General features: G+C 45.0%; 1 protein-coding gene across 3 annotated transcripts in view; it reads left to right on the top strand.

Moving 5' to 3' along the window:
* The window catches only part of LOC123157008 (zyxin), a 7594-nt gene extending 1066 nt beyond the window's left edge, over positions 1-6528 (top strand). Inside the window, exons 2-10 of one of the 3 annotated variants that reach the window (XM_044575229.1) lie at positions 697-765; positions 1220-1288; positions 1563-1631; positions 2083-2151; positions 2424-2645; positions 3505-3682; positions 3782-3992; positions 5396-5520; positions 6242-6528. In XM_044575229.1, coding sequence (XP_044431164.1) covers positions 697-765; positions 1220-1288; positions 1563-1631; positions 2083-2151; positions 2424-2645; positions 3505-3682; positions 3782-3992; positions 5396-5520; positions 6242-6346 — 1117 coding nt within the window. In that variant the 3' untranslated portion in view covers positions 6347-6528. The remainder of the gene's footprint in view (positions 1-696; positions 766-1219; positions 1289-1562; positions 1632-2082; positions 2152-2423; positions 2646-3504; positions 3683-3781; positions 3993-5395; positions 5521-6241) is intronic. The other 2 variants (XM_044575230.1, XM_044575231.1) reach the window with 2 other exon arrangements.
* The last annotated feature ends 137651 nt before the right edge of the window (positions 6529-144179 follow it).

Raw genomic sequence — 144179 nt, 5'->3', positions numbered from 1 at the left:
AATAAGCAGATTAGCTTAACCACAAACCTGACTTAGAGGCTCAGATTAGATAATCAGAGAACCTGATCTCATAAAACTGATTTGAATGATACAGTGGAACCACCTAATAATCTGGTACATCTCCTTAGGGGAAGCGGGGAGGGGAACAAAAACTTCAGTGGTCTGCATTACAGTAATCGATCAGGCTGGTGATAGCTGTGTTGCTGTCGTCACATGCAACAAGCGATGTGTGGCACAAAATTGATGCAGAAGTGTTGTTGGACATGGTAGAGCTGCGGTAGCATGGATAGGTCGAGGCGCAACTCGATGGCGTGTGTTGACTCGCTCCACTGCCGATCTAGTCGGCTGATCAGTGAGCATCCCATTAAATTCATCAAGTGTTTGTCAACACTTTGATCGACCTGTTTGGGGAAGCAGAGGCTCGCTGACACTATGGTAGTGAGTGCCTACTTCTTTCCCAGTGTACCCCACTTCTTTTTTTAGAACTTCATGAAAGATAATAACTTTAAAATTATTCTTCTCTGCATCGCTATTATTTGAAGGTTTTAGCCTTCATTACATCTCAATGGTTTGCTTGCATTGTTCATGGAATTATTCCCTTGAAGTTTTTTTGTTTTGGTCCTTTAACACGCATGGTGTTTCCTTATTAATCATTTTTTAAACGATGGGTCACTGCTTTGCCCCTTTTTACTTCAGGCGCGAGGAGAGGGAAAGAGAGACAACACTGTTGGAGACTTCCTCTTCCTCTATGCAACAAGCTACAAGGTATGAAACTATCGCGCACCCTCTCAACCATTGCTCAATAGCTGGGTCTACGACCCGATAGGTAACTTGAGACGTCCGTTCTACGATCTTAACCTTTGAACTCAACCAGATTAGCATTTTTATTGAACTACGTTCCCTTTCACTCACTTAACGGTGCATTGAGGAAAACAGCAATCCAACTCGATCATCAGAACAGTTGGGTTTTAAACACATGCTGAGCGCAAGCTGTAGATGTCTCAAATGTATGCGCCTTTTTATCCTACATGTGTTAAACCTTCTCATTAAAACAGAAAATAGGCCTTTTTTATATACCCTGAGAATACGGCACTCCCTATTATTGAATATGTAGGTATTTCCTTGCAAAGCAGAGTGTCCCCTCTACTGTTTTTAAACAATGAGTCACTGCCAGTGCAGCTTGCTGCTACATGACTGTTTGCCCCCATTTCTACTTCAGGCATGAGGAAAGGGAAAGAGGGACAACACTGGAGGAGACTTCCTCTTCCTCTATGCCACAAACTACAAGGTATGCAACTTCCGCGCGCTCTCCTCTGTCTGATCTGTCTTTTGTTATAGTCAGCAGCTAAAATCATCTTTTCAAGTGTCACTTAACACTGTTAGTACTCAAAAATGGATGGAAGTGTCACAAAGGGAACAAATTTTAGAACTGGTGTTAGAAAAGGAAGAAACTATTTTCCAATGTCAAATAGGGCAAAAATTTTAAGCCAGTATTAAATAAGGAATTCTCTCATTAAACATTGTTTAAACGACGAGTCGTTGCTTTGCCCTTCTTACTTCAGGCGCGAGGAGAGGGAAAGAGAGACACCACTGTTGGAGACTTTCTCTTCCTCTATGCCACAAGCTACAAGGTATGGAACTATTGTGCACCCTCTCAACCATTGCTCAATAGCTGGGTCTATGACCCGGTAGGTAACTTGAGACGACTGTTCTACGATCTTAGCCTTTGAACTCAACCAGATTAGCATTTTTATCGAACTACGTTCCCTTTCACTCACTTAACGGTGCATTGAGGAAAACAACAATCCAACTCGATCATCAGAACAGTTGGGTTTTAAACACATGCTGAGCGCAAGCTGTAGATGTCTCAAATGTATGCGCCTTTTTATCCTACATGTGTTAAACCATCTCATTAAAACAGAAAATAGGCCTTTTTTATATACCCTGGGAATACGACGCTCCCTATTATTGAATGCGTATGCATTTCCTTGCAAGCAGAGTGTGCCCGCTACTGTTTTAAATAATGAGTCCTGCCAGTGCTGCTTGCTGCTACATGACTGTTTGCCCCCATTTTTACTTCAGGCATGAGGAGAGGGAAAGAGGGACAACACTGGAGGAGACTTCCTCTTCCTCTATGCCACAAACTACAAGGTATGCAACTTTCGCGCGCGCTCTCCTCGCTCTGATCTGTCTTTTGTTTATAGTCAGCAGCTAATTTGGTCTAAGCTAGAGGGTTTGGAATGAGTTATCTGTCTTGCATTGCTGCTTGTAGTCATAATGGTGCTTTTAGTTACTGACTAGACGCATTTTCCCGAAGATTTACTAATTATGCCGTTAAAACCAATTTTGCAATGCATGCATGAAGTACTAGATTGTGTTCCACTTTATTTCCTCTTAATCAAACATTTTGTTGTCCACTTCAGGTTTAAGGTGCCAGATCTCTTGTCATTGAAGCATGATATACATCTTTTGGCTGATTCATGTATTTCGACATTGGTGCCCACTGGTCTTATGATAAAATATTTTGTGAGAGTTGACAATGATGGATTTTTCCATACGTATCCTGACCGTGGTGGACCGTTTGAGAGCATACAGGAAGTTCAGGAAGCCATTGACTCCCACCATGCTGTTCAGCGAAAAAACATGTAAAGTCTCTCAATTTTGTTGGATACTCCCTCCGTTTCTTTTTAGTTTGCATATAAGATTTAGTCAAAGTCAAACTTTGTAAAGTTTGGCTAGCTTTGTAGGAAAAGATATCAACATTCACATTATGAAATCAATATTATTAGATGCATGATGAAATTAATTTTCATAACATATAACTATTGTGTTGTAGATGTTGATATTTTTTCTATAAAGTTAGTCAAACTTTACAAAGTTTGACTTTGACCAAATCTTATATGCAGACTAAAAAGAAACGGAGGGAGTATATCTCATATCGGTTTGTGTTCACACCTTGAAAACCCTGGGTTTTTCTGAAGTTAAAGGAATAGCTTGTGAATTGTTTTAGAGCTGTTAAAATAGTTAGCATAGCTTGAATTCAAACGGTATATATAGATGCTATGCTATAGGTATATTTTTTTATGCTCACTGGATAGCTTTTAGCCTGCCACACCCATGTAGCTCTATTTCTTCTGATAACGCTGGTGGTAACTAGAACAGTTAGTTCCATTAATCAGTTGAGACGGTTTTGTTTTTGTTCTGTAACCAATAGTGCTTGTAGTCAGGCACACTTACTTGGAGATCCAAAAAACAAATGGTGATAACTTTTATTCTCTTTTATACAAAGAATGTGATGAGCACTTAGTCTTATAAGCATGTAAGCAGTTCAGTTTGTTTTGCCTTTTTCTTGTTTATTAAACAATGAGTTGTGTTAATCTTCTGGGCTATTTGGTTCCTATTTGAACAAAAACCTTGCATGCAAACTCATCAACCCAAACGCTTTTTCATTGGTTATTGTATAAAATATGCTAATGATTTACAATCCTCTTATATCTGAAATAGATGCATGGATGGACTTACCGACGAGGAGAGGGCTATCCGATATGCTCTTTACTGGTATCATGATGGCACACGGAAGCACTCCATAGAAGCTTTTGTTTCCTGTACGACCGATCTCCCTACAGAGGAATTGGTTAAGGCTGTACTCGACAAATACAATGAGGACAATGGTCTCGTCGGGGTATGCTCTCTCACTCTGTCCTTTGTTGGTTCCATGATTCCTCGAATGTCATCAAATACATGTTTCACTTGTTGATACTATCCATTCTTAATACTTCAGGATCTCGCATGTGAACTAGAAGATATTGTGAGCCACAATTCATGTTTTGACGGGAAATATTGCTATAGATCTTACGATCATTTCAATCTCACCATGAAGACTAAAGGAGCTGCCAACAACGATCTGTACTTTGCTGAAGTCACATGTATGGACGGCGATTATGAAGCGTATGTGCTCACCTGTATCTGCGTGGTCAAACCTGATGATAATGGTATTATATACTTAACTTTATCAGCTTTGAGATTTAGAATTTTAATTTCTCGAATTTGTTTCCAGTTTGTAGCATTTGCATGCAGTAGGGCACTCTTTAATAAAGAAACAAACTAATAATAAATAGTTGAATGCCTGTGCTCCTGTTGTTCATGTAAACATAATTACACTGAGTCGAGTATCCTCCAAAATAACCTCTCTCCTTCAACTTTTGGCGAAGATTATAACAAAGGCAATGTGTGTATTTTGTTGAACCTATAAAAGAAGTATTGTTGGAAACATATTGTATTTAGCAGTAGAATAGTTTCAGTTCAAATTTTATTATCTGGCTATATGCACTAAGAAGAAAATATGACCCCATGAGGCTGGCAAACAGTTATCTTTTAAGAGCACAATATTGACCACCAAATCCAATATATAACTGCAATTGTCAAGGTTCGATTGCTGCAAAGCCTGGATGGTGAAGAGCCATAGAATTTATAGTCTAGCCCAGCTCCACGGTTGCACTTGGGTCAGCCTGATTGCTGGTTGCCGCTCTCGTGAGTCCTCGCTCCTCTTCCCTCGCCTCCACTTTATTACCCACACAAGTTATCAATGAGAGGCGCAAATAGTAAAAATCAGAAATACACATGAGGGAGTGCAGAAAAAAAGAAACAGAGGATAATCCTTTCCTGCCCGTAATATTTAGCACCAAGGACAATTGCATGTTTTACGAACAATGTCAACGCAATAAAAACTAAACAGAAGTACAGGCTGAGCATGTTGCGCCTGCGCCTGTCATGGCGCGTACATACCGTGGTGGTAGTGGCGCAGAGCCTCAGCAGCAGCTTCACGTTGCAGGGTATTTTTGGACTGGTGATCTGCGATCACTATATCTAAATTTTTCCTTGTTGCCGTCAGAAGTACATTATGATACACTGTGACAGCAACAAACCACTGACATTCCTCACAGGATAAGGTTTCAAATGTTCTGTAAAACTATTCAGATAGAGACAGGGCACACAGGGAAGGTTCGACCTGAGCTAAAGAATGTGATTCCAAAAGCTATTTAAAATAACAGGAACTGAACAGGATCTGGCACCCGACGACCTGCTTGACTGTGCGGGAGAGGTCCACTTAGCGTGAATCTACTGTTGAATCCCGTTCTTGCAGTTTGGGTTGAATCCTGTTGAATCTAGCGTGATCCATATCATGTTCGCTGGTTTTGCTATGTTGGAAATTGCATGCACTATCACTGTTGGATCTTGAAGTGTGTATGAAACAGGATCTGGAACAAAATAGTATTCAGTTTCGAACGCCAAGTCCTGAGCGTTGTTTTCATCCTAAGTGTTGATGCTAGCCAGCTATGGCAATGTTTTCTTGACCTCTATTTATTCACCTATTTTCACCTTTTTTTTTTTGAAGGTGAATGCCATGTCTGTGGAGCTGACATGAAGCACCCTGCTCATGATGGATACAACCGTGGCCGCCCCCAGAAGTCATATGGACATGGTAGACGTCGTGCACGTGGAGTTCCTTTATTTGAGAAGGTGTGTTCCTCCCAAGCTGACCTTCCATACTTATGTTTGATTGACTGTTGTGTGCAATATTTTCCTAGCAAAGTGAAAATTAATTAGCCAAGGAAACAGCCAACTGCAGGCTGCAGCTTAAATCATTATATTTTTCACTTGTAAGTTAGCTGCAAATTAGGATAGATGATCATACATAAGAATGTAATTATCACTGCCTCTAGTGAGGATCCAAAATTTCCTAGGTTGCCTTAGAATTTATCAAAGCATTCAACGACCCTGCTGTAGGTGAGAAAGAATACCAGCCGGGAGTTGAATATCACAGCTATTAATAAATGAGTTATTAGTTATATGAAGACACTGATCTGTAGAGAATGACAGCTAACATCTTGACAAAAGTGTCCCTACTTGTTAGCATGCATTATCTTCCTATGTAGAAAGGGGTACTCTGTTTCTAGCACATCAGCATGCCATCAGGACAGAGCAACTCAGATTTAAGTAAAGCTAGCAAAATACCTGGTATCAAGAAAAATTTGCCATCTTGTTCTTATGGTATATAAAAGATCATTTATAACGACATTCAAACATCTTAGGCCAACTACAACGAAGGGATTTACCTACGAATCTACAATGAAAGCATGATCTTATTTTCAATTCTATAAAGTTGAATTTGTTGATGAAATAGCCTGTCCATTTGATTGCGGCAAACACTGAAGTTTCATTCTCTCTCCCCATTTTGCAGTTATTTGACGTGCGTGATGAAGTTTGGCTGAAAGAAGAGGAGGATAGGGTGAGACGTATGATCAAGGAAGGAAAGGAGGAAAGGCGCAAGTTTCATACCGGCTAGACGATGGAGGACAATGAGTTGAAAATGTGTAAAACACCACAACTAGATGAGAGCGAGATGAAACTTTATTGAATAGCCTCCATCTTCAGAACACCACCACTTGGTGGCGTGTTGTTATGCTGGTTACCTTGGAACCTATAAGGATTTAATTAATCTCCATTGTTTACCATTCATAAAAATTACATCCATGTTTTGTCGGCTTTTATTGATAGGGTAGAGCTAGGCATGACATACTTACCAGTTGCACATACTCCCTACGTTCCTAAATATAAGTCTTTGAAGAGATTCTACTATGAACCACATACGGATGTATGTAGATGCATTTTAAGTGTGAATTCACTCATTTTGCTTCGTATGTAGTCCATAGTGAAATCTTTACAAAGACTTGTATTTAGGAATGGAGGAAGTAGTAAATTGGTGGCTTTTGGGGAGCACTATGCGCCGGCCGTTTGATTTTTTGAAGAGGTACTCGATGTTCAGTTGTAATTGTGGTCACTTAACTTGTCTCAACGTGCAAATACGGTGCTTTGTATAATATATCAAGGCGTATGGCCTGCACATAGACCTAGCCATGGGAAGCCCGGCCTGGCCCGAAAAAACCCGGCCCGGGCTTGGGCCTAGATTTTGAGCCCAAAGGCCGGGCTGGGCCTAGGCCCGTTGTTTTCGCATTTCTTTGAAGGTCGGGCTGGGCTGGCCCAAAGCCCGATGGGCTTTTATGTGTTCAAGCTGGGCTCAAGCACAGAAAACAGGCCCGATGGCCGGGCCGGGCTCGGGCCTGGTTTTTTTTCGTCGGGCTTGGCTAGGCCCGGCCCGAGGTATGGCCAAGTATACCTGTACATGTGGCGTGCCAGCGCGGCATAGGCCCATACGTAAGTGGGGGAGCATTTTTTGCAGATAACTCCCTTGTATTTTATTCATTCACGTACAATTCCCTGAAATGAAATGAAATAATTGCAAAATGTGAGATTCGATCACACAATCTGCTGGTTAGCCAGAGACTAGCGTAAATAGCCACCACACCAGGGGTACTAGACGTGTAAAATGCACAACTCCCATATAAAGATGGGCCGTACAAATGATTTTAAATTTGATTAATTTTTTATTTTTTAAACTAGAAAGGGGAGCACCTCGGTTCAAACCCGTGATTTTTTTGAAACTAACCCATGACGACCCGGTCGAACCTCGCGTGTACGTCGGCTAATCGACGAGGTTACACTTTGTGCTTTCAGGATAAACAATATTTATGTTGTCAGTCTTTGCAAAAAAGTTATTTATGTTGTCAGTTCTTATGCCATGTCTATTCAAAACTATATTTATGATTTTTAAAGGTTTTTATTTGAGAGTAGTGAAACTTGTCGCGAGGTAGCTTAATTTTACTCACTATATTTAGGTTGAATTGGCACTTATCCCTACATAATAAGAGGGTGACTATGACTATAAATTTGCACAAAGCACCTAACTTTAAATATAGCTTCCTCATAAACTTGAAACTATACAACAGAAAACACTCTTATGTATATTTATCTCTAAGAAATTAAAATCAAGCCAACCTATTTTTTTTGGGAGGGGGGGGGGGATTAAGTCTATGTTTAGCTAATTGTCTATGTATATACTTAGATTGCAATGCCTAAAAGGATATCTGAACAGTGCAAAATGCGAGGGCAACATAAAGAAAACACAAGATATACCAGAGTATAGGTTGTTAATTTTTTTCTAAAAGAATATAAATTATTTCCTTACATATAGAACAAAAAAGAGAATATTGGACAACAAAATTTGGGTCCATATTACCAAGCGCCATCATGAACAAACATAAATCATTAAGTTGTCTTCCTTATCCAACTTCAACAATTTTGGTATATAATATTTTGATGGGGGATCACAATCACAAAAAGATTTCCACGATAGTGTATTTATATATGAATCTTCTCTTTCCTTATTAATTCTTTCATGAGTTGCATCATTGAGTAATGCTATGTTTGTCAATCTCTAATAAAATTTTCTACTTATACTTTTCCTTATGTGGTGTTATCACCTACCATAGGATCAGCATATGATCTTTTCATTTATTTTCTTTCTTTTTATTGGAACATGAAAGTAAAGAAAGCAAAAACTCAAACTAAACATTATTATATATCTCGCACACGATTACCAGGATAGATTACTAAGCAAGCCATCAAAAAGAAAGGATCGAACTAAACTTTTATTCATCTAAAGCAAAAGATCGAACTAAAATAAGTAAAGGCAAAAGATAGTGGGGGTGATACGATACCGGGGCACCTCCCCCAAGCTTGGCGGAAGCCAAGGGGAGTGCCGATACCCGATACTCAATTTTCTTTTGGTGATGAAGAAGGAGGTGGTGATGAAGTAGAGGCGATCATGTCCTTCAGGATCAAGAGATTCTCCGATCTACGGATGACGCTCTGGAGGAAGATGATGTGCTCTTGATGCAGAATATTTTCACGAGTGAGATATTTATATTTTTCACACAGACCGTTTCAATTATCCGGAAGGCTTCAATCTCAGTAAGGGTAAGATGAGCATAATAAGGTTTAAGGATATCTTCTTCTTCCTCCTCGGCCGGCAGTGCTTGCTCAACCCCCGAGGCTTGATCCACGGTAGCTTCCATACTCTTGTCTCCCTTGACGGCTTCTACTGGCTCTTCTCTCTTCAGCTCGATCTTCATCAACCAAGCATCCTCTTCCACGTTGTTGGAGGAGGAAGAAGACATGATGCCTGGCTTAACAGATCTGACCGAAAACAACAAGAAAAGAGAACATAAGATTTCTCCGCGATATGGAGGTCAATAGGTTTGGGGGGTATATAAAGATTTTTTATCTTGGGAAACAAGCAAGTGGAAGAAAAAGGATCCCAGAGGGTACCCGAGGTGGGCACAACCCACCTGGGCGCTCCTGGCAAGCCATGCGCGTCCTGGTATCTTGTGCCCACCAGGGTGACTTTCCCGGTACTTTCTTATTTTCCTAATTTTCTAAATATTCCAAAATTGACAAAAAATATTTTTGCGGAATTTTTGGAGTCCGTTTACTTACCGTATCACGTACCTCCTCTTTTTCATGATTCTGGAGTGTTCCGGTAGGACTCTTTTATGTGTTCTTCCGGTGTCATAGTTTGGATAATATTACTTTCAACATGAATGGGCGTACCTGAGATATAATGTTTTATTCATTACCCATTGACAACCTTTGGGTTAGTACCTTCGGCATTATTTATTTTGATAGCTCCAGACCGATAAACCTCCTCGATAACATAGGGTCCTTCCCATTTGGAGAGGAGTTTTCCTGCAAAGAATCTGAAACGAGAATTACAAAAGAACATATTCTCCAACTTCAAACTCACGCTTTTGGATTCTTTTATCACGCCATCTTTTAACTTTTTCTTTAAATAACTTGGCATTTTCATAAGCTTGGGTTCTCCATTCATCTACTGAGCTAATATCAAATAACCTCTTTTTACCGGCAAGTTTGAAATCATAGTTGAGTTTTTTAGTTGCCCAATATGCTTTATGTTCTAACTCAAGAGGCAAATGACAAGCTTTTCCATAAACCATTTTATAAGGAGACATACCCATAGGAATTTTATATGTTGTTCTATAAGCCCAAAGTGCATCATCTAATTTATTAGACCAATTCTTCCGGGACCTATTGGCATTCTTTTGCAAAAATAATTTTATTTCTCTATTTCTAAGTTCAATCTGACCACTAGACCGAGGATGATAGGGTGATGCAATTCTATGGTTAGCATCATACTTGGCAAGCATTTTATGGAAAGCACCATGAATAAAGTGAGAACCACCATCAGTCATAAAATATCTAGGGACTCCAAACCTTGGGAAAATAACTTCCTTAAGCATTTTAATAGAGGTGTTGTGACCCGCACTACTAGTTGGAATAGTTTCTACCCACTTAGTAACATAATCAACGGCAACCAAAATATGTGTATGCCCATTGTGACGCCCCCGATTCAATCGTACACTAATCATGCACGCAAACGTGTACGATCAAGATCAGGGACTCACGGGAAGATATCACAACACAACTCTAAAAACATAAATAAGTCATACAAGCATCATAATACAAGCCAGGGGCCTCGAGGGCTCGAATACAAGTGCTCGATCATAGACGAGTCAGCGGAAGCAACAATATCTGAGTACATACATAAGTTAAACAAGTTTGCCTTAAAAAGGCTAGCACAAACTGGGATACAGATCGAAAGAGGTGCAGGCCTCCTGCCTGGGATCCTCCTAAACTACTCCTGGTCATCGTCAGCAGCCTACATGTAGTAGTAGGCACCTCTAGTGTAGTAGGAGTCGTCGTTGAAGGAAATATGCCCTAGAGGCAATAATAAAGTTATTATTTATTTCCTTATATCATGATAAATGTTTATTATTCATGCTAGAATTGTATTAACCGGAAACATAATACATGTGTGAATATATAGACAAACAGAGTGTCACTAGTATGCCTCTACTTGACTAGCTTGTTAATCAAAGATGATTATGTTTCCTAACCATGGACAAAGAGTTATTATTTGATTAACGGGATCACATCATTAGTTGAATGATCTGATTGACATGACCCATTCCGTTAGCTTAGCACCCGATCGTTTAGTATGTTGTTATTGCTTTCTTCATGACTTATACATGTTCCTATGACTATGAGATTATGCAACTCCCGTTTACCGGAGGAACACTTTGTGTGCTACCAAACGTCACAACGTAACTGAGTGATTATAAAGATGCTCTACAGGTGTCTCCAAAGGTACTTGTTGGGTTGGCGTATTTCGAGATTAGGATTTGTCACTCCGAATGTCGGAGAGGTATCTCTGGGCCCTCTCGGTAATGCACATCACTTAAGCCTTGCAAGCATTGCAACTAATGAGTTAGTTGCGAGATGATATATTACGGAACGAGTAAAGAGACTGGCCGGTAACGAGATTGAACTAGGTATTAGATACCGACGATCGAATCTCGGGTAAGTAACATACCGATGACAAAGGGAACAACGTATGTTGTTATGCGGTCTGACCGATAAAGATCTTCGTAGAATATGTAGGAACCAATATGGGCATCCAGGTCCCGCTATTGGTTATTGACCGGAGACGTGTCTCGGTCATGTCTACATTGTTCTCGAACCGTAGGGTCCGCACGCTTAAGGTTTCGATGACAGTTATATTATGAGTTTATGAGTTTTGATGTACCGAAGGAGTTCGGCGTCCCGGATGAGATCGGGGACATGACGAGGAGTCACGAAATGGTCGAGACGTAAAGATCGATATATTGGACGACTATATTCAGAGTTCGGAAAGGTTCCGAGTGATTCGGGTATTTTTCGGAGTGCCGGAGAGTTACGGGAATTCGTCGGGGAGAAGTATTGGGCCTTATTGGGCCCTGCGGGAAAGAGAGAGGGGCTGCCTAGGGCAGGCCGCACGCCGCCCCATGGCCTAGTACGAATTCGACTAGGGGGAGGGGCCGCACCCCCTCCTTCCTTCCCTTCTCTCTTCCCCTTCCTAGTCTCCTACTCCTAATACATGGAAGGGCTCCTAGTTGGACTAGGAAAGGGGGAATCCTACTCCCGGTGGGAGTAGGACTCCCTAGGGCGCGCCATAGTAGAGGGCCGGCCCTCCCCTCCTCCACTCCTTTATATACGGGGGCAGGGGGCACCCCATGGACACACAAGTTGATCATTGAGATCGTTCCTTAGCCGTGTGCGGTGCCCCCCTCCACGATATTACACCTCGATCATATTGTAGCGGTGCTTAGGCGAAGCCCTGCGACAGGAGAACATCAAGATCGTCACCACGCCGTCGTGCTGACGGAACTCCTCCCCGCGCCTCTGCTGGATCGGAGATCGGGGTGCGTCATCGAGCTGTACGTGTGTCAAGAACTCGGAGGTGCCGGAGTAACGGTGCTTGGATCGGTTGGACCGGGAGGACGTACGACTACTTCCTCTATGTTGCGTCAACGCTTCCGCTTCGGTCTACGAGGGTACGTAGACAACACTCTCCCCTCTCGTTGCTATGCATCACCATGATCTTGCGTGTGCGTAGGATTTTTTTTTGAAATTACTACGTTCCCCAACAGTGGCATCCGAGCCTAGGTTTTATGGTTTGATGTTATATGCACGAGTAGAACACAAGTGAGTTGTGGGCGATATAAGTCATACTGCTTACCAGCATGTCATACTTTGGTTCGGCGGTATTGTTGGATGAAGCGGCCCGGACCGACATTACGCGTGCGCTTACGCGAGACTGGTTTTACCGCCGTGCTTTGCACACAGGTGACTAGCGGGTGTCAATTTCTTCAACTTTAGTTGAACCGAGTGTGGCTACGCCCGGTCCTTGCGAAGGTTAAAACAGCATCAACTTGACAAACTATCGTTGTGGTTTTGATGCGTAGGTGAGATTGGTTCTTGCTTAAGCCCGTAGCAGCCACGTAAAACTTGCAACAACAAAGTAGAGGACGTCTAACTTGTTTTTGCAGGGCATGTTGTGATGTGATATGGCCAAGACATGATGCTATATTTTATTGTATGAGATGATCATGTTTTGTAACCGAAGTTATCGGCAACTGGCAGGAGCCATATGGTTGTCGCTTTATTGTATGAAATGCAAACGCCCTGTAATTGCTTTACTTTATCTCTAAGCGGTAGCGATAGTCGTAGAAGCAATAGATGGCGTAAACGACAACGATGCTACGATGGAGATCAAGGTGTCGCGCCGGTGACCATGGTGATCATGATGGTGCTTCGGAGATGGAGATCACAAGCACAAAGATGATGATGGCCATATCATATCACTTATATTGATTGCATGTGATGTTTATCTATTATACATCTTATTCTTGCTTTGATTGACGGTAGCATTTTAAGATGATCTCTCATTAATTATCAAGAAGTGTTCTCCCTGAGTATGCACCGTTGCCAAAGTTCGTCGTGCCCAGACACCACGTGATGATCGGGTGTGATAAGCTCTACGTCCATCTACAACGGGTGCAAGCCAGTTTTGCACACGCGGAATACTCAGGTTAAACTTGACGAGCCTAGCATATGCAGATATGGCCTCGGAACACGGAGACCGAAAGGTCGAGCGTGAATCATATAGTAGATATGATCAACATAGTGATGTTCACCATTGAAAACTACTCCATCTCACGTGATGATCGGTTATGGTTTAGTTGAATTTGGATCACGTGATCACTTAGAGGATTAGAGGGATGTCTATCTAAGTGGGAGTTCTTAAGTAATATGATTAATTGAACTTAAATTTATCATGAACTTAGTCCTGGTAGTATTTTGCAAATTATGTTGTAGATCAATAGCTCGTGTTGTTGCTTTCATATGTTTGTTTTGATGTGTTCCTAGAGAAACTGTGTTGAAAGATGTTAGTAGCAATGATGCGGATTAGATCCGCGATCTGAGGTTTATCCTCATTGCTGCGCAGAAGAATTATGTCCTTGATGCACCGCTAGGTGATAGACCTATTGCAGGAGCAGATGCAAACATTATGAACGTTTGGCTAGCTCAATATGATGACTACTTGATAGTTTAGTGCACCATGCTTAACGGCTTAGAATCGGGACTTCAAAGATGTTTTGAACGTCATGGACCATATGAGATGTTTCAGGAATTGAAGTTAATATTTCAAGCAAATACCCGAGTTGAGAGATATGAAGTCTCCAACAAGTTCTATAGCTAAAAGATGGAGGAGAATCGCTCAACTAGTGAGCATGTGCTCAAATTGTTTGGGTACTTCAATCGCTTGAATAAAGTGGGAGTTAATCTTCCAGATAAGATAGTGATTGACAGAGTTCTCTAGTCACCATCACCAAGTTAGTAGAACTTTGTGATGAACTATAGTATGCAAGGGATGACGAAAACGATTCCCGAGCTCTTCGTGATGTTGAAATCAACGAAGGTGGAAATCAAGAAAGAGCATCAAGTGTTGATGGTTGACAAGATCACTAGTTTCAAGAAAAGGGCAAAGGGAAATAAAGGGGAACTTCAAGTAGATTGACAAGCAAGTTGTCACTCCCACGAAGAAGCCCAAAGCTGAACCAAAGCCTGAAACTGAGTGCTTACACTGCAAAGGAAATGGACACTGGAAGCGGAAATGCCCTAAATATTTGGTGGATAAGAAGGATGGCAAAGTGGAAAAAGGGTATATTTGATATACAGGTGTTTGATGTGTGCTTTACTAGTGTTTATAGCAACCCCTCGGTATTTGGTACTGGTTCAGTTGCTAAGAGTAGTAACTCGAAACGGGAGTTGCAGAATAAACAGAGACTAGTTGAAGGGGAAGTGACGATGAGTGTTGGAAGTAGTTCCAAGATTGATATGATCATTATCGCACACTCCCTAAACTTTCGGGATAAGTGTTAAACCTAAATAAATGTTATTTAGCGTTTGCGTTGAGCATGAATATGATTTGATCATGTTTATTGCAATACGGTTATTCATTCAAAGTCAGAGAACAATTGTTGTTCTGTTTACATGAATAAAACCTTCAATGGTCATACACCCAATGAAAATAGTTTGTTGGATCTCGATCGTAGTGATACACATATTCATAATATTGAGGCCAAAAGATGCAAAGTTAATAATAATAGTGCAACTTATTTGTGGCACTGCCGTTTGGGTCATATCGGTGTAAAGCGCATGAAGAAACTCCATAAAGATGGATTTTCGGAATCACTTGGTTATGAATCATTTGATGCTTGCGAACCGTGCCTTTTGGGCAAGATGACTAAAATTCCGTTCTTCGGAACAATGGAACGAGCTACTGACTTATTGAAAATAATACATACTGATGTATGCAGACCAATGAGTATGAAGGCTCGTGGCAAGTATCGTTATTTTCTGACCTTCACAAGATGATTTGAGCAGATATGGGTATATCTAGTTGATGAAACATAAGTCTGAAATAGTTGAAAGGTTCAAAGAATTTCAGAGTGAAATGGAAAAATCATCGTAACAAGAAAATAAAGTTTCTGCGATCTGATCACGGAGACAAATATTTGAGTTACGAGTTTGGTCTTCAATTAAAACAATGTGGAATAGTTTCACAGCTCACGCCACCTGGAACACCACAACGTTATGGTATGTCCGTACGTCATAACCACACTTTATTGGATATGGTGCGATCTATGATGTCTCTTATTGATTTACCAATATTGTTTTGGGGTTATGCATTAGAGACAGCTACATTCACATTAAAGGGCACCATCTAAGTCCGTTGAGACGACACAATCTGAATTGTGGTTTGGCAAGAAACCAAAGTTGTCATTTCTTAAAGTTTGAGGCTGTGATGCTTATGTGAAAAAGTTTCATCCTGATAAGCTCGAACCCAAATTGGAGAAGTGCGTCTTCATAGAATACCCAAAGGAAATTGTTGGGTACACCTTCTATCACAGATCCGAAGGCAAGATATTCGTTGCTAAGAATGGATCCTTTCTAGAGAAGGAGTTTCTCTCGAAAGAAGTGAGTGGGAGGAAAGTAGAACTTGATAAGGTAATTGTACCTTCTCCCTTATTGGAAAGTAGTTCATCACAGAAATCTGTTCCTGTGACTAGTACACCAATTAGTGAGGAAGCTAATGATGATGATCATGAAACTTCAGATTAAGTTACTACAGAACCTCGTAGGTCTTCCAGAGTACGGTCCGCACCAGAGTGGTACGGTAATCCTGTTCTGGAAGTCATGTTACTAGACCATGATGAACCTACGAACTATGAGGAAGCAATGATGAGCCCAGATTCCGCAAAATGGCTTAAGGCCATGAAATCTGAGATGGGATCCATGTATGAGAACAAAGTGTGGACTTTGGTGGAGTTGCCCGATGATCGGCAAGCCATATTGTATAAATGGATCTTCAAGAGGAAGACGGACGTTGATAGTAGTGTTACTATCTACAAAGCTCGACTTGTCGCAAAAAGGTTTTTGACAAGTTCAAGGTGTTGACTACAATGAGATTTTCTCAACTGTAGCAAGGCTTAAAGTCTGTCCGAATCATGTTAGCAATTGCCGCATTTTATGAAATCTGGCAAATGGATGAACAAAACGGCATTCCTTAATGGAGTTATTGAGGAAGAGTTGTATATGATGCAACCAGAAGGTTTTTTCGATCCAAAGGGAGCTAACAAACTGTGCAAGCTCCAGCGATCCATTTATGGACTGGTGCAAGCCTCTCGGAGTTGGAATAAACGCTTTGATAGTGTAATCAAAGCATATAGTTTTATACAGACTTGCGGTGAAGCCTGTATTTACTAGAAAGTGAGTGGGAGCACTACATCATTTCTGATAAGTATATGTGAATGACATATTGTAGATCGGAAATAATGTAGAATTATTCTGCAAAGCATAAATGAGTGTTTGAAAGGAGTTTTTCAAAGAAAGACCTCGGTGAAGCTGCTTACATATTGAGCATCAAGATCTATAGAGATAGTTCAAGACGCTTGATAAGTTTTTTTTCAATGAGTACATACCTTGACAAGATTTTGAAGTAGTTCAAAATGGAACAGTGAAAGAAAGAGTTCTTGCCTGTGTTACAAGGTGTGAAATTGAGTAGGACTCAAAACCCGACCACGGCAGAAGATAGAAAGAGAATGAAAGTCATTCCCTATGCCTCAGCCATAGGTTCTATAAAGTATGACATGCTGTGTACCAGATCTATTGTATACCCTACACTAAGTTTGGCAAGGGAGTACAATAGTGATCTAGGAGTAGATCACTGGACAGCGGTCAAAATTATCCTTAGTGGAATAAGGATATGTTTCTCGATTATGGAGGTGACAAAAGGTTCGTCATAAAGGGTTATGTCGATGCAAGTTTTGACACCGATCTGGATGACTCTAAGTCTTGATCTAGATACATATTGAAAGTGGGAGCAATTAGCTAGAGTAGCTCCGTGCAGAGCATTGTAGACATAGAAAATTGCAAAATACATAACGGATCTAAATGTGAAAGACCCGTTGACTAAGATTCTCTCACAAGCAAAACATGATCACACCTTAGTACTCTTTGGGTGTTAATCACATAGCGATGTGAACTAGATTACTGAATCTAGTAAACCCTTTGGGTGTTGGTCACATGGCCATGTGAACTATGGGTGTTAATCGCATAATGATGTGAACTATCGATGTTAATCACATTGTGATGTGATCTAGATTATTGACTCTAGTGCAAGTGGGAGACTGAAGGAAATATGCCCTAGAGGCAATAATAAAGTTATTATTTATTTCCTTATATCATGATAAATGTTTATTATTCATGCTAGAATTGTATTAACCGGAAACATAATACATGTGTGAATATATAGACAAACAGAGTGTCACTAGTATGCCTCTACTTGACTAGCTTGTTAATCAAAGATGATTATGTTTCCTAACCATGGACAAAGAGTTATTATTTGATTAACGGGATCACATCATTAGTTGAATGATCTGATTGACATGACCCATTCCGTTAGCTTAGCACCCGATCGTTTAGTATGTTGTTATTGCTTTCTTCATGACTTATACATGTTCCTATGACTATGAGATTATGCAACTCCCGTTTACCGGAGGAACACTTTGTGTGCTACCAAACGTCACAACGTAACTGAGTGATTATAAAGGTGCTCTACAGGTGTCTCCAAAGGTACTTGTTGGGTTGGCGTATTTCGAGATTAGGATTTGTCACTCCGAATGTCGGAGAGGTATCTCTGGGCCCTCTCGGTAATGCACATCACTTAAGCCTTGCAAGCATTGCAACTAATGAGTTAGTTGCGAGATGATATATTACGGAACGAGTAAAGAGACTGGCCGGTAACGAGATTGAACTAGGTATTAGATACCGACGATCGAATCTCGGGCAAGTAACATACCGATGACAAAGGGAACAACGTATGTTGTTATGCGGTCTGACCGATAAAGATCTTCGTAGAATATGTAGGAACCAATATGGGCATCCAGGTCCCGATATTGTTTATTGACCGGAGACATGTCTCGGTCATGTCTACATTGTTCTCGAACCGTAGGGTCCGCACGCTTAAGGTTTCGATGACAGTTATATTATGAGTTTATGAGTTTTGATGTACCGAAGGAGTTCGGAGTCCCGGATGAGATCGGGGACATGACGAGGAGTCTCGAAATGGTCGAGACGTAAAGATCGATATATTGGACGACTATATTCGGAGTTCGGAAAGGTTCCGAGTGATTCGGGTATTTTTCGAAGTGCCGGAGAGTTACGGGAATTCGCCGGGGAGAAGTATTGGGCCTTATTGGGCCCTGCGGGAAAGAGAGAGGGGCTGCCTAGGGCAGGCCGCACGCCCCCCCATGGCCTTGTACGAATTGGACTAGGGGGAGGGGCCGCACCCCCTCCTTCCTTCCCTTCTCTCTTCCCCTTCCTAGTCTCCTACTCCTAATACATGGAAGGGCTCCTAGTTGGACTAGGAAAGGGGGAATCCTACTCCCGGTGGGAGTAGGACTCCCTAGGGCGCGCCATAGTAGAGGGCCGGCCCTCCCCTCCTCCACTCCTTTATATACGGGGGCAGGGGGCACCCCATGGACACACAAGTTGATCATTGAGATCGTTCCTTAGCCGTGTGCGGTGCCCCCCTCCACGATATTACACCTCGATCATATTGTAGCGGTGCTTAGGCGAAGCCCTGCGACAGGAGAACATCAAGATCGTCTCCACGCCGTAGTGCTGACGGAACTCCTCCCTGCGCCTCTGCTGGATCGGAGATCGGGGTGTGTCATCGAGCTGTACGTGTGTCAAGAACTCGGAGGTGCCGGAGTAACGGTGCTTGGATCGGTTGGACCGGGAGGACGTACGACTACTTCCTCTACGTTGCGTCAACGCTTCCGCTTCGGTCTACGAGGGTACGTAGACAACACTCTCCCCTCTCGTTGCTATGCATCACCATGATCTTGCGTGTGCGTAGGAATTTTTTTTGAAATTACTACGTTCCCCAATAGTTGTCGACGGTGGCGTCTGGCTCCTGGACTCCAGCATCTGGTTGCGACAACCAGAAAGAAAAGAAAGGGGAAAAGGGGGAGAAAGCAACCGTGAGTACTCATCCAAAGTAGTCGCAAGCAAGGAGCTACACTACATATGCATGGGTATATGTGTAAAGGGCCATATCAGTGGACTAAACTGCAGAATGCCAGAATAAGAGGGGGATAGCTAATCCTGTCGAAGACTACGCTTCTGGCAGCCTCCGTCTTGCAGCATGTAGAAGAGAGTAGATTGAAGTCCTCCAAGTAGCATCGCATAGCATAATCCTACCCGGCGATCCTCTCCTCGTCGCCCTGTTAGAGAGCGATCACCGGGTTGTATCTGGCACTTGGAAGGGTGTGTTTTATTAAGTATCCGGTTCTAGTTATCATAAGGTCAAGGTACAACTTCGGATCGTCCTTTTACCGAGGGACACGGCTATTTGAATAGATTAACTTCCCTGCAGGGGTGCACCCCATAACCCAACACGCTCGATCCCATTTGGCCGGACACAATTTTCTGGGTCATGCCCGGCCGCGGAAGATCAACACGTCGCAACCCCACCTAGGCACAACAGAGAGGTCAGCACGCCGGTCTAAACCTAAGCGCACAGGGGTCTGGGCCCATCGCCCTTAGCACACCTGCACGTTGCGTACGCGGCCGGAAGCAGACCTAGCCTAGTGGCATTCCAGTCCAATCCGGCGCGCGCCACTCGGTCGCTGACGTCACGAAGGCTTCGGCTGATACCACGACGCCGGGATACCCATAACTACTCCCGCGTAGATGGTTAGTGCGTATAGACTAAATGGCCAGACTCAGATCAAATACCCAGATCTCGTTAAGCGTGTTAAGTATCCGCAAACGCCGAACAAGGCCAGGCCCACCTCTCGCCTAGGTGGTCTCAACCTGCCCTGTCGCTCCGCCACAAAGATCCACACAGAGGGCCGTCGGGACAAAGGTCCTTTCAGCCCCCAATCCGTGAATCACTCGCGGGTACTCTTCGAGCGGACCCGACTTTAGTCACCATCTGTATAGTATGTATGTATGTATAGTATATACCCGTGATCACCTCCCGAGTGATCACGGCCCAATAGTATAGCAAGGCAGACTGACAAGAATGAAGGGCCAATGATGATAAACTAGCATCCTATACTAAGCATTTAGGATTGCGGGTAAGGTATCAATGACTGTAGCAACAATGATAGGCTATGCAATAGAATAGGAGTAACCGAACAGTAACATGCTACACTACTCTAATGCAAGCAGTATAGAGAAGAATAGGCGATATCTGGTGATCAGGGGGGGCTTGCCTGGTTGCTCTGGCAAGGAGGGATTGTCAACACCGTAGTCAAACTGGGGGGTCGTCGGCAGCCTCGGGGTCTACCAGAAAGAAGTAACGGAGGGGGAACACAATAAATAACAGAGAAATCAAAGTATCACAAAGCGTAGCATGGCAATATGCGGTGCTAGAGGTGACCTAACGCAATAGGAGGTGATACCGGTGAAGGGGGAAAACATCCGGGAAAGTATCCCCGGTGTTTCGCGTTTTCGGACAGATGAACCGGAGGTGAAATATTGCAGGTTCACTATGCTAGGGACGCGTGGCGGATGAACAGGCTACGTATCCGGATTCGTCTCGTCGTTCTGAGCAACTTTCATGTTGAAAATAATTTAATCCGAGTTACGGATTAAAAGATATGATTTTCTAAAGATTTACTAATTTCTGGAATTTAATTAATCATTTAATTTAATTCGAAATTGGATTAATGACATCAGCATAATGTCATGTTGACATCAGCAGTCAACAGGGATTGACTAAGTCAAACTGACATGTGGGTCCAGTGGGACCCACCTGTCATACTCTGTTTAGGTTAATTAGGTCTTAGTTAAACTAATTACTATTTAATTAAACTAACTAGTTAATTAGATTAATTAAACAGGATTAATTAACTTAATTAATTCACTTATTAATTAATTAATTTATTAAATAAATTATTATTATTATTATTTTGAAACGTCCTCAGGGGCTGGGCCCTAGCTGTCATAGGCCCCATGGGCCTTAACGGGCACAGGCACACGTTAACGGGCGGTGGTGCGGGCGCCCAAACGGACGGGTGCCCGAGGGGGCACCGAGCAGGCCCGACGCACGCTGGCGCCAGCGGCGGAGGTGGCTGCGGCAGGGAGCCGCAGGGCGGTGGCGGGGCAACGCCGGGTCCACGGTGACCAACAGGGGCGCGACCACGGTGGGCGCGCACGGGAAGGAGGCCGAGGGCGTGCCCGCAGGCGAGGCGCAGGGCGCGGCCACGCACTGGGCGCGGACACGGCGAACAGGGGAAGGCCTGTGGCGCGAGGCTTCGCAACGAGCAAGGGGAAGGGGCGGTGACCAGCGGGCGGGGGACGACGGGCCCGGCCCGGTCGGTGTAGCGCGTGGCCAGGGCGCGGCCGACCGCGGTGAGCGCGGGGCCGGAGCGCACGAGGCGCGGCGACGGTCGCGGGGGAGAGGGAGTGCGAGGAGAGGGGCCGGGAGCCCGGGGCCTCACAGCGGGTTCCCAGGGTCAAGGGCAGCGGGCTCGACGGAGGTCGGGGACGATAGGGCGGTGGCGACTCGGGCGGTTCGGCGAGGACGAGGACGACACGCGTGGGGAGGAGACGAGGTCGAGGCGGCGTTGCCGATGGCGGAGCGGTCCGGCGAGGGGCGGCTCCGGTGTCAGCGTCGTGCGGCGAGGGCGAGGCGGCGTCGGGGTTCAGGCAGCGAGCGGCGGCCTCCTCCTCTCGATCCCCATCCAAATCGGGGGAGAGGGAGGGAGCGAGTGGGGCAAGTGGTGCGTGGGTGTAGGTTAGGGTTTGCGGGGGTGGGGGGATAAGGAGAGGGAGTGGTGGCCGGTTGGGCCGGTGGGTTGGCCCAATAGGGTTGTGGCCTGCTGGGCCGGAGCCCAGTGGGGGGGGGGGTTGCTTTCTCTTTTTTTTGGTTAGTTTGTTTTCTGTTTTTGTATTTTCTTTCTTTTATTTTTTTACTCTTTATTTATTTTTCCTTTCTGTTTTATTTCTAGTTTCTCTTTCATTTAGTTTTTATCTAATATTAAAATGATCCCTAATTTAGTAATACATTAAAACCCATTATAACAAAAGGTCTTACCCCAAAACAAATTAGTTTAGTATTTTGTTAATTATAAAAGCATTTAAATATTGGTTTTTGCTACTGTTTTATTCACCTAAGGGCATTTAAACATTTTATAAAAATGTGGTTTCTCCACCATAATTACCTATGCATTAGTTGGATCACTCCGAACATTTTAGTGTTAATATTTGAAAACTTTTATTGTTTCATTGATTTTTGAATTTGAATTCGAATCGGGTTCGAACTAACGCGAGGTTAGCAATAGTATTCTAGGTGATGTGGCATCATTAGTAAAGGGTTACTGTAGCTTAATTATCCGGGCGTCACAATTCTCCTCCACTACAAGAAATCTCGTCCCGAGATTTAAGAGGGGAGTAAGGGGGGAAGGTGCTTGTAGCGAAAAACCTAACGAGTCTTCTCGGTCTTGGCTGCCCTTTCGAAGAGGTTGATCCCTTTCGTTGATGTCTTCATTTCTCTGCTTCAAGTCACCATGATCAAGTCGTCATCCTTTCTTCGGGATCTCCATGTACTAACGAATCAATAAGGGCAGCTAGGCTATGACAAAATTGCTTATGAGGGAACAATCTGGGGTTAACCAAGAATGAGCATAAGAGTATCTCTCGAGTTGAACATATAAAATACATTGAGAGTAAGGTACGAAGGTACAATAAGAGGTTCCAAGCGGATAGATAGTTGCTCGAGGTCTGAACCAGGGTGAGAAAGGGGTTCAGAGCAACGAGAGTAAGGATTGCGTCTGATACCAGAATAGAACACTAGGAAGGTGGCCCGTGAATTAAATACGAAGCCAAGCGTGAGGAATAACCATTAGAAACAGGGTTGCACAGGAGAGTCAGGTTTCGATCCCGTGGAACTGTGGGTTATGGGCCCACCATGTGGGTTAAAAGAAGGAAGGGCGGTGACATCTTGCACGATCATGTAAGCAAGGCATGTAAGAGAATAGTCTGTCAGTTATGTCGGCAACAATGTCGGTACCAAGGACGGGGAACGAAGAGCAATTTTCCTGCTTGTTGAACGAGGCGAACCAATTGGCAAAGTTATCACCCGTTGATGGTTACCGGAATGTCACCAACAATAGTAACAGGATCTTACAGACAGAGTGATACAACAAGGTGCCTACCTAAGCAGGGAATTATCTCTGCTTAGTTAAGTCAGCATACAAGAGATGTTAAACAAAACAATGGAAGGGGAAATGTGTTTACACACATTTTACAAGGGTATATCCTTCCCAAGGACAAGCGGAGCATGATATCCTGACAGGATATAATGTAGAAAACCCGGTAGGTAAGGGGAGAGAAATTTCATGACATTACCCATACAACGGTGTGTGGATAATTGAGCAAGAACCATTTAGGATCTCGCCTCAAATGTTCTTGTTGAAGAGCGGGGGTATCATAGTCATGCTTCGAGGTAGCAATGATATGGTGTTTCAATCAAGGGTCTGACTTTGGATACACAAATGATCCATCAGGAGCAACTTATAAAATAAGTTTTACAGTTTCCTCCAGGAAGAATGGTTATCCTTGTAAAAGAAATTATAATGATAGGTCCTCCAGCTGGGGGGGGGGGTGCTAGGCATGACATCATATTACTGGGTCATCAAAGGACCAACATCATAACTCCTGTAAAGTTGTCCCAACCATCATATCTGACCGAGATTCAGATCCGGTTGGTGTCATGATACCTCAAACTCGGGATGTCCGAGAAGAAAAGGTGCAACACAAATTCGATGAAATGACATTGCAAGATTCTTGGGAAATGAACTATGGGAGCGGGTTCCTGAAACAATAGTTCATCATTACACCAAGGAGGGGATGAGGAGGTGGCTGATGGAGTCAGCAAAAATTCATTGAGATTTCCAAAAAGATGGGTTCCCACAATTATGCGGACAAGGAGATAACATTTGTCAGATCTGATGATATAATGATGTATGCTCGAGGGAAACATACATAATTAAACATTCGTTGAAAGGTGCACCCGAAATATGGGCTTAGGTAGCATGATCAATGTTATAATGGCGATTCAATAACCAAAAGACTTAGAATGGAGTTATTGACCATTCACTTCAAAGCAATAGGGTTGCTAGGAATTTTGAATTCACACATCATAGTTCAATTGTCGGTATTCCGGTTAGAAACAACACGGGGACCAAGAAAGAAGGTGATGGGGAGAAGTATCACTATTTCAAGAATTCTTTAGAGGTGGAGCAATCCTCACAACATTCTTGATAGAAAAGACAATAATACTTCAAGGCAGAACACAACATTAGCTGGAGAGCAGGTTGTATTCATAATGTGGACAAGCTCGAGATGAAAGGAAGTCAAGGGTGTTGTCGATGATAATAAAATCATCGAGGGCAAGGAGGGTATTTCTCATCATGAACACAATTAACATCTCGGAAGAAGTCAAAGTGTTGATGGTGATCCGACACAATTGTCGAGAGATTTCATGAAGGTGTAATTGATCGGCGATGACAACAAGTCAAAGGAATGATGAAGCGAAAGGTTATTGAAACCACTAGTACAATACAAACTTGAAATCAAAGATTGTTGTTCAAGACGAAATGATATGCCGAGGACGATCGCCGTAAGCTTAGCTATCGTCGAAAGTTGTGCTCCGGGAATAAGGACCAGGTAGCACGGTTAAAATTTAGCATGATAACGATATAGCCGATCAGGCTAGGAATGACTTGATGGAGTATTAAAATTCTCAACAACAAAGTACTGGGAGTACTAAATCTCAGTGTTGATTCGATTCACAACCCGGTGTTTTCGGTTGACGACAACCTAGAACCCGTGGAGTGACTATGCTGGGGAAAGGTATTACTTCGTCAGAAATTCATAAGATGAAGTGCAATGGGTTGATATCCTTGAGATACCAGGGGGTAATATTCGAAGTAGAGTAGAATAGAAGCTTGACAGGTGAAATGATGTGCAGAAGACAAGTAATTTAACTTGTCTGAGAAACGGGATCAAAGAAGAACAATATGGCCGGAACCACGATTGCAAAAGATCAAATCCCAGATATAAGATGAACTTATACCAATGGGATAATTAATTTAAGAGAAGCTTCCATGATAAGATCTACATCGTGTCCATGGGCATGAACACAAAGTTCAAGGTCGACTCCCACTTCCTCAATGCCTAACCTATCATTTACTTCTCGTTTTTCGAAGAAGTTGTAGAGCAGAAAATTATCTGGTAAAAACACCAGAATGGTATGACTCGTGAAAACTTTCGGGTTCACACGGTTTAGAGAAGGCATATGTTCAACCCATAAGGGCTTCTTAGAAAAATGTACCACAAGCTTCGGAGTAGATAATACAAGCTCGAACTAGAGTATGGTTATCAAAGTAGAGGATACAAATTACCAAAGGCATTATATACCCATGGAAAGGCTCACAAGGTTATTGAATATGAAGGGCATTGTCAGATAAAATCCAACAAAGGATCTGGTGGTCCACAAGGGATCTGACATGAGCATCGGTACTCAACTAGAGGAAGAAGACTACAAGGAGATCAGATTATAGAAACAACTGACTAACTCAATTGTCAAATGCAAAGGAATTATGATTTCCAAATCAAGGGATCAGAAGGAAAGCTCTGATTAGGGATGGATAAGTTGAATAGCCTTAGGGTACAATCAACGACAATTGGATTGGTCGAGAACTAATTCTAGTTAAAAGAATGGCAGCTCAGCCGGAAAGGTAATTTATAAGGATCAATGATGATTGCGTGTATTCGCAAACATATTGAGTCAACAGACTCAAAATGATAGTGACAAGGAATGTCAATAAGACTACGAGACTTATGGGATTAACCATAATGCCAGCAAGCAAGAATTTCAAGTGCAATAGGCGACTCAGGATTTTCGGAAGTTCAAATAGCATTTTGAAGACTTTTGTGTAACACATGAACAACTGGGGGATGAGCGGATACTCGATAAGTGCGAGAATTAACCGTAGGGGTATTCAGGTGACAAAGAACAGCAAGGCAGTAAGCTCAAAGGGTTATCGAAACAACGACGAGTTTTTCAGGGTATCTTGTAATAACAAGACCAACTGGGGATGAAGGTAAGAATAACAACTGCAAGTAGTTATCCATAAGGGTTTACGGTGGAAGAGGAATTGCAAACGCGATGAACACAAGTTCTCAGGTTAACAGCGGAGAGTATCTTCAGGGTCTTCACGTGCAGCAGACGATCATCAGTAATAAGGGGCTCTCCGGGTGAAAGTGATAACGAGATCCTAATGTTAGATTTAGCAAAATTCATTTAACCCGAGTAGGAGAGAGTTCAGAGCCCCAGAGTAAAGGCCGAGAAGTAAAAGATCCTAATACCACCAAATGGCGACGTGGGCCCATGGGCCGCACAGCCATGTTAGTAAAAAGTTTTGCAATGTCTAGACTCAACTTCGGCCACGGAGTTGGGAAGGGGGATTCCTACAGGCAGTCGGCTCTGATACCAACTTGTGACGCCCCCGATTCAATCGTACACTAATCATGCACGCAAACGTGTACGATCAAGATCAGGGACTCACGGGAAGATATCACAACACAACTCTAAAAACATAAATAAGTCATACAAGCATCATAATATAAGCCAGGGGCCTCGAGGGCTCGAATACAAGTGCTCGATCATAGACGAGTCAGCGGAAGCAACAATATCTGAGTACAGACATAAGTTAAACAAGTTTGCCTTAAGAAGGCTAGCACAAACTGGGATACAGATCGAAAGAGGTGCAGGCCTCCTGCCTGGGATCCTCCTAAACTACTCCTGGTCATCGTCAGCAGCCTGCATGTAGTAGTAGGCACCTCCAGTGTAGTAGGAGTCATCGTCGAGGGTGGCGTCTGGCTCTTGGACTCCAGCATTTGGTTGCGACAACCAGAAAGAAAGGAAAGGGGGAAAAGGGGGAGAAAGCAACCGTGAGTACTCATCCAAAGTACTCGCAAGCAAGGAGCTACACTACATATGCATGGGTATATGTGTAAAGGGCCATATCAGTGGACTAAACTGCAGAATGCCAGAATAAGAGGGGGATAGCTAATCCTGTCGAAGACTACGCTTCTGGTAGCCTCCTTCTTGCAGCATGTAGAAGAGAGTAGATTGAAGTCCTCCAAGTAGCATCGCATAGCATAATCCTACCCGCCGATCCTCTCCTCGCCGCCCTGTTAGAGAGCGATCACCGGGTTGTATCTGGCACTTGGAAGGGTGTGTTTTATTAAGTATCTGGTTCTAGTTATCATAAGGTCGAGGTACAACTCCAGGTCGTCCTTTTACCGAGGGACACGGCTATTCGAATAGATTAACTTCCCTGCAAGGGTGCACCACATAACCCAACACACTCGATCCCATTTGGTCGGACACACTTTTCTGGGTCATGCCCGGCCGCGGAAGATCAACACGTCGCAGCCCCACCTAGGCACAACAGAGAGGTCAGCACGCCGGTCTAAACCTAAGCACACAGGGGTCTGGGCCCATCGCCCTTAGCACACCTGCACGGTGCGTACGCGGCCGGAAGTAGACCTAGCCTAGTGGCGTTCTAGTCCAATCCGGCGCGCGCCACTCAGTCGCCGACGTCACAAAGGCTTCAGCTGATACCACGATGCCGGGATACCCATAACTACTCCCGCGTAGATGGTTAGTGCGTATAGACCAAATGGCCAGACTCAGATCAAATACCCAGATCTCGTTAAGTGTGTTAAGTATCCGCAAACGCCGAACAGGGCCAGGCCCACCTCTCGCCTAGGTGGTCTCAACCTGCCCTGTCGCTCCGCCACAAAGATCCACACAGAGGGCCGTCGGGAGAAAGGTCCTTACAGCCCCCAATCCGTCAATCACTCGCGGGCACTCTTCGAGCGGACCCGACTTTAGTCACCATCTGTATAGTATGTATGTATGTATAGTATATACCCGTGATCACCTCCCGAGTGATCACGGCCCAATAGTATAGCAAGGCAGACTGACAAGAATGAAGGGCCAATGATGATAAACTAGCATCCTATACTAAGCATTTAGGATTGCGGGTAAGGTATCAATGACTGTAGCAACAATGATAGGCTATGCAACAAAATAGGAGTAACCGAACAGTAACATGCTACACTACTCTAATGCAAGCAGTATAGAGAAGAATAGGCGATATCTGGTGATCAAGGGGGGGGGCTTGCCTGGTTGCTCTGGCAAGGAGGGATCGTCAACACCATAGTCGAACTGGGGGGTCGTCGGCAGCCTCGGGGTCTACCGGAAAGAAGTAACGGAGGGGGAACACAATAAATAACAGAGCAATCAAAGTATCACAAAGTGTAGCATGGCAATACGCGGTGCTAGAGGTGACCTAACGCAATAGGAGGTGATACCAGTGAAGGGGGAAAACATCCGGGAAAGTATCCCCGGTGTTTCACGTTTTCGGACAGATGAACTGGAGGTGAAATGTTGCAGGTTCACTATGCTAGGGACGCGTGGCGGACAAACGGGCTGCGTATCCGGATTCGTCTCGTCGTTCTGAGCAACTTTCATGTTGAAAATAATTTAATACGAGTTACGGATTAATAGATATGATTTTCTAAAGATTTACTAATTTCTGGAATTTAATTAATCATTTAATTTAATTTGAAATTGGATTAATGACATCAGCATAATGTCATGTTGACATCAGCAGTCAACAAGGATTGACTAAGTCAAACTGACATGTGGGTCTAGTGGGACCCACCTGTCATACTCTGTTTAGGTTAATTAGGTCTTAGTTAAACTAATTACTATTTAATTAAACTAACTAGTTAATTAGATTAATTAAACATGATTAATTAACTTAATTAATTCACTTATTAATTAATTAATTAATTAATTAATTAAATTATTATTATTATTATTTTGAAACGTCCTCAGGGGCTGGGCCCTAGCTGTCATAGGCCCCATGGGCCTTAACGGGCACAGGCACACGTTAACGGGCGGCGGTGCGGGTGCCCAAACAGATGGGTGCCCGAGGGGGCACCGAGCAGGCCCGACGCACACTGGCGCCGGCGACGGAGGTGGCTGTGGCAGGGAGCCGCAGGGTGGTGGCGGGGCAACGCCGGGTCCACGGTGACCAACAGGGGTGCGACCACGGTGGGCGCGCACGGGAAGGAGGCCGCGGGCGTGCCCGCAGGCGAGGCGTAGGGCGCGGCCACGCACTGGGCGCGGACACGGCGAACAGGGGAAGGCCTATGGCGCGAGGCTTCGTGACGAGCAAGGGGAAGGGGCGGTGACCAGCGGGCGGGGGACGACGGGCACGGCCCGGTCGGTGTAGCGCGTGGCCAGGGCGCGGCCGGCCGCGGTGAGCGCGGGGCTGGAGCGCACGAGGCGTGACGACGGTCGCGGGGGAGAGAGAGTGCGAGGAGAGGGGGCGGGAGCCTGAGGCCTCACAGCGGGTTCGCAGGGTCAAGGGCAGCGGGCTCGACGGAGGTTGGGGACGACGGGGCGGTGGCGACTCGGGCGGTTCGGCGAGGACGAGGACGACACGCGTGGGGAGGAGACGAGGTCGAGGCGGCGTTGCCGATGGTGGAGCGGTCCAGCGAGGGGCGGCTCCGGCGTCAGCGTCGTGCGGCGAGGGTGAGGTGGCGTCGGGGTTCAGGCAGCGAGCGGCGGCCTCCTCCTCTCGATCCCGATCCAAATCGGGGGAGAGGGGGGGAGCGAGTGGGGCGAGTGGGGCGTGGGTGCAGGTTAGGGTTTGCGGGGGTGGGGGGATAAGGAGAGGGAGTGGTGGCCGGTTGGGCCGGTGGGTTGGCCCAATAGGGTTGTGGCCTGCTGGGCCGGAGCCCAGTGGGGGGGGGGTTGCTTTCTCTTTTTTTGGTTAGTTTGTTTTCTGTTTTTGTATTTTCTTTCCTTTATTTTTTTACTCTTTATTTATTTTTCATTTCTGTTTTATTTCTAGTTTCTCTTTCATTTAGTTTTTATCTAATATTAAAATGATCCCTAATTTAGTAATACATTAAAACCCAAAACCCACTATAACAAAAGGTCTTACCCCAAAACAAATTAGTTTAGTATTTTGTTAATTATAAAAGCATTTAAATATTGGTTTTTTGCTACTGTTTTATTCACCTAAGGGCATTTAAACATTTTATAAAAATGTGGTTTCTCCACCATAATTACCTATGCATTAGTTGGATCACTCCGAACATTTTAGTGTTAATATTTGAAAACTTTTATTGTTTCATTGATTTTTGAATTTGAATTCGAATCGGTTTCGAACTAACGCGAGGTTAGCAACAGTAATCTAGGTGATGTGGCATCATTAGTAAAGGGTTACTGTAGCTTAATTATCCGGGCGTCACACCCATTAGGGAAGGAAAAGGTCCCATGTAATCAAAACCCCAAACATCAAATGGTTCAACAACAAGTGAAAAATTCATAGGCATTTCTTGACGCTTACCGATATTACCTATTCTTTGACATTCATCACAAGATGAGACAAACTTACGAGCATTCTTGAAGAGAGTAGGCCAATAAAACCCAGATTGCAATACCTTGTGAGTAGTTCTGTCTCCCGCATGATGTCCTCCATAAGCTTCGGAGTGACATTTCCGTAGGATTTGTCGCTGTTCATGCTCAGGTACACAACGTCTAATAATACCACCTACTCCTTCTTTATAAAGATGTGGGTCATCCCAGAAGTAATGTCTTAAATCATAGAATAATTTTTTCTTTTGTTGGTATGTAAAGCTAGGTGGTAAATATTTAGCAACAATATAATTAGCATAATCAGCATATCAAGGAGTGTTATTAGAAACATTTATTGTAGCTAACTGCTCATCAGGAAAGCTACAATCAATAGGTAGTGGGTCATCAAGGACATTTTCAAGCCTAGACAAGTTATCAGCTACGGGGTTCTCTGCTCCTTTTCTATCGGTGATGTGTAAATCAAATTCTTGTAACAAGAGAACCCATCGAATAAGTCTAGGTTTACCATCTTTCTTTTCCATGAGATATTTAATAGCAGCATAGTCTGTGTGAACGATAACTTTAGAGTCAACAATGTAACATCTAAATTTATCACAAGCAAACACCATTGCTAGAAATTCTTTTTCAGTAGTATCATAATTTCGTTGTGCACTGTCTAGATTTTTACTAGCATAATGAATAACATTTAGTTTATTATCAACTCTTTGTCCTAGAACAACACCAATATCATAATCACTAGCATCACACAAAATTTCAAAAGGCAAGTTTGTTGGGTATCGTAGTAGAAATCAAAAATTTTCTACGCATCACCAAGATCAATCTATGGAGTAATCTAGCAATGAGGGGAAGGGGAGTGCATCTACATACCCTTGTAGATCGCTAGTGGAAGCGTTGCAAGAATGCGGATGATGTAATCGTACTCGTAGCGATTCAGATCGCGGCCGATTCCGATCTAAGCACCGAACAACGGAGCCTCCGCGTTCAACACACGTGCAGCCCGGTGACGTCTCCCATGCCTTGATCCAGCAAGGAGAGAGGGAGATGTTGGGGAAGACTCCATCCAGCAGCAGCACGACGGCGTGGTGGTGGTGGAGGAGCGCGGTACTCTAGCAGGGCTTCGCCAAGCACTACGAGAGACGAGGAGGGAGAGAGGTAGGGCTGCACCTTGGGAGAGAGAGACTCGTGTGTTGGGCAGCCCCAAAACCTCCACTATATATAGGTTCAAGGGGAGGGGAAGGCGCCCTAGGGTTTCCCCTAGGGGGGGCCGGCGGCCAGGGCAAATGAGATCTCCCCTTTGGGTGACTTGGCCCCCAAGTCAGGAGGTGGGAACCCTGGATGGGGTTCCCCAAACCCCCTGGTCACGTGGGAATAGGTGAGGGGGGCGCACAGTCCCTTAGTGGGCTAGTTTGCCCCCTTCCCTTGGCCCATGAAGCCCCCCCAACACTTGCTGGGGCTCCCAAAACACCTTTCGGTCATGCTGGTCATCACCCGGTACCTCCGGAACACTTCCAGACTCCAAAATCCTTCGTCCAATATATCAATCTTCACCTCCGGACCATTCCGTAACTCCTCGTGACGTTCGGGATCTCATCCGGGACTCCGAACAACATTCGGTAACCGCGTACATCTATTCCCTATAACCCTAGCGTCATCGAACCTTAAGTGTGTAGACCCTACGGGTTCGGGAGACACGTAGACATGATCGAGACAACTCTCCGGCCAATAACCAACAACGGGATCTGGATACCCATGTTGGCTCCCACATGTTCCACGATGATCTCATCGGATGAACCACGATGTCAAGGATTCAATCAATCCCGTATTCAATTCCCTTTGTCTACCGGTATAGTACTTGCCCGAGATTCGATCGTCGGTATCCCGATACCTTGTTCAATCTCGTTACCGACAAGTCTCTTTACTCGTTCTGTAACACATCATCTCGTGATCAACCCCTTGGTCACATTGTGCACATTATGATGATGTCCTACCGAGTGGGCCCAGATATACCTCTCCGTCACACGGAGTGACAAATCCCAGTCTTGATTCGTGCCAACCCAACAGATACTTTCGGAGATACCTGTAGTGTACCTTTATAGCCACCTAGTTACGTTGTGACGTTTGGTACACACAAAGCATTCTTACGGTATCCGGGAGTTGCACAATCTCATGGTCTAAGGAAATGATACTTGACATTAGAAAAGCTTTAGCATACGAACTACATGATCTTTGTGCTAGGCTTAGGATTGGGTCTTGTCCATCACATCATTCTCCTAATAATGTGGTCCCGTTATCAACGACATCCAATGTCCATGGTCAGGAAACCGTAACCATCTACTGATCAACGAGCTAGTCAACTAGAGGCTTACTAGGGACAAGGTGTTGTCTATGTACCCACACATGTATCTGAGTTTCCAATCAATACAATTATATCATGGATAATAAACGATTATCATGACCAAGGAAATATAATAATAATAACTAATTTATTATTGCCTCTAGGGCATATTTCCAACAGTCTCCCACTTGCACTAGAGTCAATAATCTAGTTCACATCGCCATGTGATTAACACTCACAGGTCACATCGCCATGTGACCAACATCCAAAGAGTTTACTAGTGTCACTAAACTAGTTCACATCATCATGTGATTAAGACTCAATGAGTTCTAGGGTTTGATCATGTTTTGCTTGTGAGAGAGGTTTTTAGTCAATGGGTCTGCAACATTCATATCCGTATGTACTTCGCAAATCTCTAGGTCATATTGTAAATGCTGCTTCCATGCTCCACTTGGAGCTATTCCAAATGGTTGCTCCACTATACGTATCCGGTTTGCTACTCAGAGTCATTCAGATAGGTGTTAAAGCTTGCATCGACGTAACCCTTTATGCGGAACTCTTTATCACCTCCATAATCGAGAAACATGTCCTTATTACTCCAAGGACAATTTTGACCGCTGTCCAATGATCCATTCTTGGATCATTGTTGTACCCCCTTGCCAGACACGTGTCAAGGCACATATCAGGTGCGGTACAAAGCATGATATACTGTATAGAGCCTATGGCTAAGGCATAGGGGATGACATTCGTCCTTTCTCTTTCTTCTGCCGTGGTCGAGCTTTAAGTCCTAACTTCATACCTTACAACTCAGGCAAGAACTCCTTCTTTGACTGATCCATCTTGAACACCTTCAAGATCATGTCAAGGTATGTGCTCATTTGAAAGTACCATTAAGCGTTTTTGATCTATCCTCATAGATCTTGATGCTCAATGTTCAAGCAGCTTAATCCAGGTTTTCTATTGAAAAACACTTTTCAAACAACCCAATATGCTTTCCAGAAATTTTACATCATTTTGGATCAACAATATGTCATTCACATATACTTATCAGAAATGTTGTAGTGCTCCCACTCACTTTATTGTAAATACAAGTTTCTAACAAACTTTGTATAAACCCAAAAACTTTGATTATCTCATCAAAGCGTATATTCCAACTCCGAGATGCTTACTCCAGTCCTTAGAAGGATTGCTGGAGCTTTGCATACTTGTTAGCATCTTTTAGGATTGACAAAAACCTTCTGGTTGTATCACATGCAACCTTTCCTCAAGAAAATTTTCGAGGAAACAATGTTTTGACATCCTATCTGCAAGATTTCATAAATAATGCAGTAACTTCTAATAAGATTCCAACAGACTCTTAGCATCACTACGAGTGAGAAAGTCTCATCGTAGTCAACTCCTTGAACTTGTCGGAAACATCTTAGCGACAAGCTGAGCTTTCTTAATGGTGACACATACCATCATTGTCTGTCTTCCCTCATAGAATCCATCTGTACCCAACAGCCTTACGACCATCAGGTAGTTCTTCCAAAGTCTACACTTTGTTTTATACATGGATCCTCTCTCGGATTTTATGGCCTCTAGCCATTTGTCAGAATCCGGGCCCACCATCGCTTCTCCATAGCTCGTAGGTTCATTGTTGTCTAGCAACCTGACCTTCAGGACAGGATTATTGTACCACTCTGAAGTAGTACGCATCCTTGTCACCCTACGAGGTACGGTAGTGACTTGATCCGAAGCTTCATGATCACTATCATAAGCTTCTACTTCAATTGGTGTAGGCGCCACAGGAACAACTTCCTGTGCACTGCTACACACTAGTTGAAGAGACGATTCAATAACCTCATCAAGTCTCCACCATCCTCCCACTCAATTCTTTCGAGAGAAACTTTTCCTCAAGAAAGGACCTGATTCTAGAAACAATCCCTTTTGCTTTCGGAACTGAGACTGGAGGTATACCCAACTGTTTTGGGTGTCCTATGAAGATGCATTTTATCCGCTTTGGGTTCGAGCTTATCAACCTGAAACTTTTTCACATAAGCGTCGAAGCCCCAAACTTTTAAGAAACGACAACTTAGGTTTCTCCAAACCATAGTTCAAACGGTGTCGTCTCAACGGAATTACGTGGTGCCCTATTAAAGTGAGTGCGGTTGTCTCTAATGCCTAACCCATGAACGATAGTGGTAATTTGATAAGAGACATCATGGTACGCACCATATCGAATAGGGTGCAACTATGATGTTCGGACACACCATCACACTATGGTGTTCCAGGTGGTATTAATTGTGAAACAATTTCCACAATGTCTTAATTGCGTGCCAAAGCTCGTAACTCAGATACTCATCTCTATGATCATATCATAGACATTTTATCCTCTTGTCACGATGATCTTCAACTTCACTCTAAAATTACTTGAACCATTTAATAATTCAGACTTGTGTTTCATCAAGTAAATATACTCAGTATCTACTCAAATCATCCGTGAAGTAAGAACATAACGATATCCACTACGTGCCTTAGCACTCATTGGACTGCACACATCAAAATGTATTACTTCCAACAAGTCGCCTTCTTGTTCCAGTTTACTGAAAACGAGGCTTTCAGTCATCTTGCCCATGTGGTATGATTTGCATGTCTCAAGTGATTCAAAATCAAGTGAGTCCAAACGGTCCATTTGCATGGAGTTTCTTCATGCATATACACCAATAGACATGGTTCGCATGTCTCAAACTTTTCAAAAATGAGTGAGTCCAAAGATCCATCAACATGGAGCTTCTTCATGCGTTTTATACCAATATGACTTACATGGTAGTGCCACAAGTAGGTGGTACTATCATTACTATCTTATATCTTTTGGCATGAACATGTGTATCACTACGATCGAGATTCAATAAACCATTCATTTTAGGTGCAAGACCATTGAAAGTATTATTCAAATAAACAGAGTAACCATTATTCTCCTTAAATGAATAACCGTGTTGCGGTAGACATAATCTAATCATGTCTATGCTCAACGCAAACACCAAATAACAATTATTTAGGTTTAACACCAATCTCGATGGTAGAGGGAGCATGCGATGCTTGATCACATCAACCTTGGAAACACTTCCAACACATATCGTCAGCTCACCTTTAGCTAGTCTCCGTTTATTCCGTAGCTTTTATTTCGAGTTACTAACACTTAGCAACCAAACCGATATCTAATACCCTGGTGCTACTAGGAGTACTAGTAAAGTACACATTAACATAATGTATATCCAATATACTTCTATCGACCTTGCCAGCCTTCTCATCTACCAAGTATCTAGGGTAATTCTGCTCCAGTGACTGTTCCCCTTATTACAGAAGCACTTAGTCTCGGGTTTGGGTTCAACCTTGGGTTTCTTCACTAGAGCAGCAGCCGATTTGCCGTTTCATGAAGTATCCCTTCTTGCCCTTGCCCTTCTTGAAACTAGTGGTTTCACTAACCATCAACAATTGATGCTCCTTCTTGATTTCTACTTTCACGGTGTCAAACATTGCGAACATCTCAAGGATCATCATTTCTATCCCTGATATGTTATAGTTCATCACGAAGCTGTAGCAGCTTGGTGGCAATGACTTTGGAGAAACATCAGTATCTCATCTGGAAGAGCAACTCCCACTCGATTCAAGTGATTTTTGTACTCAGACAATCTGAGCACAAGCTCAACGATTGAGCTTTTCTCCCTTAGTTTGCAGGCTAAGAAAATCGTCGAAGGTCTTATACCTCTTGACGTGGGCACGAGCCTGAAATCCCAATTTCAGCCCTCGAAACATCTCATATGTTCCGCGATGTTTTGAAATCATCTTTGGTGCCTCAATTCTGAACCGTTTAACATTACTGAACTATCACGTAGTTATCAAAACGTGTATGTCAGATGTTCGCAACATCCACAGACGACGTTCGAGGTCCAGCACACTGAGTGGTGCATTAAGGACATAAGCCTTCTTCGAATCAACGAGGACAATCCTCAGTTTACGGACCTAGTCCGCATAATCACTACTATCAACTTTCCACTTAATTTTCTCTAGGAACATATCTAAACAGTAGAACTAAAGCGCGAGCTTACGACATAATTTGCAAAGATCTTTTGACTATGTTCAGGATAATTAAGTTCATCTTATGAACTCCCACTCAGATAGACATCCCTCTAGTCATCTAAGGGATTACATGATCCGAGTCAACTAGGCCGTGTCCGATCATCACGTGAGACGAACTAGTCATCATCGGTGAATATCTTCATGTTGATCGTATCTACCATACGACTCATGCTAGACCTTTCGGTCTCTTGTGTTCCGAGGCCATGTCTGTACATGCTAGGCTCGTCAAGTCAACCTAAGTGTTTTGCGTGTGTAAATCTGGCTTACACCCGTTGTATGTGAACGTTAGAATCTATCACACCCGATCATCACGTGGTGCTTCGAAACAACGAACTTTCGCAACGGTGCACAGTTAGGGGGAACACTTTCTTGAAATTTTAATGAGGGATCATCTTATTCACTACCATCGTTCTAAGCAAATAAGATGCATAGACATGATAAACATCACATGCAATCAAAAAGTGACATGATATGGCCAATATCATTTTGCTCCTTTTGATCTCCATCTTCGGGGCTCCATGATCATCATCATCACCGGCATGACACCATGATCTCCATCATCATGATCTCCATCATCGTGTCTCCATGAAGTTGTCTCACCAACTATTACTTCTACTACTATGGCTAACGGTTTAGCAATGAAGTAAAGTAATTACACGGCGTTGTTCATTGACACGCAGGTCATACAATAAATTAAGACAACTCCTATGGCTCCTACCGGTAGTCATACTCATCGACATGCAAGTCGTGATTCCTATTACAAGAACATGATCAATCTCATACATCACATATCATTCATCACATTCTTTTGGCCATATCAACTCACATAGCATACCCTGCAAAAACAAGTTAGACGTCCTCTAATTGTTGTTTGCATGTTTTACGTGGCTGCTATGGGTTTCTAGCAAGAACGTTTCTTACCTATGCAAAAACCACAACGTGATATGTCAATTGCTATTTACCCTTCATAAGGACCCTTTTCATCGAATCCGATCCGACTAATGTGGGAGAGACTGGCACCCGCTAGCCACCTTATGCAACAAGTGCATGTCAGTCGGTGGAACCTGTCTCACGTAAGCGTACGTGTAAGGCCGGTCCGGGCCGCTTCATCCCACGATGCCGCCGAATCAAGATAAGACTAGTAACGGCAAGGAAATTGACAATATCGACGCCCACAACTGCTTTGTGTTCTACTCGTGCATAGAAACTACGCATAGACCTAGCTCATGATGCCACTGTTGGGTATCGTAGCAGAAATCAAAAAATTTCTACGCATCACCAAGATTAATCTATGGAGTAATCTATCAACGAGGGGAAGGGGAGTGCATCTACATACCCTTGTAGATCGCTAGCGGAAGCGTTGCAAGAACGCGGATGATGTAGTCGTACTCGTAGCGATTCAGATCGCGGTCGATTCCAATCTAAGCGCCGAACAACGGCGCCTCCGCATTCAACACACATGCAGCCCGGTGACGTCTCCCATACCTTGATCCAACAAAGAGAGAGGGAGAGGTTGGGGAAGACTCCGTCCAGCAGCAGCACAACGGCATGGTGGTGGTGGAGGAGCGCAGTACTCTAGTAGGGCTTCACCAAGCACTACGAGAGACGAGGAGGGAGAGAGGTTGGGCTGCGCCTTGGGAGAGAGAGTCTCGTGTGTTGGGCAGCGCCAAAACCTCCACTATATGTAGGGGCAAGGGGAGGGGAAGGCGCCCTAGGGTTTCCCCTAGGGGGGCCGGCGGCCAGGGCAGGTGAGATCTCCCCTTTTGATGACTTGGCCCCGAAGTCAGGAGGTGGAAACCCTGGATGGGGCGCCCCAAATCCCCTGGTCACATGGGAATAGGTGAGGGGGGCGTACAACCCCTTAGTGGGCTGGTTTGCCCCTTCCCTTGGCCCATGAAGCCCCCCCAACACTTGCCGGGGCTACCGAAACACCTTTCGGTCATGCTGGTCATCACCCGGTACCTCCGGAACACTTCCGGACTCCAAAATCCTTCGTCCAATATATCAATCTTCACCTCTGGACCATTCTGGAACTCCTCGTGACATCCGGGATCTCATCCGGGACTCCGAACAACATTCGGTAACCACGTACATCTATTCCCTATAACCCTAGCGTCATCGAACCTTAAGTGTGTAGACCCTACGGGTTCGGGAGACACGTAGACATGACCGAGACAACTCTCCGGCCAATAACCAATAGCGGGATCTGGATACCCATGTTGGCTCCCACATGTTCCACAATGAGCTCATCGGATGAACGATGATGTCAAGGATTGAATCAATCCCGTATTCAATTCCCTTTGTCTACCAGTATAGTACTTGTCCGAGATTCGATCGTCGGTATCCCGATACCTTGTTCAATCTTGTTACCGGCAAGTCTCTTTAGTCGTTCCGTAACACATCATCCCGTGATCAACCCCTTGGTCACATTGTGCACATTATGATGATGTCCTACCGAGTGGGCCCAGAGATATCTCTCCGTCACACGGAGTGACAAATCCCAGTCTTGATTCGTGCCAACCCAACAGACACTTTCGGAGATACCCATAGTGTACCTTTATAGCCACCCAGTTACGTTGTGACGTTTGGTACACCCAAAGCATTCCTACGGTATCCAGGAGTTGCACAATCTCATGGTCTAAGGAAATGATACTTGACATTAGAAAAGCTTTAGCATACGAACTACAAGATCTTTGTGCTAGGCTTAGGATTGGGTCTTGTCCATCACATCATTCTCCTAATAATGTGATCCTGTTATCAACGACATCCAATGTCCATGGTCAGGAAACCGTAACCATCTATTGATCAACGAGCTAGTCAACTAGAGGCTTACTAGGGACAAGGTGTTGTCTATGTACCCACACATGTATATGAGTTTCCTATCAATACAATTATAGCATGGATAATAAACGATTATCATGAACAAGGAAATATAATAGTAATAACTAATTTATTATTGCCTCTAGGGCATATTTCCAACAAAGTTCCAGTCAGGTGGTTGAACAATAGGTGCAGAAATTAAGGCTTTCTTGAGTGTTTCAAAGGCTTCTAAACAATCATCATCAAAAACAAAAGGAACATCCTTTTGCAAAAGATTTGTAAGGGGCCTAGAAATTTTAGAAAAGTCTTTGATAAATCTCCTATAGAAACCATCATGACCTAAGAAACTACGAATACCTTTGATATCTTTATGACATGGCACTTTATCAATTGCATCAACCTTAGCTTTGTCCACCTCAATACCTCTTTCAGTAATTTTATGATCCAAAACAATACCTTCATCAACCATACACTGGCACTTCTCCCAATTCAAGACAAGATTTGTTTGCTCACATCTCTCCAAAACTCGATCAAGATTTCTTAAACAATCATCAAAAGACTTCCCATAAACAAAAAAGTCACCCATGAAAACCTCAACAATCTTTTCACAAAAGTCAAAGAATATAGCAGTCATACATCTTTGAAAGGTAGTAGGTGCATTGCATAAACCAAAATGCATACGTCTATAAGCATAAGTTCCAAAGGGACAAGTGAAAGTGGTCTTTTCTTGATCAGGTTGAGAAACAGGTATTTGTGAAAAACTAGAATATCCATCAAGGAAGCCAAAATGTGTGTGCTTTGACAATCTTTCTAGCATTTGATCAATAAAAGGCAAAGGGTAATGATCTTTTCTAGTTGCTTTGTTTAATTTTCTAAAATCAATTACCATTCTATAGCCTGTAACAATTCTTTGTGGGATGAGTTCATTTTTATCATTAGGAACAACAGTAATTCCTCCCTTCTTAGGGACACAACGAACATGACTTACACATCTACTATCAGCTATAGGATAGATTATACCTGCTTCCAGAAGTTTTAATATTTCCATTCTTACCACTTCCTTCATCTTCGGATTCAACCGACGTTGGTGATCAACAACGGATTTAGCATCAGGTTCCATACTAATTTTGTGCTGACATAGAGTGGGACTAATGCCCTTGAGATGATCAAGAGTATATCCAATAGCAGCTCAGTGCTTCCTTAGAACTTTCAATAATCTTTCTTCTTCATGTTCAGAAAGGTTAGCACTAATAATAACATGATATATCCTTTTCACATCAAGATAAGAATATTTCAAAGTGGCTGGCAATTGTTTTAATTCAAACACAGGATCACCCTTAGGTGGAGGAGGACCTCCTAGAGTTTCAATAGGCAAATTGTGTTTAAGTAGAGGACGCTGTTCAAAGAAAATCTCATCTATTTCATTTCTTTCATGCATATGTAAATCATTTTCATGGTCTAGCAGATATTTTTCTAAAGGATCAGTAGGAGGCATAGCAATAAAAGCAAGACCAATTATTTCATCCTTACTAGGCAATTAATTTTTATGAGGTTTTCTACTAAACTTGGAAAAGTTAAACTCATGAGACTCATCACCAAAGCTGACACCGACAGTTTGTTTCTTACAATCTATTTTAGCATTAACGGTGTTCAAGAAGTTCTACCAAAGATAATGGGACAAAAATCATCTTGTGGGGAACCAAGAACATGAAAATCAGTAGGATATTTTATTTTCCCACACAAGACTTCAACATCTCTAACAATCCCAATTGGTGATATGGTATCTCTATTAGCAAGTTTAATAGTAACATCTATTTCTTCTATCTCTGCGGGTGCTATATCATTCATAATTTCTTGATATAAGGTAAAGGGAATAGCACTCACGCTAGCACCTATGTCGCATAAACCATGATAATAGTGATCTCCTATTTTAACTGAGACAACGGGCATGCCAACAACAAGTCTATGATTATCTGTTTTATCAGGTTTGACAATTCTAGTAGCTTCATTACAGAAGTAAATAACATGCCCATCTATATTTTCTTCCAGGAGATCCTTAACCATAGCAACACTAGGTTCTACTTTGGTTTGTTCATTAGGTATAGGTGTTCTAATATAACTTTTGTTGACCATGGTTGAAACTTTAGCATGTTCCTTTATCCTAACAGGGAAATATGGTTTCTCTATATAAGCAGTAGGAACAACTGGATCAACATTATATAGTTTCCTCTTTAGCTCGTATCGGCTCTTTAATTTTTTTTATAGGTGGGTGATACTTAAACCACTTCTCTTTAGGGAGATCAACATGAGTAAAAAATGATTCGCAAAAGGAGGCTACTATCTCATAGTCAAGTCCATATTTAGTGCTAATCTTTTGAAAAGCATCGGTATTCATAAAAGATTTAACACAATCATACTTAAGCTTAATACCTGACTCTTTACCTTTGTCGAGTTCCCAATCTTCATAGTTGTGTTTAATTCTTTCCAAAATATCCCACTGGAATTCAATAGTCTTCTTCATAAAAGAACCAGTACACGAAGTATCAAGCATGGATTGATCATCACGAGAAAGCCGAGCATAAATTTTTTGAATAATAATTTCTCTTGAGAGCTCATGATTGGGGCATGAATATAACATTGACTTAAGCCTCCCCCAAGCTAGAGCGATACTTTCTCCTTCACGAGGCCAAATATTATATATATATAATTCCGATCACGATGAACTAGATGCATAGGATATTTTTTTGATGAAACTCCAATTTCAATCGATTCCAATTCCAACATCCAATATCATCGCATAGCCTATACCATGCCAATGCCTTTCCATTCAAAGATAAAGGGAAAACCTTCTTCTTAACTTCATCCCTGGGTAAACCTGCAAGATTAAACAATCCACAAATTTCTTCCACATATATCAAGTGCATATCAGGATGTTCAGTTCCATCTCCTGCAAAAGGATTAGCTAGCAGTTATTCTATCATACCCGAAGGAATTTCATATTCAATATTTTCAGTAGGTGCAGTAGGTTGAGGGGTGTCGTGGGAACGAACACCTATGGGGCCGGCGGACCGGGCCCCTTTCGGTTCGGCGGGGGGCGGAGACCGCGCGAAGAGCGGATTGAGGCGAAGCACATGAGCGGTTTTACCCAGCTTCGGAGCTCTCCGGAGAGATAATACTCCTACTTCTGCTTGTCTGATTTGTATTGTGTTCTTGCTCGGGAGCGCTGAATGCTACAGTACACACCAGCTGCTAACGAGACCGAGCGTGAGTGTTTTCTGGTTTCGAACCCCCCTCTACGTTGCGCATGGGCCTCCTTTTATATGCTCAAGGGGTCACCGACAGGTGGCAACGCGGTCAAGGGTAAAAATGGAAAAGATGTGATTGGTACAACTACTTGTACAGTGTATCATACCTAACCCTGACGGCAGGGGACAAAGGCATTAAATGCCCGTATGTGTCGCCCAAACAGTGCAGAAAAGGGACCGTCAGGAGCGCCACCGCTTGCCACGATGGCAATCTTGTCAGCGCCGCTTGCCACCTCGCATCGCTGGCTGCACATCCTCTTGCCACGCGCGCCTGGAGAGGTCCCAGGGCGACACGTTGGTGGATGTGCTGGAGCGCGGGTACAGAGTGGTAGCTTGCCGTGGCAAGCGCCTTGCCGCGGTCGTTGTCTTGTTGCGCCCGGAAGCTTGTCGCTCACCAGGCCTTGCCGGGACGCGTGGCGCGTCGCGGCAAGTTCCTTGAAATGCTTGGTTGGCCTTCCCGGCAAGCTCCTCTTGCCGGGGTCTTGTCTCCTTGGCTTAAACACTTTGTTCTTGAATGGCTCCAAAGGAACCACAGAGGACCTTGGCGGTCACCCGGCAAGCCTTGCCGCGGGGCGCTGCGACTGCCCGTGCACAAGTTCGGGAAACTAGGGTACCCCTACTCTAGTACACCGACAGGAGCCCCCGGGCCTGGGCCACACACGATGCCGAGCGCTGTTGGGCCAGGCCCAAAACAGGGCACGGGCATGCGCGGCCTGGGTTACGCCGTATCTCACTCCGTATCCACCGCGCCCTCCCCTAACGGCACGCGTTGAATGCGGCGTCGTGGGAGAGATCGTGGGTGGTTTCTTTATTCGGAAAGACGGAACGTCCGCCCCTTCCCTCTTTATAAGCAGTGGAAACAGGGGCAGTTCCCCCATCTCGCCAGTTGCTGTTCCAATCTCAGAAATCCTCCGCCGCTCCCCCCTTCTTCCAAAGCCGAAAGAGAGCAGCGCTCCGCCCCCCATTGCCACCGGCGCCTCCAACGCCGTCGATCTCCCCCACCACCTCCGCCATGGCTCCGAAAGCCGGGAAGGGTGTGAAGTCGGCCGAGGCGCTGTGGCTCAAGGCGCTGCGAAAGGAGCGGGCAACCTTCCTCCCCCAGCTCGCCGCGAAGGAGCTGAGGGAGTACTACTACCTCTTCTGGTCGACGGAGACGCGAGCGCATCCGCGCACGAAGGTACTCTCCGCCGCCGCTTCGGAACGGGCTCCGAATGGATATCCCTTCTTTGCGCTATTCTTCTACTGCGGGCTCTGCCCGCCTTTCTCTGAATTCTTCTGCGATATTATGAACACCTACGGGTTCCACCTCCTTGACTTCACCCCCAATGCCGTTCTGACCATGGTAGTTTTCGCACATCTCTGCAAAAACTTTGTCGGAGTCCATCCAAATGTAGCCCTTTTCCGCCACTTCTTCATGCCCCGAGTTGAGAGAGGGGAGCCCTTATCCGGCAGAATCGCCTGGATCTCGAGGGCCGGCAAGAAGGAAGCTTATTTGGAGGGAGAGCTCCGCAGCAAATGGGAGGAGTGGAGAGCAGACTGGTGCTGGATTGTTGAGGAGAACCCGCAGCCATTCACCACCCAGCGCCAAGCCCCAGTAGTGCGCGGCAACGATTGGAGCAGCGTGGCCCCGGAAGATGATAGGCTGAAGATTGCCATCACCCGGATCCTATGCCTCAGGCTTGTCGGGCTCACTGTAGGCGCCGTTGGCACAGATTTCCTTCGCCGCCGCATCGCCCCCCTGCAGGAGAGGAGGAGACCCGCCTGGGAATTCGGGGGACCGGAGGACATCATGAGGCTGCGTCCGGACCTCAACTACAACTTCATCGTGCTGGAACTGGACGCGATGCTCAAGGAATTGTTCAAGCACGACCCTCAACATCCCGAATGGTTTAGGTTGCCGAAGGGTGTCGTCCCGCTGTGCAACAACTCCTCGCTCGACCGCATCGGAGCAATGATGCCGCTGTGCGACTCACATGGACTTGTCCCAACTTGGCAAGAGCCTGCAGACGACGTCGTGCAGGAGTTCTTCGACGGCTTGGTGGAAGTGGCGGTCCGCTCCGATGAGCAGAAGAGCCTCACCCGCGACACCACCGATGCGGAGATGCAGCGCATCGCCACTAGGGCGGAAGAGGCGGCGGCAGCCGCTGCCGCGGGCGAATTTGGATTCACCGTGGAGGAGGCAGAGGTAGCAGAGGCGGCAAGACTTGCTGAGCGAGAGTGGCTTGCCGGCGAGGAAGAGCTTGCCGGGCCTGACGCCGAGTCGAGCGAGCCCGCCGAGGGTGCGAGTGGCCCGCCATCTTCCAGCAGCTTGCCGCAAGAAGAGCCTCCAGTGCAGCCCCCTGATCCACCTAGAAGGCGTCTCCGCAAGGCCGAGGACGTAGCAGGGCAGCAGACGAGTCAACAGCCGTCGCGCCGCGCGACACGCTCCACCGCGACAAGCACTGTTGCCGCGGGAGCGCCTCACGCCGCTGCGGCAACTGGAGCGGGGTCCTCCCGGACCACCGATTCTGTTCCTGCCGCCGCCCCCGCCAAGCGGTCAAGGGAACCCACTCCTCCGCCTCGTCGCGCCGAAGGTGGGCCAAACTTGGACCTCTCCGCACTCAGCTCCGACGAGGAAGAAGAAGAGTAAGATTCTTTGCTGTACTTGTAGTTCTTCAATTCTTGCTGTTTTGTCTTGTATCTGATTTGTTTTACTCTGAACTCATTCCTTTTCAGGACTCTGGCCCAGAGAGCGGCGAAGAGAGCCAAGGTCCCGGTGATTGTCATCGAGGACGAGCCCATCGCGACAGCAGGGGGCGCGCCCGAGACCACCTTGCCGGACCCGACAATCATTCGCCAAAGCAGCCCCCAGTGCAGCCCCCAGCGTAAGTACATGGTTTACTTCCTGTCGTTAGGCGCACACGGGTGCTCTTTCTTTGCTGACATCTGACTATTTGTTTGTTTTTGTAGGAGCAGAACAACCTCACCAGGAGCGCCCGGAAGCCGCCCCCGACATGTCATCTGCTTCGACTACCCCGCCAAGGGAGGATTCCCCGGCAAGAGAGCGGTCTCCGGCAAGGGAGAATTCTCCGGCAAGGGACAGTTCTCCGGCAAGGGACGGTTCTCCGGCAAGGGACAGCACCAGCTACCCCCCAGTGGTGGAGCCCATGACTGCAGATCCCAATACAGGTAACCCTTCTCGCTTGAAAACTTCTCTTGTGTTATTCTTCTTCTGATCTTCTTTTTGGATATTTGCTTGACCTTTTCTCTCTTTTCCCGGCCGCCAGACCCATCTTCCACGGAGCCGATGGAGACCGAGGCCCCCGGTGAGGAGAACGCGCGCGGCAACACCGACGATGCCGCCGCCACCGAAGAAGGAGCTGGCACTGATGAGCCCGCCGGCGAAGAGGCCGCCAAAGCTGCCGCCGCAGGAGCCGGCGAGGGGTCTGGCGATCGCACTGACGACCCTGAGGCCGCAGGAGCGCAAGGCGCTACACCGACCGCTGATCCCTCCGCCGCTGCCGCAGCGTCAGGCTCCGAAGAGCCCCAGCCCGGCGCCTATTTGAAGGCCGGCTATGGCGTCTTCATCAAGCTCCCCTGGGCGTCAAGCTCCAGGGCGCCGGTCGAAGGAGAAACTTTTGATGGAGAAGTGCTCGCCTCCGCTGGGCTCTCGCTGGTTGACGCGCCGAGCAGCAGAAGCGGCGAGTCTGAGGAGGAGCAGCTGCTGCGGAAGCTGGTGTCGCTCTACCGCGCCTGACAAGCCAAGGTGGAATCCCGGGAAACGCTTGTCGTGCAGGCGGGAGTGGACATCGAGAAGCGCGTGGAGGAGCTCCGGAGTCGCAACCAGGAAGCTCTCCGGTCCTTGGCAGAGGAGCGGGCGCAACTCGCCAAGGCGCCGAAAGCCTTCCTCCTCGAGAAGGCTAAAGCCGAAGAGCAACAGTGGCTTGTCGCCGAGGAGTTGTTTGCGCGAGAGGGCGAGTTGGCGCAGCGAAAGGTTAATCTTGACAGCCATGAGGAGGAGCTTGCCGCGCGCGAGCAAACATTCGGCGGGGCTCTCAAGGAAGCAGAGGATGCTGCCGCAGCTGCCGAGGCCGCCAAGAAGGAGCTGGAGACGAAGGTGGCGCAACTAGAGGCCGATCTCAAGGCGAGGAGCGAAGAGCTTGCCGCGCTCAAGCGTGAGCGCGAGAAGGACGCCTGCGCCCATGGCGAGCTGCAGGGTCGTCTCATCGAGAAGGGCAAAGAGCTTAGCGCCGCCAAGGACTCCAACGCAGATCTTGAGTTGAAGCTGACTACTTTGACCAAGACGCTGGACGACGCCAAGGAGCAGGAGGTGGCCTTGAAGGAGGAGATCAAGGCCAACGAAGCGCTGCTGATGAGGGCTGCCAAAACCTAGAACACTTTTAGGGAGACTGTGGAACTCTGGACAAAGGGTCTCGTGAATATCGCCGCAGTCATCGACGGGGAGCTGGCACAGCTGGGATGGAGGAATTCGGGTATTCCTCCAATGAGAACCTCCAGCCCAGCGCCAAGCTCACTTTGTTCTTCAAAGGCGTGGTGACGGCCCTCCAGCGACTCTGGGAGAGGATCCCAAAGCAGTTGGCCGACGAGTCGTGCCAGATCTGCGCGGGAGTTCTTCAAAAGGTGTTGGTGAAGGTGGCCTTCCGCAACCCGGGCCTCAACCTCACCAATGCCCTCAAGAAACTGCCGCCGGATGCTGATCTGGAAGCGCTCAAGGCCCTTGTCGCACCCATTGTGGACAAGGTAAACGAGGTCAAGAGGGTTGATGGCGATCGCGTAGACTAGGCCGCCCGTTTTCTCCTTTTCTTGTCGCTGCTGGTCATGTTATGAAAACACTTTGTCAGAGCTTGCGACAAGCTATCTTGCAATATAACTTTATTTTGGTATCGATCGCTATGTTATTTCCTTTACTTGATTCCTTCCTTTGTATGTTTTTGCCCTACGCTTTTAGGGAACTCGTCGGCGCAGGCACCTTAGCCGCGAGCGCTGAGTGCGGGACATCAGCAGCCTGCTGGCGATGCCGCTACCGACAAGAAACCTTGTCGCAGCAAGTCGCAGCTCACTTAAGTTGTTGAGCGGACTCGAAACAAAGTAAGGGTGCAACTAGCTATGAGCTGGTTCCTCCGCGCACAGGTTTTCCATACAAAGCACGGTCGTTCGAGGAAGATAACTTAAAAATTTAAAACTGATTGCTCAAACTCTGGCAACTTAGCTTTTCTGTCGTTTGCTTCCCGGTAAGGCGAAACTTTCTTGAACGACGCCTGGTCCACATCATTATCTTCTCCTTCCCCCCGGCAAACTTGTGGGCAAGGGAACCTTCCCTTTCCTTGAGGAAAAGAAAGAAGAGAAAATAAAGATATGGAGCCTTACGGCTCGTTATTGCTTACCGGGGGTAGGTGCTGCACAAAGTGTCAGATAACACATGCAAAAAATAGAAAGCATGAAATTGACAAGATGTGCGGAGCACATGAGCTTTATTTATGTACGGGGTCTGCGCCCGGCTTTGTACAAAGGATTACATGCAACAGCGGCAAGACTTGTACAAAAGGTGGTTGCCGGAACAGGTTCCGGCAACCGCGCCTTACGGGTAAAACTTACGAAGATGCTCAATGTTCCAGGAGTTGCTCACCGGAATGCCATCTTCGGTCTCAAGGCGAACATCGCCAGGCCTAGTGACTCGTTTCACCCGGTAAGGGCCTTCCCACTTTGGCGTCAACTTGTTGGAATTCTTGGTGGACTGAACACGCCGAAGAACAAGGTCGCCTTCCTCGAGACTTCTGGCATTAACTTTGCGGCTATGGTAGCGGCGCAAAGCTTGCTGGTATCGAGCAGCTCGTACAACAGCCTGAAGACGGTCTTCCTCAAGGAGCAGCACGTCATCTTGCCGCAGCTGCTCTTGCTCGAGTTCATCATAAGCGAGCACTCGAGGTGACCCGTATACGAGTTCCGTGGGGAGAACTGCCTCTGCTCCATAGACTAGAGAAAAAGGTGTCTGGCCAGTGGCTCGATTTGGCATCGTCCTGATCGACCAAAGAACCACCGGCAGCTCGTCAATCCAGTTTTTTCCGCACTTGTGCAACCTGTCGAAAGTCCTGGTCTTGAGCCCGCGCAGCACTTCAGCGTTTGCCCTCTCCGCTTGACCGTTGCTTCTCGGATGAGCAACAGAAGTGAAGCAGACCTTGGCGCCAAGATCTTGGACATACTGCATGAAGGTGCGGCTCGTGAATTGCGTGCCGTTGTCGGTGATGATCCTGTTAGGGATCCCGAAGCAGCAAACAATTGACCTGAAGAACTTGACTACTGACTGTGCTGTCACCTTCCTCACTGCTTCCACTTCCGGCCACTTTGTGAACTTGTCGATAGCAACGTACAAGTACTCAAAGCCCCTGACAGCTCGGAGAAAGGGGCCGAGGATGTCGAGCCCCCAGACCGAAAATGGCCAGGATAAAGGGATCGTCTGGAGAGCTTGAGCTGGCTGGTGTATCTGCTTGGAATGGAACTGGCACGCTTCACACTTGGTTACTTGTGCAGTTGCATCCTGGAGGGCTGTCGGCCAAAAGAAACCTTGCCGGAACGCTTTGCCGGCAAGTGCTCTTGCGCCAATGTGGTGACCACATATGCCTCCATGTATCTCCGCCAACAACTTTTGTCCATCTTCCCGGGGAATACACTTCAATTTCACACCATTGAGTCTTCTTCTGTACAGTGTGTCGTCGACAAACTGGTACATACTTGACTGCCGGGCTACTTTTTCCGCTTCTTCTTGCTCTTCGGGAAGTTCTCCTGTCTGAAGGAAACGGACAATCTGCTGTGCCCATGCTGGAGCTTGCGGCTCGACAACAAGGACTAAAGGCACATATGCTGCTGCGGGAACATCCGCTTCTATGGCAAGAACCTGCGGCTCAGCCGGAGCTTGACGTTCCCCGGCAAGCTTGCCGGAGCAAAACTTGTCGGGAGCGTCTGCTTGAACGGAACAAACCCTAGGGCTTGCCGGAGCAGACTGCTCCTTAGCACTCCTTGTGTTGATCTTGGGGACCTTCTGGGCGGCGGCTTTGGGGAGCTCTGCCGGAAAATAGTCACCAGAAATCAACTTCCTCTTCTTACTCTGTCTAGTTGATGGCGTTACAGATGGTTGAGTCAGTTTGAGCACAAAGATCCCTGGTTCCACAGGTAACTTAAGTGCGGCGCACTTTGACAGGCCATCGGCAATGTCGTTCTGGGCTCTTGGAACATGTTCCATCTGTAGGCCGTCGAAGTGCTCTTCCAACTTTCTCACTTCATCAACGTAAGCTTCCATCAATGGACTCTGATAACTCTTGTTTACTTGGCGGACGACAAGCTGCGAGTCACCCCTGACAATGAGCTTCTTGATCCCAAGGTCTGCCACAATCCTGAGACCAGCAAGCAAACCTTCATACTCTACGGTATTGTTTGTTGCCTTCTCCTTGGGAAAGTGCATCTGAACTACGTACTTGAGGTGCTCTCCGGTGGGCGCAACAAGTAGCATGCCCGCACCGGCGCCTTGCAGCGAGAAGGCACCATCAAAGTACATCAGCCATTCTTTGCTCGCTTCCTTGACGGGGATGCTCGTTTCTGGAATTTCTTCATCTGGTGTTGGCGTCCACTCTGCTATGAACTCTGCCAATGCTCTGCTTTGGATAGTTGAAGTGCTCTCAAACTTGAGGCCAAAGCTTGACAGTTCCAGCGCCCACTCGACAATCCTGCCTGTTGCTTCTGGATTCTGTAGTATCCTCTTTAGCGGAAAACGAGTGACAACTGTGATCTCATGTGCTTGGAAGTAATGGCGCAGCTTTCTTGAGGCCATGAGAAGGCCGAAAAGCAATTTCTGCACACCAGAATACCTTGACCTAGCCCCCTGTAGAAGGGAACTGACAAAGTAAACTGGGCGCTGCACCATTTTCTTCTGTATCTCCTCATGCGCCTGTGCAGATCCATCCTTGTTGGGACCAGAGCTTGTCGGTGAAGCCTCCTGCTTGTCGCTGGATGCAGCTGCCGTGGTTGCTGTCTCATCATCCGCCTCCCTCTCCGCTACTAACGCAGCACTAACCACTTGATTGGTTGCCGCTATATACAGCAGCAACTTCTCTTGTGGCTTAGGTGCGACAAGTGTTGGAATGGAGGACAGGTATCTCTTTAAGTCCTGCAGCGCAGCCTCCGCTTCCGGAGTCCATTTCATTGGACCTGCCTTTTTCAATATTTTGAAAAACGGCAGGGCGCGCTCAGCAGACTTAGAGATAAACCTGCTGAGAGCAGCCACGCAACCGGCAAGTCTTCGTACATCCTTGACGCGTTTTGGTGCTTCAATTTGCTCAATGGCCTTGATCTTGTCGGGATTGGCTTCAATTCCCCGCTGAGACACGAAGAACCCAAGAAGCTTGCCGGAGGGGACTCCAAACACACACTTCTCGGGGTTAAGCTTGAGGTTGATCTTGCGCAGATTTGCAAAGGTTTCATCTAAATCTTGAATCAGAGTTGCCTTGTCCTTGCTCTTGACCACTATGTCATCCATGTAGGCTTCCACATTTCTGTGTATTTGTGGCTCAAAAGCATCATGGACTACCCTTGCAAACGTTGAACCAGCATTCTTTAAACCGAAAGGCATCCGTATGAAACAGTATGTGCCACATGGAGTGATGAATGCGGTCTTCTCCTCATCCTCTTCTGCCATGAAGATCTGATGGTATCCTGAGTATGCGTCAAGAAATGAAAGCAAGTCACATCCGGCCGTGGAGTCAACAATCTGGTCAATGCGCGGCAAGGGAAATGGGTCTTTGGGACAAGCTTTATTAACATCGGTAAAGTCGATAGCAACGAGCGCGCTTTCCTATTTAGGGTCGAGAGTGGCACTGATGGTGAAGGTACCACCAGCGCCGTCCTCCTTGGCGGGCACCTTCTTGGTCTCTGGCGGAGCTGCCATTGCCTTCTTACACTTGCCGGTGGAGCTCAATGGTGCGTCCTCGACGGTAGCGCAGCACTCCGAAGAGGTGCGCTTGCCGGAGTGGGCATCAGAGCTCTTGCCGGACTTGGTCTTCTTCTTCCCCCCGGGAGCTTCAGCGGCAAGTGACTTGCGATCTGCTGCGGTTGCTGCTTCCCGGTAGATCTTGTCGGCGCAGATAAGAGCATCCTTCTTGTCGCCAGGGACAGAGATGACACTTATCGGGCCTGGCATCTTCAGCATGTTGTATGCATAGTGAGAGGCTGCCATGAATTTGGCAAGTGCTGGACGGCCGAGTATCCCATTGTAAGGCAATGGAAAATCAGCAACGTCAAACACGACCCTCTAAGTCCTGAAGTTCAACTCGCTGCCAAATGTTACCGGCAACGTGATCTTTCCCTTCGGCTTGCTCCTTCCCGGATTGATTCCTTGGAATGTGCCGGTCTCTTCGAGCTCGCTGTCAGGGATCTGGAGTTTCTGGAGTACCGCGGAGGAGATCAGGTTCAAGCCGGCCCCGCCGTCAACTAGCATATTAGTGACCTTGAGGTTGCGATAGTTGGCGAAACCAACATCGGCAAGAACCCAACCGCAGTTATGTGGTCAGGGTGGTCCTCAATATCAAAGATGATAGGCGTGCTGGACCATTTCAGAGGCTTGTGTGACTCGACGGGTGGTTCTGCCGTATTGACTTCCCGCACCCACTGCTTGAGCTGGCGGTGTGAAGTATGCAGAGAAGCACCGCCGTCAACGCACAGGACCTCCGTGGCTTTCTAGAACTCCTACTCATCGGCCTCGTCATCATCCATATCTTCATCTTCGTCGTCATCTTCATCCTTGTCGCGGCCGTGGGGAGGTCTGTCTCCTTGCCGCTGCTTGGCCTTGCCGCGGCGTCCTCCCCGGCCGGGGCGCTTCTTGCCGGATTCTCCAGTACCCTCTTGGGCCTTCTCCTTGTCGCGTCGCTCGTACTCAGCCTTTTGCTGCTCGACAAGCTGCTCGACCTTCTTGCAGCTCTAGAGATCATGGCCCTTGGTGCGGTGGATCTTGCAGTACTGCTTGTTGGTGCCGTCCTGCTTGTCGGCGACCGCTACAGCCTCGCCGGAGCTACCAGCTTTGGCTTTCTCGGCGCCACCTCCATTACCGGACTGCTCAACGACTAGCACATCTTTGCCTTTCTTCTTCCTGTTGTTCCGCCGCCGGTTTTTCTTTGCCGGGGCAGCATCCTCGCTGTCAGATCCTCCTGCTCCAATATTCTCTCCGGGGAGTTTCCTCCCTTCGTCAGCACGTGCACACTTGTCGGCCAGGGCATATAGCTCACTGACATCTCTGATCTTGCACATCGCCATCTCCTCCCGCATCCTGCGGTTTCGCACGTTCTGATGGAACGCGCTAATGATCGCGGCAGGGTGGACATCTGGGATGTTGTGCTGTACACGGCTGAATCTCTGAGTGTACTTGCGCAGGGACTCTCCTTCCTTCTGGACGAGTATATGAAGGTCGCTCTCTTGGCCATGAGGTTTGTGGCCGCCTGTAAAGGCGCCGACAAACTGATGGCATAGATCTTCCCATGAGGATATGGAGTTGTCCGGCAAGTGCATGAGCCAGGATCTGACATTGGGCTTGAGTACCAGCGGGAAGTAGTTGGCAAGGATCTTGTCGTCCCGTCCCCTGGCAGCTTGCACCGCGATGGTGTAGATGCTGAGGAACTCCGACGGATGCGTCTTGCCGTCTGGGCCACTGGACTTGAAATTCTTCGTGCTGGGCCACTGGACTTGCCGCAGCTCATGAGTGAACGCAGGGCAACCTACCGCGTACGGCAAGTCGCCTGGTTCCCCTGGCGCATGCATGTCGACAGTGGGCCCAGCGCGCTGGTCTAATTGACGCTGCGCTTCTCTTCGACGCTCGATGCGAGTACGAGCGTCTTCTTGCTGTCGTTCATGAAGAACTTGGCGCTGATCGCGACGAGCTCGTGGATCTGATGACGCGGTGGAGTCAGTGTCAAGGTTGACCCGGCGAGTCGGCGATCTTGGCCTTCGGGGTGGAGAGTGCATGGTGGTTGCACCCCCACCGGTCTTGTCGCCATCGGCTCGTGCCTGGCAATCTTGCCGCGGCTGCGATGTATTCGGCTGCCGTGGGGTGTCGCCGTTGGCGAAGCGGATGAGACTCCGAATGGTGGCCCTCCATTCGTCGATCTTGTCTGCCGTTGGAGGGTAATCCAGGAGCAATTGAGTTCGTGCCAAAGCTTCTGCTGGAGTGGTGGGTGGCATTGGCGAACGGTGCGAGGAGCGGGATATGCTTGGACTTCTAACTATGTTAGAAGGAGCAGTATCCCATCTAGGCGACCGTGCCTTGCTCGTGCCAGCATGTTGACGTGCATGCTGGTCTTGAGCACCCCGAGATCCACCAGCTCTATCTTGGTCCAACGAACGTATGGTACCGCGAGTACCATGACGCTGTCGGTCCTGCGCCTCCTGGGATGGGCGCGGTGCATGTACGGACGCCGAGGTCTGCGGGGCCTTGTCCTTGGACCTGGTAGCACCGTGAGCTCCCTCGTCGATGCCCGTTCTTCCGCCGGCGTCTACCCCACCACCCGTTTGCTCCGGTGGTGGTGGGATCGACGTGGACGGAGCAGCCACCTCTGAAGCCTTCTTCTTCGGCGGCATGTCGATGAAGAAGATGAAGATCTAGCCCGTGTGAACGCCGGATCAGGTTCACACAACCTCGACGCCCCCTACCTGGCGCGCCAAAGATGTCGTGGGAACGAACACCTATGGGGCCGGTGGACCGGGCCCCTTTCGGTTCGGCGGAGTGCGGAGGCCGTGCGAAGAGCGGATCGAGGCGAAGCACACGAGCGGTTTTACCCAGCTTCGGAGCTCTCCGGAGAGATAATACTCCTGCTGCTTGTCTGATTTGTATTGTGTTCTTGCTCGGGAGCGCTGAATGCTACAGTACACACCAGCTGCTCACGAGACCGAGCGTGAGTGTTTTCTGGTTTCGAACCCCCGTCTACATTGCGCATGGGCCTCCTTTTATATGCTCAAGGGGTCACCGACAGGTGGCAATGCAGTCAAGGGTAAAAATGGAAAAGATGTGGTTGGTACAACTACTTGTACAGTGTATCATACCTAACCCTGATGACAGGGGACAAAGGCATTAAATGCCCGTCTGTGTCGCCCAAACAGTGCAGAAAAGGGACCGTCAGGAGCGCCACCGCTTGCCACGATGGCAATCTTGTCAGCGCCGCTTGCCACCTCGCACCGCCTCTTGCCACGCGCGCCTGGAGAGGTCCCAGGGCGACACGTTGGTGGATGTGCTGGAGCGCGGGTACTGAGTGGTAGCTTGCCGCGGCAAGCGCCTTGCCGCGGTCGTTGTCTTGTCGCGCCCGGAAGCTTGTCGCTCACCGGGCCTTGCCGGGATGCGTGGCGCGTCGCGGCAAGTTCCTTGAAATGCCTTGGTTGGCCTTCCCGGCAAGATCCTCTTGCCGGGGTCTTGTCTCCTTGGCTTAAACACTTTGTTCTTGAATGGCTCCAAAGGAACCACGGAGGACCTTGGCGGTCACCCGGCAAGCCTTGCCGCGGGGCGCTGCGACTGCCCATGCACAAGTTCGGGAAACTAGGGTACCCCTACTCTAGTACACCAACAAGGGGTAACTAATTGTGGTTCCAGTCAAGGTGAAGATACCCCGAAGAAACCCCTCAAAGGATTGTTTTCCATAGTAACAAGTGACAATAAATTTCAGCACGTAGTAATAATTTTTCCTTACCAATTTCCACTTACCAAGAGCGCTTCACTCCCCGACAACGGCGCCAGATAATAGCCTTGATTACCCACAAGTATAGGGGATCAATTATAGCCTTTTCGATAAGTAATAGTGTCGAACCCAACAAGGAGTAGAAGGAAATGGCAAGTGGTTTTCAGCGAGGTAATGTATGCAAGTGCTGAAATTGTAAGTAGCAGAGTAGTTTAATAGCAAGATAATTTGTAACGAGCAAGTAATGGTAACGGTAACAAAAGTGCAGAAAGGTAGCCCAATCCTTTTGAGGCAAAGGACAGGCCAAAACGGTCTCTTATAATAAGCAAAGCGTTCTTGAGGGTACACAGGAATTTCATCTAGTCACTTTCATCATGTTGGTTCGATTCATGTTCGCTACTTTGATAATTTGATATGTGGGTGGACCAGTGCTTAGGTGTTGTTCTTACTTGAACAAGCCTCCAACTTATGATTGACCCCCTCGCAAGCATCCGCTACTACGAGAAAATTATTAAGAATAAATTCTAACCATAGCATTAAACTTTTGAATCCAATCGGTCCCTTACGGAATAGCGCATAAACTAGGGTTTAAGATTCTATCACTCCCGCAACCCATCATCTAATAACTACTCCACAATGCATTCCCTTAGGCCCAAATATGGTGAAGAGTCATGTAGTCGACGTTCACATGACACCACTAAGGGAATCACAACATACATACTATCAAAATATCGAACACATATAGTTCACATGATTACTTGCAACATGATTTCTCCCGTGACCTCAAGAACAAAAGTAACTACTCACAAATGATAATCATGCTCAATATTAGAGGGGTATTAAATAGCATATTTGATCTGAACATATAATCTTGCACCAAATAAACCATATAGTAATCAACTACAAGATGTAATCAACACTACTAGTCACCCACAAGCACCAATCTATAGTTCCGATACAAAGATTGAACACAAGAGATGAACTAGGGTTTGAGAGGAGATGGTGTTGTTGACGATGTTGATGGAGATTGCCCTCCCCAAGATGGGAGAGTTGTTGGTGATGATGATGATGATGATTTCTCCCTCCAGGAGGGAAGTTCCCCCGCCGGAATTGCTCCGTCGGAGGGCAAAAGGCTCCTGCCCAAGTTCCGCCTCGAGACGGTGGCGCTCCGTCCCAAAAGTCCTCTCCTTACTTTTTCTAGGTCAAAATGACTTATATACCAGAAGATGGGCACCGGAGGTGGGCCGAGGGGAGCACAACCCACCAGGGCACTGTCAGGACCCCGACTCGATGTCACATCGACCTAGCCGGTAACACCTCATATCACTTTGCGGCCTCACGCACGGTATCCCCACGGGTGTCGCCTTACCTTTGCCCGGGACCGTTTGCGCCTTTTGGCTCACGTATATGATAGTGTCGCTAGCATCCATATGATAAGGAGCCCGGGCTGACATGGCTAGTCGTAAACCCAAAGTGGCACAGACCTACAGGGACAGGCATCCATGACCCAGCTTCGAACGTGTCGGTCATCAGCAAGTGGGTCCGGGCTGTAGCACTGGGCTAGCAGGACTCCGGTAAACCGGGCTGTAGCGGGCTAACAGGACTCCGGTACTCAATGCGTGACATTTTCCGAAGGGACAGACACAGGAACGAAGAAGGACACATGCCGGCCAGCCTAAGTGTTCCAGAGCAGTAGCAAGCTACCATGGCTCAGCGGTAACACTAGGAGACATTTCCCGGTAAGAGAGGCTACTAAAGATAAACAACTAGATAGTCAGATCCCACACATACCAAGCATTTCAATAACATACACACAATATGCTCGATATGTGCAACTACAACATGGCATCACAACATGACTCTACGACTCAAGTAATTTATTCAATAGGCTCCGAGGAGCGAGATATTACAAACATGGGTCTCATGACCCAACACTCAGAGCATACAATCAAAGCACAAGCGGAAGCTATCATGTCTGAGTACAGACATCTATAAATGAAAAAGGCTGAAAAGCCTGACTATCTACCAGATCCTGCCGAGGGCACAAGATCGTAGCTGAGGTAACAAGCTAAACGTCGAAGTCCACGTGGAACTACTAGTGAGACTGAAGTCTCTCTGCAAAAACATAAAATAGGCAAACATGAGTACAAATGTACCCAGCAAGACTTACATCAGAACTATCTACATATGCATCATTATCAACAAAGGGGATGGTGGAGTTTGACTGCAGCAAGCCAGCTTTGACTCGGTGGCTATCCTGAACTACGACTGCAAGTAACTCTTTTGAGGTGGCGCACACGAGTCCACATATTCACCATATCAATACACCACTATGGATCTGCTCCCGTCTCCCTACGAGAACGCCATCCATAGCACTCACGCTTATCTTGCGTATTTTAAAGTATCCACTTTCACTTGTCTATGAACTGATATAAGCAACCCAGAAGTCCTTTTCCGCGGACACGGCTATTCGAATAGATGATGTTAACCCTGCAGGGGTGTACTTCTTCACACACACTCTCACCACTTACCGCCGTTTACACGACATGTACTCGGCAACCTTCAAGCGGAAGCCCAACGTGGGTGTCGGCCACGGCCTACCTAAACACCTAAGTCTCTAGTCCAGGTTTATCGCCTATTCAGGTTCCATCCGCAGGGAGTCCGGCCGAGGTTTCCCATACGGCCCCGAACGATGTGAACAGGGTTCCCGAGATACCTAACTGGTATTCGGTACACCGTGCCACGTACCTACCGCATCACAGCCCACCCCTACGGTCAGCGCTGTCCATGGCCTCCAGTAGGCTACAAACACCAGAAACTACTTGCAACTCCTGGACAGAGGACAAGGGTGATTAAGAAGCCGAGAGGGTCCATTGGTTTCGGGCCCAATGCGTGGTAGTAGCTAAATCATGGATTACAAACACAGAACTCAGTTCCTGAGGACGGCTTCAATGAGACAACCCACCATGTACTCCTACATGGCCTCTCACCTCTACCTTTACCAAATCGTGTTCACACGCTTTGCTCACACACCGTAGTACATGTTCACACACCTCTGATTCATCCCCGATGAATCAGACCTGACTCAACTCTAAGCAGTAGCAGGCATGACAAACAAACATGAATGAGTAGGCACAACAGGGCTCAAACAACTCCTACTCATGCTAGTGGGTTTCATCTAATTACTGTGGAATGACAGGTCATGCAAAGGATAAAGAGGTTCAGCTACCGCAGCAAGTAACAGATGAATCGTTGTTGTCCTAATGCAGTAAAAGGGGGCAGGAGCGAGAGAGTGGGATTATATCGGAATGAACAAGGGGGTTTTGCTTGCCTGGCACTTCTGAAGATAACAGTGAGTCTTCATCAGTGTCAACGATCACATCGTCGGTACACGTCTATCGAGAGGGGACAATTACCGGCAACACAGGAGAAACACAATCAATGCAATGCACAATATGATGCATGATCATGACATGGCAAAATGAATGTGTTTTGAGCTAATGCAACTAGCAACAGATTAAATGAAGTTGGTTTGAATGTAGAATTCAAATTCAAACTCCATATGTGATTATTCAAATGCCATTTAATTGATTTGTGCTAAACAGCAGCTATAAGTTGTTCTAACATGCATGAAAATGGTACAGATGGATTCCTTGAATTTTTCTGATAATTTTACATATATAATTTATTTAATTTGGAGTTACGGTTAATTTTCTATGATTTATTGAAGTTTTAGCTATTTTCTGGAATTATTAAATCATTTAAGATTATTTAAATTCCAGAAAATACTTATTGCGTCAGCCTGACATCATCATGACGTCAGCAGGTCAACAGGGCGCCTCCAGGTCAAACCTGACCAGTGGGGTCCACTGGTCAGTGACACAGTGCTGACTAGTGTCGTTGACAGGTGGGGCCAGGTCAACGGCCACGTCAGCAGAGTCAATGCTGACGGGTGGGGCCACTGGATTAGTTAAAAACTAAACAGAAACTAATCTATGATTAATTAGCAGGTGGGGCCCTGCTGTCAGTGTCACAAAGCGGTGGTTAGTGGTTAATTAAGCCAGCCACGTCACTGGCCACCGGAGTTCGGCCGGCGGCGACCCGAAACGCGGCGGAAGTTCACCGGGGTTGCGCTACGGGCGGCGGCTGGACGCGCGAAGGGCACCAGAAGGTAGCCCATGCCCGTGCGCATCTAGGGGGGCCAACGGAAGGTGCGGGGGTGGCCGGGGTTCGCCGGAATGGAGCCCGAGGCGGCGCCGGAGTTCGGGCCTCGGCGAAAACGGCGTTGTGGAGCACGGGCGAGTGAGGTAAAGCATTGCGCAGCCTCCTGGAGTCACCACGAGCTCGTGTAGATGCACGGGCGCGACCCGTTCGAGCTCAGGCCACGGCGGCGACATGGTCAGCGGCGGCCGGAGTTCAGCCGCGACGGGCTATGGCCTAGAGCTCGCAAACGCGAGGGGAGAGAGAGGGGTTCTGCACGGAGGCTCACCACGGAGCTGTAGGGAGGGTCAGTGGGCTCGAGGGCGCGCCGGAGTGGCCGAATTCGACGGAGACGGCACCGGGGCCGAAGCTCGGAGATGATGACGATGGCGGCTGCTCGGGGCCCTTCCGGTCACGTGGCTCGGTGAGGGGGTTGGCGACGAGGTGCAGGAGCTCGGGAGCACGTCGGAGAGGGGAGGGGGTGGCCGTGGTCATGGCTACGGCGAGCGGCGCTCCCAGGTGCGATCGGTGACGAGAGGGAGGGAGAACAGAGGAGGAGGAGGGGGTCCAGAGAGAGAGAGACGATCGAGGGGGGTCGAGGCCGTCTTCGTGGCGTCGCGAGGGGGTCGGGGAGGCTGCCACGGCGAAGCAGGAGGTGGCCGGCGTCGGCGCGCGTGCGTCCAGCACGCAGCTGCTTCGTGCGCTGGCACGGGAAGAAGACAGGAGAAGGGGGCCAGGTGGGCTGGGCCGCGGGAGGAGCTGGGCCGGCTGGGCTGCACGGGTGAGGCCAGGTACTTCCTTCTCTTTTTTTATTTTTTTCTGTTCTATTTCCCTTTTTATTTTATTTTGCCACTGTTTTGAATTAAAATAATAATTCAAACAATGCCAAGGCTCCTCTGAATATTTTATTTTGCTAGATGGACTTTCCAAAAGCTCATAAAATAATTCAGGGATATTTGAAATTATATTCTAATTATATGAATATAATTCAAATTCAAATAGCTAATGAATTAAATCCAAAGTCCCAAAAATAATTCCTTAAAAATGTTCAATATTTTGGTTGGGACCAGAACCCTTACCAAAAATTATCAAACATTTAAGAAGAGCACTTTGGAGCAATGAATGAGATTTCTAGGGTTTTTGCCCCTCTTTTATTTAAGTTTTTGAGGCTTCCAAAATTCCTCAGTTCAGGTTTCAATAATTTAAACATGATGCACACATGAAGCTAGCCTAGAGCACTACCAGCAGCTAGGGATGTGACAACTCACCCCCACTAAACAAGAATCTCGTCTCGAGATTCAAGCGTAGGGTAAGGTGAAGGGTAAACGCAACTAGTATAATCTTCACGATCCAGGGTGCACTTCAGTTGAACGTTGATTCATTCACCATCTTTGACTCGAGGTCTTGCTCTGAGAAAACCTGTCATATGACATGGAGGGAAGAAGGAGACTCTAGAAGGGTCGATCTTCTCGAAGATCGAACAACTCACAGAATGAGACATAGCAACATCTCTTGAGCTGGGAGACGAAGCACAGATCTGAAGAAATGGAGTGAGACAGATGACGAGAGTTCACTAGGTAGGCAACAACTTCACGCTTAAGGTGGTAATCGGTTGTCAACGTAGCGAGGAGTTGAATTGCCATGATACCATAACGATACACCTTAGGGAAGGTGACTCGAAGATACATCCCCTTAAGTGGCAAAAAGAATTACTTTTGATTCAAAGATCATTGAAACTCTTTATACCAGCCTAAGGCAATTCTCGAGCGATCGTTTGGAGGGGGTCGGTAGAATGGCATACTCGGACTTGGATGATGTGGATTACCTTGTTGAAGACAACGTAATGGATGAATTTGCTTATCACTGGAAATGGAAGAGACCCATGGTAGAATGGCACATTGACGGTGCAAGCTAGGAACAAAATGCAAATGCTAGGAATGATTCTGGTAACTGGGGAAGAACCCAACAATAAAGAGTGAATTCACTGTTGGAGTGGTTATAGCATAACCGAAGAGACTAGGAGCAATCCCGGTTAGTGCCGATGATAACACGTAGCGCTTGTGCGTGCTCTCAAGAACTTGAGCATTTCCACATTCATCAAGATTTTACCAATATCCGTGTCAAGGATTCTGGCAACACAACTTACTAACATGATGAATAGCGATGGACGATGCAGATGCAAAGGAGGATAACACTTTCTCAGATTTCACCTTAGCGAGCCAAGGAACAAAATCTGGACGATCGACCGAGAGACATTTAGCACTCCGCTTCTAATGTTCTCCTTGATGTGGTAGTGTAACCCATTCATAGATATGGTTTGATATCTAGAACATCAAGTTAAAAGGTCGGACTTCGGAACACAGAAATCCATAGGGGCAACTAGGGAGTAAATCCTACGAAATCCCTATGGGGAGGTGGCCAACTTCCTCAATCAAGATATTATAATAACAGGTCTTCCGGCTGGGTGTGTTGGCCACGACATCCACTTTACCGGTTATCGAGGGACCAATATTATAGTTCTTGGAGAATGTTCCAACCATCATATCTGCCTGAGATTCAGATCTGGTTGGTGTCAGGATATCCCAGACTCATCAAGTCTAGAAAGAAAAATGAAAGTTTGCAACACAAATCGACGAGATGACGTTGCGAGATTCTCGGGAAATGAACTACGATAGTAAGCTCCAAAACATGAGCTGGTTCTGCTACAAACATGTGAACACGTTGTCTCGGACAAGCATGACCACGTGGTAGTCTTACAATAAAACACTACCGAGTTCTGGTTGGGAACCATCACCGTGGATAACGAAGTCCTTGCATAAGTCATATGATTAGCTCTTATGAAGGAACTTCTTCCCCTTGAACAAATCAATCAGTGGCTTGGTGTGCTCGGGACACATATGGAATGAAGGTTGCAAGTCTCCAGACCACAGAATACTTCGCACGTGTGCATGACTAATTTGGAATGATTCCAGGGAAACAAAACAATCTTCCTCAAATTCATGGCGGCAACTTGCATCATATGCACATGAATTAGGGAAAATCACTACTTTCATTCAAACATATGCTTCATGAACGAAACACGAAGAAATGCTTACACAAGTTTCCAACACTAGGTTGATGTTCAACATGATTCATGGGGGGAGACAAAATGCTACTGATGGGCTCAACAGCAACTCATCGGAATTTCCATATCACTGGACTTCCACCATCATGTGAACACGGTGATAGTATTGGTCAGACCAAAGATGTAATGGTGTATGCTCGAGGGATCAACCACGAGTAGGACAACATTACGGGCATCGTTGGTACTGATTTGATTTGACGATAGCCCACACTCAAATCAAGGGATTGATAAGACAATAGGTCCAGCAACTGATCACAGGGACCAATCGATGAAGATATCATCTTTCTTCAACACACACTACACAAGAATATCCCTTTGGAACGAACTAAGTCAGACAAGTTTTTATCTTCCAACTCTCCAAGTTGTTGTCCAGCTTAACCAACTAGCTCAGGGATATCTAACACCGATTCTTGGAAAGAAGGTGGTTCATAAGAAACCAACTTGATCACGGGCTCAACATAACGGTCAGGTGACGACCTGGTAGTACTTCCGAGAAGATCTTCGGAAAATCACGAACCACCGATATGTTACTAAGCTCGAGAACAATCTTGCTTTTCAGGGCAAGATGATATGATCAAATGAGCGAGGACTTGACAAATCCTAACTCATCAATCAAAGAGTGCACCAGGAAATAAGGACTAGGTAGCACGATCAATCTTAGAATGGTGATTCAATAACCAACATACTAAGAATAAAATTATTATCCTTTAACTACCAAGCAACGAGGTTGCTAGGAGTATTGATTTCACACATCACAATTCATTTGTCGGTATTCCGGTTGCATCAACACGGAACCGAGGAATGAAAAAGGATGGCGAGAAGTATCACTATGTCAAGAATTCACAAAAGGTGGTGCAATTCTCATGAAATTCCTGTCATAAAGAAGGTAATACTTCAGGGTAGAGCAGACCAGAAGCTGGATTGTAACTTGATCTGCGGAACACAACTACTTTGACCCAATCCTAGATATGGATGAGGTACTGGAGTTTGTTTCTCCAAGTCATTCAGGACAGGATGGCTTGACGTACCACAAGAGTAATAGGCATCGATAAACGAATGCATGCATACCCTTGGTATCAATTGATAGACGAGGGTCAGAATGCAACTAAAGAGAGCAACTCAAAGGAACATGCGATTTTCTGAGTTGTGGATGCATGGTTTAGCATGTCGAATGAATTCCACATATTTCTTCCGGATAACCCATGCAGAAAGGTAGAACTGGCAGAGTCACAATGTAGAATCGAGAACCCATCGAGAGCACTCTGATTGTGATCTTTCGATCAGCGAGGAACATCTGCCATAAGCGGTTCATAGTATTTGGAAGAAAGGAATACCACGAACATCGAGGACTAATGCAAAGGTTACTAATAACCTAAAGGAACGAGCAAAACTATCAACATGAAGCAAGTAGGGTGAATCTCGGGTTCAAAACCCAGGGATAGAATACCTACTACTAAATGGCATCACGGGATGCTTTCGATAATGACGGCCAGAGTCATCACACTGGAACATAAATCATGGCTAGACTACTAGATGATCCCCTGAGACACCTAGGGTCATAATAGTAACTCCAACATAATGTCAAGGCAATAGAATACCTCAACTCAACAATTAGTGTGATTGAGCTGGCATAAAGGAACATCGAAACCAGAGGGAAAGGATTTTGCAAATTGCTTCAAACTATTTAGAAACCTGGGATGACTCGGACAGCATAACGGCTGTAAATGCTCAGAAAAGATTTGAGACATTCACAAAATGGTGGCATAACCACTCAGAAGCACGATATCAAGGTTTCGAGATCAACAATTAACATACGGAAGTAGTAGAAACTGAACTCAAGCTTAAATCCAACAATCTTATAAGTCTACGGATTAGTAACACGTGATCCTGATAGAAAGAAGAGATAGCCTAGTTCTTAACCCCGTAGGAAAGATAAGATGACTCAGATCAGAGGCCCATGAGGTATAAGGAGTAAAAAGAGCCTTACGTTCCATCTCACAATCAATTCCCTTATATAACTAAAGAATTTCTAGACTCAACTTCGACCAGTTTGGCTTGGTAAACCTACAGGCAGTCAAGCTCTGATACCAACGCTGTCAGGACCCCGACTCGATGTCACATCGACCTAGCCGGTAACACCTCATATCACTTTGCGGCCTCACGCACGGTATCCCCACGGGTGTCGCCTTACCTTTGCCCGGGACCGTTTGCGCCTTTTGGCTCACGTATATGATAGTGTCGCTAGCATCCATATGATAAGGAGCCCGGGCTGACATGGCTAGTCGTAAACCCAAAGTGGCACAGACCTACAGGGACAGGCATCCATGACCCAGCTTCGAACGTGTCGGTCATCAGCAAGTGGGTCCGGGCTGTAGCACTGGGCTAGCAGGACTCCGGTAAACCGGGCTGTAGCGGGCTAACAGGACTCCGGTACTCAATGCGTGACATTTCCCGAAGGGACAGACACAGGAACGAAGAAGGACACATGCCGGCCAGCCTAAGTGTTCCAGAGCAGTAGCAAGCTACCATGGCTCAGCGGTAACACTAGGAGACATTTCCCGGTAAGAGAGGCTACTAAAGATAAACAACTAGATAGTCAGATCCCACACATACCAAGCATTTCAATAACATACACACAATATGCTCGATATGTGCAACTACAACATGGCATCACAACATGACTCTACGACTCAAGTAATTTATTCAATAGGCTCCGAGGAGCGAGATATTACAAACATGGGTCTCATGACCCAACACTCAGAGCATACAATCAAAGCACAAGCGGAAGCTATCATGTCTGAGTACAGACATCTATAAATGAAAAAGGCTGAAAAGCCTGACTATCTACCAGATCCTGCCGAGGGCACAAGATCGTAGCTGAGGTAACAAGCTAAACGTCGAAGTCCACGTGGAACTACTAGTGAGACTGAAGTCTCTCTGCAAAAACATAAAATAGGCAAACGTGAGTACAAATGTACCCAGCAAGACTTACATCAGAACTATCTACATATGCATCATTATCAACAAAGGGGATGGTGGAGTTTGACTGCAGCAAGCCAGCTTTGACTCGGTGGCTATCCTGAACTACGACTGCAAGTAACTCTTTTGAGGTGGCACACACGAGTCCACATATTCACCATATCAATACACCACTATGGATCTGCTCCCGTCTCCCTACGAGAACGCCATCCATAGCACTCACGCTTATCTTGCGTATTTTAAAGTATCCACTTTCACTTGTCTATGAACTGATATAAGCAACCCAGAAGTCCTTTTCCGCGGACACGGCTATTCGAATAGATGATGTTAACCCTGCAGGGGTGTACTTCTTCACACACGCTCTCACCACTTACCGCCGTTTACACGACATGAACTCGGCAACCTTCAAGCGGAAGCCCAACGTGGGTGTCGGCCACGGCCTACCTAAACACCTAAGTCTCTAGTCCAGGTTTATTGCCTATTCAGGTTCCATCCGCAGGGAGTCCGGCCGAGGTTTCCCATACGGCCCCGAACAATGTGAACAGGGTTCCCGAGATACCTAACGGGTATTCGGTACACCGTGCCACGTACCTACCGCATCACAGCCCACCCCTACGGTCAGCGCTGTCCACGGCCTCCAGTAGGCTACAAACACCAGAAACTACTTGCAACTCCTGGACAGAGGACAAGGGTGATTAAGAAGCCGAGAGGGTCCATTGGTTTCGGGCCCAATGCGTGGTAGTAGCTAAATCATGGATTACAAACACAGAACTCAGTTCCTGAGGACGGCTTCAATGAGACAACCCACCATGTACTCCTACATGGCCTCTCACCGCTACCTTTACCAAATCGTGTTCACACGCTTAGCTCACACACCGTAGTACATGTTCACACACCTCTGATTCATCCCTGATGAATCAGACCCGACTCAACTCTAAGCAGTAGCAGGCATGACAAACAAACATGAATGAGTAGGCACAACAGGGCCCAAACAACTCCTACTCATGCTAGTGGGTTTCATCTAATTACTGTGGAATGACAGGTCATGCAAAGGATAAAGGGGTTCAGCTACCGCAGCAAGTAACAGATGAATCGTTGTTGTCCTAATGCAGTAAAAGGGGGCAGGAGCGAGAGAGTGGGATTGTATCGGAATGAACAAGGGGGTTTTGCTTGCCTGGCACTTCTGAAGATAACAGTGAGTCTTCATCAGTGTCAACGATCACATCGTCGGTACACGTCTATCGAGAGGGGACAATTACCGGCAACACAGGAGAAACACAATCAATGCAATGCACAATATGATGCATGATCATGACATGGCAAAATGAATGTGTTTTGAGCTAATGCAACTAGCAACAGATTAAATGAAGTTGGTTTGAATGTAGAATTCAAATTCAAACTCCATATGTGATTATTCAAATGCCATTTAATTGATTTGTGCTAAACAGCAGCTATAAGTTGTTCTAACATGCATGAAAATGGTACAGATGGATTCCTTGAATTTTTCTGATAATTTTACATATATAATTTATTTAATTTGGAGTTACGGTTAATTTTCTATGATTTATTGAAGTTTTAGCTATTTTCTGGAATTATTAAATCATTTAAGATTATTTAAATTCCACAAAATACTTATTGCGTCAGCCTGACATCATCATGACGTCAGCAGGTCAACAGGGCGCCTCCAGGTCAAACCTGACCAGTGGGGTCCACTGGTCAGTGACACAGTGCTGACTAGTGTCGTTGACAGGTGGGGCCAGGTCAACGGCCACGTCAGCAGAGTCAATGCTGACGGGTGGGGCCACTGGATTAGTTAAAAACTAAACAGAAACTAATCTATGATTAATTAGCAGGTGGGGCCCTGCTGTCAGTGTCACAAAGCGGTGGTTAGTGGTTAATTAAGCCAGCCACGTCACTGGCCACCGGAGTTCGGCCGGCGGCGACCCGAAACGCGGCGGAAGTTCACCGGGGTTGCGCTACGGGCGGCGGCTGGACGCGCGAAGGGCACCAGAAGGTAGCCCGTGCCCGTGCGGATCTAGGGGGGCCAACGGAAGGTGCGGGGGTGGCCGGGGTTCGCCGGAATGGAGCCCGAGGCGGCGCCGGAGTTCGGGCCTCGGCGAAAACGGCGTTGTGGAGCACGGGCGAGTGAGGTAAAGCATTGCGCAGCCTCCTGGAGTCACCACGAGCTCGGTGAGATGCACGGGCGCGACCCGTTCGAGCTCAAGCCACGGCGGCGACATGGTCAGCGGCGGCCGGAGTTCAGCCGCGACGGGCTATGGCCTAGAGCTCGCAAACGCGAGGGGAGAGAGAGGGGTTCTGCACGGAGGCTCACCGCGGAGCTGTAGGGAGGGTCAGTGGGCTCGGGGGCGCGCCGGAGTGGCCGAATTCGACGGAGACGGCACCGAGGCCGAAGCTCGGAGATGATGACGATGGCGGCTGCTCGGGGCCCTTCCGGTCACGTGGCTCGGTGAGGGGGTTGGCGACGAGGTGCAGGAGCTCGGGAGCACGTCGGAGAGGGGAGGGGGTGGCCGTGGTCATGGCTACGGCGAGCGGCGCTCCCAGGTGCGATCGGTGACGAGAGGGAGGGAGAACAGAGGAGGAGGAGGGGGTCCAGAGAGAGAGAGACGATCGAGGGGGGTCGAGGCCGTCTTCGTGGCGTCGCGAGGGGGTCGGGGAGGCTGCCACGGCGAAGCAGGAGGTGGCCGGCGTCGGCGCGCGTGCGTCCAGCACGCAGCTGCTTCGTGCGCTGGCACGGGAAGAAGACAGGAGAAGGGGGCCAGGTGGGCTGGGCCGCGGGAGGAGCTGGGCCGGCTGGGCTGCACGGGTGAGGCCAGGTACTTCCTTCTCTTTTTTTATTTTTTTCTATTCTGTTTCCCTTTTTATTTTATTTTGCCACTGTTTTGAATTAAAATAATAATTCAAACAATGCCAAGGCTCCTCTGAATATTTTATTTTGCTAGATGGACTTTCCAAAAGCTCATAAAATAATTCAGGGATATTTGAAATTATATTCTAATTATATGAATATAATTCAAATTCAAATAGCTAATGAATTAAATCCAAAGTCCCAAAAATAATTCCTTAAAAATGTTCAATATTTTGGTTGGGACCAGAACCCTTACCAAAAATTATCAAACATTTAAGAAGAGCACTTTGGAGCAATGAATGAGATTTCTAGGGTTTTTGCCCCTCTTTTATTTAAGTTTTTGAGGCTTCCAAAATTCCTCAGTTCAGGTTTCAATAATTTAAACATGATGCACACATGAAGCTAGCCTAGAGCACTACCAGCAGCTAGGGATGTGACAGGCACGCCTGGGCTCCCTAGCGTGCCTAGGTGGGTTGTGCCCACCTGATGGCCCCCCTATGGTACTTATTGGCTCCAATATTTCTCATATATTCCATAAAAATTCCCCGTGAAGTTTCAGCTCATTTGGAGTTGTGCAGAATAGGTGGCCCGACGTAGCTTTTTCAGGTCTAGATTTCCAGCCACCGGAATTCTCCCTCTTTGTGTGTACCTTGCATATTATTAGAGAAAAAGCATTAGAATTACTCCAAAAGTCATTATTATGCATAAAAACAATATAAATAACAGTAGGTAAACATGATGCAAAATGGACATATCACGCGCCTGGGGGCCCAAGCGTGCCCTGGTGGGTTGTGCCCATCTCGTTGGCCTCCCGCACCACCTCTTTGCCCTATAAATTCCCAAATATTCCAAAATCCCCCAAAATAACCCAGATCGGAAGTTCCGCCGCCGCAAGCATCTGAAGCCACAAAAAACCAATTGGGAGCCCATTCCGGCACCCTGATGGAGGGGCAAATCATAACCGGAGGCCATCTTCATCATCCCTATGGTCTCCATGATGAGGAGGGAGCAGTCCACCCTCAGGGTTGAGGGTTTGTACCATTAGCTATGTGTTTAATCTCTCTCTCTCGTGTTCTTGATATGGCACGATCTTGATGTATCGCGGGCTTTGTTAACATAGTTGGATCATACGGTGTTTCTCCCTCTCTATCTTGTTGTGATGAATTGAATTTTCCCTTTGAGATTTCGTTTTATCGGATTGAATACTTTTATGGATTTGAGAGCACTTGATATACGTCTTGCATATGAATACCCATGGTGACAATGGGGTATTATATTGATTCACTTGATATATGTTTTGGCACTCAACTCGTGGATTCCCGAGGTGACATTGGGGCAATCTATGCATAGGGGTTGATGCATGTTTTCGTCCTTGTTTCTCTGGTAGAAATCTTAGGGCACTCTTTGAGGTTCTTTGTGTTGGATTGAGTATTATGAATCTGAATTTGCTTTGGTGTTATTTTAGTACGAACTCTTGGATAGATTGATTGGAAAGAATAGCTACAAACAATTTCTTCTTATGTTCTCTGCTAGATAAGAACTTTGGAGTGATTCTTCATCGCACGTTGAGGGACGGTTATATGATCCAATTAGATTAGCATTGTTGAGATATTGCACTAGCGAAAGTACGGCCCATAGGCCTCATTTTCAAGCATTGCAATACCATTCATGCTCCGTTTTATCAATTGCTACCTTGCTATTTTTATTGTTCCTATTACAAAAATCAATATCTACTATAATTACTACACTTGTATCACCATCTCTTCGCCGAACTAGTGCACCTATACAATTTACCATTGTATTTGGTGTGTTGGGGACACAAGAAACTTTCTATTATTTTGTTGCAGGGTTGTTTGAGAGAGACCATCTTCAACCTATGCCTCCCATGGATTGATAAACCTTAGGTCATCCACTTGAGGGAAAATTGCTACTGCCCTACAAAACTCTGCGCTTGGAGGCCCAACACGAGTCTACAAGAATAATGCATAGTAGACATCAGATACCTTTCAAAGATGTATGACTGCTATATTCTCCGACTTTTGTGAAAATATTATTGAGGTTTTCATGGATGATTTTTTCATTTACGGAACTTCTTTTGATGATTGCTTAAGCAACCTTGATCGAGTTTGCAGAGATGTGAACAAACTAATCTTATCCTGAATTGGGAGAAGTATCACTTTATGGTGAATGAAGGTATTGTCTTGGGGCATAAATTTTTGAACGAGGCATTGAAGTGGATAAATATAAAGTTGATGCAATTGAGAAAATGCCATGTCCTAAAGATATTAAAGGTATCCAAAGTTTCCTTGGTCATGTTGGTTTCTATAGGAGGTTTATGAAAGACTTCTCTAAAATTTCTAGGCCTCTTACTAATCTCTTGCAAAAGATGTTCCATTTGTTTTTTATGATGATTGTGTGGAAGCCTTTGAAACACTTAAGAAAGCCTTAACTTCTGCACCTACCACCTGATCGGAACTTACCTTTTGAAATTATGTGTGATGCAAGTGATTATGCTATTGGTGTTGTTCTACGACAAAGAGTTGATAACAAGTTAAATGTTATACACTATGCTAGCAAAACTCTAGACAATGCTCAAGGAAATTATGCAACTAAAAATATATTCTAGCAGTTGTGTTTGCTTGTGATAAGTTCAGGTTTTACATTGTTGATTCAACAGTAATTGTTCACACCGATCATGTTGCTATTAAATACCTTATGGAAAAGAAAGATGCTAAACCTAAACTCATTAGGTGGGTTCTATTGATACAAGGATTTGACTTGCATATTACTGATAGGAAGGGAGCTGAGAATCCTGTAAGCTGATGATGTCGCTTGAACTACGTCGGTATTTCCCCAAAGAGGAAGGGATGATGCAGCACAACTATGGTAGGTATTTCCCTCAGTTATGAAACCAAGGTATCAATCCAGTAGGAGAACCAAGAAACACTATGTGAACGGTACATGCACAAAAAGAACAAATACTTAAAACCCGACGCGTAAGAGGGGTTGTCAATCCCTCCACGGTAAAAAGATATATAGTTTTGTGGTAGATTGGATAAATAGCTCTCGATAAAATGCGAAATAAAACAAGTAATCAAAAAGTGCAGCAAGGTATTTTTAGTTTTTGGAATAATAGATCTGAAAACAAAAGCGAATAAAATAGATCTCAAAGCAAATATGATAAAGAATAGACCCGGGGGCCGTAGATTTCACTAGTGGCTTCTCTCAAGAAAATAGCACACGGTGGGTAAACAAATTACTGTTGGGCAATTCATAGAAGATCAAATAATTATGACGATATCCAAGACAATGATCATTATATAGGCATCATGTCCAAGATTAGTAGACCGACTCCTACCTGCACTTACTACTATTACTTCACACATCGACTGCTATCCAGCATGCATCTCCTGTATTAAGTTCATGGAGAAATGGAGTAATGCAATAAGAACAATGACATGATGTAGACGAGATCTATTCTTGTAGGAATAGCCCCCATCTTATTATCCTTAATAGCAACGATACATGCGTGTCTTGCTGCCCCTTTTGTCACTGGAAAGAACACCGCACGATCAAACCCATCACAAAGCACCTCTTCCCATGGCACGAAAAATCAATCTAGTTGGCCTAACTAAACCAAAGATTCGAAGAGGAAATACGAGGCTATAAGTAATCATGCATATAAGATATCAAAGAAGACTCAAATAATATTCATGGATATAGATCTGATCATAAACTCAAAGTTCATCAGATCCCAACAAACACACCACAAAAAGAGTTACATCAAATGATATCCAAGGGACCATTGTAGTTAGAATCAAAAAGAGAGAAGAAGCCATCTAGCTGCTGCACGGACCCGTAGGTCTATGATGAACTACTCACGCATCATCGGAGAGGCACCAATGAGGATGATGAACTTCTCCGTGATGGTGTCTAGATTGAATCTCGTGGTTCTGGAACTCGCGGTGTCTGGAATTATGTTTCGTGACTCTCCTAGGGTTTTTGGAATATTCTGGTATTTATAGGGAAAGAGGCAGTGCGAAAGGTCACCGAGGTGGGCACAACCCACCAGGGCACGCCTGGGCCTCCTTGCGCGCCCTGGTGCCTTGTGCTCACCTCGGGCCCCCTCTTAGGTACTTCTTTGGCCCACTAGATGTCTTCTGGTCCAAAAAAATCTCCAAAAGTTTCGATGCGTTTGGACTCCATTTGGTACTGATATTCCGCGACGTAAAAAACAAGCAAAAACAGCAACTGGCACTAGGCACTATCTCAATAGGTTAGTCCCAAAAAATGATATAAAGCTACTATAAAATGATTGTAAAAACATCCAGGAATGATAATATAACAACATGGAACAATCATAATTTATAGATACGTTGGAGACGTATCAGCATCCCCAAGCTTAATTCCTACTCGTCCTCGAGTAGGTAAATGATAAAACTAGAATTTTTGATGTGGAATGCTGCCTAACATGTTCACCACATATTCTTTTCGTTTGTAGTATGGACATTTGGACTTTTATATGGTTCAAAGCAATAGTCTAGTTTTGACATGAAGATTTAAATACTCAAGCATATCAACAAGCAACCATGTCTTTCAAAATATCAACACTAAAGAAAGCTATCCCTAGCCCATCATGCTCAATCATTGACCCATTCATGAAACACACTCGCATATTAGCTACATCCAATGCTCAAGTACGATCATAGTGCCCCCTAGTTGGTGCTTATATAAGACAAGATGGAGACTCAAATAAAAATAAAATTGCATAAAGTAAATAGATAGGCCCTTTGTACATGGAAGTAGGGATTTGTAGGGGTGCCAGAGCTCAAAGCTTAAATTGAGAGATTTTTTTTGAGAGATATACTTTTCCAGTCAACGGAAATGACTGAGTAATTCCCAACACTTTCCATGCTAGATATATCATAGGTGGTTCTCAAACAGAAAATAAAGTTTATTCCTTTTTCCACCATTCTTGCACACTCCACGGCTAGCCGTATCTATGGGTACCGTCCATACCAACACTTTCCAAGGATTTTATTATTTGACAACATAAAGTAAATTTCTTTTTCATTTTGGGACTGGGCATCCCTTTTACCGCTGTACTCTCATGCAATGACAAGTGAATAAACACTCATATTGAGAATAACACATCTAGCATGGAAAATACTGGCCACCCTCTACCGCTTCATGAGTGATACGTGAAGGAAATATGCCCAAGAGGCAATAATAAAGTTGTTATTTTATATTTCCTTATATCATGATAAATGTTTATTATTCATGCAAGAATTGTATTAACCGGAAACTTGATACATGTGTGGATACATAGACAAAACACTGTGTCCCTAGTAAGCCTCTACTAGACTAGCTCGTTGATCAAAGATGGTTAAGTTTCCTAACCATAGACATGTATTGTCATTTGATGAATGGTATCACATCATTAGGAGAATGATGTGATGGACAAGACCCATCTGTTAGATTAGCATAATGATCGTTAAGTTTTATTGCTATTGCTTTCTTCATGACTTATACATATTCCTCTGACTATGAGATTATGCAACTCCCGAATACCGGAGGAACACCTTGTGTGCTATCAAACGTCACAACGTAACTGGGTGATTATAAAGATGCTCTACAGGTGTCTCCGAAGGTGTTTGTTGGGTTGGCATAGATCAAGATTATGATTTATCACTCCAAGTATCGGAGAGGTATCTCTGGGCCCTCTCGGTAAGGCACATCACTATGAGCCTTGCAAGCAATGTGAATAATGAGTTAGTTACAGGATGATGCATTACGGAACGAGTAAAGAAACTTGCCGGTAACAATATTGAACTAGGTATGATGATACCGACGATCGAATCTCGGGCAAGTAACATACTGATGACAAAGGGAATAACATATGTTGTTATTGCAGTTTGACCGATAAAGATCTTCGTAGAATATGTAGGAACCAATATGAGCATCCAGGTTGCGCTGTTGGTTATTGACTGGAGATGTGTCTCAGTCATGTCTACATAGTTCTTGAACCCGTAGTGTCTGCACACTTAACGTTCGATGATTATTTGTATTATGAGTTATGTGTTTTGGTGACTGAAGTTTGTTCGGAGTCCCAGATGAGATCACGGACATGACGAGGAGTCTCGAAATGGTCGAGGGGTAAAGATTGATATATTGGACGATGATATTCGGACATAGGAATGGTTTTAGAATGGTTTGGGTATATTTCGGAGTACCGTGGGGTTACCGGAACCCCCCGGGGAAGTATTGGGCCTACATGGGCCTTAGGGGGAGAGAGAGGGGAGCTCGCAAGGGGTGGCACACCCCCCCAAGGGAGTCCGAATAGGACAAGGAGGAGGGAGCGCGGCCCCCTTTCCCTCTCCTTCCTTTTCCCCTCCGACGAGAAAGGAAAAAAAAGGGGGGGGGGGGAGGGGCGAATCCTACTAGGAGTGGAGTCCTAGTAGGACTCCCCCCCATGGCGCGCCCCTGGTGGCCGGCCTCCTCCTCTCCCTCCTTTATATACATGGGCAGGGCACCCCTTGGGGATACAACAATTGTTCCAAGCCGTGTGCGACATCTCTCTCCATAGTTTACTCCTCTGGTCATAGTGTCGTAGTGCTTAGGCGAAGCCCTGTGCGGATCACATCACCACATCACCATCACCATCACCACGCCGTCATGCTGATGAAACTCTCCCTTGACCCTCTACTGGATCAAGAGTTCTAGGGACGTCATCGAGCGGAACGTGTGCTGAACTCGGAGGTGCCGTACATTCGGTACTAGATCGGTTGGATCGTGAAGACATTCGACTACATCAACCGCGTTAACCTAACGCTTCCGCTTTTGGTCTACGAGGGTATGTGGACACACTCTCCCCCTCTCATTGCTATGCATCTCCTAGATAGATCTTGCATGATCGTAGGAAATGTTTTGAAATTGCATGCTACGTTCCCCAACAATGGTATCAGAGCCAGGTCTATGCGTAGATGATATGAACGAGTAGATCACAAAGAGTTGTGGGTGATCATAGTCACACTGCTTACCACCAATGTCTTATTTTGATTCGGCAATATTGTTGGATGAAGCGGCCTGAACCAACCTTACATGACCATGTTCATGAGACTGGTTCCACCGACAAACATGCAACTTGTTTTGCATAAAGGTGGCTGACGGGTGTCTGTTTCTCCAACTTTAGTTGAATCGAATTTGACTACGGCCGGTCCTTGTTGAAGGTTAAAACAACAAACTTGATGAAACATCATTGTGGTTTTGATGCGTAGGTAAGAACAGTTCTTACTAGAAGCCCGTAGCAGCAACGTAAAACTTGCAACAACAAAGTAGAGGACGTCTAACTTGTTTTTGCAGGGCATGTTGTGATGTGATATGGTCAAGACATGATGTGATATACGTTATTGTATGAGATGATCATGTTTTTTAAAAGTTATCGGCAACTGGCAGGAGCCTTATGGTTGTCGCTTTATTGTATGAAATGCAATCGCCATGTAATTGCTTCACTTTATCACTTGGCGTTAGCGATAGTTGTAGAAGCAATAGTTGACGAGATGACAACGACACTATGATGGAGATCAAGGTGTCAAGCTGGTGACGAAGGAGATCATGATGGTGCTTTGGAGATGGAGATCAAAGGCACAAGATGATGATGGACATATCATGTCACATATTTTGATTGCATGTGATGTTTATCTTTTATGCATCTTATTTTGCTTAGTACGGCAGTAGCATTATAAGATGATCCCTCACTAAAATTTCAAGGTATAAGTTTTCTCCTTGAGTATGCACTGTTGCGACAGTTCGTCGTGCCAAGACACCACGTGATGATCGAGTGTGATAAGCTCTACATTCACATACAACAGGCGCAAGACAGTTTTGCACGTGTAGAATACTCGTGTTAAAATTGAAGAGCCTAGCATGTACAGATATGGCCACGGAACACTGAGACCGAAAGGTCGAACGTGAATCATATAGTAGATATGATCAACATAGAGATGTTCACCATTGAAAACTACTCCATCTCACGTGATGACCGGACATGGTTTAGTTGATATGGATCACGTGATCATTTAGATGACTCGAGGGATGTCTATGTAAGTGAGGGTTCTTAAGTAATATGATTAATTGAACTTAATTTATCATGAACTTAGTCCTGATAGTATTTGCATATCTATGTTGTAGATCAATAGCTCGCGTTTAGCCCCCTGTTTTATTTTTGATATGTTCCTAGAGAAAACTAAGTTGAAAGATGACGGTAGCAATGATGCGGACTGGGTCCATGATTTGAGGACTATCCTCATTGCTGCACAGAAGAATTATGTCCTTGATGCACCGTTAGGTGACAGACCTATTGCAAGAGCTGATGCAGACATTATGAACGTTTGACAAGCTCGGTACGATGACTACTTGATAGTTTAGTGCGCCATACTTTACGGCTTAGAATCGGGACTTCAAAAATAATTTGAATGCCACGGAGCATATGAGATGTTCCAAGAGCTGAAATTGGTATTTCAGATTCATGCCCGTGTTAAGAGGTATGAGACCTCTCAGAAGTACTTTTCCTACAAGATGGAGGAGAATAGCTCAGCTAGTGAGCATGTGCTCAGAATGTCTGAGTACTACAATCACTTGAATCAAGTGGGAGTTAATATTCCAGATAAGATAATGATTGATAGAGTTCTCTAGTGACTATCATTAAGTTACTAGAAATTTGTGATGAACTATAATATGCAAGGGATGACAAAAATGATTCCCAAGCTCTTCGCGATGCTGAAATCGGTGAAGGTAGAAATCAAGAAAATGCATCAAGTGTTGATGGTTAACAAGACCACTAGTTTCAAGTAAAAGGGCAAGGGAAAGAAAGGGAACTTCAAGAAGAATGGCAAGCAAGTTGCCACTCCCGTGAAGAAACCCAAAACTAGACCTAAGCATGAAACTGAGTGCTTCTACTGCAAAGGGAATGGTCACTGGAAGCAGAACTACCCCAAATACGTGGCGGATAAGAAGGTGGCAAAGTGAACAAAAGTATATTTGATATACATGTTATTGGTGTGTACTTTACTAGTGTTCATAGTAACCCTAGGGTATTTGATACCGGTTCAGTTGCTAAGATTAGTAACTCGAAATAGGAGTTGCAAAAATGAACAGAGACTAGTAAAGAGCAAGGTGACAATGTGTGTTGGGAATGATTCCAAGGTTGATAAGATCACCATTGAACACTCCTTTTACCTTTGGGATTAGTGTTGAACCTAAAATAAATGTTATTTGGTGTTTGTGTTGAGCATGAATATGATTGGATCATGTTTATTGCAATACGGTTATTCATTTAAGTTAAAGAATAATTGTTGTTCTGTTTACATAAATAAAACCTTCTTTGGTCATACACTTAATATAAATGGTCTATTGAATCTCGATCGTAGTGATACACATATTCATAATATTGATGCCAAAAGATGAAAGTTGATAATGATAGTGCAACATAATTACGACACTACCGTTTAAGTCATATTGGTGTAAAGCGCATGAATAAACTCCATGCGGATGGACTTTTGGAATCACTTGATTATGAATCATTTGATGCTTGCGAACCATGCCTCATGGGCAAGATGACTAAGACTCCGTTCTCCGGAACAATGGAGCGAGCAACTGACTTATTGGAAATAATACATACCGATGTATGCGGTCCGATGAGTGTTGAGGCTCGCTGCAGGTATCGTTATTTTCTGACCTTCACAGAAGAAAGATATGGGTATATCTACTTAACGAAACACAAGTTTGAAACATTTGAAAAAGTTCAAAGAATTTCAGAATGAAGTGGAGAATCATCGTAACAAGAAAATAAAGTTTCTACAATCTGATCGTGGAGGCGATGTAGCGACCAAACCTCAAACGGTCAAGTCTCTGTGCCCCAGTGTCATCCCTGGATCAGTAATGCTGACACACACAGTACTCAAAGGATTTATAACAGAGTAGCAATCACACACTTATTACATCGAATGTCTCAAAAGAGAACTTATTACAATAATATGGCTTAAGGCCATCTAATGCGATAACAGCAGAAGGCTTGGAAGATAAAGTGAGTCCATCAACTCCAACGGCATAGCTGAGCTGCACGGCAGCGACCTAACGAACCTTACTCCTCGTCTGAAAAATCTGCAACATAATATGTTGCAGCACGAAAACGGGTCAGCACATGGAATATGCTGGCAATATAACGCAGTAGAATAGAAATAGAATAATACTATCACTACATGCATATATGGCTGGTGGAAGGCTCTAAGGTTATAGTTTTTGCGGAAAGCAAATTTTTCCCTACAACAAAGGAACGAATTTTAATTTAACTATCATGGTGGTTAACAAAACATTGAGAAGCTAACCCCTCCTCAATCCCAATTAAAATCGTTAACAACCCAACAATATTAATTAAGAGTGTTGAGATACATGTGAATACTCAAGTACTAGATACTCAAAATTGTCCATAACCGGGGACACGGCTAACCATGATTAGTTTGTACACTCTGCAGAGGTTTGTGCACTTTTCCCCACAAGACTCGATTGCCTCCATTGGATTTCTTGCACTACATGGTGTTAGAGAAACGGATGACCGAGACACAGTCTTTTAGAAACATTAACTCTCTACTCCAGGTAGACCATACCAAACCTACAAAACCCACTACCTGCTGATCTACCTCTTCAAGAACTTCACGTAACTTACTCAGCTATGCTAGAGCCCATAATAGCTTCTGGCTGCACACGGAAGTTTCTAGCATGAATAATCTCAGTTCCCTTTGAGCCTGGGTGGCGGTCCATAGGAAGATCACACGGTAACCCCGGGATTTCCAAAAAAAACAGGCAATCACTGGGTTCCCCAGGTGCCTCAATCCACCCAGATGTGTATTAAAGTTGCCACCTTAAGTAAACCATTAATTAACAATCTCACATCTATCATGGATACACTCAAACCCAAACCACGTCTACGAGCATAGCATGGCAAAATAAGCAACGCGTAGAAGTAACTCGCAAGGGTTTGATAATAAACAGGGCAATAGGTTCTACCTCAGGAACTACTTCCCAACCCACAAGTTAAAGGCATCCTAATCATGCAATGTTTGAGGATTGAACTAATGCAATGAAAACTGGGTATGGAAAGAGTATGATCAATGTGTTACTTGCTTTGCTGACGATCCGTGAATCCTAGAGACTCGTAGTAACACGCTTCGCACTCCGGGAATTCTATCGCAAACAAACAATAACACACATAAGCAACTAGCTAAGATGTGCAAGCAAAACTCCAAATAAAAGAGATTGACCAGAAAGTTCAACTTAAGAACTTCGGTTTGCAAAAAGAATCAAATCAAACGGAGCAACGAAACTCAAACGGCGAAAGAAACAAGATCCATTTACTAATATGGACTAAGGTCAAATTTTACAGTACCAAAACTTTGTTTAAGTTGATTAAACAGAAAGAGAGTCTCAAGACAAAACTCTAGGCGTTTGAATCACCTGATTCCGACTAACGAGTGCGAAGAAAAACAGAATCTAAGATCGGATAGATAATCGCAGAGAAATCCGATAAAAGAAAACTGACGAACAGACTAACAAACGAGCGGTCGTTATCTTTAACTAACGGAAGAAAAACCGTTTGTTTAAACGAACGTACGGATGAACGTCCGCTAAATAAACGAACCGAGAAAACCAGCGAACCGAAACTAAAAAAAACGGTCTAGGGTTTCTAAACAACCCGAACGGTTTTAAAAAAACCGGCGGCGACGGTTCGGCGTGGTACCTCGACGAGGTGGCTCCGGCAAGGCGGGGCTGGCGGCGGGGCGGCGGCTCTCAAGGCGGCGGGGCTTGGCGGCGGCGGCGGCGGCGAGGCGCGGAGGCGAGTGCGGCGGCGGCGCTCGGCTCGGGGCGGCGGGGCTGGCGGCGGTGGCGATTTGGGGGGGGGAGGGGTGGCGGCGTATATAAAGGGGGGGGGGGCTTGGAGTAGGGGCCAAGGCGGCGGCGGAGACGGAGTCCGGCTCGGAGCGGCGGCGGGGCGCGCGCGCGCGCGAGGCTGTGGCGGCTTGGTGGGCTTGCTCGGCTGGGCCTTAGGCCAGTCGGGCGCGGGAAAGTTTTTTTTAATAATTACGTCGACAGAAAATAAACCCTATAAAAATAAAATAAAAACCTAAAAATGCCAAAACAAATTTTCACCATCTAAATAAAATATTTAGAACAAGATGAACATTTTCTTGGCCCTAAAATGCAAATTTTAAAATGTGCATATTTTTCTAATGCAAATAAAATCCAAATAAACTCAAATAAAAACAAATAAATGATTTTAACATTTTTCCTCCAATATTTCAATTGTTTTGGAGAAGTCATATTATCTCCTCTCATATATTTTAAATAAAAAATATTTTTTGGAGAGAAAAATAATTAAAATCGAAATCCTTGTTTCACTAATTGATAGAAACCAAATGTGAAAACCGGGGAAATCCCCAACTCTCTCCGAGGGTCCTTGAGTTGCTTAGGATTTCGAGGATTTTCGGATCGGAAACACAATAAAATATGATATGCATGGATGTTCTATGTATAACATTCCAAATTGAAAATTTGGGATGTTACAAACCTACCCCCCTTAAGATGAATCTCGCCCTCGAGATTCGGGTTGGTGAGAAAATAGGTGCGGGTGGTCCTTGCGAAGATCATCCTCTCATTCCCCGGTGGCTTCATCCTCGGTATGGTGGCTCCACTGAACCTTGCAAAATTTGATAACCTTGCTGCGAGTGACTCGGCTGGCAAACTCGAGAATCTTCACTGGCTTCTCCTCATACGTCAAATCACTGTCCAGCTGAATTGCCTCCAAAGGTACGGTATCTCTTAATGGTATATCGGCCATCTCAGCATGACACTTCTTCAGCTGTGAGACGTGGAACACATCGTGAACTCCTGACAATCCTTCAGGTAATTCTAGCTTGTAGGCAACTTCTCCCATCCTTTCCAAAACACGATATGGTCCTACAAACCTCGGGGCTAATTTTCCCTTGACTCCGGATTGTTTCACCCCTCACAAGGGTGATACTCGCAGATATGCTCTGTCTCTGATTTCATAGGTAACCTCCTTGCGTTTCGAATCTGCATAACTTTTCTGCCTGGACTGAGCTATCTTCAATCTATCCCGAATCAACTTAACCTTCTCCTTAGACTCTTTGATCAAGTTTGGTCCAAACAACTGTCGGTCTCCTACCTTGTCCCACATCAATGGTGTTCTGCACCTACGTCCATACAAAGCTTCGAATGGTGCCATCTTCAAACTAGCTTGGTAGCTATTGTTGTATGAGAATTCAGTGTAGGGCAAATTGTCATCCCAACTAGATCCATAGTCTAGCGCACAAGCTCTCAACATATCTTCCAGTATCTGGTTGACTCTCTCGGTCTGTCCATCTGTCTGCGGGTGGAATGTTGCACTGAACTCCAATCTTGTACCCAAAGTCTGGTGTAACTGATGCCAAAACTTTGAAGTAAACTGCGTCCCTCTATCTGATACGATGCTCCTCGGAACTCCATGCAAACATACGATCCTGGACATATAGATTTTGGCCAACTTTGCGCTTGTATAAGTAGTTTTCACTGGAATAAAATGAGCCACTTTGGTCAAACGATCCACTACTACCCATATTGAGTCATACCCTGCTTTTGTCCTGGGTATTCCGGTGATAAAGCCCATGCCAAGTTTATCCCACTTCCATTCGGGTATCGGCATTGGTTGAAATAGTCCTGTTGGCTTCTGATGCTCTGCCTTCACTCTTTGACATACATCACATACAGCTACATACTCAGCAATATCCTTCTTCATACCCATCCACCAGAAACGTTCCTTTAAATCCAAGTACATCTTGGTGTTTCCGGGGTGTATTGAGTATGGTGAGTCATGAGCCTCCTGAAGTATTAACTTCCCGATTTCCGGGTCATAGGGCACATAAACTCGGTCCTCAAACCATAGGGTATCATGCTCATCCTCGCGAAAACCTTTGGCCTTTCCTTCGCTCATCTTCTCCTTTATTTCCGCAATCTCTTTGTCCTCCTTCTCATTCTTCGAGTATACCATAATATCATCGATAAACACTACTACAAACTTGTCCAAATACTCCATGAACACTTTGTTCATCATACTCATAAAATAGGCAGGGGTGTTTGTCAGTCCAAACGACAAGACCGTATACTCGTATAATCCATACCGCGTAGTAAACGCTGTTTTTGGTATATGCTTCTCTCGGATCTTCAACTGATGGTATCCTGATCGCAGATCAATCTTTGAAAACACCTTAGCTCCTTGCAGCTGATCAAACAAATCATTGATCATCGGTAGTGGATACTTGTTCTTAATGGTTACTTCATTCAAGGATCGATAATCAACAACCATCCTTAGGGATTTATCCTTCTTTTCTACCAGAAGTACTGGAGCTCCCCAAGGTGACGAACTCCTTCAAATATAACCTTTCTCCAACAACTCCTTGATCTGCTTCTTAATTTCCTCCAGATCATTTGCGGGCATCCGATAGGGTCTCTTGGATATTGTCCCTATACCTGGCAATAACTCTATCAAAAACTCAATGTCTCTATCCGGTGGCATGCCGGGTAACTCTTCTGGGAAAACATCCGGATAATCCTTTACTACAGGCTCTTCCTCCTGAACAACTCCCGTGAGGGCATTTACTTGGGTCCTCCTAGGAACATGCCTAGATACGTACTTAATCCTTTTTCCCTCCGGGGTGGTGAGATAAATTGACTTACTAGCATAGTCAATACTTCCTCCATACTTTGACATCCAGTCCATACCTAATATCACATCCAATCCTTGTGACTCCAAGATAATTAGGTCAGATGGAAAAACATGCGTCCCAACGGTTAGGGGTATCTGGTTACACCATCGGCTAGCCATATACCCTGCTCCAGGCGAGCTCACTAACAGAGGGGTTCTAAGGGTTTGGGTTGGTAGGTTAAACTTATCCACGAATCCCCTTGATATGTATGAATGCGATGCACCAGTATCAAAAAGAATAAGGGTGGTAAATGACTTAACTAGAAACTTAGCTATTACCACGTCCGACTGTTCTTCAACCTCCTCCACATTAACGTGGTTCACTTGCCCTTTGTTGAATGGGTTAGGCTTCTTTCCAGTGCTCCCATTTCCGTTTCCATTCCTTCCTTCAGGACAATCATTGGCATAGTGCCCTGTCTTCCCGCACTTATAACAAGTAACTTGACTTAGGTCTCTCTTGGCGGGTGTGGCTGGGTTGGAGCGATTATTGTTAGCTCCGTTCCCATTTCCGTTCTTAGTGCCATTGTGATTGTGCGATCCTCCTCCAGGGTGGTTATGACCTCCGTGGTTATGAACGAGTCCTCCTGAATTCGGGGTTAAGCGAGGCTTCTGCTGAGCTCCTGAATTATACTTCCCTTGTCCATACTTCCTCTTATGGCTCTCAATCTGCTGCTGCTTCCCTTCAATCATAAGAGCTTTATCTACCAACTCCTAGTAGTTGTTGAAGGTTGCCACCATCAATTGCATGCTCATCTCATCATTCAACCCTTCCATAAACTTCTCTTGCTTTGCGGCATCTGTGGCCACATCATCAGGGGCATAGCGTGACAATTTGCTAAAATCATCTACGTACTGGCCAACTGTACGGTTCCCCTGACGTAAGTTGCGAAACTCCCACTTCTTCATCTGCATAGCTCCAGTGGAAACATGGGCAGTTCGAAAGGCCTGCTGAAACTGAGCCCATGTGACAGTGTCGACAGGGTAGGTGGTGGTGAAATTCTCCCACCATGCTGCTGCGGGTCCATCCAGTTGGTGTGCGGCAAAGCGCACCTTCTCCGCATCCGTGCACCCTGCGGTGGTTAACTCCCTTCCGATACGGCGTAGCCAATCATCTGCAACTATTGGCTTGGTGCTACTAGAGAACACTGGTGGCTGTAACCTTAGAATAAGGGCTAGGTTGTCCACTAGTGGCGGGTTGTTGTGGTTGTTGTTATTGTTGTTGTTGCCTTGGTTCTGAACTAGTAATTGCATCAAAGCATTCTGCTGCTGGATCAACTGGGTGAGCTCCGGTGGGAAGGCAAAACCGGTGTCACATCTCGGAGGCATCTGAGGGGTTTTAGATGGAAGAAATTAGAATAGAGAAAGGTCTAGTGAGGAAGCACTACCCATATGCACATGACTCAAACACAATCATTTCACTCAATCAATCAAGCAAGGGCATACATCGGTCTAAAACTATCGCAAAAGTGCTCACTATTACTTAGTACATGGGAAAATTTCTAATATGGCATGGGGGTCATCTAGAAATTTTGATCGGTGGAAAATTGCATGATGTCTGCTCCAGCTTCGTCTTCATAGTCATCATCGCTCGGATCAGAATCGGTGTCGTCAATGATGATGTAGTTGTCTGGGCAGGTGGGGTCATTGTCTTCGTCTCCCGGGGCTGGTCCTCCCATGAATATCCTGATCTTATTAACCAGGTTGTCATTCTTCTCCAGTAGTGTCTTGATTTCCTCCTCATATCCATCGCGTGTGAACTTGAGTTCTTCTTTGTGCTCGATGATCCTAGTCTTTGCCTTCTTCAATTCCATCATGTCGGTGCACATCTGGTTCTCCTGGCGTCGAATGTGCTGGTTTAGCTCTTGGATAAAAGCTGCGACAGATCTATCCTTCCTGGTGCTGATCATCTCCCATTGTTCATCTCGGCGCCCACATATCTGATAGGTAGTGTCCTTAAACTCCCTGTTGTATACTTCTCCAATGCGTCCCATGGTAATGTGGGCTGCCATGCTCTTGCCTAGACTCCAGGTTGGTGCTTCGAAAGAAAATTCTATGGGTTTTGAAGTTGGCGAGAACGTTCTTCCTGGAACTTGTACTTGAATCATCCAGCGCTTCTCTTCCGGTAAGGTGGCGTTGTACGTCCCGATGAAACTAGGTATCCCAATGTTCAAGTACCTAGTGACTTCCTTCAAGTGGCATCCAAAAGGTGTATCCTCATCCGGTTGCGTGAACTTGTTCTTCCTCCGTCATCCTAAGGAGTGGAAAAGGGAGAGGAGTCAGAAATGAGTAGAGAGTGACCTATGGTGTATCTTAGTGGTCGTGTCCTACACTCAGCGTGTGCTCTGATACCATCTTGTAGCGACCAGACCTCAAACGGTCAAGTCTCTGTGCCCCAGTGTCATCCCTGGATCAGTAATGCTGACACGCACAGTACTCGAAGGATTTATAACAGCGTAGCAATCACACACTTATTACATCGAATGTCTCAAAAGAGAACTTATTATAATAATAGGGCTTAAGGCCATCTAATGCGATAACAGCGGAAGGCTTGGAAGATAAAGTGAGTCCATCAACTCCAACGGCATAGCCGAGCTGCATGGCAACGACCTAACGAACCTTACTCCTCGTCTGAAAAATCTGCAACATAATACGTTGCAGCCCGAAAACGGGTCAGCACATGGAATATGCTGGCAATATAACACAGTAGAATAGACACAGAATAATACTATCACTACATGCATATATGGCTGGTGGAAGGCTCTAAGGTTATAGTTTTTGCGGTAAGCAAATTTTCCCTACAACAAAGGAATGAATTTTAATTTAACTATCATGGTGGTTGACAAAACATTTAGAAGGTAACCCCTCCTCAATCCCAATTAAAATCGTTAACAACCCAGCAATATTAATTAAGAGTGTTGAGATACATGTGAATACTCAAGTACTAGATACTCAAAATTGTCCATAACCGGGGACATGGCTAACCATGATTAGTTTGTACACTCTACAGAGGTTTGCGCACTTTTCCCCACAAGACTCGATCGCCTCCGTTGGATTTATCGCACTACATGGTGTTGGAGAAACGGATGACCGAGACATAGTCTTTCAGAAACATTAACTCTCTACTCCAGGTAGACCATACCAAACCTACAAAACCCACTACCTGCTAATCTACCTCTTCAAGAGCTTCACGTAACTTACTCAGCTATGCTAGAGCCCATAATAGCTTGTGGCTGCACATGGAAGTTTCTAGCATGAATAATCTCAGTTCCCTTTGAGCCTGCGTGGCGGTCCATAGGAAGATCACACGGTAACACCGGGATTTCCAAAAAAAAAAACAGGCAATCACTGGGTTCCCCAGGTGCCTCAATCTACCCAGATGTGTATTAAAGTTGCCACCTTAAGTAAACCATTAATTAACAATCTCACATCTATCATGGATACACTCAAACCCAAACCACGTCTACGAGCATAGCATGGCAAAATAAGCAACGCGTAGAAGTAACTCCCAAGGGTTTGATAATAAACAGGGCAATAGGTTCTACCTCAGCAACTACTTCCCAACCCACAAGTTAAAGGCATCCTAATCATGCAATGTTGGAGGATTGAACTAATGCAATGAAAACTAGGTATGGAAAGAGTATGATCTATGTGTTACTTGCCTTGCTGACGATCCGTGAATCCTAGAGACTCGTAGTAACACGCTTCGCACTCCGGGAATTCTATCGCAAACAAACAATAACACACATAAGCAACTAGCTAAGATGCGCAAGCAAAACTCCAAATAAAATAGATTTACCAGAAAGTTCAACTTAAGAACTCCGGTTTGCAAAAAGAATCAAATCAAACGGAGCAACGAAACTCAAACGGCGAAAGAAACAAGATCCGTTTACTAATCTGGACTAAGTCAAATTTACAGTACCAAAACTTTGTTTAAGTTGATTAAACAGAAAGAGAGTCTCGAGACGAAACTCTAGGCGTTTGAATCACCTAATTCCGACTGACGAGCGCGAAGAAAAACGGAATCTAAGATTGGATCAGAAATCGCGACTGAAAATAATCGCGGAGAAATCCGATAAAAGAAAACTGACAAACAGACTAACGAACGAGCATTCGTTATCTGTAACTAACGGAAGAAAAACCGTTCGTTTAAACGAACATACGGACGAACGTCCGCTAAATAAACGAACCGGGAAAACCGGCGAACCGAAACTAAAAAAAACGGTCTAGGGTTTCAAAAAAAACCAAACGGTTTTAAAAAAACCCGGCGGCGACGGTTCGACGCGGTACCACGACGAGGTGGCTCCGGCGAGGCGGGGCGGGCGGCGGGGCATGGCGGCGGCAGCGAGGCGCGGAGGCGGCGGCGGCGAGTGCGGCGGCGGCGCTCGGCTCGGGGCGGCGGGGCTGGCGGTGGTGGCGATTTGGGGGGGGGGGTAGCGTATATAAAGGGGGGGAGGGGCGGCGGCTTGGAGTAGGGGCCAAGGCGGCGGCGGAGACGGAGTCCGGCTCGGACTCCGTTCCGAGCGGAGGCGGGGCGCGCGCGCGCGGGAGGTGGCGGCGACTGGGCGGGCCTACTCGGCTGGGCCTTAGTCCCAGTCGGGCGCGGGAAAGTTTTTTTTTATAATTACGCCGACAGAAAATAAATCCTATAAAAATAAAATAAAAACCTAAAAATGCGAAAAAAAAATTTCACCGTCTAAATAAAATGTTTAGAACGAGATGAACACTTTCTTGGCCCTAAAATGCAATTTTTAAAACGTGCATATTTTTCTAATGCAAATAAAATCCAAATAAACTCAAATAAAAAGAAATAAATGATTTTAACATTTTTCCTCCAATATTTCAACTGTTTTGGAAAAGTTATATTATCTCCTCTCATATATTTTAAATAAAAAATATTTTTCAGAGAGAAAAATAATTAAAATCAAAATCCTCGTTTCACTATTTGATAGAAACCAAATATGAAAACCGGGGAAATCCCCAACTCTCTCCGAGGGTCCTTGAGTTGCTTAGGATTTCAAGGATTTTCGGATCGTAAACACAATAAATATGATATGCATGGATGATCTATGTATAACATTCCAAATTGAAAATTTGGGATGTTACAGGCGAATATTTGAGTTACGAGTTTGGCCTTCATTTAAAACAATGTGGAATAGTTCACAACTCAGGCCACCTAGAACACCACAGCGTAATGGTGTGTCCGAACGTTGTAACCTTACTTTAGTAGATATGGTGCGATCTATGATTTCTCTTACTGATTTGCCACTATCGTTTTGAGGTTATGCATTAGAGACAACTGCATTCACGTTGAAGAGGGCACCATCTAAATCTGTTGAGACGACACTGTATGAACTATGGTTTGGCAAGAAACCTAAGCTGTCATTTCTTAAAGTTTGGGATTGTGATGCTTATGTGAAAAAGCTTTAGCCTGATAAGCTCGAACCTAAATCGGAGAAGCGTGTCTTCATAGGATACCCAAAAGAAACTATTGGGTACACCTTCTATCACAGATACAAAGGCAAGATATTTGTTGCTAAGAATGGATCCTTTCTAGAGAAGGAGTTTCTCTCGAAAGAAGTGAGTGGGAGGAAAGTAGAACTTGATGAGGTAATTGTACCTTCTCTCGAATTGGAAAGTAGTTCATCACAGAAATCAGTTCCAGTGATGCCTACACTAACTAGAGAGGAAGCTAATGATAATGATCATGAAAACATCATATCAAGTTACTACCAAACCTCGTAGGTCAACCAGAGCACGTTCCGCACCAGAGTGGTACGGTAATACTGTTCTGGAAGTCATGTTACTAGACCATGACAAACCTACAAACTATGAGGAAGCGATGATGACCCCAGATTCTGATAAATGGCTTGAGGCCATGAAATCTGAGATATTATCCATGTATGAGAACAAAGTGTGGACATTGGTGGACTTGCCCGATGATCGGCAAGCCATTGAGAATAAATGGATCTTCAAGAGGAAGGAGGATGCTGATGGTATGGTTATTATCTACAAAGCTCGACTTGACGCAAAAGGTTTTCGACAAGTTCAAGGTGTTGACTATGATGAGATTTTCTCACTCGTAGCGATGCTTAAGTCTGTCCGAATCATGTTAATAATTGCCACATTTTATGAAATCTGGCAAATGGATGTCAAAACTGCATTCCTTAATGATTTATTAAAAAGAGTTCTATATGATGCAACCAGAAGGTTTTATCGATCCTAAAGGTGGTAACAAAGTGTGCAAACACCAGCGATCCATCTATGGACTGGTGCAAGCATCTCGGAGGTTGAATATACACTTTGATAAGGTGATCAAAGCATATGGTTTTATACAGACTTATGGTGAAGCCTGTATTTACAAGAAATTGAGTGTGAGTTCTGTAGCATTTATGGTAATATATGTGGATGACATATTGTTGATCGGAAATGATATAGAATTGCTGGATAGCATAAAAGGATACTTGAATAAGATTTTTTCAATGAAAGACGTCGGTGAAGCTGCTTACATATTGGGCATAAAGATCTATAGAGATAGACCAAGACGCTTGATAAGATTTTCAATGAGTACATACCTTGACAAGGGGTTGCCGAAACCCCCCGGGGAAGTACCAAGGGGTATATTTCGGAGTACCAAGGGGTTACCGGAACCCCCAGGGAAGTATTGGGCCAACATGGGCCTTAGGGGAGAGAGAGGGGAGCCCGCAAGGGGTGGCACATGCCCCCTCCAAGGGAGTCCGAATAGGACAAGGAGGAGGTGGCGCGGCCCCCTTTCCCTCTCCCTCTCCTTCCCTTTCTCCTCCGATGAGAAAGGAAGGGGGGGGGGTGAATCCTACTAAGACTGGAGTCCTAGTAGGACTCCCCCCCATGGCGCGCCCCTCGTGGCCGGCCTCCTCCTCTCCCTCCTTTATATACATGGGCAGGGCACCCCTTGGAGATACAACAATTGTTCCAAGCCATGTGCGGCATCTCTCTCCACAGTTTGCTCCTCCGGTCATAGCGTCGTAGTGCTTAGGCGGAGCCCTACGCGGATCACATCACCATCACCGTCACCACACCGTCGTGCTGATGAAACTTTCACTTTGCTGGATCAAGATTTCAAGGGATGTCATCAAGCTGAACTTGTGCTGAACTTGGAGGTGCCATACGTTCGGTACTAGATCGGTTGGATCGTGAAGATGTTCGACTATATCAACCGCGTTAACTTAACATTTCCGCTTTAGATCTACGAGGGTTCGTGGACACACTCTCCCCCTCTCATTGCTATGCATCTCCTAGATAGATCTTGCATGATCGTAGGATTTTTTTTGAAATTGCATGCAATGTTCCCCAACGGTACGAGCACACAAAAATGAAATTGTTTTGAAAAATTAGAGATGGCACATACAAATTTGTTTAGAACGGCACGGGCATGCCGCATATAGGTAGGTATGGTGGACTCATGTGGCAAAACCTGGTTTATGAATTTTGTATGCACAAGTAATATTTCTACTTAGTACAAGTGGAGGGTAGCAAAAAGATTGAGAAGCAACCAACCAAGAAACGAAAAATCACATAAGCGAGCATTAAGCATAACTAGCACCGAATAATGCACCACAAGTAGGATGTAATGTCATTGCATAACTATTGACTTTAGTGCTTGCATAGGGAATCACAAACCTTAACACCAATATTCTTACTAAAGCATAATTTCTTACCAACATGACTCACATATCACTATCATCATATCTCAAAATAGTTACAAGGACAAGTTTATTTTTTTCAATGATCTTATGAAAGTTTTTATTTTATCCCTCTTGAATATCTATCACTTTGAGACTAGTTTGATGTGTTGCAATTGCATTTTACAAGCTCAAAATAAATTTAAGTGAAGAACATGAGCATAAAGATTTTCATCTCTCAAAATAATATAAGTGAAGCATGAGAGAATTTATTCAAAGTTACTAACTCTCAAATAAATCTTAGTGAAGCATGAGAGCATTTCTTCGAACATATTAAAGCACACCATGCTCAAAAAGGTATAAGTGAAGCACTAGGGCAATTCCATAGCTCAAAAAATTTAAGTGGAGCATAAAGAGCAATTCCAACAAATCATAGCATAATTTGGCTCTCCCAAATAGGTGTGTCCAGCAAGGATACTTGTGACAAACTAAAAATTAAAACAAGCAAAAACTCATATAATAAAATACGCTCCAAGTAAAATACCTATGGTCGTTAGAAGAAAGAGGGGATGCCACTCGGGGCATCCCCAAGCTTAGTTGCTTGTATCTCCTTGAATGTTATATTGGGGTGCCATGGGGAATCCCCAAGCTTAGGCTCTTGTTACTCCGTATTCCTTCACCCATCATGATCTCACCCAAAACTTGAAAACTTCAATCACACAAAACTTAACAAAACCTTCATGAGATCCGTTAGTACATGAAAACTAATCTTTACTTTAAGTACTATTGCAAACCCATTCCAATTTTTTATTGCATTGTACCTACTGTATTCTAACTTTACCATGGTTATACCCCCCGATACAAACCTAAAAAATAGAACAGGCTGTAAAGACGCAAATTGTTCTCATACTTTGGTATCTCAAAAAATTCTGAAAAATAGGAAAACATACACAATTTGTATATAAATATTTTGTAAAAAATTCAGACACTTTCGTTGCTTCTGGGAATTTTAACAATTCTGCAACTGGATGCAAGAGTTTCTGTTTTCCAACAAGATCAAATCAACTATCACCCAACATGATCCCAAAGGCTTGGCATGGCATAAAAACTAACTAAAACATAAAAACAAATCATAACAGTAGCATAATTGTGCAAACACTCAAAAATAGAAAGGAAAAGGTAAAAATAAATTTTATTCATTGGTTGCCTCCTGTCGGTGTCAAAACCGGCGGATCTCGGGTAGGGGGTCCCGAACTGTGCATCTAGGTGGATGGTAACAAGAGACGAGGGACACGATGTTTTTACCCAGGTTCGGGCCCTCTTGATGGAGGTAAAACCCTACGTCCTGCTTGATTAATATTGATGATATGGGTAGTACAAGAGTGGATCTACCGCGAGATCAAGGAGGCTAAAACCTAGAAGCTAGCCTATGGTATGATTGTTGTAATGTATGTTGTCCTACGGACTAAAGCGCTCCGGTTTATATAGACACCGGAGGAGGCTAGGGTTACACAGAGTCGGTTACAATGGTAGGAGATCTACATATCCGTATTGCCAAGCTTGCCTTCCACGCCAAGGAAAGTCCCATCCGGACACGGGACGGAGTCTTCAATCTTGTATCTTTGTAGTCTTGGAGTCCGGCGGATAATTATAGTCCGGCTGTCCGGACACCCCCTAGTCCAGGACTCCCTCAGTAGCCCCTGAACCAGGCTTCAATGACGATTAGTCCGGCGCGCATAATGTTCGGCATTGCAAGGCGGGTTCCTCCCTTGAATAATCCAGAGAAGATCATGAACACCAGGATAGTGTCCAGCTCTGCAAAATAAATTCCACATTCCACCATAGAGAGAATAAAATGTACACTTAGTTCAATCTGCTGACGTATTACGCGGCGTGACATCACACAGCTACCAAGCCTTTGTTTGAATCGTTTTTTACTATACCACCTCAGCACGTTTAGCGAAGCGGTTTCCTTGGCACGTCTTGTCGAAGCAGAGATCGTGTTCCCCTTATTCCGGGATTCTCATCAATACGGACGTGGGTAACCCAACCGCGCCATTGATGGTGGCGCTTGGGAGATAAGCGAGTTTTACCAGGCCGGTGGGGGACGCACAGTTTCGTCCGCCTATACATAAGGGATAAGGATTTACCTTCTCACCTACGCCTTCTTCCTCCTTTGCTTACACATCTCCGCGCACTCAAGCTCCAACGCCCAAGCTCGCGCATCTCACCTCGACCTTCTCCGAATATGTCCGGAGGGGGAGGCAAGTGGTTGGCCTCCACCGTTAAGGAGGAGCACATCACCAAGCTGCGCAACGCCGGATACCTCTCCGGCGATATCGCGCATCGGCTGCCCGACGAGGGGCAGCTCGTCCCTACCCCTGGGCCTCACGAGAGGGTCGTCTTCCTTCCCCACTTCCTCCGCGGACTGGGCTTTCTGCTCCATCCATTCGTCCGGGGGCTCATGTTCTATTATGGCCTGGATTTCCACGATCTGGCGCCGAACTTCATCCTCAACATCTCGGCATTCATCGTCGTGTGTGAGGCCTTCCTCTGCATCCGGCCCCACTTCGGCCTGTGGCTCAAGACCTTCAACATCAAGCCGAAGGTTGTGAAGGGCACGCAAGCGGAATGCGGAGGCGCCATGTTGGGTAAATTACCCAACGTCCTTTGGCTCGAAGGGGCCTTTGTGGACTCCATCAAGGGATGGCAATCGGGGTGGTTCTACATCACCGACCTGCGCAAGCCCACATGGGCGGCGGTCCCCGAGTTTAGATCTGGCGTCCCCATGCAGCTCACCTCCTGGAAAGAGAAGGGCTTGCTGTGGGGTGAGCCGAAGGAGGTGACTAGACTCCGAACCTGCATCCAGAAGCTGGTGAGCAATAAGCTCAGGCTCGTCGACGTGGTCCAAGTCATGCTCATCCGCCGGATTCTCCCATGCCAAGAACGGGCATTCAATCTGTGGGAGTTCAATCCGGAACAGCACCAGGCATTGAGCAGGCTCTTCGATACGACAACGAAGGCGCCTGGAGGGTGCTGTTTAAGGGTGCCGAAGCCCCCGCATCCGCGACGGAAGATCGTGGATTCAGCTCGCAGTATCCAACTGACGAGGTAAGTGATTCAACCCCATTACGGGACACTTTATAGTAATCGAATTGATTATAACAGGGTTTCATCCCTTCCTTTCCTTTGACAGGAATGGATGGAGAAAGCCAGGCAGCTTATCAGCCCGGCTCCCATGCCAGAAGATCCAGTGGACGCCCTCTTAGCAGGGCTGCTGGTTCCGGCACCGCACGTGGTGCCGGAGAAGAAGGCCAAGAAGGTGGCCACGGGGACTCGAAAGAGTTCCCGCAATCAGGCGTCTGACGACGACGCAGACTCCTCCCCCGAAGACGAGGACGAGGAGGAGTACTCTCTCCCGGAGGGGGGAGAGAAGAAGAGGAAGGCTTCCCCAATAGGGGAGGCCGAAGGGTCCAAGAGGGGGAGAGCTATCCCCCCGGACAGTTTCGCCAACACCAGCGTTGGCGAGGATGAGTGGCCTCCAAGGGCCAGGCGTCCGGCGAGATCGTAAGTGTCCGGATCCTTTATACGCAATATCTTTTATGTCACATAGTGTCCTTCTAACGCCGCATTCTGTCCCTAGTCCGGCCAATGACGATCTCCCCGACTCATCGAGCGGGTCGTTGGCCTCGTCGGATGTGAATTCACTTCCGACTGCCTCTACCCCACGCGCCGACGAGGACGCCGAGGTGGGATCCCAGAGAGGGACCCATCAGGAGGAGGCTCCGGAGGCGCCGTCAGGCAGCCTCCCGGACTTTGCGCCGGACTCTACATCGGAACCCGCAGTGGTTCCAGAGTCCGGCAAGCGGCCCCTTCGAAAGAAGGGCAAGACCGTGACACCGGCGGCCTCCGTCCAACCGGAGGCGCCGGATAACTTGCTGGAGGCGCTTAAAGGCGCTTCCATCGAGGAAGAACACCGCACTATCATGAGTGCGGTGATTCAAAAGGTTCAGCTCGCCAAAAGCGGCTGACCGAAGCCTGCAGCAGCCTTTTAACAGGCTTTGAGGTAAGAAGTTAAAATTATGTAATGTAATACCGCATAGACAGTAGCCCCTGATGCTCAGTTCGGTGTTCGGAAAGAAAAGCCGGACTGAGGATCTAACAAGATATGCGCAGGGTTGCTAAAAATATGTCAATATGGGTTTGCAGGCTGCGCTGCTGGCCTCTGCCGCATTAACGGCGGAGGTCGATGTGCTGAAGCAGGATCTCGAGCGGTCCGAGCGAGAGCTCGGCCATGCGAAGAAGCAGCTCGAGGACAAAGAAGGTGAGTAACACCACTTTGAATAGGTACCTTACAGAAAAGGATTTTGGTTGCAATAAAATTAACAAGGATAATATGTGTATTGCAGGGGCCACTAACGAGGTGGCCGCCCTGAAGGATGCTGTGTCCGCGGCCGAACACAGTGCGGCCGCGGAACGGGCAGAGCGAGAAAAGCAGGAGGCACGGGTGGCGGAAGTTCGGCAAGAGCTCCAGGCTCTCATGGAAAAGCATGAGAGTTTGGAGCGTGACTCCAAGACTCGAGAGTCCGAGCTTGCCTCGGCTCTCGAAAGTGCCAAGTCCGCCAAGGCCGAGGCCCATAAGGCCCTTCAGGAGGTTGAAGATATAAAGAAAATAGCGGCGGGTAAGGCATTTTTCATGCAAAGCAAGCATGTTAATGTAAAATACCTGACACTTACCCGCATTCGGAGCTCTCCAGGGGCGTTTGCAGATCTGCCGCGTAGTGCGTCCGATGCCGCCGCATTCTATCGTGGCGAGGAGGGGAGCTCGACGGAAAAAGTCTTCTGGTCTCAGTATGCTGAGGCCGGACACCCGGTGCCCCCAAGCGACCAGCTGAAGCAGCTGGTCGAACTCCACAAGGTAGCTGAGGAGGCCATGAAGGGCCTTATAGTCCGGCTGTGGCCTGGACAGGCCATGCCTGGGAGCTACTTTGGCCTCGTGCGGCGGCTGGTGGATGCATGCCCCTGGGTGGATGTCATCAAGCGCTCCGCCTGTATTGAAGGCGCTCGCCGGGCTCTTGCCCGCACAAAGGTGCAATGGGGCAGGTTGGATGCGGAGAAGCTTCTCACGGACCCACCGCCGCCGGGCAAGGAGTATCGCACGCCCGAGATGTATTATAAAACTGTCCTGAAGGGAGCCCGCAATATTGCGGATGAGTGCCCCCGAAATGTAATCTTTGAGTGAATTTGCTATGTATTATCCTGCGCGCTGAAACTTTGTTCATGTGCGCGTTAAGCAACGCTTGTTTAATTTAAAATATTACCTTCTGTGCGGCCGTTTATAAAATCTGAGAGATGGCAAGTCGTTGGCTTCAGCCCCCAAGCCACGAGTGCTGGGGTGTTCGGGATAAACTTGAGCACTCTTGTTCCCATTGTTGGGTCCATCGAGGGAGGCACTCAACACAACGAACAAGGCAACCGGACTTATAATGCTTGAACACTCTCACTTAGCCATAGAATTCTATAATTTTAAATTTCGGCGAAGCCCCTGGTATTCGGAAGACCGAATCCGGGGCGCTATCCACGCCTTCATCGGACATTGTCCGGAACTTCGCTCGAAGCGGCGTGAGTCTTTAAGGACCCGAAAAAACCTCTCGAACAGCGACCAGTCTCTCGCCTTATCATGCCAGTCAGTTTTAGCTTTCTCCACTGAGGCGCTCGCCCGGCTCAACCGGGGCGCAATCGCAGTGGTTCTCCCAGTGCCACCTTAGCCGACGGAACGGAACGTAAGGCACCAAAACGTGGGAGCCGGGCAAACCCAACTATTGACCCAAGACATGATTCGGAGCCGATTCATATAATGCTATAAGTTCGGGGTGCCGCACTTGTGAAAGTGTTCGGACTTATCACACCATAGAGTGGGGAACATAAGCCCCCGGTGTATTAGGCCGTACCAAAATATACGGGTGCAAGATGTCATATAATGAGCATATATATAAAAGGTAATGCAATTGCGATCAAAAAGGTGCTGCATTATTTATGAAAGAAAGTCTGCTAGTGGAGCGGACTGATACAAATAGTGCGGTAAGCAAGGGATTTGGACTAAGTAAACATGTCCCCCTCCAGGGATGAGCTGCGGACTTGGTGTATATAATCGAATTTAATGCTCGTAATTGAGACCACCTGAGTGTTCGTCGCGGCCTTCTTTAGTCCCTGACTGTTGCATCATGAGTTCGGCAGGTTCGCCGCCGGACAGGGCTTCTGGTTAACAGAGTCCTGTGTACATAAAAGAAGAAAAATAAAATAAAAAAAGGGGGGCACACTTGCGAGCCCCCGGTGTGGTCGAACCGCACTCTGGGTCCGTTGCGATCGTGCCCCCTCCCCTGTGCCCATGGTATCTCCAAAGCGTAATGATGTACGCGGAGTGTTATTCTTGCGATCATGCGCGGGCGAGGGTTGGGGCCGCATTGCTACGCGTGCTCTGATCGCGCCAGGTGGTCTTGGTTGGCATTGCTCCGGGCGCGCTTTGCTGTATCCGGCCTTTTAACGGCCGGACTCGAGAATTGCCTTAGAAGGCTGCTCTGTACTTCTGCCGCGAGAGCCGCTGTATGTTCCTCCGTTCGGAGGGAGCGTTCCGTATTCCCATTGACCGTGATGACTCCACGAGGGCCTGGCATCTTGAGCTTTAGGTATGCATAATGCGGCACCGCGTTGAATTTTGCAAACGCGGTTCGTCCGAGCAGAGCGTGATAGCCGCTGCGAAACGGGACTATGTCGAAGATTAACTCTTCGCTCCGGAAATTATCCGGGGATCCGAAGACCACTTCCAGTGTGACTGAGCCTGTACAGTTGGCTTCCACTCCTGGTATGACACCTTTAAAGGTTGTCTTTGTAGGTTTAATCCTTGATGGGTCTATGCCCATTTTGCGCACTGTATCCTGATAAAGCAGGTTCAGGCTACTGCCGCCGTCCATCAGGACTCTCGTGAGGTGGAACCCATCGACGATTGGGTCTAAAACCAATGCGGCGAATCCGCCATGGCGTATGCTGGTCGGATGGTCTCTTCGATCGAAAGTGATCGGACAAGAGGACCATGGGTTGAACTTTGGGGCGACTGGCTCCATCGCATAGACGTCCCTTAGTGCGCGTTTCCTCTCCCTCTTGGGTATGTGGGTCGCGTATATCATATTCACCGTCCGCACTTGTGGGGGAAAACCCTTCTGTCCTCTGTTGTTCGGCGGTCGGGTCTCTTCCTCGTCGTCGCTGTTTAGTCCCTTGTCATTGTTTTCGGCAATTAACTTGCCGGCCTGCTTGAACACCCAGCAATCTCTATTAGTGTGGTTAGCTGGCTTTTCAGAGGTGCCATGTATCTGGCATAAGCGGTCGAGTATCGGTCCAGATTGGACGGACCCGGAGTGGTTCTTTTGAATGGCTTCTTCCGCTGACCGGGTTTAGAGCCTCGGAATCCGGCGTTGACTGCCGTATCCTCCTTATCGTCGCCGTTAATGCGGCGCTTGTTTTTGTTTCGACGTGACCTGCCGTTGTTGTCCTTAGTATCCGGACTGCCAGAATTTTTACGGAGATTGTTGCTGCGGGCTAGCCAGCTGTCCTCTCCCGCGCAAAAGCGGGTCATTAACGATGTGAGGGCTGCCATGGATTTCGGCTTTTCCTGCCCCAGGTGCCGGGCTAGCCATTCGTCCCGGATGTTATGTTTGAAGGCTGCAAGGGCCTCTGCATCCGGACAATCGACGATTTGATTTTTCTTCGTCAAGAACCGTGTCCAGAATTGTCTGGCCGATTCGTCTGGCTGCTGAATGATGTGGCTTAGGTCATCGGCGTCTGGTGGTCGCACATATGTGCCTTGGAAGTTATCAAGGAATGCGGCCTCCAGGTCTTCCCAACACCCAATTGACTCTGCGGGCAAGCTGTTAAGCCAATGCCGAGCTGGTCCTTTAAGCTTGAGTGGGAGGTACTTGATGGCGTGGAGATCGTCGCCGCGGGCCATATGGATGTGGAGAAGATAGTCTTCGATCCAAACCGCGGGGTCTGTTGTGCCATCGTAAGATTCGATGTTTACGGGTTTAAACCCTTCGGGGATCTGATGATCCATTACTTCGTCAGTGAAGCATAGCGGGTGTGCGGCGCCTCTGTATTGAGCAATATCGCGACGCAGCTCGAGAGAGCGCTGTCTGCTGTGTTCGGCCCGGCCAGGGTTATTGTATTCGGCGCGACGGTATTCGTCGTGGGTCGTAGGGCGCCCACGTGATCCATAGATGGATCTGGATTGCCTTGCTTTGTCCTCCAATATGTCTCGCAAGTCCGGCGCGTTCCCTCTTGGCTTCGTACTTTTGGAGCGATGCCGGGGTATGGTCTTGGCTGGGGGCCTGGATGCCTCTCTGTCACGACCACGGGGTGGTCGGTCAGCCATATCATGCGCTGGTGATGGAGGTATGTATGCTTCCTCCTCTAATCGGGGGAGCAGCTTGCGTCTTGGGTAACTTTTGGAGGGACGTTCGAGTTTATACTCTTTGGCCGCGAGGACCTCGGTCCATCGATCGGCCAGCAGGTCCTGATCAACTTGAAGCTGTTGCTGCTTTTTCTTTAGGCTGTTTGCTGTGGCGATAAGCCTGCGCTTGAAGCGCTCTTGTTCGACGGGATCCTCAGGTACGACGAATTCATCATCGTTGAGGCTTGCTTCGTCTTCGGAGGGAGGCATATAGTTATGATCCTCAACCTCTTCGTCTGCCGCCCTCTCGTGAGGGCTTGCTTCTGCATCCTCCTGCGCTGAGTCTTGCTGGAGGGGATTGTCTTCGGCACTCTCTGGAGTATTATTATCTCCTGTGCCGGAATCTCCATTCTTGCTGTGGTGGGATTTAGAGCGGCGCCGCTGACGCCGGCGTTTGGGCTGCTTCTTTAAAGAGTCTGCCTCCGCTGTTTCTTCGCCGTCCCCGTCTTTTGGGGTGTCCACCATGTATATGTCGTATGACGAGGTGGTCTTCCAGTGCCCTGTAGGCGCTGGTTCCTGTTTGTCTCCGGCATCGTCGTCCATAGCGTCGATGTCTTCGGAGTCGTAGTCTAGCATGTCGGTTAGATCGTCGACAGTGGCTACAAAGTGGGTGGTGGGTGGGCTCTGAATTTCTTCGTCGTCCGTACCCCAACCATCCTGGCCATAGTCCGGCCAGGACTCTCCTGATAACGAGAGATGCTTTAGTGAATTCAGGATATCGCCAAAAGGCGAGTATTGGAAGATGTCCGCGGCGGTGAATTCCATAACCGGCGCCCAATCCGGATCGATTGGTAGGGGCGCGGGAGGTTCGGAGTCCGGCAAGGAGTCCGGCGCCTCGGAATCACGAGTTTCGCAGGGGACAAGATTAGTGTTCGGCTCCATCGCCGTGGATGTTGAAGCCCCCAGGGCGGCGTCTATCCACCGGCCCTCGATCTGGGCGATCGGCTCCGGGCTAATGGCCGAAGCGGATCCGTGTGCGGCCACCAAGGCACTGTTCGGTGGCAGAGCTAGATCATGCCCGTCGTCACAGTGCGGCGCGCTTGGCTGTGGCTCGAGTCCGTCGAAGATCAAGTCTCCGCGGACATCGGCCGTGAAGTTTAAGCTTCCAAATCTGACCTGACGGCCAGGGGCGTAGCTTTCGATCTGCTCCAGATGGCCAAGTGAATTGGCCCGCAGTGCGAAGCCGCCGAATACGAAGATCTGTCCGGGGAGAAAAGTCTCACCCTGGACAGCGTTGTTGGTTGAAGATGCCATCAAGCCTATCGGTGACGACACAGAGGAACTCTCAATGAAAGCACCAATGTCGGTGTCAAAACCGGCGGATCTCGGGTAGGGGGTCCCGAACTGTGCGTCTAGGTGGATGGTAACAAGAGACGAGGGACACGATGTTTTTACCCAGGTTCGGGCCCTCTTGATTGAGGTAAAACCCTACGTCCTGCTTGATTAATATTGATGATATGGGTAGTACAAGAGTGGATCTACCGCGAGATCAAGGAGGCTAAACCCTAGAAGCTATCCTATGGTATGATTGTTGTAATGATGTTGTCCTACGGACTAAAGCTCTCCGGTTTATATAGACATCGGAGGAGGCTAGGGTTACACAGAGTCGGTTACAATGGTAGGAGATCTACATATCCGTATTGCCAAGCTTGCCTTCCACGCCAAGGAAAGTCCCATCCGGACACGGGACGGAGTCTTCAATCTTGTATCTTCGTAGTCTTGGAGTCCGGCGGATAATTGTAGTCCGGCTGTCCGGACACCCCCTAGTCCAGGACTCCCTCACCTTCCAACAACCACTATCATTTTATGCCCCTCGCTAGCCATAATTCATAGATTCAAGTATTGTCATCTTTAGTTTTTGATCCATAGGTCGCCCTCGTGATTGATTCATATGGTGGCCTAATTCTTGTTCTAGGGAAGTGTTCCATGCCCTTTCTTAGTGGGAACTAAAATTTAATATTTCCTTCTTGCATATCAATCACGGCACCTATAGTACGTAAAAATGGTCTACCAAAAATAATTGGACAAGACGGATTGCACTCATTATCAAGAACAATAAAGTCTATTGGCACATAACTAATTTTTGCAAGAATAAGAACATCATTAATTCTTCCCAAAGGCTTTTTAATAGTAGAATCCACCAAGTGCAAATTTAAGGAACACTCTTCGATATCAGTAAGACCAAGAACATCACATAGAGATTTCAGAAATGTGGAAACACTAGCACCCAAATCACATAAAGAAAAACACTCATAATTTTTAATCTTGACTTTAATGGTAGGTTCCCATTCATCATGTAATTTTCTAGGAATTGAAACTTCTAATTCCAACTTTTCTTCAAAAGCTTTCATCATGTCATCAACAATATGTTTAGTAAAAGCTTTATTTTGTTCATAGGCATGAGGTGAATTTATCATGGATTGCAACAAAGAAATACATTCAATCAAAGAGAAACTATGACAATTAAAGTCTTTGTAATCCAAAAGAGTGGGATCATCACTATATAAAGTTTTGACCTCTCCAAACCCACTTTTATCAATTTTTTCATCAAGATTTCACCCTCCAAATTATGGGGACGCATTCTAGATAAAGTTGACTCTTCTCCAGTCCCTTTATCATCAATTTTAATTTTACTAAACAAGGAATCAATAGGAGAAACAACAATTACTTTAAGATCTTCATCATTCTTATGAAAGCAATCACTAGAAAACGCCTTTTCCAAGAATTCTCTTTTAGCTCTAAGAAAAGCGGTTCTCTTGTTACTTTCATCCATAGAAACAGATAAATATTTAATTGATTCATCAACCTTGGGTACAAAAAATTTCAACTTGAGATTTTCTACATCATGAGAAATTCTATCAATGCTTCTAGACATATCATCAATCTTATTCAACTTTTCTTCTATCGTAGTATTGAAAACTTTTTGAGTATTGATGAATTCTTTAATATTATACTCAAGATCAGAGGGGTTCCTATTATTATTGTAAAAAGAATTACTGTAGGAATTACCATAGTTATTAGAGGAATTTCCAGGAAAAGGCCTAGGATTAAAATTACCTCTATAAGCATTGTTATTGAAATTGTTTCGCGAGATGAAAATCACATCTACGACATCACTATATTTCTCAATCAAAGTAGACAAAGGCACATCATTAAGATCAATAGGAGCATTTTTATTAGCAACCAATTTCATAAGAGCATCAATTTTTTCACTCAATGTGCTAATATCTTCAACCAAATTAACCTTTTTACTAGTAGGTGCCCTCTCGGTATGCCACTGTGAATAATTTGCCATGGTATTATCTAGAAATTTAATAGCTTCACCCAAAGTAATCTCCATAAAAGTACCACCCGTGGCGGAATCTAAAAGATTTCTAGGAACAAAATTCAACCCCGCATAATTTTTTTGTATGATCATCCAAAGATTTAAACCATGTGTAGGACAATTTCTTAGCATCAACTCCATTCTTTCCCAAGATCGTGCAAGATGTTCATGTTCATGTTGCTTGAAATTCATGATCTGAGTTCTAGGGAAATAATTTTCACAGGCGGAAAATACTTAGTAATAAAAGCATCTTTGCACTTATCCCAAGAATAGATACTATTGGGAGGCAAAGAGGAAAACCAAACTTTTGCACGATCCCTCAAGGAGAAAGGAAATAATTTCAACTTCACAATATCATTGTCCACATCTTTTTTCTTTCGCATGTCACATAATTATATGAATGTGTTTAGATGGGATGCAACATCCTAATTAGGAGTACCAGAAAATTGATCTTTCGTAACAAGATTCAATAAAGCAGCATTAATATCACAAGATTCTGCACTAGTGGCGGAGGAGCAATCGGAGTGCTAATAAAATCATTATTATCGATATTTGAAAAATCACACAACTTGGTGTTTTCTGAAGTCATCGTGACTACGCAACCAAGATTTCACAAAAAAAGATAGACCTGATGATAAAACGGTGAATGAAAAAGAGGGCGAATAAAACAACAAATTTTTGTGAAGTGGGGGAGATGAAAACGAGAGGCAAATAAAAAATAATGTAAATTTCAAGGTGATGAAATTTGTGATTAGGAACCTGATAGATGTTGATGATGTCTCCCTGGCAATGGTGCCAGAAATTCCTTTTGATGTCAGTTGAACTACGTCGGTATAAATGGTACATCCACGCAAAGAACAAATACTTGCAACCCAACGCGTAAGAGGGATTGTCAATCCCTCCACGGTGAAAAGATAGATAGTTTTGTGGTAGATTGGATAAATAGCTCTAGATAAAACGCGAAATAAAACAAGTAATAAAAAAAGTGCAGCATGGTATTTTTGGGTTCTTGGAATAAATATCTGAAAACAAGAGCGAATAAAAACAGATCTCAAAGCAAATATGATAAAGAATAGACCCAGGCCGTAGATTTCACTAGTGGCTTCTCTCAAGAAAATAACACACGGTGGGTAAACAAATTACCGTTGGTCAATTGATAGAAGATCGAATAATTATGACGACATCCAAGTCAATGATCATTATATAGGCATCACGTCCAAGATTAGTAGACCGACTCCTGCCTGCTTCTACTACTATTACTCCACACAGCGACCGCTATCCATCATGCATCTAGTGTATTAAGTTCATGGAGAAACAGAGCAATGCAATAAGAACGATGACATGATGTAGACGAGATATATTCATGTAGGAATAGGCACCATCTTGTTATCCTTAATAGCAACGATACATGTGTGTCTTGCTGCCCCTTCTATCACTAGGAGAGAACACTGCACAATCAAACCATCTCAAAGCACCTCTTCCCATGGCAAGAAAAATCGATCTAGTTGGCCTAACTAAACCAAAGATTCGAAGAAGAAATACGAGGCTATAAGCAATCATGCATATAAGAGATCAAAGAAGATTCAAATAACATTCATGGATACAGATCTGATCATAAACTCAAAGTTCATCAGATCCCAACAAACACACCACAAAAAGAGTTACATCACATAGATCTCCAAGAGACCATTGTATTGAGAATCAAAAAGAGAGAAGAAGCCATCTAGCTACTGCCTACAAACTCGTAGGTCTATGATGAACTACTCACGCATCATCGGACAGGCACCAATGAGGATGATGAACCGCTCTATGATGGTGTCTAGATTGGATCTCGTGGTCTGGAACTTGCGGCGGTTGGAATTGTGTTTTGTCGACTCTCCTAGGGTTTCTGGAATTTTTGGGAATTTATAGGGCGAAGAGGCAGTGCGGGAGGTCATTGAGGTGGGCACAACCTACCAGGGCACGCCTGGGCCTCCTGGCCCACCCTGGTATCTTGTGCTCACCTCGGGGCCCCTCTTCGGTACTTCTTTGCCCAACTGGATGTCTTTTGGTCCAAAAAATCTCCAAATTTTTTTGCTGTGTTTGAACTCCGTCTGGTACTGATATTCTGTGAAGTAAAAAACAAGCAAAAACAGCAACTGGCCCTCGACACTATGTCAATAGGTTAGTCCCGAAAAATGATATAAAGTTTCTATAAAATGATTGTAAAACATCCAAGAATGATAATATAACTGCATGGAACAATAAGAAATTATAGATACGTTGGAGACATATCAGTCGATAACTTGTCTAGGTTAGAAAATATTCTTGATGACCCACTACATATTGATGATAGCTTCCCCGATGAACAACTAGCTATCATAAATGCTTCTCATAATACCCCTTGGTATGCAGAATATGTTAGTTATATTGTTGCTAAATTTATACCACCTAGTTTCACATACCAACAAAAGAAAAAAATCTTCTTTGATTTAAGACATTACTTCTGGGATGACCCACACCTTTATAAATAAGGAGTAGATGGTATTATTAGAGGTTGTATACCGTAGCATCAACAGGAAAAATCCTATGGAAGTGTCACTCAGAGGCTTACGGAGGACGCCATGCGGGAGACAGGACTGCAGACAAGGTATTACAATCTGGTTTTTATTGGCCTACTCTTTTCAAGGATGCCCGTAAGTTTGCCTTGTCTTGTGATGAATGTCACAGAATTGGAAATATCGATAAGCGTCAGGAAATTCCTATGAATTATTCACTTGTTATTAAACTAGTTGATGTTTGGGGATTTGATTACATGGGACCTTTTCCTTCGTCTAATGGTATACACATATTTTGGTTGTTGTTGATTATGTCACTAAGTGGGTAGAGGCCATTCCAGCTAGTAGTACTGATCATAACACTTCCATTAAAATGCATAAAGAAGTTATTATCCCAAGGTTTGGAGTCCCTAGATATTTAATGACTAATGGTGGTTCACATTTTATTCTTGGTGCTTTCCGTAATTTGCTTGCTAAATATGACATCAACCATAGAATTGCATCCCCCTAGCACCCTCAATCTAGTGGTCAAGTTGAGTTGAGAAATAGAGAAACTAAGTTATTTGCAAAAGACCGTCAATAGATCTAGAAAGAATTGGTCTAAGAAACTTGATAATGCATTATGGGCTTATAAAACTGCTTATACAAATCCTAAGGGTATGTCTGCATATAAAATGGTTTATGAAAAAGCATGTCATTTACCTCTTGAGTTAGAACATAAAGCATATTGCGCAATTAAAGAACTCAATTATGATTTCAAATTTGCCAGTGAAAAGAGGTTATTTGATATTAGCTCACTAGATAAACGGAGAACCCAGATTATGTAAATGCCAAATTATTTAAAGAAAAAGCTAAATGATGGCACAACAAAAGAATCCAAAAACAGGAATTCAAAGTGGGTGAGTATGTTCTATTGTACAATTCTCATTTCAGATTTTTTGCAGGAAAAATTCTCTCTAAATGGGAAGGATCATATATTATCGAAGAAGTTTATCGCTCTAGAGCTATCAAGATCAATAATGCCGAAGGCACTAATCCGAAGGTGGTCAATGGACAAAGAATTAAGCATTATATTCCAGGTACGTCTATTAATGTTGAAACTAACATTATTCAAACTATGACATCGGAGGAATACATAAAAGAGACCTTTCAGAACACTCCAGAACCCTAAATAGGAATAGGTACGTGATTCGATAAGTAAACCGACTACAAAAATTCCACAAAAATACTTTGTGTCAGTTTTGGAATATTAGAAAAAAAATACAAAAATAAGAAACACCCGAGGGGGTCACCTAGGTGCCCACAAGGCACCAGGGTGTGCCTGCCCCCCAGGTGCACCCTGGTGGATGGTGGGCCCCTCGTGAGCCCTCTTGACTCCGTTTTCTTATGGTATACTTGTTCAGAAAGATAAAAATTCTTTATATATACTCCCGGACATTTTGACCACCGCATCACAAAAATATCCTCTGTTCTTGTTTCGTGTTGTTTTCTGTCAGATCTATCAAGCCAGGCGTCATGTCTTCTTCCTCACCAAACAACATAGAAGATGATGCTTGGTTGCTACAGATGGAACTAAGGAGAGAGGGAACCGAGGAGGCTCCCATGGAAGAAGATGAAGGAAACTCGCTTGGAGTCCACCCTCCTGCCTCAGAGAGGGGCATGCTGGGTGGCATATCCATTACTCCGAACCCCCATCCAGCCATGAGGACAATGAACGATCAAGGAAATCATGAAGTGCAGGGAGGGCTCCCTCCTAGGAGGCCTCTACACAGGTACATCAAAACAATTTTCATAATTTGGTTCACAACTATGGGATCGAAAACACTCCTCGTATGCACATACCATCCAATTAGGGCATATCTCGTCCAAGAGAAAGTGATGCAGGAACAAACTCCTAGGGACCGGAGAATAAACATATTATGGTCGAGGTGGAGAGGAACACTGAGTTAATTCGGCAAGCTCTCTGGGACATTCAAAGTTTGAGGGAGGCACTCATTAGTATTTTGAAGGATAAGCCCACCACTTCATCACCACCACCATCACTGAAGAAAGAAACTTGAGCAAATGGGTATTGGCACTCCCCTTGGCTTGTGCCAAGCTTGGGGGAGGTGCATAAGTATCGTATCACCATAACCTTTATTATCTTTACCTATTTTAGTTTGATCCTTAGTTATTCGTTATTTAGTTGAATAAAAGTTTAGTATGATCTATTTTTGAGTGCTAATTTCGTGATCTATCTATCTATGTAATCAAGTTGAGAGTTATATAATAAAGAGTAGTTTGAGTTTTTGCTTCTTTACTTTTATGGTTCAATCCTAGCAATGAAAATAATGAAAAATATCATATGCTAATTTATGGAAAGTAATGACATTACATAAGGAAAAGTATAAGTGGTAAAATTTATTGAACATTGACAAACATAGTATTGGTCAATGATGTAATTCATGAAAGAATTAATAAGGGAAGAGAAGATTCATATGCAAATACACTATCTTGGACATCTTTTATGATTGTGATCCCCCATTAAATATTTTATGCCAAATTGTCGACGTTGGACAAGGAAGACAATGTAATGAATTATGTTCTCTTATATTCACATAGAAGTTATATTGTCATAGATCCTCCAATATGTGGTGCTTGCCCAATTCATTTGCTAGCCAAAAATCCGCACCAAGTAGAGATACTAATTGTGCATCCAAAAACCTTAACCCAGTTTCATGTCATGAGAGTCCACTATACCTACCTATGGATTGAATAAAGCAATAAAAATTGAGGAGCGCTACGCGCCGGCCGGCGGATGATACGTCTCCAATGTATCCATAATTTTCGATTGTTCCATACTATTATATTATCAATTTTTGATGTTTTATATTCATTTTATAGCAACTTTATATCATTTTTTGGGAACAACATATTGACATAGTGCCCAGTCCCAGTTGCTGTTTTTTTTGCTTGTTTTTACTTCGCAGAATATCCATATCAAACAAGTCCAAATGCAGCAAAACTTTTTGGAGATTTCTTTCTGCCCAGAAGAGACCCAGGGAGCCGAGGAGGTGTACCAGAGGAGGCCCGTGGGGCCCACAAGACACCGGGGCGCGCCAGAGGCCCCTAGCGCACCCTCATGCCTTGTGGGGCCCACAGTGACATTTTCCACCGCCTCTCAGCTCTATAAATACCCAAGTATTCCAGAAACCCTAGGGGAGTCGACGAAACACAATTCCAGCTGCCACAAGTTCCAGAACCACGAGATCCAATCTAGAGCCCGATTTTGGCACCTTGCCGGAGGGGGAAACGATCACAAAGGGGTTTATCATCCTCATTGGTGCTCCTCCCATGATGCGTGAGTAGTTTACCACAAGACCTACGAGTTCGTAGGCATTAGCTAGATGGGTTCTTCTCTCTTTATGATTCTCAATACAATGTTCTTGGAGATCTACTTGATGTAATGACTTCTTGCTGTGTGTTTGTTGGGATCCGATGAATTGTGAGTTTATGATCAGATCTATCTATGAATATTATTTGAGTCTTCTTTGAACTCTTACATGCATGATCTTTATGGCCTCGTATTTCTTCTCCGAACTTTGGTTTGGTTTGGCCAACTAGATTGATTTTTCTTGCAATGGGAAGAGGTGCTTTGTGATGGGTTCGATCTTGCGGTGCTTATTCTCAGTGACAGAAGGAAACATGAAACACATGTATTGTTGCCATTAAGTATAAAAAGATGGGGTATGTTCCTACATGAATATATCTTGTCTACATCACGTCATTGTCCTTATTGCATTACTCTGTTTCTCCATGAACTTAATACACTAGATGCATGCTGGATAGCGGTCGATGTGTGGAGTAATTGTAGTAGATGCAGGCAGGAGTCGGTCTACTAATCTTGGACGTGATTCCTATATACATGATCATTGCCTTGGATATCATCATAATTATTTTCTCTTCTATCAATTGCCCAAAAGTAATTTGTTTACCCACCATATGCTATTTTCTCGGGAGAAGCCACTAGTGAAATCTACGCCCTCGGTCTATTTCCTATTATATCATTTTCAGATATATTATTCCAAAAACCCAAAAATACCTTGCTGCACTTTTTCTTTCTTTCTTTATTTTATTTTGTGTTTTTGCTAGATCTATTTATCCAATATCATACAATTTAATCTATCTCAATACGGAGGAGGGATTGACAACCCCTCTTACGCGTTGGGTTGCAAGTATTTTTTTATTTGTGTGCATGTGTGATGACCCACAAGTATAGGGGATCGATCGTAGTCCTTTCGATAACTAAAAGTGTCGAACCCAACGAGGAGCAGAAGGAAATGACAAGCGGTTCTCAGTAAAGTATTCTCTGCAAGCACTGAAATTGTAGGTAACACATAGTTTTGTGATAAGATAATTTGTAACAGGTAACAAGCAATGAAAGTACATAAAGTGCAGCAAGGTGGCCCAATCCTTTTGTAGCAAACGACAAGCCTGGAAAATTTCTTATAATGAGAAAAGCGCTCCCGAGGACACATGGGAATTATCATCAAGCTAGTTTTCATCACGCTCATATGGTTCACGTTCGGTACTTTGATAATTTGATATGTGGGTGGACCGGTGCTTGGGTAGTTCCGTTACTTGGACAAGCATCCCACTTATGATTAACCCATATTTCAAGCATCCGCAACTATGAAATAAGTATTAAGGTAAACCAAACCACAACATTAGACATATGGATCCAAATCAGCCCCTTACGAAGCAACGCATAAACTAGGGTTTAAGCTTCTGTCACTCTAGCAACCCATCATCTATTTATTACTTCCCAATGCCTTCCTCTAGGCCCAAATAATGGTGAAATGTCATGTACTCGACGTTCACATAACACCACTAGAGGAGAGACAACATACATATCGTCAAAATATCGAACAAATACCAAATTCACATGACTACTAATAGCAAGACTTCACCCATGTCCTCAGGAACAAAAGTAACTACTCAGAAAGCATATTCATGTTCATGATCAGAGGAGTATTAATATGCATTAAGGATCTGAACATATGATCTTCCACCAACTAAACCAATTAGCATCAACTACAAGGAGTAATCAACACTACTAGCAACCCACAAGTACCAATTTGTGGTTTGGATACAAGATTGGATACAAGAGATGAACCAGGGTTTTGAGAGGAGATGGTGCTGGTGAAGATGTTGATGGATATTGACCCCCTCCCGATGAGAGGATCATTTGTGATGATGACGGTGATGATTTCCCCCTCCCGGAGGGAAGTTTCCCCAGCAGAACAGCTCCGCCGGAGCCCTAGATTGGTTCCGCCAAGGTTCCGCCTCGTGGCGGCGGAGTTTTGTCCCGTAAGCTTGCTTATGATTTTTTTTCTAGGGTAAAAGCCTTCATATAGCAGAAGATGGGCACCGGAGGGCCACCAGGGGGCCCAGGAGACAGGGGGCGTGCCCAGGAAGGGTGGGCGCGCCCCCACCCTCCTGGCCAGGGTGTGGCCCCCCTCTAGTAGTTTCTTTGCTCAACAATTCTTATTAATTCCAAAAATAACTTCCGTGGAGTTTCAGGATTTTTGGAGCTGTGCAGAATAGGTTTCCAATATTTGCTCCTTTTCCAGCCAGAATTCCAGCTATCGGCATTCCCCCTCTTCATGGTAAACCTTGTAAAATAAGAGAGAATAGCCATAAGTATTGAGATATAATGTGTAATAACAGCCCATAATGCAATAAATATTGATATAAAAGCATGATGCAAAATGGACGTATCAACTCCCCCAAGCTTAGACCTCGCTTGTCCTCTAGTGGAATCCGAAATCGAAAAATATGTCCACATGTTTAGAGATAGAGGTGTCGATAAAAATAAAATACGGACATGAGGGCATCATGATCATTCTTATAACAACAACATATATAGATTTTTGTCATATGGTTTCTTATGCTCAAGTAACGATCAATTCACAATGTCAAGTATGGTTCAGAAACTTCATTGGGAACTAACAAACTATAATCTCAGTCATTGAAGCAATTGCAATTTATCATAACATTAGAAAGATTCAAGAATAGAGCTTTTCAGCAAGTCCACATACTCAACCATCATATAGTCTTCTACAATTGCTAACACTCACGCAATACTTGTGGTTGTGGAGTTTCAACCGGACACTCAGAAAGATAGGGGCTTAATGTGTTGCCTCCCAACGTATTCACCTTTGGGTAATGTCAACAATAATAATTCATGCTAACTTACATCCAATTGGATATATATATCAGGACCTTTCAAATACGAGGAGCTTGCCAAAGGATAAAATGAAAAAGGGAAAGGTGAAGATCACCTTGACTCAAGAATAAAGTAAAAACATAAAGTAAAAGATAGGCCCTTCGCAGAGGGAAGCAGAGGTTGTCATGTGCTTCTAGGGTTGGAGGCACAAAATCTTAATGCAAAAGAATGTCACTTTATATTGCCACTTGTGATATGAACCTTTATTATGCAGTCTGTCGCTTTTATTACTTCCATATCACACAATTGTATAAAGCTTATTTTTTCTGCACTAATAAGTCATACATATTTAGAGAGCAATTTTTATTGCTTGCAACATGACTACTTACTTGAAGGATCTTACTCAATCCATAGGTAGGTATGGTGGACTCTCATGGCAAAACTGGTTTGAGGATATATGGAAGCACAAGTAGTATCTCTACTTGGTGCAAGGATTTTTTGGCTAGCATGAGGGGGAAAGGCAAGCTCAACATGTTGGGAAGATCAATGACAATATACTTTAACTGAGATGTGAGAAAACATAAACCATTACGTTGTCTTCCTTGTCCAACATCAACTCTTTTAGCATGTCATACTTGATGAGTGCTCACAATCATAAAATATGTCCAAGATAGTATATTTATATGTGAAAACCTCTCTTTCCTCATTACTTTCTATTAATTGCAACGATGACCAAAACTACGTTTGTCAACTATCAACAACTTTTATGCCTCATACTTTTTATGTGTGAAGTCATTACTATCCACAAGATCAATAGGAACTCTCTTATTCTTCTTATTCTTTCTATTTACTCAAGATCATAGCAAGATAGCAAAGCCCTTGACTCAAAACTAATCTTTATCATAGATAGCTCACGGACTCGATTACATAAAGAGATCACAAAGCAAAACTCAAAAACTACTTCATATCAAAACTTCAATCTACTAGATCAAGATATTACTAAAAGGATCAAACTAAGTAAAATGGTAAAGATAGAAGAGTGATGGTGATACGATACCGGGGCACCTCCCCCAAGCTTGGTAGTTGCCAAGGGGAGTGCCCATACCCATATAATTATGTCCTTGGAGGTGACGGAGGTGGTGATGATGATGGTGGATAATCGCACATCAAACATAAAAGCTCCTCCAACTTGCGGATGATGCCCTTGAGTCCGACAATATGATCCTTCAACAAAATATTTTCCTGCGTGAGATACTTATTTTGTATGCGAGCTAACTCAATCATCTTGAAAGCTTCAATCTCTGTTGGAGTAGAGAGGTTAGGTAGAGGTTGAGGGATGTCTTCTTCTTCCACCGCCGGAGCTTGATCCTCCATGGCCTTCTTGATCCCTTCATCCTTGTTAATCTCCTCCGGTTCTTCTCTTTTTAGCTCTATCTTCAATAGCCAAGCATCCTTGTCTTCATTGTTGAAAGAGGGCGATGTCATGGTGCCCTAGATCTGTCAGAAAACAGCTCGAAACGAAAAAAGAGGATATTTGCATGATACGGTGGTCAAAACCTTCGGGAGATTATATAATGAATTTTTACCGACCAAAATACGTAACATGCAAGAAAACGGAGTCCAGGAGGCACACGAGGTGGCCACGAGACAGGGGGCGTGCCCAGAAAGGCTGGGCGCGCCTTCCACCTTCGTGGAGGCCTCGTGTCCTTCCCAGATTTCTTCTTTCTTTCCAAAATTCTTAAATATTCCAAAACGGAGAAAAATTGCCATTAGAACTGTTTTGGAGTCGGTTTACTTACCGTACCACATACCTATTCCTTTTCGGAGTCTGAAACATTCTGGAAAGTGTCCCTTATGTATTCCTCTGGGGTTACGGTCTCAATAATATTAGTTTCAACATTGATAGGATTACCTGAGATATAATGTTTGATTCTTTGACCGTTCACCACCCTTGGACTTGTACCTTCAAAGTTGTTGATTTTTATGGCACCAGAACGATAGACCTCCTTGATAACGTAAGGACCTTCCCATTTAGAGAGAAGTTTTCCTGCAAAAAAATCTTAAACGAGAGTTGAATAACAACACATAATCACCTACGTTAAATTCACACTTTTGTATTCTTTTGTCATGCCATCTTTTAACCTTTTCTTTAAACAGCTTGGCATTCTCGTAAGCCTAGGTTCTCCATTCATCAAGTGAGCTAATATCAAATAACCTCTTCTCACCGGCAAGTTTGAAGTCATAGTTGAGCTCTTTAATAGCCCAGTATGCCTTATGTTCAAGTTCTAGAGGTAAGTGACATGCTTTTCCATAAACCATCTTATACGGAGACATACCCATAGGATTTTTATATGCAGTTCTATAGGCCCATAATGCATCATCAAGTTTCTTGGACCAATTATTTCTAGATCTATTCACAGTCTTATGCAAAATTAGTTTGAGCTCTCTGTTGCTTAACTCTACTTGACCACTAGACTGTGGGTGATAAGCAGATGCGATTCTATGATTAACATCATACTTAGCAAGCATCTTACGGAAAGCACCATGAATAAAATGTGAACCACCATCAGTCATAAGGTATCTAGGGACTCCAAACCTCGGAAAAATAACTTCTCTAAGCATCTTAATAGAGGTGTTATGATCAGCACTACTAGTTGGAATAGCTTCTACCCACTTAGTAACATAATCAACATCAACTAAAATATGTGTATATGCATTAGAGGCAGGAAAAGGTCCCATATAATCAAAACCCAAACATCAAATGGTTCAATAACAAGAGAATAATTCATAGGCATCTCCTGACGTATACTAATATTACCAATTCTTTGACATTCATCGCAAGACAAGACAAACTTACGAGCATCTTTGAAGAGAGTAGGCCAATAAAAACCGGATTGCAAGACCTTATGTGCAGTTCTATCTCCAGCGTGGTGTCCTCCATATGGTTCGGAGTGACACTTGCATAGGATCTGTTCCTGTTCATGCTCAGGTACACAACGTCTAATAACACCATCTACTCCTTCTTTATAAAGGTGTGGGTCATCCCAGAAGTAATGTCTTAAATCATAAAAGAACTTTTTCTTTTGCTGGTAAGTGAAACTAGGTGGTATAAATTTAGCAACAATGTAATTAGCATAATCAACATACCATGGAGCAGTACGAGAAGCATTAACGACCGCTAATTGTTCATCATGAAAGCTATCATCAATAGCTAGTGGGTCATCAAGTACATCCTCTAACATAGAAAAGTTGTCTGCAACGGGGTTCTCAGCTCCCTTTCTGTCAATAATATGCAAATAAAATTCTTAGAGCAGGAGAACCCATCTAATAAGTCTAGGCTTAGCATCTTTCTTTTCCATAAGATATTTAATAGCAGCATGATCAGTGTGAATAGTAACTTTGGAATCAACAATGTAAGATCTGAACTTATCACACGCAAATACAATTGCTAAGAACTCTTTTTCAGTAGTAGCACAATTTCTATGGGCAGTATCAAGAGTTTTACTAGCATACTGGATAACATTCAATTTCTTATCAACTCTTTGCCCTAGAACAACACCTACAGCATAATCACTAGCATCACACATAATTTCAAAGGGTAAATTCCAATCAGGTGGCTGAACAATAGGTGTAGTGATCAAAGGTTTCTTAAGTATTTCAAATGCTTCTACACAATCATCATCAAAGACAAAAGGAATATCTTTTTGCAATAAATTAGTCAGAGGCCTAGAGATTTTATAGAAGTCCTTAATGAACCTCCTATAAAAACCGGCATGACCAAGGAAACTTCTTATACCTTTTATGTCCTTGGGACATGGCATCTTTTCAATAGCATCAACTTTAGCTTTATCAACTTCGATACCTCTCTCGGAAATATTATGCCCCAAGACAATGCCTTCATTAACCATAAAGTGGCACTTTTCCCAATTCAAGATGAGACTAGTGTCTTCGCATCTCTGCAAAACTCGACCAAGGTTGCTCAAGCAATCATCAAAAGAGGATCCATAAACGGAGAAATCATCCATGAATACCTCACAAATCTTTTCATAAAAGTCAGAGAATATAGCCATGCATCTTCGAAAGGTAGTAGGTGCATTACATAAACCGAAAGGCATACGTCTATAAGCAAAAGTAACGAAAGGGCAAGTAAAAGTAGTTTTTGATTGATCCTCCGCTGACACAGGTATTTGAGAGAAACCAGAATAACCATCTAGAAAGCACAAATGTGTATGTTTGGATAGTCTTTTTAGCATTTGATCAATAAAAGGTAAAGGGTAATGATCTTTCTTAGTAGCTTTATTTAATTTACGGAAATCAATTACCATCCGATAACCTGTAACAATTCTTTGCGGGATCAATTCATCTTTATCATTAGGAATGACAGTAATACCTCCCTTTTCAGGAACACAATGGATAAGGCTTACCCAATCACTATCAGCAACGGGATAAATTATACATGCCTCAAAGAGCTTTAGTATCTCCTTTCTTACCACTTCTTTCATCTTAGGATTCAATTGTCGTTGAGGATCTCTAACTGGTTTGTCATCTTTCTCCAATTTAATTTTGTGTTGGCATAGAGTGGGACTAATGCCCTTAAGATCATCCAGAGTATATCCAATAGCAGCACAGTGCTTTTTCAGAGTTTTCAATAATCTTTCTTCTTCTTGCTCTGAAAGGTTAGCACTAATAATAACAGGATATGTTTTCTTTTTATCAAGATAAGCATACTTAAGATTATCAGGTAATGGTTTGAGATCAAACACAGGATCAACCTTGGGTGGAGGGGGATCCCCTAGGATTTCAACAGGTAAGTTGTGTTTCAGAATAGGACCCTGTTGAAGGAATACTTTATCTATTTCCCTTCTTTCATCCATAAACATATCATTTTCATGGTCTAGCAAATATTGTTCTAACGGATCAGTAGGAGGCACGGCAATAGAAGCAAGACCAATAATCTCATCCTTATTACTAGGCAATTATCTATCACGGGGTTGTCTACAAAATTTAGAAAAATTAAACTCATGTTTCATATCCCCCAAGCCAATTGTAACAACATCCTTTTCACAATCAATCTTAGCATTAACAATATTCAAGAAGAGTGTACCAAATATAATGGGACAAAAGTCATCTTGTGGGGAACCTAGAACAAGAAAATCAGCAGGATATTTGACTTTCCCACACAAGACTTCAACATCTCTAACAATCCCAAGTGGTGCAATAGTATCTCTATTGGCAAGCTTAATAGTAACATCAATACCTTCTATTTCAGCGGGTGTGATATCATGCATAATTTCTTCATATAAGGAATGAGGTATTGCACTAGCACTAGAACCCATATAACATAAGCCATGATAACAATGATCTCCTATTTTAATAGAAATAACAGGCATGCCAACAATAGGTCTATGTATCTTATCATCTGGTCTAGCAATATTAGCAGCCTGTTTACAAAAGTAAATAACATGCCCATCTAAATTATCATCCAAGAGATCTTTAACCATAGCAATACTAGGTTCAACTTTGATTTGCTCAGGAGGTGTATAAGTTCTAGTATTACTCTTATGAACAACAGTTGAGGTTTTAGCATGATCCTTTATCCTAACAGGAAAAGGTGGTTTCTCAACATAACTAGTAGGAACAATAGGATCATTATAAGTGACAATCTTTTCATCAGCTGTAATAGGTGCAACTACTTTTAGTTCAATGGGAGGATTATATTTAGACCACTTCTCCTTAGGGAGATCAACATGAGTAGCAAAAGATTCACAAAAAGCAGCTACTATCTCAGAGTCAAGTCCATACTTAGCGCTAAATCCACGAAAAGCATCGGTTTCCATAAAAGATTTAACACAATCAAACTTAGGTGTTATACCTGACTCCTTACCATCGTCAGAACCCCAATCTTTAGAGTTACATTTAATTCTTTCCAATAAATCCCACTTGAATTCAGTAGTCTTCAGCATATAAGAACCAGCACAGGAAGTATCGAGCATGGTGCGATCATTGAGAGAAAGCCTAGCATAAAAGTTTTGAATAATCATTTCTCTCGAGAGCTCATGATTGGGGCATGAATATAACATTGACTTAAGCCTCCCCCAAGCTTGATCGATGCTTTCGCCTTCGCGAGGCCAGAAGATATATATGTAATTACGATCACGATGAACAAGATGCATAGGATAGAACTTCTGGTGAAATTCCAACTTCAATCGTTTATAATTCCAAGATCCCGTATCATCACATAGCCTATACCATGTCAATGCATCTCCATTCAAAGATAAAAGGAAGACCTTCCTTTTAACAACATCATCGGGAATACCTGCAAGCTTAAATAATCCACAAACTTCATCCACAAAGATAAGGTGTAAATCGGGATGCAATGTTCCATCTCCTGCAAAGGGATTAGCTAGCAGTTTCTCTATCATACCCGAAGGAATCTCAAAGTAAATATTTTCAGTAGGTTCAGTAAGTTGACGAGAAACTATTTGCTCTACTAGTCGGGGTGAAGATACCCCGAACAAGCCCCTCAAAGGATTGGTTTGCATAGTAGCAAGTGACAGAAAATTTCAGCACACTATATAAATGTTTCCTTACCAAGTTCCACTCACCAAAGGCGCTACACTCCCCGGCAACGGCGCCAAAAAAGAGTCTTGATGACCCACAAGTATAGGAGATCTATCATAGTCCTTTCGATAAGTAAGAGTGTCAAACCCAACGAGGAGCAGAAGGAAATGACAAGCGGTTCTCAGTAAAGTATTCTCTGCAAGCACTGAAATTGTAGGTAACAGATAGTTTTGTGATAAGATAATTTGTAATGGGTAACAAGCAATGAAAGTAAATAAAGTGAAGCAAGGTGGCCCAATCCTTTTTGTAGCAAAGAACAAGCCTGGACAATTTCTTATAATGAGAAAAGCGCTCCCGAGGACACATGGGAATTATCGTCAAGCTAGTTTTCATCACGCTCATATGATTCGCGTTCGGTACTTTGATAATTTGATATGTGGGTGGACCGGTGCTTGGGTACTGCCCTTACTTGGACAAGCATCCCACTTATGATTAACCCCTATTGCAAGCATCCACAACTACAAAAGAAGTATTGAGGTAAACCTAACCACAACATTAGACATATGGATCCAAATCAGCCCCTTACGAAGCAACACATAAACTAGGGTTTAAGCTTATGTCACTCTAGCAACCCATCATCTACTTATTACTTCCCAATGCCTTCCTCTAGGCCCAAATAATGGTGAAGTTTCATGTAGTCGACGTTCACATAACACCACTAGAGGAGAGACAACATACATCTCATCAAAATATCGAACGGATACCAAATTCACATGAGTACTAATAGCAAGACTTCACCCATGTCCTCGGGAACAAAAGTAACTACTCACAAAGCATATTCATGTTCTTGATCAGAGGAGTATTAATATGCATTAAGGATCTGAACATATGATCTTCCACCAAGTAAACCAATTAGCATCAACTACAAGGAGTAATCAACACTACTAGCAACCCATAGGTACCAATTTGTGGTTTGGATACAAGAGATGAACTAGGGTTTTGAGAGGAGATGGTGCTGGTGAAGATGTTGATGGAGATTGACCCCCTCCCGATGAGAGGATCGTTGGTGATGACGATGGTGATGATTTCCCCCTCCCGGAGGGAAGTTTCCTCGGCAGAACAGCTCCGCTGGAGCCCTAGATTGGTTCCTCCAAGGTTCCGCATCGTGGCGGCGGAGTTTCATCTCGTAAGCTTGCTTATGATTTTTTCCAGGGTAAAAGCCTTCATATAGCAGAAGATGGGCACCGGAGGGCCACCAGGGGGCCCAGGAGATAGGGGGGCGCGCCCAGGAAGGGTGGGCGCGCCCCCACCCTCCTGGCCAGGGTGTGGGCTCCCTCTAGTTGTTTCTTCTATCAACAATTCTTATTAATTCCAAAAATAACTTCCGTGGAGTTTCAAGATTTTTGGAGCTGTGCAGAATAGGTTTCCAATATTTGCTCCTTTTCCAGCCAGAATTCCAGCTGCCGGCATCCCCCCTCTTCATGGTAAACCTTGTAAAATAAGAGAGAATAGACATAAGTATTGAGATATAATGTGTAATAACAACCCATCATGCAATAAATATTGATATAAAAGCATGATGCAAAATGGATGTATCAATGTGTTTCTTACATAGTGTTGCTTGGTTCTCCTGTTGGATTGATAACCTTGGTTTCATAACTGAGGGAAATACTTACCGTTGTTGTGCTGCATCATCCTCTCCTCTTCGGGAAAATACCAACACAGATACAAGCAATTAGCAGATTTTTTGAAAGATCCGCCGCCTCGCATGCCATTGGATTAAACAAAGGGTGGTTGTCAGATTCAGCCGCCAGCTTTGCAACAAGGATGTTGTTGCATTCAGATATTTGCAACAAGAGTTCATGTTGCAGAACTTTTGCGACATGTATTGTTGCAGAAATTATTCTGCAACGTAGCTAATGTTGGAAAAAAATTGACTTCACCGTTTATATGTATGGAAGAAAGTTTTACAACGTCATTGATGTTGCAGAAACTTTCTTGCAACAGGGAGATTGTTTCAAAAGAGCATGGCAACAACATCATCTGCAACAGGGGCCGGGTTGAGTAAACGCTTCTGAAACACAAATCAAGTTGCAGAGAAGTGAAGTGGCGGAGGTTAACTCCCAACCGGTTGATCAATAATAGATAAGCGGCCGACGCAAGTGAATAGATCCACCGGGTGAACGCAAGTGTTTCCTTTTGATACGTCTCCAACATATCTATAAATTTTTTATTGTTCCATGCTATTATATTACCTGTTTTGGATGTTTATGGGCTTTACTATACACTTTTATATCATTTTTGGGACTAACCTATTAACCGGAGGCCCAGCCCATATTGCTGTTTTTTTGCCTATTTCAGTGTTTCCCAGAAAACGAATATCAAACGGAGTCCAAACGGAATGAAACCTTTGGGAGAGTTATTTTTGGAATGGAAGCAATCCAAGAGACTTGGAGTAGACGTTAGGGAAGCTTCGAGGAAGCCACAAGGGTCTAGGGAGCGCCCTACCCCCCTTGGGCGCGCCCCCACCCCCGTGGGCCCCTCGTGGCTCCCTTGACCGACTTCTTTCGCCTATATATGTTCATATACCCCGAAAACATCCACGAGGACAATAGATCGGGAGTTCCGCCCCCGCAAGCCTCTATAGCCACCAAAAACCAATCGGGACCCTTTTCCGGCACCCTGCCAGAGGGGGGATCCCTCACCGGTGGCCATCTTCATCATCCCGACGATCTCCATGACGAGGAGGGAGTAGTTCACCCTCGGGGCTGAGGGTATGTACCAGTAGCTATGTGTTTGATCTCTCTCTCTCTCTCGTGTTGTTGAGGTGATACGATCTTGATGTATCGCGAGCTTTGCTATTATAGTTGGATCTTATGATGTTTCTCCCCCTCTACTCTCTTGTTATGAATTGAGTTTTCCCTTGAAGTTATCTTGCCGGATTGAGTCTTTAAGGATTTGAAAACACTTGATGTATGTCTTGCATGTGCTTATCTGTGGTGACAATGGGATACCACGTGATCTACTTGATGCATGTTTTGGTGATCAACTTGCGGGTTCAGTGACCTTGTGAACTTATGCATAGGGGTTGGCACACATTTTCGTCTTGACTCTCTGGTAGAAACTTTGGGGCACTCTTTGAAGTTCTTTGTGTTGGTTGAATAGATGAATCTGAGATTGTGTGATGCATATCGTATAATCATACCCACGGATACTTGAGGTGACATTGGAGTATCTAGGTGACATTAGGGTTTTGGTTGATTTGTGTCTTAGGTGTTATTCTAGTATGAACTCTAGGATAGATTGAACGGAAAGAATAGCTTCGTGTGCTTCGTGTTATTTTACTACAGACTCTTGAATAGATCGATCATAAAGGATAACTTTGAGGTGGTTTCATACCCTACAATAATCTCTTCGTTTGTTCTCCGCTATTAGTGACTTTGGAGTGACACATTGCTGCATGTTGAGGGATAGTTATATGATCCAAGTATGTTATTATTGTTGAGAGAACTTGCACTAGTGAAAGTATGAAGCTTAGGCCTTGTTGCAATACCATTTACGCTCACTTTTATCATTAGTTACCTTGCTGTTTTTATATTTTCAGATTACAAAAACCTATATCTACTATCCATATTGCACTAGTATCACCATCTCTTCGCCGAACTAGTGCACCTATACAATTTACCATTGTATTGGGTGTGTTGGGGACACAAGAGACTCTTTGTTATTTGGTTGCAGGGTTACTTAAAATAGACCATCTTCAACCTACGCCTCCCACGGATTGATAAAGCTTAGGTCATCCACTTGAGGGAAATTTGCTACTGTCCTACAAACCTATGCACTTGGAGGCCCAACAACGTCTACAAGAAGAACGTTGCGTAGTAGACATCAAGCTCTTTTCTGGCGCCATTGCCGGGGAGGCGAGGTAAGCGACACTAACACCTCGTTAACTAAGCTCTTTTCTGGCGCTGTTGCCGGGGAGGTGAGTGCTTGAAGGTAGATCTTTAGATCTTGCTATCGAAACTATTAGTTTCTGTTTTTATCACTAGTTTAGTCTATAAAAGAAAACAAAAAAATGGAATTGAGTTTGCCTCATACGCTTCATCTTTTTAATATCTTTTGTGAGAATGATGGAAAGGAAAATTGTGCTCAAGTGCTAGAAGAAGAAGTCTATAAAATGTTTGCACTAAATCTTTGAATGATGAGCATGATTGTAATGTTGTTAGTATGAATTCCTTGAATATCCATGATGCTAATGATATGCAAAGCCACAAGCTTGGGGAAGCTATGTTTGATGAAGATGATATTTTTTGTCCCCCAAGTTTTGATGAGCAAATTTATTATGATGAAAGCATGCCTCCTATTTAGGATGATTATTGTGATGATACGTATGCCATAAAGAAGAAGTTTGCTTATGTGGAGAGTAGTAAAATTTATATGCTTGTGCATCATGAAAATAATGCTTTATGTGCTGGTTATATTTTTGAATTCATTCATGATGCTACTAAAAAATATTATGAGGGAGGAACATATGCTTGTAGGAATTGCAATAATATCAAGTTTCCTCTCTATGTGTTGAAACTCTTGAAGCTATGCTTGTTTTGCCCTCCTATGCTAGTTGATTATTGTTCCCATAAGTTGTTTGCTCACAAAATCCCTATGCATAGGAAGTGGGTTAGACTTAAATGTGCTAGTCATATTCTTCATGATGCTCTCTTTATGTTTCAATTCTTATCGTTTATGTGAGCATCATTGTCATTATCATGCCTAGCTAGAAAGGCATTAAAGAAAAATCCTGTTGGGAGACAACCAAATATTTACTTTTACTGTTTTTGTGTGTCCACATTTTTACGCTACTGTAGTAATCATGTTTTATAGCTTTTGTTTCAATAAAGTGCCAAGTAAGACCTTTAGGATAGCTTACGGTGATAGTTGTGTTGATCCTGCTGAAAATCAGAAACTTTTGCACCCGGTAAATTAATTTTGATAATTCACAGAAACGTGCTTTTGATCTGATTCTTTTTGCTCTGGATTGGTACACAAATTTCTCAGGATTTCCTAATTTTGTAGGATTTGGGGAGTTACATAAGTATTCGAATGCTACAGATTACTACAGACTGTTCTGTTTTTGACAGATTCTGTTTTCTATGTGTTGTTTGCTTATTTTGATGAATCTATGAGTAATATCGGAGGGTATGAACCATAGATAAGTTGGAATACAGTATATATTACACCAATATGAATTTAGAATGAGTTCACAACAGTACCTAAGTGGTGATTTATTTTCTTATACTAACGAAGCTTACGAGTTTTCTGCTGAGTTTTGTGTTGTGAAGTTTTCAAGTTTTGGGTGAAGATTCGATGGACTATGGAATAAGGAGTGGCAAGAGCCTAAGCTTAGGGATGACAAAGGCACCCCAAGGTAATATTCAAGGACAACCAAGAGCCTAAGCTTGGGGATGCCCCGGATGGCATCCCCTTTTTCGCCTTCGTTCATCGGTAACTTTACTTGGAGCTATATTTTTATTCACCACATGATATGTGTTTTGCTTGGAGCGTCATTTTATTTTGTTATTATTTGCTTGCTGTTATTTAGAATAATGTTTTGCATCTATATTTTCAATAAAACTGTCAAGGATAGCCTTTACCATGTTTATTTTGCAAGTATACTTGTTGCTGTTTGAAAACAGAAAGTTTATCGATGTTGCAAAAATTCCCTAGAAAAGTCAGAATATTGTAAATTGTTGAAACTTTTTGAAAAATAAGCTCTGATAAATTTTCTATAGTGTAGTAGTTTTCTCATCATTTTTGGTGTTAGGGAAGTATGATGAATCTTGCATTCTTTACAAACTGTACTGTTTTGGCAGATTGCTGTTATGTTTGCATTGTTTGCATATGTTTGCTTGTTTAATGATTCTATTTGAGGACATGAGTATTAAATATGCAGAGGCATTTAGTATGAAATGTTTAATAATAATTTTAGTGATTTGTTAAAGTAGAGAATGATAAGGTTATTGCGTTGATTTATACTAACTTATCTCACGAGTTCTTGTTGAGTTTGGTGTGGATGAAGCTTTCGAGATTTAGGAAACCGAGATATAAAAGGAATTAAGGAGACACAAAAGCTCAAGTTTGGGGATGCCCAAGGCACACCAAGATAATATTTCAAGAAGTCTCAAGCATCCAATCTTGGGGATGCCCGGGTAGGCATCCCACCTTTCTTCTTCGACAATTATCGGTTAGTATCGGTTGAACCTAAGTTTTTGCTTCTTCACATGATGTGTGCTATCCTTGAAATGTCATTTTGTTTTGTTTTGCTTGCTGTTTGAATAAAATACCAAGATCTGAAATTCTTAAATGTTAGAGAGTCTTCACATAGTTGCACAATTATTCGACTACTCATTGATTCTCACTTATATCTTTCGGAGTAGTTTGTCATTTGCTCTAGTGCTTCACTTATATCTTTCTAGAGCACGGCGGTGGTTTTATTTTGTAGAAATTATTGATCTCTCATGCTTCACTTATATTATTTTTAGAGTCTTTTAGAACAGCATGGTATTTGCTGTGGTTATAAAATTAGTCCTAATATGATGGGCATCCAAGTTGGGTATAATAAAAACTATCATATAGAGTGCATTGAATGCTATGATCAATTTGATGCTTGATGATTGTTTTGAGATATGAGTGTCGGTGTCAAAACCGGCGGATCTCGGGTAGGGGGTCCCGAACTGTGTGTCTAGGCGGATGGTAACAGGAGACGAGGGACACGATGTTTTACCCAGGTTCGGGCCCTCTCGATGGAGGTAAAACCCTACGTCCTGCTTGATTAATATTGATGATATGGGTTGTACAATAGTGGATCTACCACGAGATCAAGGAGGCTAAACCCTAAAGCTAGCCTATGGTATGATTGTTGTGATGTATGTTGTGTCCTACTGACTAAAGCCCTCCGGTTTATATAGACACTGGAGGAGGCTAGGGTTACACAGAGTCGGTTACAATGGTAGGAGATCTACATATCCATATTGCCAAGGTTGCCTTCCATGCCAAGGAAAGTCCCATCCAGACACGGGACGGAGTCTTCAATCTTGTATCTTCGTAGTCTTGGAGTCCGGCGGATGATGATAGTCCGGCTGTCCGGACACCCCCTAGTCCAGGACTCCCTCAGTAGCCCCTGAACCAGGCTTCAATGACGATAAGTCTGGCGCGCATAATGTTCGGCATTGCAAGGCGGGTTCCTCCCTTGAATAATCCAGAGAAGATCATGAACACCAGGATAGTGTCCGGCTCTGCAAAATAAATTCCACATTCCACCGTAGAGAGAATAATGCACGTAAATCCAATCTGCTGACGTATTTGGCGGTATGATATCACACCGTTACCAGGCCTTTACTTGAATCGTTTTTTATTATACCACCTCAGCATGTTTAGTGAAGCGGTTTCCTTGGCACGTCTTGTCGAAGCAGAGATCGTGCTCCCCCTTATTCCGGGATTCTCATCAATACGAGCGTGGGTAACCCAACCGTGCCCGTCGCCACGCCTCCTCTATCGAAGGTGAATCCCGAACGGTCACGGAGACAGCTCTTGGTATTTTCCCCCTTTATAAGGGGACCAAGGCTCGTTTCTCTTTCTCAATCTTCCATCGAATCCTCTCCTTGCTCCAAGTTCCAACACCCAGAGCCCCAGATTCGAGCGCTTTGGATCTTCAACAATGTCCGGCTCCGACCTTCAGGGCCGGTGGATGCCCTCCTCCGTCATGGAGGAGGACGTGTTAAAGCTGCGTGAGGCCAAGTACCTGTCCTACGAGATTTCGCACAGGTTGCCCGCCCGAGGGCAGGCCGTACCCACTCCCGAGCCCGGTGAGTACGTCGTCTTCGTATCCCACCTCCGTCGGGGTTTAGGCTTCTCGACGGACCCCATCGTGAGAGGGCTCATGTTCTACTACGGGCTGGATTTTCACGACTTGGCTCTGGAGTCCATCCTCCATATTTCCGCATTCATTATTGTCTGCGAAGCCTTCCTCCGCGTCACCCCCACTCCGGCCTATGGCTGAAGACCTTCAATGTGGAGCCGAAGATGATCGGGGGGCGTCAAGCGGAGTGCGGCGGGGCGGCCATAAGCAGGAGGGCCGATGCCCCGTGGCCCGAGGGCTCCTTCCAAGAGGAGCTCGGCTTGTGGCAGCAAGAGTGGTTCTATGTCACCGCTCCGAAGGGCAGCAAGCAAAAGCCGCCGCCTTCATTCTTCTCGGGACCTCCACGCCGATTGATGTCGTCAACCGAGGGCTCAATTGGGGGCCGTTCGAAGACGTGCCCTTATTGCAGGGCCGGATTCGAGACCTCCAAGCGAGGGAGATCAATCTAGTTGTGGTGATGCAAGTCATGCTAATCAGGCGTCTTCTGCCCTGCAAACGCCGTCCTCTCCGGTTATGGGAGTTCAATCCGGAGGGGCCACGAACTCTCCAACACTTCATGGGTATGACGCCCGTGGAGATGTACAAGTTGTTCTTCGGACCGCAAGTGGCGTGTCCAGAATTAACCGAGGACGCAGGCCTAAGCCGCGATCGCCCGGATACACGGGTAAGTAGCTCAGAGTCCGGACGTTCTGTTTGTTTGCTTTTCCGAAATTCGCCTTCTAACCCATTATTCTTCATCAGGAGTGGGTAGCGCGATCGAAGCTGATAAGGTGTCCGGCCCCCCTCCCAGAGACCGCATCGGAGCCCGTGCTGGTCAGAATGTTGGAGGTCACGCCCGTAGAAGGGGGCGATGGGGAGAATAGAAGAGCTATCAGCTCGCCCAAGGGGGCGCCTGAAGAGGGGGGGATCGACAATCCCTCCTTCCAGGGGGAGAAGAGGACCGCCTCCGAAGACCCGGGGGCCAAAGCCCCTAAGCGGGGGAAGAAATTTTTACCAGAGAGTCCTGCGTCCGGAGAAAGTCCGGACGTACAATCGTTTCTAAAGGATCAGCCCTCCAGTGAGCCGTGAGTATGAAGAAAAGGGGGGTTCATTAATGAGAAAATAGCCCTAATTGTGCTTCTGTGGATGACCGAAATTTTTACCTTGCAGTTCGGATCTGCGGCCTTCTCAGATGAGTTCGTCTTCGAGGGATCTTCTTCCGGAGATGATGGAGAGCGAAACGCCTCCGTCTGCTGCGCCGTCGGATAGGGCAGACGAGCCTGAAGTATCGTCACGGAGGGTATCCCAGAGTCCGGAGGGGACGGAGAGTTCGGCGCCCACTAGTGTCCGGCCGGGGGAGCTGAAGAATCTGCTTGAGAGGGCGTCCATCTCAGAAGATCACCGTGCTTTGATGCGTATGGTGATTGGAAGGATTTCGTCCGTCGAAAGCGGATTGCATAATGCCGTCAGGAGTTTACTGGCGGTATTTGAGGTACGCAAGAACGACGCACCTTTTTGACAGTTCGGCACATAGAAGTGCACCATGTATAGATAGTAGCCCCTGAGACTCGGTAGGTTGTCGAAAGCGACAGCGTGCCGAGGATCAAAATCTCAGGTAATGAATGTCGCCGTTCCTATGCAGGTGGCGGATAGTCCGGGGGCTAGCCGGACTAGTGGAGTTGCCGAGTTAATGCGGCAACTTGACGTGGCGGATGCGGACATCGCGCTTGTCAACCGGCGACTTGACGAGTCGCAAGGTAAATGAATTCTCCACAGTCACTTATTTAAGGGAGTCAAAGCCTGCCTCTGATAATGTATATGCTGTGATACAGACAGTGCTGCTGCTGTGGAGAGCCTTCGGGCCGAGCTTGCTCAAGCCAAGGAGCAAGCCTGAAGGAGCGATGCGGCTGCCTCTAGGGCAGCCGAAGAGTTGAAAGCCGAAAAGGCTGTGCACTGCCTAAGCAGGGAAAAGATGGCCGAATTGGCCGTGAAATTAAAAGATGCTGCCGACCGCAACGAGGCTCTTGAAAAGGAGCGCTTGTCGGAGCGGGAAAGCCTGGGGAAGGCCACCGCCGAGGCCAAGGATGCCCGTTCTGCAATGCGGGCAATGAGGGAGGAGCTACGCCAGGCCGGAGATATTGTGGCTGGCAAGCCATTTCTGCTGCGTCGCCGGTTTACGGATCAAAAGTATGCCCAACTTGGCCAGCTGTGGGGTCCGGAGGATCCATATATGGACTTAGCGGCAAGTGCGGCTGATGCCGTTGAGCACTTTCGGAGCCAGAAGGATCACAAGACGGAAGAGCTATTTTGGTCTCAATTCCATAGTCCAGATCGTTCACTTCCGTTGACCGATCGGTTGGCCGAATGGGCTGAGCTAAATAGATTGTCCGGACTTGCCATGACTGATATCGTGGCTCATGTCTGGCCAGAGAGACCCAAGGTGACGAGCTATTTTGGTTTATTACAGCAATTTCTTGGAGCGGTGCCGCACATCAAGGAGATGAAGCGGTCGGCCTGCATAGAAGGCGCGCGGATGGCCCTTGCCCGTGTGAAGACACATTGGACAGAGATGGATGCCACTGCTATTGTCGTCCAGAGTTCGGACGAAAGCCGGTTACCCGCCGAGCACTATTTTGGGGAAGTTATGCGTGGCGCTCGGGTAATAGAGTCGCAGTGCTCAAAAAATGTCACGTTCAAGTGAACGTTTTATCTTGTAAGACAATGATTATGATGTAATTGCTTTTTATACTTGTGCGTTCCAAGTATTAAAATATCTCCTGTGCGGCCGTTTATGTATACATTTGTATAACCTGAAAGATTGCAGTCTTCGGCTTCAGCCCCCACGCACAAGGTGCGGGGGTGTTCGTAAAAATAGCGTGTTTTCACACTTAATCCGACGCCTCGGTCCTGTTAAGGAGGTGGTAGCGTAGCGAACGAGGCAATCCGGACTATGATGCTTTATCACTTTCACTTAGCCAGTGGAGTTCGAGGGTGGGGCTACGATATAGCCCCTTGGGGCACCGCGCTTCTCCGAATTTCGGGGCGTGTGTGTGCCTGACCGGGAAACGGTCCTTCGTGAAAGCGGGGAATTCTAAACATTCCGGTAGTCGATCGAGTGGTTGACCAGTCTCTCGCTGTATCATGACAGTCAGTTTTCGGCTTTCTCTACTGAGGTGCTCGCCCAGCCGAACTGGGGCACAATCGCAGTAGTTCTCCTGGTGCCGTGTTAGCCGATGATAAGGAACGTAAGGCAGCAAAACACAGGAGCCGGGCAAACCCAACATTTGACCAAAGACATGATTCGGAGCTGATGCATATAAGGCCTAACTCGAGACGCCGAACACTCCCTAAGGTGTTCGGTCTTTGTAATAATGGGCAGAACAATGCCCTAAGCCCCTAGTGTCCAGGTACGGGCATGGTCTTCTGACGCGGCCGATGCCAAAACGTCAGGCTCCGCTTTGGTTATAATGAGGAACCAAGGGATTATAACAACAAGAGACAGTAAAAAAGGTTTACGCAGGGTCTTAATCTGAAAAGAATCCTCGCGACGGGTCCCTACTGCACGTCTGCGCCTGTGTCTCCGTTGTGCCGTTATCCTGGACGGGTGTGCATGTTGTTCATCTGTAAAAAGAGAGGAACTTAGTTTGAAAGGAACTCGTGCGAAAAGAATATATACGAAAGAGGAAATAAAAATAAGTAAAGCAGAGTCTGTATGAGCTCGCTGTTCTTGTGCTTGCAACCCCTTGTGAAGGGGTGTGCGGCTAGGGAGCCCCTAGCTTAATTACGCCGGACTCGTCTAACCGTGTCCGGGGTCTTTAAATGACCCTCGCAATGAAATGATGCCACGTGGACCGGTCATCTTAAGTGTAAGGGACGCGTAATGTGGTATGGCGTTGAAGCGAACAAAAGCTTCTCATCCCAGGAGTGCTTGATAGCTACTTTTGAATGGGACGATATGAAAGATTAGTTTTTCGCGTCGAAAGTTGTTCGGTGATCCGAACACAACTTCTAGTAGTAGGGAGCCTGTGCACTTGGCATAAGGGCCTGGCGTCACTCCTTTGAAGGAAGTGCGGCTGTGTCGAATTTTAGTAAGGTGTATCCCTAACTTGCGGATTGTGCTTGGATACATCAGGTTTAGGTCACTGCCTCCGTCCATCAGGACTTGTGTAAATTGCAGTCCATCGATTACAGGATCCAATATCAGGGCAGTCCATCCTGCATTTCGAACGCTTCTGGAATAATCCAGGTGGTCGAAGGTGATTGGTTTTGATGTCCAATCTCTATGTTCCACTGGGTTGGACCGTGCGGGACCCTTTTTAGAGGGTGCCGCACTATTTTTCCGTATTATCACATGGAGTGAGTTTACTGTTTTGACCTCTTGTGGAAAAGTCTTTTGTTTTCCGGTGCTCTGCTGGTGGGGTTTGTCATCATCTTCGCTTGATGCGTCGAGCCCCTTGTGTTCGGCGTTTAGCCGGCCGGATTGTTTGAAAACCCAACAATCTCGTTGGGTGTGGTTTGCAGGCCTTCCGGGGGTACTGTGGATTTGACATATCCGACCCAAAATCTTGTTTAAATTGGATAGGTCATCGCTGTTATCCTTAAGAGGCGGTGCTTTGTTGTTTGGCCGCGAGCCTTTGAATCCGGCGTTGACTGCGTGCCCTTCGGGCTTTTCTCTTTATTCCGGCGCTGCTCTTTTCTGCGCCGTGATTTTCCGTTTCCATCTCTGATCTTGGATGTACTTGGGTCGCTGGTGCTGCATCTTGCTAGCCAGCTATCCTCTCCCGCACAAAAGCGGGTCATGAGGCTTGTTAGCGCGGACATTGTCCTCGGTTTTTCTTGGCCGAGGTGTCTGGCAAGCCATTCATCTCGGACGTTGTGTTTAAAAGCTGCTAAGGCTTCAGCGTCCGGACAGTCGACTATTTGGTTCTTTTTGGTGAGGAACCTGTTCCAGAATTTGCGCACTGACTCTCCGGGCTGTTGAGTTATATGACTTAGATCGTCTGCATCCGGAGGGCGGACATAAGTCCCTTGAAAATTTGCTCTAAACGCGTCCTCGAGCTCTTCCCAACTTCCAACAGTATTTTCTGGGAGGCTTTTGAGCCAATGACGGGCTGGCCCTTTGAGCTTGAGGGGTAGGTATTTTATGGCGTGGAGATCATCTCCTCTGGCCATGTGTATGTGTAGTATATAATCTTCTATCCAGACTCCAGGGTCTGTTGTTTCGTCGTATGCCTCTATGTTTATGGGTTTAAACCCTGCTGGGAATTCGTGATCCAGCACCTCGTTGGTGAAACATAGTGGGTGTGTGGCGCCCCTGTGTTTGGGTGCACCGATGTCTTCGGACACTTGGCGTGTTGTATTGCTTCTTGGGGCCCTCTTCTTTGGCCCGTAAATGGACCTGGCTGGGCCATCTGTCTTTCCAGGGTCATTAGTCGGTTTATATGCGGTGCCGCTTTCAGATTTTGGCCTATCCTCTGGCCATCTATCCGGCCAGGCGGCCTCTTTGTTTTTTGACTGTGGGGGCTCTATGGCCTCCTCGTCAAATTATGGCAGTAGCTTGCGTTTCGGGTAGCTCTTCGACTGATGGCCATTGCTGTATTTATCTGCTGTTTTGAGCACTTTGCTCCACCTCATTCTGAGTGTATCTTCCGCTGTTTTGAGCTTCCGTTTTTCCTTCTTCAAGCTTCTTGCGGTGTTGACGAGTCTTTTCCGAAGGTTTTTATTCTCCGGCGGTGTGTCCGGCGTGAGATCGTCCGGACTATTTTTTTCGCCGGGCCCGGCCTGATTGTCTGACTCGTCTTGTTTGGACGGTTGCTTGTCGTCGTCCACTGGTTTGCCCTGCTGTATTGCTGGGTTATTAAAAGCGCTGTTGTCGTCGAGGCGGGACTTAGGGCGGCATCTGCGTCGCTGTTTTCGTTGATTGTCGGCGGGATTGTCCTCTGCCGCGCCCCGTTGGTCCTCGTTGTCGCTTCCTTTTGGGGTATCCACCATGTATACGTCGTATGATGAGGTGGTCTTTACGTGCCTTGTAGGCGCTAGTTCCTGTTCGTCTCCGGCATCGTCATCCATAGCATCGATGTCTTCAGAGTCGTAGTCTAGCATGTCGGTAAGATCATCGATAGTGGCTACAAAGTGGGTGGTGGGTGGGCTCTGAATTTCTTCGTCGTCCATATCCCAACCATCCTGGCCATAGTCCGGCCAGGACTCTCCCGATAGCGAGAGATGCTTTAGCGAATTTAGGATGTCGCCAAAGGGCGAGTATTGGAAGATGTCCGCGGCGGTGAATTCCATAACCGGCGCCCAATTCGATTCGATTGGTAGGGGCGTGGGAGGTCCGGAGTCCGGCAAGGAGTCCGGCACCTCGGAATCACGAGTTTCGCGAGGGACAAGGTTAGTGTTCGGCTCCATCGCCGTGGAAGTTGAAGCCCCCGAGGTGGTGTCCATCCATCGGTCCTTGATCTGGGCGATCGGCTCCGCACTAAGGGCCGAAGCGGATTCGTGTGCGGCCACCAAGGCACTGTTCGGCGGCAGAGCTAGATCATGCCCATCGCAACAGTGCGGCGCGCTTGGCTTTGGCTTGAGCCCGTCAAAGATCAAGTCCCCGCAGATGTCGGCCGTGAAGTTTAGGCTTCCGAATCTGACCTGATGGCCAGGGGCGTAGCTTTCGATCTGCTCCAGATGGCCAAGTGAATTAGCCCGCAGTGCGAAGCCGCCGAATACGAAGATCTGTCCGGGGAGAAAAGTCTCACCCTGGACAGCGTTGTTGATTGAAGATGCCATCGAGCCTATCGGTGACGACACAGAGGAACTCTCAATGAAAGCACCAATGTCGGTGTCAAAACTGGCGGATCTCGGGTAGGGGGTCCCGAACTGTGCGTCTAGGTGGATGGTAACAGGAGACAAGGGACACGATGTTTTACCCAGGTTCGGGCCCTCTCGATGGAGGTAAAACCCTACGTCCTGCTTGATTAATATTGATGATATGGGTAGTACAAGAGTGGATCTACCACGAGATCAAGGAGGCTAAACCCTAAAGCTAGCCTATGGTATGATTGTTGTGATGTATGTTGTGTCCTACGGACTAATGCCCTCCGGTTTATATAGACACCGGAGGAGGCTAGGGTTACACAGAGTCGGTTACAATGGTAGGAGATCTACATATACGTATTGCCAAGCTTTCCTTCCACGCCAAGGAAAGTCCCATCCGGACACGGGACGGAGTCTTCAATCTTGTATCTTCGTAGTCTTGGAGTCCGGCGGATGATGATAGTCCGGCTGTCCGGACACCCCCTAGTCCAGGACTCCCTCAATGAGGATGGTAATATTAGAGTCATGCTAGTTGGGTAGTTGTGAATTTGAGGAATACTCGTGTTAAAAGTTTGTAATTCCTGTAGCATGCACATATGGTGAACCGTTATGTGATGAAGTGGAGCATGATTTATTTATTGATTGTCTTCCTTATGTGTGGAGGTCGGGATCGCGCGATGGTTAACTCCTACCAACCGTTCGCCTAGGAGCATGCATGTAGTACTTTGTTTTGATAACTTGTAGATTTTTGCAATAAGTATATGAGTTCTTCATGACTAATGTTGAGTCCATGGATTATACCCACTCTCACCCTTCCACCATGGCTAGCCTCTCTTGTGCCGCACAACTTTTGCCGGTATCATACACCCACCATATACCTTCCTCAAAAAAGCCACCGTACCTACCTAATATGGCATTTCCATAGCCATTCTGAGATATATTGCCATGCAACTTTCCACCGTCTCGTTTATTATGACACGCTCCATCATTGTCATATTGCCTTGCATGATCATGTAGTTGATATCGTATTCGTGGCAAAGCCACCATTCATAATTCTTTCATACATGTCACTCTTGATTCATTGCATATCCCAGTACACCGCCAGAGGCATCCACATAGAGTTGCATTTTGTTCTAAGTATTGAGTTGTAGTTCTTGAGTTGTAAGTAAATAAAAGTGTGATGATCTTCATTATTAGAGCATTGTCCCAAGTGAGGAAAGGATGATGGAGACTATGATTTCCCCACAAGTCGGGATGAGACTCCGGACTTTATGAAAAATAAAAGAGGCCAAAGAAGCCCAAATAGAAAAAAGAGGCCAAAGAAGCCCACCAACAAAATGAGAGAAAAAGAGAGAAGGGGCAATGTTATTACCCTTTTCCACACTTGTGCTTCAAAGTAGCACCATGATCTTCATGATAGAGAGTCTCCTATGTTGTCACTTTCATATGCTAGTGGGCAATGTTATAGAACTTGGCTTGTATATTACAATGATGGGCTTCCTCAAAATGCCTTAGGTCTTCGTGAGCAAGCAAGTTGGATGCACACCCACTTAGTTTCTTTTGTTGAGCTTTCATACACTTATAGCTCTAGTGCATCCGTTGTATGGCAATCCCTACTCACTCACATTGATATCTATTAATGGGCATCTCCATAGCCCGTTGATACGCCTAGTTGATGTGAGACTATCTTCTCCTTTTTGTCTTCTCCACAACCACCACTCTATTCCACATATAGTGCTATGTCCATGGCTCACGCTCATGTATTGTGTGAAGATTGAAGAAGTTTGAGAATACTAAAGTATGAAACAATTACTTGGCTAAAACCGGGGTTGTGAATGATTTAAATATTTTGTGTGATGAAGATAGAGCATAGCCAGACTATATGATTTTGTAGGGATAACTTTCTTTGGCCATGTTATTTTGAGAAGACATGATTACTTTGTTAGTATGCTTGAAGTATTATTACTCTTATGTCAATATTAAACTTTTATCTTGAATCATTTGGATCTGAACATTCATGCCACAATAAAGAAAATTACATTGAGAAATATGCTAGGTAGCATTCCACATCAAAAATTCTGTTTTTATCATTTACCTACTCGAGGACTAGCAGGAATTAAGCTTGGGGAAGCTTGATACGTCTGCAACGTATCTATAATTTTTGATTGTTCCATGCTATTATATTACCTGTTTTGGATATTTATGGGCTTTACTATACACTTCTATATCATTTTTGGGACTAACCTATTAACCGGAGGCCCAGCCCATATTGCTGTTTTTTTTGCCTATTTTAGTGTTTCACAGAAAAGGAATATCAAACTGAGTCCAAACGGAATGAAACCTTCGGGAGAGTTATTTTTGGAACGGAAGCAATCCAGGAGACTTGGAGTAGACGTCAGGGAAGCTTCGAGGAAGACACGAGGGTCCAGGGCGCGCCCTACCCCTAGGCGCGCCCCCACCCTCGTGGGCCCCTCGTGGCTCCCCTGACAGACATCTTTCGCCTAATATGTCCATATACCCCGAAAACATCCACGAGCACAATAGATCGGGAGTTCCGCCACCGCAAGCCTCTGTAGCCACCAAAAACCAATCGGGACCCTGTTTCGGCACCCTGCCGGAGGGGGGATCCCTCACCGGTGGCCATCTTCATCATCCCGGCGATCTCCATGACGAGGAGGGAGTAGTTCACCCTCGGGGCTGAGGGTATGTACCAGTAGCTATGTGTTTGATCTCTCTCTCTCTCTCTCTCTCTCTCTCCCTCTCTCTCATGTTCTTGAGGTGCTACAATCTTGATGTATCGTGAACTTTGCTATTATAGTTGGATCTTATGATGTTTCTCCCCCTCTACTCTCTTGTGATGAATTGAGTTTTCCCTTTGAAGTTATCTTGTTGGATTGAGTCTTTAAGGATTTGAGAACACTTGATGTATGTTTTGCATGTGCTTATCTGTGGTGACAATGGGATATCACGTGATCTACTTGATGTATGTTTTAGTGATCAACTTGTGGGTTCAGTGACCTTGTGAACTTATGCATAGGGGTTGACACACGTTTTCGTCTTGACTCTCTGGTAGAAACTTTGGGGCACTCTTTGAAGTTCTTTGTGTTGGTTGAATAGATGAATCTGAGATTGTGTGATGCATATCGTATAATCATACCCACGGATACTTTAGGTGACATTGGAATATCTAGGTGACATTAGGGTTTTGGTTGATTTGTGTCTTAAGGTGTTATTCTAGTACGAACTCTAGGATAGATTGAACGGAAAGAATAGCTTTGTGTTATTTTACTACGGACTCTTGAATTGATCGATCAGAAAGGATAACTTTGAGGTGGTTTCGTATCCTACAATAATCTCTTCATTTGTTCTCCGCTATTAGTGACTTTGGAGTGACTCTTTGTTGCATGTTGAGGGATAGTTATATGATCCAAGTATGTTATTATTGTTGAGAGAACATGCACAAGTGAATGTATGAACCTTAGGTCTTGTTTCCTAGCATTGCAATACTGTTTATGCTCAGTTTTATCATTAGTTACCTTGCTGTTTTATTTTCAGATTACAAAAACCTATATCTACCATCCATATTGCACTTGTATCACCATCTCTTCGCCGAATTAGTGCACCTATACAATTTTCCATTGTATTGGGTGTGTTGGGGACACAAGAGAATCTTTGTTATTTGGTTGCAGGGTTGCTTGAGACAGACCATCTTCAACCCACGCCTCCCATGAATTGATAAACCTTAGGTCGTCCACTTGAGGGAAATTTGCTACTGTCCTACAAACCTCTGCACTTGGAGGACCAACAACGTCTATAGGCAGAAGGTTGCATAGTAGACATCACCTGGGGCCACAATTCGCCGGGTGAACACAACTTTCTTCCATACATATAAAAGGTGAAGTCCAAAAATATTCGCAACATTAGCTACATTGCAGAACAATTTCTGCAACAATACCTCTTTTGCGAAAGTTCTGCAACATGAACTCTGTTGCAAATATCTGAATGCAACATCCTTGTTGCAAAGCTGGGAGCTGAATCTGACAACCACCCTTTTTTAATCCAATGGCATGCGAGGCGGCAGATCTTTCAAAAAAGTCAATAATAGTGGGAATCATAGAACTTGCACTCGATGTGTAGTTTGGTTCTAAAACTTGTAAAATGCGGAATTGTGGTCGCTTAATTTGTTCTAGCATGCAAATACAGTGTTTCTACCGTATCCGGCCGTATGGCCTGCACATGTGGCGTGCCAACACGCCCTAGGCCCACCTGTAAGTGGTTGGAAGTGTTTTCTGCACATAAGTTCTGTCTTTTATTTATTCACGTACAAAAATTCCAAAAATTAAATGAAAAAAATGTACATAACTTCTCTCTTTTATGTATTTACGTAAAAAAATCCACAAATGAAATGAAAAAAGATGTGACCAGTGTGGATCGATCCTAGGATCACCGACTAACAGCTAGCCACCAAACCAAGGAGACTTACACGCTTAATTTGCACAACTACATTCTATATGTCTGAAGACCGTACATACTAAAATCAAAATCTAACAGAAATACATGGAGCCCCTCACTTTGAACCTTTGTCCTGGTAACCACCTGACCATATTCACATAGAAGTTATATTGTCATAGATCCTTCAACATGTGGTGCTTGAACCCCATCTTTGCTAGCCAAAAATTCCGCACTAAGTAGAGATACTACTTGTGCATCCAAAAACCCTTAAACCCAAATCTTATTTTCAACAGTCCACCATACCTACCCATGGATTAAGTAAGATCCTTCAAGTAAGTTGTCACCGGTGCAATAAGGCAATAAAAATTTCTTTTAAAAGTGTAAGATCATTTAGTTTAAGAGAAAATTGAGCATTGTACGAACTTGTGATGGTAAAGAAATAAAAGCGACAGACTGCATAATAAAGGTTGCCATCACAAGGGGCAATATAACATGACGTTCTTTTGCACTAAGGGGTTGAGCATACAAACAAATAAGCGCACGGAAACCTCTGCTTCCCTCTGCGAAGGGCCTATCTTTTACTTTTATGTATTTACTTTTATGTAAGAGTCAAAGTTCGTCTGTCTTTTCCTTTTGTTTTTCTCCTTTGGCAAGCATCATGTGGTGAGGAAAGATCTAGGCACATATGTCTAGTTGAATATGGGTAGCATGAGTTATTATTGTTTACATCACGCTTGAGGTGAATACATTGGGAGGCGAAACTATAAGCACCTATCTTTCTATGTGTCCGGTTGAAATGTTTTGCTCATGTGTACGCGGTGAGTGTTAGAAATCATAAAACTCTATATGATGGTTGAGTATGTGGACTTGCCTAAAGGCTCCGATACGTGACCCTTCCTGAAAACATGATGAATTGTAGTTGCAAAGTTAACTGAGAACATAGTTTGTTGGTTTCTAATAGATTTTATGCTTTATACTTCGATAGTGTGATGAATTGTCACTTATTCATGAGAAGTCTATGATAAAAACTCTATGATAAAAGTTTTATGTTTAAGTTTGTTGCTGTTATAATAATCCACATGATGCTGCTATGTCCGTATTTTGTTTTTATTGACACCTCTCTCTCTAAGCATGTGGACATGTTTTTGATTTTAGTTTTTGCTTGAAGACAAGTGAGGTCTAAGCTTGGGGGAGTTGATACATCCATTTTGCATCATGTTTATCTACAGTTATATATAATGTTTTTATGCATAATAATGCTTTTTGGAGTAATTCTAATACCTTTTCTCTCATAAAGCAAGGTACACACAAAGACGGAGAATTTCCGGCAGCTGGAAATCTGGACCTGAAAAAGCTACGTCAGGCCACCTGTTCTGCACAACTCCAAATGAGAAGAAACTTCACAGGGAATTTTTATGGAATATATGAGAAATATTGGAGCCAATAAGTACAAGAGGGGGCCCACTAGGTGGGCTGGGCACGCCAGGGAGCCCAGGCGCGCCCTGGTGGGTTGTGCCCCCCTTGGCCCACCTCCGGTGCCCATCTTCTGGTATATAAGTCATTTTGACCTAGAAAATGTAAGGAGAGGACTTTCGGGACGCATCGCCGCCATCTTGAGGCGGAACTTGGGTAGGAGCACTTTAGCCCTCCGGTGGAGCGATTCCGCGTGGGGAACTTCCCTCCCAGAGGGGGAAATCATCGTCATCATCACCACCAATAACTCTCCCATCTTGGGGAGGGCAATATCCATCAACATCTTCAACAAAACCATCTCCTCTCAAAACCTAGTTCATCTCTTGTGTTCATTCTTTGTACCGGAACTATAGATTGGTGCTTGTGGGTGACTAGTAGCTTGTGTTGATTACATCTTGTAGTTGATTACTATATGGTTTATTTGGTGGAAGATTATATGTTCAGATCCAATATGCTATTTAATACCCCTCTAAACTTGAGCATGATTATCATTTGTGAGTAGTTAATTTTGTTCTTGAGGTCACGGAGAAATCATGTTGCAGGTAATCATGTGAACTTGATATGTGTTTGATATTTTGATAGTATGTAGTATGTTGTGATTCCCTTAGTGGTGTCATGTGAACGTCGACGACATGAAACTTCACCATATTTGGGTCTAAGGGGATGCATTGTGGAGTAGTTATTAGATGATGGGTTGCAAGAGTGGCAGAAGCATAAAACCTAGTTTATGCGCTATTCTGTAAGGGACCGATTGGATCCAAAAGTTTAATGTTATGGTTAGAATTTATTATTAATACTTTTCTCGTAGTTGCGGATGCTTGCGAGGGGGTTAATCATAAGTAGGAGGCTTGTTCAAGTAAGACCAACATCTAAGCACTGGTCCACCCACATATCAAATTATCAAAGTAGCAAACATGAATCGAACCAACATGATGAAAGTGACTAGATGAAATTCCCGTGTACCCTCAAGAACGCTTTGCTTATTATAAGAGACCGTTTTGGCCTGTCCTTTGACTCAAAAGGATTGGGCTACCTTGCTACACTTTTGTTACCATTACCATTACTTGCTCGTTACAAATTATCTTGCTATTAAACTAGTCTGCTACTTACAATTTCAGCACTTGCAGACATTACCTCACTGAAAACCACTTGCAATTTCCTTCTGCTCCTTGTTGGGTTCGACACTCTTACTTATCGAAAAGGCTACAATTGATCCCCTATACTTGTGGGTCTTTAGCGTGCCCAGGTGGTTTGTTCCCCCCTCAGGGCAACCCTCTGGTACTTCTTTGGCCCATGTTGTTGCTTCTGGTCCATGAAAAATCTCCAAAAAAGTTTCATTGCATTTGGACTCCTGGTACTGATATTCTGCGAAGTAAAAAACAATCAAAAATAGCAACTAGCACTAGGCATTATGTCAATAGGTTAGTCCCAAAAAATGATATAAAGTTGCTATAAAATGATTGTAAAACACCCAAGAATGATAATATAACAGCATGGAACAATAAAAAATTATAGATACTTTGGAGACATATCAGCATCCCCGAGCTTAATTCCTGCTCATCCTCGAGTAGGTAAATGATAAAAACAGAATTTTTGATGTGGAATGCTGCCTAACATGTTCATCACATATTCTTTTCTTTTGTAGGATGGACATATGGACTTTTATATGGTTCAAAGCAATAGTCTAGTTTTGACATGAAGATTTCAATACTCAAGCATATCAACAAGCAACCATGTCTTTCAAAATATCAACACTAAATAAAGCTATCTCTAGCCCATCATGCTCAATCATTGATCCACTCATGAATCGCATATTAGCTACATCCAATGCTCAAGTATGATCATAGTGCCCCTTAGTTTGTGCTTTATAAGAAAATATGGAGACTCAAATACAAATAAAAATTGCATAAAGTAAGTAGATAGGCCCTTTGTAGAGGGAAGTAGGGATTTGTAGAGGTGCCAGAGCTCAAAGCGAAAAAGAGGGATAAAAACATTTTGGGTGGCATGCTTTTCCTGTCAACGAAAATGATCGTGTAGTTCCCAATACTTTCCATGCTAGATATATCATAGGCAGTTCCCAAATAGAAAACAAAGTTTATTCCTTTTTCCACCATTCTTTCACAATCCATGGCTAGCCATATCCACAAGTGCCTTCCATACCAACACTTTACAAGGAATTTATTATTTGATAACATGAAGTAAATTCATTTTTCATTTCAGGACTGGGCATCCCAATTACCTTTGCCGTACTCTCGTGCAATGACAAGTGAATAAGCACTCATCTTGAGAATAACACATCTAGCATGGAAAAACATCAGCCACCCCTACCGTTTCATGAGCGATACGAGCACACAAAAAGGAAACTATTTTGAAAATTAGAGATGGCACATGCAAATTTTCTTAGAGTGACACGAGAATATCGCATATAGGTAGGTATGGTGGACTCATATGGGAAAACTGGGTTTAAGGATTTTGGATGCACAAGTAGTATGTCAGGACCCCAATCCTAAGTCACACCGATCTAGCATGTAACACATCATATCATTTTGCGGCCTCACGCACGGTATCCCCACGGGTGCCACCTTACCTGGCCTGGGACTGTTTGCGCCTTTTGGCTCACGTATATGATAGTGTCGCTAGCATCCATATGACAGATAACCTGGGCCGACATGACTAGTTGTAAACCCAAGGTGGCACTAACTTATAGGGACATGCATACATGACCCGCAATGCACATGTCCGTCATCAACGTATGAACCCAAGTCGTAGCAAGCTACAAGGTCTTAAAGGAACAACGCGTGACATTTCCTCGAAGCGACAGACACAGGAGCAAAGAACGACAGATGCCGATAACTCATGTGTTCCAGAGCAGTAGCAAGCTACCATGGCTCAGTGGAAGCACCAGGAGACATTTACCCATAAGAGAGACTACCAAGAATAAACAACTAGATTGTTGGATCCCACACATACCAAGCATTTCAAAATCATACACACAATATGCTCGATATGTGCAAATACAACATGGCATCACAACAAAACTCTACAACTCAAAGTATTTATTTAGAAGGCTCCGAAGAGTCATACATAGTAATAATTACAATCATGGGTCACATACAACTACAAATGAAAAAGCTGAGAAGCCTGACTATCTACAAGAACCTCCCAAGGGTACAAGATCGTAGCTGAGGTAACAAGCTAAACATCAAAGTCCACGCGGAACTACTAGTGAGACTGAAGTCTCTCTGCAAAAACATAAATTAAGCAAATGTGAGTACAAATGTACCCAACAAGACTTACATCAAAACTAGCTGCATATGCATCAGTATCAAGAAAGGGGTGGTGGAGTTTAACTACAGCAAGTCGGCTTTGACTCGGTGGCTATCTTGTACTGCGACTGCTGGTAACTCTTTTGAGGTGGCGCACACGAGTCCACATATTCACCATATCAATGCACCACTATGGATCCACTCCTATCAACCTTCGAGAAGGCCATCCATGGCACTCACGCTTATCTTGCGTGTTTTAGAGTATCCACTGTCACTTGTATATGAACTGCATAAGCAACCCAATAGTCCATTACCGCAGATGCAACTATTCGAATAGATCATTTATAACCATGCAGGGGTGTATTTATTTATACATGTTTCCACCACTTAGCGTCTGCACACGACATATGCTCAGCAGACTTCAAGCGAAAGCTGACGTGGGTGTAGACCACGACCTGACTAACCACACAAGTCTCTAGTCCAGGTTTATCATCTATTCAGGTTCCATCCGCAGGGAGTCCGACCGAGGTTTCCACTACGGCCCCGAGCGATGTGTGCAGGGTTCCCGAGGCACCAAACGGTCGACTCGGTACACCGTGCCACTTGCCTACCGCATCATAGCCCACCCCTCCAGTCAGCACTACGCACGGCCTGCAACACGCTACAAACACCAGAAACTACTTGCAACTCCTCAACAGAGGACAGGGGGGTTAATAAGTTGGGGGGGGGTCATATTTCAGGGCCCAACATGTGGTGGTAGCTGTTCTTGGATCACAAACACAGAACTCAGTTCCTGAGGACGGTCTCAATTAGACAACCCACCATGTACTCCTACATGGCCTCTCATCGCTACCTTTACCAAATTGTGTTCACACACTTAGCTCTCAAAAGTAGGACATGCTCACACCATTCCGATCCATCCTAGATGAATCAGACCTGACGCAACTCTAAGCATATCAGGCATAACAAGAACGCATAAATGAGTAGGCACATCATGGATCAAACAACTCCTACTCATGCTAGTGGGTTTCAACTATTTACTTTGGCAAAGACAGGTCATGCAGGGGAAAATGGGTTCAACTACCGAAGCATGTAAAAGTAGAATCGTTGTTGTCCTAATGCAGTAAAAGAGAGCACGAGTGAGAGACTGGGATTGTATCAGAGTGATCAAGGGGGTTTTGCTTGCCTGGCACTTCTGAAGATAGTATAGCTATTCATCGGTGTCCTCGAACTCATCATCGGAACAACGTCTACTAAGGGGGAACAACACCGACAAACAGAGCAGGAACACAATCAATGCAATGCAACAATATGATGCATG

The sequence above is a fragment of the Triticum aestivum genome, chromosome 7B (assembly GCF_018294505.1).
Source record: "Triticum aestivum cultivar Chinese Spring chromosome 7B, IWGSC CS RefSeq v2.1, whole genome shotgun sequence".
Taxonomy (NCBI): Eukaryota; Viridiplantae; Streptophyta; class Magnoliopsida; order Poales; family Poaceae; genus Triticum; species Triticum aestivum.
The sequence above is the reverse complement of the archived record's forward strand: the minus strand, read 5'-3'. Positions and strand labels throughout refer to the sequence as shown.